Raw genomic sequence first — 115,665 nt, 5'->3', positions numbered from 1 at the left:
TATTTTGAGTAAATTACATTTTTATTTTTTTGCATAGTTTTGGGAAAAATCCAAATATTCCATTGTTGTTTCTAAAAATAAATATATGCTCGAGAGATAAATTTAATTAATAGTCATTTTGAATGTAAATCTCATTATTTTGAACTATTTTCGATTGGCCATTGTAGTATTATTGTTTTTCCATAATGAAAAAGACAAAAAAAAAAAAAAAAAACTGCCTAGAAAAGAAAACTTTTTCGAGTTTGTGTAATATTAATTATTTTAATAATTATTAACTAGTTAACTACTTTTATATAGTGATTTAGGTCACATTTTGCAATAACATTTAAGGTAATATATTTTTATCATAGTTAAAATATAATATTTATTATTTATACTGAGAGAGTGGTTCTCCTAATTTTTTAGTGACTATTTTGACATGATTGTTAGAATGATGTATCATTTTAATATTTAATAATTAATTTAATAATTATTTTTATTAAATATTTAAATTATTATATAAATAATTAATTATTAACAGATAATATTTAATAGATAATATCTAATAATAAAAATTTTTTCAATATCTAAATATCATTATAAACATTATATCATTAAATAATATAAATAAGAGAATTGCACTATAAAAATATTATATGAATAAAAAATATATTATACTTCTCACAAATATAGATTTATTTTGTATTTTTATGTTTCTCAAATTATCAGTATTTTACTTTTTAAATTGATAATTTATTATATTTTTTTAATTATTAAAATAATATATATATATATATATATATATATATATTGAAAATAAATATATTTTTCTCCTATTCACTTCACCCAAAACAAATATAGCCTCAAATTCAGTCTCTCACCGTTCTCAATTCTTGCCTCTCAATGTCCTCGTCAACAGACCAAATCTTCAGTGACCAGAAACCTCCACAATCGAACCCTCAAAATATCCGGAAAACCTTCAATAAACTCAAAAAGTACACCTCCAAACTCGCCAATTTCGCTCTCCAATGGCAGGATCTCGAGGATCATTTCCTCTCGATCAAAACCCAACTCCAGGAGCTCGAGAAAACCTACAAAATCAATACCCAGCAAGCTTTTTCATCCCAAATCGAGAACCCAGAAAGGGTAAACGGAGATACCATCACAAGACCCGTTGTTGAATCTGAAAACAGAATCCTTGAAAGCGAAATCGAAGATTGCGAAACGAAACCATCTGTTCATTCCCAAAACGAAAACCTAGAAAGCGAACAAAATTGGAAAAGCAGGAGTGGCTCAAAGAGCCCTCATATACCCATAGATAGCGGCAGGTCTTTGTTATTGTACTTAAATGAGCATGTAAAAGAGCATGAGGTTTTGAAAAGTGGCGTATACAAAGTTCTTAAAGACGCGTCTCATCCTGGGAAAGTGGTACTCGAAGCTTTGAGATTCTTCTATCCATCAGATTCAAGTAAAGGTGATCTGCGTACTGATGTGAGCGTTACAAGGAAGAGTTGTGTGGTTTTACTTGAGGAATTGGGTAGGGTGGGGCCTTTGATAGGATCGCAAGATAGGGGGGAAGCGTTGAGAATGGCGTTGGAGTGGAAAGAGAAAATGAAGAAGTCTTTGGAGGTTTTCGGGTTTCTGATGCTTGTGGCTGTTTTTGGGTTAGTGGATGAATTTGATAAGGAGGAGACATTGAAGCATTTTGATAATGTTGCGCAGCGTGAGCAGGCACCTGAGTTATTTCGAGTTCTTGGATTTGCAGATAAAGCTCATGGTGAGTTTCACCAGAATCGTTGGTTTTGTGATTGCCTTTCGTCCTCTTCTTGTGATGTTTCTCGTCCTCTTCTTGTTAACCTTTTAATTTAGATGGTCTAGAGCGTTTAAATTTTCATTCTGTTTATCTATGCATAAATGGTGCTTATGCTTTTGCTAATCTATCTTATAGATTGCAAAGAATTGAAATTAAAAATTAGATATAAATTATAGAATGCATGGAAGTTTTATGTTCTGCTTGGATTGTCGAATAATTTTATGGCTTCAGTGTATGGAATTTGTGCTCAATTACAATTATTAATTGTAAGAAGATGTTAAAAATCTGAATTGCAATGCAAGAAGGCATTTTTCATTTCTTGCATCCATGATATATCCTCTATCTTCCATGAACTTTGATATGCAAAAGTTGATGGAACCTGCTATCTTGTTTTGATTTTGTAGACTTTATCCAGAAGCTTATTGGCAAAAATAAGATACTTGAGGCTGTTCCTTTCATATTTGCCTTTGGTCTAGTTGATAAATTCCCTCCAGTGCCCCTGCTTAGACTGCATGCAGAGCGTGCTGAGAAGAATTATAAAAAGATTTGCAGCAAGGGAAATAATTCTTCAAAGGCGCTGGTATATTTCCTTCCTTATTACATAATGGATCTTACCAAAATGATCAAACTTTTCTTCTAAACACGTCTAAAGTTAGATAAATCTTCACAGGATGATGCTACAGGTACAGAAATAGCTGCTCTGAGAGGTATACTAGGATTAATCAAGAAATATGAGCTTCAGTCAGAGTACTCACCTCAGGTTATTAGGGATCGCATCCTTAAGCTTAAAAAGCAGAAAAATGAGAAAAAAGCCGCTGGAAGATCCCCTAAACCTGTGGTTCAGCTGCAGCAGCAGATTGGAAATAAACGAACTGCTCCTGATAATTCACAACAGAAACAGCAGGATACATATAAGCGTCTCCGGACAGTGGCAACAACAGTGCCTACCTCAAATATTTCTGTCAATACGCCAATGAACTTGAAACTACCATCTTATCATCAAGAGGCAGGATTGTACAGGGGTGAAGATGCAAAATACTTCTCCCCATTATCTGGAAGAACAGCACTGGCAAACAGCATCACAAACGCTTCTGTTAGTGCTACTTTGACTAGTCGGTCAACACAATTGTCTCGCATGCATACAGCAAGCTTAATATCGGGGCAAGGTGCACAGCAATTAATCCAATCTTCCAGACTCTCCAGTTTGGCAGGCTCCTTTCCAGTTACTGCGCCTACAACATTGTCTGATGGCAGAGCGGGTAATGCTTTCCATACGCTATCAATGAGTTCAGTGCCTGGACAGTATAGGCCTATTGGATCTGTTCCTGCTGCTAACCATCATCACCATACTCCAACAATCGATCGATACCGTTTAATGGCCTCAACATCTTTCAGACCACATATGAGCGCATTAGTTTCACAATATCATACAAACATCAGAAATGAGAACACTGGTAGACTTGGATCAACTGATTTCCCCTACACAAATTGGCATCGCATCTGATTCAAATTCTTGTGAATAAGTCCCTTGTATCTTTGAGAAGCAGTTAGAACATATGCAAAAAAGTTCTAGGCATACATTGTTGTTTTTTGTTATGAAATTTATAGCTAACTTGTGAACGAGCGTTCCTTTCATGCAATAGCAACTCTCTAATCAATGGGTCCCGACTTTTGAGTGGCCTTGGCTTGACTTATGTAACTCCTTGTATTTGATAATGCAGCATAAACTTAGTAATAAAAAACCACTGAGGTTATTGAGAATATGTTAAGATGTTATTAAGAATTATTTTTATATTAAATTTAATGTTTTAATTATAAAAATTTTAAAACAGCAAAATAATTTTTGCAGACTGCGTAAAAGCAAGACAAACAAGCTCTGTATGGTACAAATACACAAGAAACTGGCAAATAAACTATATACAAACAGAACGCAAAGTGAACCTTCATATCTTACAGGGGAAGAAAATTACAAACATAAAATTGAATTATACAGGTAACCCAATGACAGATTAGGTCAAAACCACTGTATAATACAAAGCAAAACTCTCTCAACTAAAATCTTGGCAAAATATTCAGCAATAGTTTCAAAGATGTGTCATCCTTGATAGTCTTTCAAAATGCTAACAACTTTACATAATTTTACATTTGCTTCTCTTCTCATTGCCATTGATTGTGGGAACTACGCTCTGTTGGTGAGCCAGGAACGAAGGGAACAAAACCCCGGCCGCCAAACATGGGACGCATAAATGCATTGTCAAACTTACGCCAGTAGTAATGAACGGTATGAGTTGGGGTACTTAGGAGTGCCCTTATGCTGTTTGGACGGGGAACCTCATTGCCTCCAAGATCATCTAAGGAGTCCTGATTGTCTCCAAGAAGTGCCACGGTAACTGATTTTGGAGTATTTGGATCTGATGATACTGTTCTGCCTGTTTGTTGTTGTTTCGAATGTGGTAGCAAAAATCTTATAAGGGGTTTAGTCATCAAACCAAACACCTGAACAGGACAAAAAGATGAAAAAAGAATAAAAAAGAAAAACTTGTAACTTTAATTAACATCAACTAGCAAGCAACTGCAGAGTTTGTATGCACACACAAGTTTACAGAAATATAAATTTGTATCGCTGGTTGTCATTCTTTCTTAACCCAAAAAGTGTCATGTGTACATTTTTGGTTCGAAAAAGAGGACATCATAGAGAATAGGCAGTGATTAATGTGAAGGCCAGTTGAAGTTTAAAATCATTGAACACCCAAGACCATGATAATCCATAAAACTAAAAGCCAGAATGCATATGGAAAATTTTTTATTTTTCCTTTATTGCACTGTAGGTTGTCATGCAACCAACCCTGAGCAAATGTAAACCTCAGGCAAATAAAGTTGGACAAAATGGGTTCCTTCTTCCTTGAGGCAATCATAGAAGATACCAAGGTAGTGAAAGAATTATACACATTCACACACTGACAACCTAGGAAGAAGATATCTTACCACAGTACTGAAAAGAACAACAGTTATGGTGCTGGTAATCATTATTGCATTCCCTCGTAAATGGGTATGGCCCAAGCTTGTAAACTGCATTTATTTAACATGAAATTATAAAATGATATAATTCATCAATATCAATTAACAGAATAGAAAGCCAACTTTTTTTTCTGTATATCTAAATCTCAATAACCTCTCTTTTACATGTGAACGCATATTAGCCCCACTTGAGGAGATTTGTCTATAGTCTACCTTATTATATGCAAGAGCTATTGACACTGCACCTCTCATCAGACCAGCCCACCAGATAATAATCTGAAGAGAATCAATTAATGAGCTTTGATAGATCAATGGACTCAGAACTAAAAAAAGTAAAATAAGCTGATAGGATCAAATAAACAGAATCATGTACTTGCTGCTTGAAGCCAATCTTCTCAGTAGGTGATTTCTTGGATAAGTTGGATAAAAAGGACAAGGGGAAAACAAAAGCTGCTCTTCCAACCATAACAAGAGCTATTAATATTGAACTAACTGAAACTGATGTTCCAGGGCTGCAACAAAGTCAAATCAAACAGTATGCATTAAATTCAATATACGGTGTTCTAGCAGAGTATTACATTAGGCACTGTGAAATTCTGGTACAATATAATCCCAAATGGACTTTTCATAATTGTGAAATGTACCTGTCACTGACAAATCTCCACTTCTCAATGTCCAAGGCATCCATACCAACATAAAGGAAGATAAAAATCTCAGCAACAAATGACAAGGTTGCGAAAGCATGCCTGCGATGTTTGGGTAAGATTTAAAGCATTTAGAAAATATACGATTCCTAATAGGGAAAAACATGACAACAATTGCCAACTGAAAAATACACATTTTAAGGTAAGACATACTTGGTAGTGACTCTAGAACTCTCTGTCACATTGTGCCATGTGTAATGGGACATCACAATCCCGCAGAAAAATACAGTGAGAATCCCACTCAAATAGAACAGCTGCAGGACAAATTGAAGTTACAACATCAAAATTATAAAACCAAGAAATTAACCATCAAATGTAAAGAAGGCATTTGAAGAAGGGTCCTTGGGAAAGTTTAGAAATCTTACTTCAGCCAACATATATGAAAGGTATGCCATGAGCATCATAAGAGCAAACTCACGATCTGTTGAGTGCCTGAATCATACAAGACATTGAGGTACTGCAGAATCATTTTAACACTTCTATTCTAAAGTACAAGGTCTGAAATATCTGTGTCCAGTGCCCACAGGACCACATCTGTCTAGAAAGTAGAACTAACTGTATCTACTCGATTAAAATCATTGATCATTCAAGCAAAATGAAAAAGTATACAGGTAAACTCAGTTGCCCAAGATTATAAACTTCTGCTAGATTACATACGGCTTCACCAACTCAATCACCCATTTATCTAAATACACCTTTCCTTTCAAGGATTCATTTGGTTTTCACAAATAAATTTGACTATAGCACAACAAATGCCAGATTACAATAACAAAGATTCCAGCCACTATATACCTGCCAAAATATAGCTTTTTGATGATGTAAGCACTAAGTAAACCAGTCTGCAAAAAAAAAAAAAAATACATGCATTACTCATCATATTGCTTGCAAGTAAACAAATGCGGGCAAGTCCTTTTAAGTGTGCACATGAGAGAGCATGTTTGTGTGCATGAGAGAGAGAGAGAGAGAGAGAGAGAGAGAGAGAGAGAGAGACTTACTATAACTCCCAGCATAGTGCTTGTGAGAAATAGATATAAAAAGTTGCAAATAAACTGCCATGCAATTCTGGGATTGATATTAGTCAGATCAAAACTCTGGATTGCATTGAAAAGCACGACTGATGTGGCATCATTTACAACACCCTCCCCAAATACTAGACTATAGAGTAAAGGTGTCTCATCCTGATTAAGAATCTGAACCAGCAGATGAAACAAATTTATGTATTGTATCTCATATGTTTGAAGTTCAAAACACAACTACTCCTTTAATATGCATCATACCTGCAATGTGCAAACAGAATCTGTTGCAGCAAATATGGCTCCAATTGCTGAAAATAGTATAAGAACAAGTAAGCTTCCACCAAAAAAAAAAATGGTTAAAACAAAAAGAACAAAAATAATGAAACAGAGGAGTAATAAATATAGTACCTATGTAATCCCCTATATCCAGTGGACCAATATCCAATTTCTGAAAGAATTTTATGGCACCTGCCAGATGGATTGTAATATTCAGTACTAAGTATTTTCTTGCCACTGTAAAGCCAAGTCAAGCACAGTGATTATTGATGTTGACAAAGATTGAACATTGAAGAAGTTTGCTTTAAGGAATTCTAGTTCTGTTTTCTTTCGTGGGCAAAAAATTTTGATATGTAAGGCCTAGAAAGTGATCCAAATTCTGATTTAGGAGGTGATCCTAAGCCAAATCCTCCAAGCCACAAATTTAACAAAATAAGCCAAACATAGATAAAATGACAGCTGAAATGATTAAACATTTTGTCTTCGTATGTACAATGCTTACTGAATACCATCTTTCGATATGTACAATGCTTCAGCAGTTTGACTTTTTAACTTGGTAAGTGGTAAGGAAGGACTCAAATATTGCAAAGGAATGATTGAGAATAAATATAGCATTTGAATATCAAAACAAAGAACAGAAAAAATAAATGGTTTAGTATCATAATTCAAACAAAATTAATACAGAGAAGCAGCCTCTGTGCCTTATGCATGCCTATTCCACAGTAAATGTGCAGCTTTGACAAACTTGGAGAAGTAGAGTTCATACCAATATCTAAACAATGTGTTAGTCTCAATGAAACTTCAGAAGCAAAGCAAACAATTAAATTAACTGCATGTGTGAAGTTCACATATACCTGCAGATATGATACAACAGGATATCAGTGTGCCAATAGCACCAAATAGCATGATAGTGATGAAGTTACGAAAGAATTGCTTCTTTTTCACCTGAAAACTGGCATAGGAAGCAGGGTTCAAAAATCAATGATTAAATCAGGCTTTAAGAAGTCGATCATTAAAAATTCAAATAAGTCTTTAATATCACCATTATACCATAATAAAACAAAGAATAAAATGTCAATGTTGGACAAAAGATCAGTGAACCATTGCTCATTACCAGCAGAAGATTATATAAAAATCACATTTGACAGATTTGAATTTGAGAATGATCAAGGACAGAAATTGGATTTCATCACCCACAGTGCAAGAAAATAACTAGTTTCGAAGCGGGCTAAAAGGAACAAGAAACATACCCAGCATTAAATATAATAGGTGGTAGAAGATATATAAAGAAAAGATCCTCGCTGAAGACTAAAAGATGCGAGCTTTTTCCGCCACTAACCAGCAGAATAACAACCCCGGTACATACACCCTGCCACCAACCCACACAGCATCAAGCCATCAACCATTTTAGTGTGATGCATAATTCATATCCTAAATAATATTTTTTTTTTTTTAAAAAAAAAGGAAAACTAAACATGTAAGTAAAGTAAAATCCACCAACGCGCTTTACTTCATTTCTAGAACTTCCAAGCAATCAAAAAGACGAAAGGGAAAAAAAGAATTTAAATAGTGAGAATCTCACAATCAAAAGGGCCGTAATGGACTCGTTCATCCATCGATTCTCCTCTAGAAGATGACCAATCACAATACAAGCGCAAAGAAGCGCCACAAATAAGTTCATAGAGACAACAGAGGCGTGATCAGATGTGTTTAGCATTTGCAATTTTGACACAACTGAAGTTACAGGGGTATCCATTGTATCCATCTCTCTCCTTAATCACGCAATTAACAACCAAATAATAATAATAATAATAATTATTATTATTATTATGTTATAAACAGAAATGCGAAAGCTTAGATTGCTATCCAACACCCAGAATATCCACAGAATCTGTTTATGTCTCTGAACTATCCATTTCAAGCGGCAGAGTTACTTCAACTGTGGGATATCTGCATTAAAACAAATCAACACCAAAATCAAATCCTAATGAACAAATAAAGCATCAATTAAGCTAATTTCCTTACAAATTCGAACTTTCTGTTTCAAAATGTCAAAATGCATATTTTAGAAAACTTTTTTTTTTCTATTTTCGAAACCCAAAGTAAAAGAACAATAATGCATGGCTGCTAGCTGCTGAAAATCCAAAAAAGCAACTACCTTTAAGAGGGAAACGACGAAATTAATATAGAAAGCTAATTCTATTTTGATCAATGTTCTGAGCAAGAACCCAAGAAATGATGCATGAAAAGAAAGCTTAATACTGAATGAAAAACAAAATAGAAGCCAAATCTCTCTCCGTAGCTGGATTTGTGCAACCACGAGAAAGAGAATTCAAAAAGATAGAGATAGATAGAAAGAGCAGAGAAATCAATCTCTGCTTCGAATTTCTTTTGGACACGAAAAGATCTGTGGGACGAAATAGAAACGATGTGGAAGCGAAATTTGACACGATTTTGAATGAGAGAAAGAAGAGTGAAAGTTGAGGAAAGAGAAAGAAAATGGTACGACGAGAGAGCAATGGAGAGAGCGAAAGCCGCGTGGTGCGGGATAACAGAGACGAAGGAGAGAGAAAAGAGAAATTAACGGGAACGGAGGTTGGCTGATCTTTACCGTCGATTGTGTTGACTAGTGTCGTCAGACGAAGGTTTGGCATGAGGTTGGATGCGTGATAATACTTTCCCCTGCGGAGGGAAAGTGATGTTGATGCCATATTTGCTCGAGTTAATCATATTAAAAAATATATTAATTATTTAATATTTAAATAATTAAAGTGACACGATTAATTGTAAATAAAAAATAATTATTTTTTTTATGAAAATTCTATATAAACATAAATATTTACATTAATTTAAAAATGGTTTTCAAAGCTAAAATAATTAATAATTTATTAAAAAATTAAATTTAACACCTCACAATTATATCCTTAAAAAGGTTTAATTTATTGAATTATTTAATTTTTATTTTTAAATTACAAGAGATTTAACTGCAATACTAATTTCTTTGCTATAAATGCAGATCTTATTTTTTAAGTATTACAGATTAATTTTTGTGATTGAATTCATTGACACAAGTTAAATTAAATCATCATTATTTTTATTATATATTTTTTTTTATAAAAAGAAAAATAAAAGTTGGAGTCTCTCACATCTATTATTTAATTTTTATGATTAACAAAAAAATTTCCTGCTTTGAAGCGCCGACCACCGTGACCCCAATAAATGCAAAAATATGAAGTGTTTGATCTCGTGATGGTATTTGGCTGAGAATCGAATCTCCCCTTAAGAATCTTCTTCATCGTCTGAGAAATAAAAAGTTGGCAACTTCTGTAAGGCCCTTCTCATTCCACGTTTCTGCTAGTGAGTTGGAATCTTACGCCCTCCTTTTAACGCCATGTTTGGATAAGTGAAAAAGGAGAGAAAGAAAATAATTAAGGAAAAATAATTTTAAAAATATATTTTTTTATTTAGATAGGAGAGAAAAATAAATATTATTTTTTTTATTATTTTTTCTTAAAATTAGAGAGAAAATAATAAATTAAAGAAAAAAATTAAAATTATATTTAAGAAATTATATATTTACCTTTTATTTTTATTGCTAACTTTTACATTCTCTTCCTTATTTTCTATCATTCAAACAAAAAGAAGAAAAATAAAGAATAAAAAATAAAAAATATTTTTCTTCCTCTCCCAAAATTTATCAAAATATAGTGTAAGGTGTGGCAAATATTAAGATATTTGTGAAAATTAATTTATTTAAATACAAATTTGATTAATATTTTTTATTTTAAATTAAATTTTATTTTAAATTATTAAATATATCTTAAATTTATTATTATTATTACTTAAATAATATTTAAATTCATTTTATTATATAAGCTTTAATCAATAATATATATATATATATTTATTTATTTATTTATAATTTATATTTTAAAAATTTAACAAGTCTATAAAATATTTAAATTATACTATTATAAAATATATTTATATTTAATTAATTACTTTTATAAATAAATTTAATTAATAAATATCTAATATATAAAATTTGAATTTAAATTCGTAAACTTGAACTCATCTTATTTTTAATTATATATTATTTAAATTATTCATTGAAATCCTACATTCAATAATAATTGAATTCTAATACTAGAGAATATGTACAGCACAATTTTTGTATATCAAAATTAATTTTTTAAAAATAATATTTTACATTGATTTAAAAAAAATAGTAATTTTAAAATTAAACTATAATTAATAAAAAATAATCTTTATTTATATCACCATTAATATATGAATGATATATAAAATAAAATTATAAGAATTCTCTTTTATTTTTTTCTTCAATTAATATTTTATTATTGAATTAATACATGTAGTGGGGTGCCACACTTTAGTGTTTTCAATTCATTAAACACTAGTATATTATTTTATTATTGAGAGTTTAAATCTTTTAAATGTGTATTAATATAAACAGAAAAATATTTTTTGAAAGGGATATGAAATAAATAATTATTTTTTGAAATTAATTAATAGTTTGTGGAAACATCAATCATATTCACATTTCTGAAAAATGAATTAATTTACAAACATGATATGAACAAACCAAAAAAAAACAAAATAATTTCTAAATAAATAATATTTCTTAATAATATAATTTCAGGAGTCAGACTTCCATTATTAGACGTGCCTCAATCAAACTTCTTGCAAATCGTTTGCCGTTTCAACTTTGAACTATCTTAAAATAATATTATTTGTAACATATTTATTAAAAAAATTTTAAATTTAATTTAATATAAGAATAATTTAATATATTTTAATAATAAAAATTTAAAATAATTAAACTGCTTTTCTCAAATTACTTTTTTATTAACATTTAAAATTATAGCTTTTTAAAAATATGAAGTTTAGTATACCAAACTTAACTTTTAACGAAATCTAAAAAATTTTTAATTTATCTTTTAATGGTATTTAAAATAATATTTTAAAAACATAATTTCAATTTTATTCTGAAACAAATTCTGAATATTGTATTTTTTAGCAACAATGTCTTTTGTTATTATTAATATTATTATTCTTAGTATTATTTAATGATATCAGTTTAATTAGTAAAATTTTAAATTTTTTTATTAATTATATTTAATTTTATTTGAGTACTTTAAAATTACTTTAAAAATTCTAAATATATATATTAATAAATGAAAAATATCTTATTAAGATTACTAAGAATAAAAAAATAGAATTACAATGTATACCTTATATTATACTTTAATCTTTAAATTTTAAAAAATTAATTATTTAATCCTAAATTTTATAATATATTATATTTTAATATTTGAATATTAAAAAATAAATTATTTAGTCTTTATAATTTTAATATATAGAATAATTTAATCTCTTTAATTTTAATATTTATAATTTTTTATTCACTAATAAAATGACTAAATTATTCTATGTATTAAAATTATAGTGATTAAAATATAAAATAATATAAAATTGAAAAACTAAATATTATTTCTCAAAATATAAAGACTAAAATAAAATAAAGTATAAAATTTAGAGACTGAATAATTAATTTTTAAAAATTTAGAAATTAAAATATAATATAGGATAAATTCAGGGATTAGATTGTAAATTTCCTAAAAACATAAATACAAATGATATAAATCTTTATGATGTGCGAGCGACAGCTGTGAGAAAGGAAAGAAGACAAAAGAAATAGTGTCTGTATTTGAGAAATTTAGGACCACAAGGAACATGTTGGAGAGAGAGAGAGAGAGAGAGAGAGAGAGAGAGAGATGATAATTGAGGGCGGCTATACTATACCATGATAATTGATAAGTTCTGCATACGCTGAAGATAATATGCTATGTCCGTATCCCAATCTTGTATTCATATCCATCATGAATTTTGGCTTGTTTCTCATTAATAATGCACTGCTCACTGCCTTGTTCCTATCTTCAACTTGGAGGGCTTGGGCTGATGTTTCCCATCTTTACAAGCAGATCAAAAGAGTAAAAACTCGAATATATATCTATCAAATAAATGATATGCGTTCAGCACACTGAATCTGACAATTTTGAATTCTTCCATGTCCAGTTATTGGGATTTGGTGGTTCAATTTTGTAACTTATACCATGCTGGGGTCTCACATGCTGTCGTTCTTGGGATGATGATTACCAAAACGACAAGCTTTTACTCCATTTCACACTGAGTGGTAGCCCCTCCCTCTTCCTTTGTCTTTCTATCGGTTGTGGAACCCTCCATGATGACCCTGTAGAATTTATCTCATGGGGTTGTATAGGTTGTAATTCACCCAAATATAGTTTGGTATTTTTAGTTTTTTTTTTTAAATGAAAATGGTTGCATTACTTTTATCGTTGATTAAAGTATAATTTGTCATTATTAATTATAAGAATATAATTATTATAATTTTCCTTTAAAAAAGTATAAGAATGTTGCTGTTAGAGACTTGCTATTGAAAATATATTTTCCTAAATATATTACTTAAAAAATATTAAAAAATAATAAAAATAAATTTAACATTTTTTATTTATAAGAATATTAAAATAATAAAACAAAATTTTAAACTAATTTTTAATAACATTTACAATGACACTGGTTAAAAAAAGTCTTTTTTTTTAAATAATCGTGAAAATGTCAAGTGAAGCCTAAATAAAAAAGGATATAATATAATAAAATAATTAAAGTGTTGGATTCAAAATATTTGTCTTCTGCCATCTTTTGTCTATATTAGTTGTCATATATTATCACAGTGCACAACAAGAATATAAAAATTACAGCTGAAGTGAATTTTTTGTGAAGGAAAAACCTAGCAAGCCAGAGAGATAATGTGAATCGGATCCCAAAATCTGTGCATGAAACAGCATGCTGGCTGCAAGCCTGCAATTAGAGGGCGTCCAATGGCAATGGCATGCATCATTTTGGTTCAGAAAGCTGAGCATTCTGCAGTTACAAAGAACAAAATGTGTTGGAAGTGAAACTAGTATCTTTATTCATATAAGAAATATAAGAGTTGAAAACGGAGTATAATTTACTTTTATATGATTTTTTTTAGTGTCTTTAAAACAACTAGTTACAGCTATTTGAACTAACTCATCACCATCAATTGATAAAACTCAATGCAAGTAAGTCGAGAGATGCATGAAGCAGCCAAATTGCAGCTCACCTCTGCTTCTTGAAGCGCCAATGTACGGCATCATTATTGTTCAGAAAGCTGAGCATTCTGCAATTACATAGCACAAAATGTACTGAGAATGGTGTCCCGCATGAGAAAAATCTAAGCAAAACCATTTATACTCAATTTCTAAGGGGAAAATATTACCATTTGCAACTCAGCAATTAATAGAAAGCCTACTAGATAATATAATCTCTGCTTTTTATTCGAAAGAGTTGGAGTGAAGAACTGAAGATATAGGAGTGTATAGGTTACATTGTATTGGGCTACTTGCCAAACAAATAAAAATGTAAAGGATGCGTACCCTTTCTTTATGCAAGTGATTTATTGTGTCGTTAATGTCCTTCTTCCAAATCATTTTACCTCGTTCTCCCATTGGAATTGCTTTCGGTAGCCTTGGTACGCTTACAACTCCATGAGCAAAAACACTCATCCTGGGGTAATGTGTCGCGGCTAGTGCTACCAAAGATGGGAATTTGATGGTACAACTTGTCATTGAGCAGAAGCTGGTGAGGCTCTCTGAACAATGAAGCGTTATACTTTTCAATTTGCTGAAAACAATCTCACTTTGTTGTTGATCTTCATCTCCACCATTCACTACAATTTCTGTTACCTTATTGCATTCTCTTACACTCATTTTGGTGAGATTCACCATCCCTTTAGCTGTGGAGGATGTTATTATGTTTACTAATATTTCACACTGCCACACGTCTAGAGTAGTAAGATTTTGGAAAGATACAGAATGTGGTGCCAAGGTAACCAAACTGTCGCAATTCCATATTTCCAGGGATTCAAGATTTTGAAGAACTTGGACATGTCGAGATTCAGGATTCCATATATGCTTCATTTTGGGAAAGAAATCCAGCCTTAAGTATCGTATCTGTGCAAAAGCCCTTGCATACTCGTCAACAACAAAACCATATGGGAATATCTCATTAAAATCAGAGCATACCACATGAAGTTTTTCCGTATTTGGGAATTTTTGAAGGAGATTGAATGGGAAATCTGTTGAAGCATCATGAAAGCAATATACGCCAAGAACTTTTAGCTTGTCAAAGCGGTCTTCAAACTGGCCTTGCCATATCATTGTGATCTCGTTGCTGCTTAATGTTAATTCCTCCAAGTTCGAAATAACCTGAAAATAAATCAAACAAAATTAACCAACTTGACGTTGATATTCAATCAATAAGTCTAAATGTTAATATAAATCTATCAAATTTTTTCATATGCTTCAAACTTAGAAGGGAACTAAGTAATATCAGATTATTTTATGGGCATATATGCAAATCAACATCCTTAAACAAGTTTAATAATATTGATTAAAATTTATTGAATTATTTAATTTTTATTTTTAAAGTACAGGAAGTTAAACACAATTTATAATATCAATTCCTTTGCTACAAACACAAATCCTGTCTTCTAAATATGATATATCAATTTCTGTGATTGAATTTATTAACACGGACTAAATTAAGTCATCATTATTTTTATTGTTTCTTTTTTTAATGAATAAGTAAAAATACATAAAACAGGAATTTAATGGAATCATCATAGATAGTACATTGATTTTCCTTAACAAATCAGAAGAATTGAAGTTGGAGTCTCTCATATCTATTATTTAATTTTATGATTAAAAAAAAATATTTCCTGCTTTGAAGCACCGGCCACCGTGCCTCCAATAAATGCAAAAATATGATGTGTTTATTTGAAAAAAGAAAATGCCTGATAAAAAAAAAATCTTACAAAAGTTGTATAAATGACATAAAATGTTCACTTTTATTCTCAAGTCATTTAAGTTTTAAATTAATTTAATTTCTTCTTAAAATTATTTTTTTCCAAAATCTAACTAATCATAATCCTCCTCTTCTATGATCAATCAATTATCATCAAGGGTTTGTTGCTTCAATCAACTATCATCAAGGGTTTGTTGCTTTAGATCTTTTAACTGACATGCATTAATCCGAAATCTTAGTGTCTGCTCTCTAATCTCAGTGGTTAACGATGCATACAAGTATGATGATATTGGGCCTCTTAACCAATCACATTTCACTAAACTTTTAATGAGTTAATAGCTCCCACTAATATCTCAAACAATAATAGTCCACTAAAAATTCAACCAATCACAATTTATTATACGGTGCATTAGAATCAAACCGAATTAGATTAGTTGAACCGATTTAATTGAGAACTAGGCCAATGGCTATTTTAGTTCAAGCTTTAATCCCTTTATTTAGCAAATTGGAGTTGACCCATTAGAACTAAGCGAGTATGTGACACCCCTTACCCGTCTATAGTGTAGTCGAGCGAGGCATGCCACACCCGGTGCCGGAGCGTCTTAACTTATCTTATAACATTTCCTAATAATCATATTTAATTTATTTAAATTAGGCCTAATTAATTTATCGGAGAAACCGACGGAGTTTCTCCTAATTTAGTAATGATTTTAACGATTTCCCACCTGTTAAAATCTCAATAATATAATCTCAAATACATAAATTTTTCATAATCCTAACATTTCATATCATTTATTTCAAATTCACAATTTTCATTCACACATAACAAATAAAATTGGTACTCATTCATAAATGAAATACTGAATTTCATTAATTTACATAATTATAATTAATTACATAAGTCCTTAGTTTACATAACAAAATAAATATCTAACACAAAATATAAAATATAAAATATAAAATACAAAATACATGATAAAGCCTAGCGGTCCTACCCAAAATGCACTGTAGTAGAGGTGACGCCAAACTCAATGCAAATCTGGACTCTCACTCAGTCTGAGGTCTGCTGGGCTCTCTATCTGTGTCTCCAATACCTACGTATGGTAAAAAGCGACGCACTAAGCAATGCAGCTTAGTGGTGTCAATATAAAATAAAAATAAACTAAAATAATTAAATATGTAAAAATTACGGTATTATTTTATGCAGTCTAAATTTTTTGTAATTATTCATAATATTATTCATTTAGTACTTTTTATATTCATTATTTGGTAATAAATTATTAAGATTTATTTTGGTTGGCCAATTAACAAATACCAGTTGACTGAACTTGATAAACAGGTAAACTGACATTGGGCACCAAGTATCTAGGGCCGTCACACCATCGGTCACAAAGTGTCTGCCATGTGTGCAATAGAATGGCTAACAAGCCATAATAATCATCAGGCACAAGGCCAAGTATATCAAGAGTATCAAAATAGCCAAAAGCCATAATATCAGGCACTATATGCCATAAATTACGAAATGGCACGAAGTCATATGCAGTACTGTTATCGGAAACCTATTGGCATGTCAACCTATCCAAACCAATCATACTAGACATACTAGGGCATGTTAACAAAGTTAATTATTTAGTTCTTTGCATTTGATATTTGATGGTTACTATTCACCTTACTATTCATGCAAAAATATTGACTTTTTCATAATTAATAGGTATGCTAGTTCTAATTACACCAAAATACAATATTTTGGATTTTTCATTTGTTGGCATTAGTTGCCAATTTCAATTCAAAGTTTATTGGAAGTAATTTCAAAAATTCAGATTTGGTCACTTAGGCCATCAAATTGACAAAACTCTAATTTTGTTCAAATCCTAATTCCCAATTTCTCCATTTTATACCATACATGAAAAATCAAGATTCAAATGCATATAGTCTCATCATAGGCCATCACTACACACTTTAATTCCATTAAAATTCATTAAACCCATCTTTCATTCATGGCTGCCGAAAATGTATAGGTATCCTAACATACACATTTTGGTTTAATTCCTTCAATTTCTAACTCAATTCTTAGTCCTAACCAAGAATATAAAGAGAGAGAGAGAGAGAATTTAGCACTAACCTTGAAGTGAGCCAATTATAACTTTGTTAAATCTTCACTTTCTTTGCTTTTTTTGGCTGCCAACACCTTAGCAAGGTTCTAGGGCAACTTTTAGTATTGGAACTTAGGAAAAATAAGAAGAAAATTATAGGAAATTAAAGCTTTCAAGGAGCAACAATGGTGGAGGGCAAGAGAAGAGGTTCGGCCACCCTTTGGAAGGAAGAAGAAGATAGCATTTTTTTTTATTTTAATTATTCTCTCTTTTTGCTTTTATACTTAAGGTTGTCCAAATGTGATTAGTTGGAAAAATTTTTAATTGCATCATCATGACTCATGCTTATGTCATAATTGAATTTTAATTTCATTATGTTTTCTTTTTTTCTCTACTCATTTTTAATTAAATTTTTATCAATATTTATTCACATTTTATGACATAAACCTCACTTACTCAATTGGACAAGTTGGTCAAAAATCATCTCTGAAGATGAAATAACCAAAATGCCCTTCGTTTCGTTTACCGAGCTAAAATTGTCCGTACCGATTTATAAAATTTTCTTAGCATTTTCTTGGCATTCTATTATTATCTAAGCCTCAATAATTCTTCACTGGAGTCCCAAAAATTATTTCACAGCGTTTCCCTATGGGTTTAGGGTTGCTAACTGTTTTCACAGCCGCTTCCCGTTAGGGTTACCCATCGCCGGAGCTACGGCTTATTTAACCTTAGTGCATTTCATTGCTTAAATTTTTTCTTAATTTTTCTTATCATTATTTAAATTATTTATGACTTCTCACTCTAATTTACATATAGTTCCAGACATTCTAGCTGTTCGGGCTGGTATTAGTCACCGGAACAGTAGAATGTACGAACTATCTAAAGTGAGGGCATTACAGCTCTTCTCCTCTAACAAAAATTTCGTCCTCGTAATTTATCTGATGTAAATAGTTGAGGGAACTGTTGCCTTATCGTCTCTTCGCTTTCCTAGGTTGCCTCTTCGGTGTTGTGGTGCCTCCAAAGTACTTTCACCAGTGAAATCTGCTTATTTCTCAATTCCTTCACTTCCCGGGCCAGAATCCGTATCGGTTCCTCTTCATATGTCAAATCTAGTTGGATTTCGATCTCTTCCATGGAGATGACATGTGGAGGGTCTGATCTGTACCTTCTCAGCATAGACACATGAAATACATTATGGATTTTGTCCAGCTCTGGTGGTAAAGCTAGCCTGTAAGCCACTAGACCCACACCTTCAATGACTTCATATGGGCCAATGAACCTAGGGCTTAACTTACCCTTCCAAATCTCAATACCTTTTTCCATGGTGATACTTTGAGAAACACCTTGTCGCCAACTTCATATTCTATATCTTTTCTCCTCAAGTCAGCATAAGACTTTTGTCTGTTTGAGGCGACCTTCAAATTAGCTTTTATTAATTTAACCTTCTCCTCAGTCTGTTTTACCAGGTCCAGTCCCACAAGCTTATCTTCACCCAGTTCTATCCAACATAGCGGTGTTCTACACTTTCTCCCATACAAAGCTTCATACAGAGCCATTTGAATGCTAACTTGGTAGCTATTGTTGTAGGCAAATTCTGCAAGTGGGAGGTATCTGTCCCAACTTTCCTCAAACTCAATAACACAACTCCTTAGCATATCCTCAATGACCTGAATTATTCGTTTCGAATGTCCATCCGTTTGAGGATGAAAAGCCGTGCTAAAATAGAGTTGTGTGCCCAAGGCTTCTTGCAACTTCTTCTAAAATCTGGCTGTAAACCTCGGGTCTCTATCAGATATGATGGAAAGTAGGATTCCATGCAGTCTAACTATCTCACTGATATATAATTCTGCTAGCTTCTCCAGTGAGTAGTCAGTTTTGACTGACAGAAAATGAGCTGACTTGGTTACTCTATCTATTATCACCCATACTGTATCATGTTTCTTTTGGGTGAGAGGTAGGCCACTAACAAAATCCATGATGACCCGATCCCATTTCCATTTAGGTATGCTTATAGGCTATAACAAACATGATGGAACTTGATATTCTGCCTTGACTTGCTGACATGTCAGGCATCTAGTTACATAGTTAGCGATGTCCCTCTTCATACCATGCCACCAATAGTGAGGCTTCAGATCATGGTACATTTTAGTGCTTTCCGGGTGCATAGCATACACACTGTGGTGTGCCTCTTTCAGAATATTTGTCTTTAATTCCCCATCATCTGGTACACACACTCTTCCTTTATAATACAAACACCCATCTTCTTTCAGCTCAAATTCAGTCTCCTTCCTTTCTGTAATTCTGCCCATAACAGCTATTAACTTTTCATTCGCCTTCTGCCCATCTTGTATCTGTTGTAGCAGGTTTGGCTTTACTTGCAACTCAGCCAAAATAGCTCCATCATGAGCTAAGGACAAACGGGCATTCAATGATCTCAATGCTGCAATGGACTTTCTGCTTAAGGTATCAGCAACTACATTTGCCTTCCCAGGATGATAATCAATTACATAGTCATAGTCTTTCTGAAACTCAATCCATCGCCTTTGTTTAAGGTTGAGCTTCTTCTGGGTTGGCAAGTATTTCAGACTTTTGTGGTCTATGTATATGTGGCACTTTTCACCATACAAGTAGTGTCTCCATATCTTTAGTGCAAATATGAACTCTTCTAGTTCAATATCATGGGTAGGGTAGTTCTTTTTATGTGGCCTTAACTGCCTAGAAGCATAAGCGACCACTTTCTCTTCTTGCATCAAAACACACCCTAGCCCATTATGTGAGGCATCACTGTAGATCACAAAGTCTTTCCTGGATACCGGCTATGTTAACACTGGTGCCTCTGTCAACATAGCCTTCAATCTCTCAAAACTAGTTTGACACTTGTCATTCCAGTCAAATTTGACATTTTTATGTAGCAACTTGGTCAATGGAGCAGCTATTAGAGAAAACTCCTTCACAAATCTTCTGTAATACCCAGCTAGTCCCAAGAAACTTTTGACTTCAGTTACATTTCTGGGAGGCCTCGGGGAAATCACTTATAGTAGGTATGTCACACAGGTCAAGCTTAGCGCCTAGTATTAACCACGTATTCCAAATAGGCTTCACAGCCTTTTCTCATCAACTTCCTTCTCTTTCAATGACATTCTAAAATCATTTCACAACTATTATCTCATCATTTTCTTAGAATTTTGTAATATTATCAATAAAGACCACTACAAATCGATCTAAATATAGATGGAAGATCCATGAAAGCTGCTGGTGTATTTGTCAAACAAAACTGCATCACCAGAAATTCATAGTGCCCATACCGGGTCCTGAATGCAGTTTTAGGCACATCTGCATCATTTACCCTCAGCTGATGATACCCTGATCTAAGATCAATTTTAGAAAATATGCCTGCTCTCTTCAATTGATTAAACAGATCATCAATTCTCGGCAATGGATACTTGTTCTTCATAGTTACTTTATTTAGCTGCCGATAGTCAATGCATAATCTCAAAGTCCCATCATTCTTTTTCACAAATAGCACTGGTGCTCCCCAGGGTGACACACTGGGGCGTATGAACCCCTTATCCAGTAACTCTTGCAACTAGATTTTTAACTCCTTCAATTCAGTGGGTGCCATCCTATAAGGAGCAATAGAGATTAGTGTTGTACCCAGCATTATCTCAATAGCAAATTTTACTTCTCTTTCTGGTGGCAAACCAGACAATTTCTCAGAGAAGACATCGGGGAAATCACTTACAGTAGGTATGTCACACAGGTCAAGCTTAGCTTGCCTAGTATCCGTGTGCCAAATAGGCTTCACAGCCTTTTCTCATCAACTTCCTTGCAGCAGTGGTTGAAATGACATTAGACAGAAAATCTGTCATTTCCCCCACAACTATTATCTCATCATTTTCAGGAGTTTTCAGTGTAATCCTCTTCAATCTATAATCCACTATTGCCTAATGACATGATAACCAATCGATTCCTAAGATCACGTCAAACTCGTGGAAAGGCAATTCAATCAGGTTTGCCGAGAACTCATATCCTTGAATCATCAATGGGAAACCTTTACACACTCTATTTACCATCACATTGTGGCCTAGTAGGTTAGTGACTAGAATATCTTGGTCACTTTCCTCTACTTGAATTCCCCTTTCCACAGGTAGCTTAATGCAAATATATGAGTGCGTTGATCCTGGATCTACTAATGCATGCGAAGGTATATCATAGAGAGAGAACATACCCCTAATGACATCCGGGGCATCCTGCTCCTCCTGAGCCCTTATGGCATATGCCCTGGCCTTTGGCAGTTCAATTGCCTCTGATATCGGCCTCTGTGATGTACCAGCTGCCTCCGATTTACCCAGCCTTCTACCCCTTTGAGCTATAGGGGTAGGTCTGTCTGTTTGTATTGGAGTAGCTGTAGCAGTCCTCCTTGGGCAATCTCTGATCTGGTGCTCAGTAGACCCACACTGGAAGCAACCCCCAGTCACTCGCCAACATTTACCCTTGTGCCACTTATGGCAATGTGGACAGGCCGAAGAGACTGCTGTGGCTGGTCCCCTATACACTGTCCCTGGAGAGCTACCCACTAATGGTGTGGACTGGCCTTTCCTCGGTGTTACCTGAGATTTGAGCCTCTAGGACTGGCCCTGACCTTGTGGCTGACTAGAACTCTGAGCAGGAGGACCTCTAAACTTCTTACTGGGTGCAGAGGATGCACTGGTCTGACTCAGACCTCTCTTCTATTGTCTATCCCTTCTGCTCTGCTCATTAATTCTGACCCTTTTCACTTTCAGTGCAGCTTCAACCAATTTTGCGAAGTTTGTAATCCTCAAAGCTGTTATCATGAGCTTGATATTATCGTTTAGCCCCTCTTCAAACCTCCTACATTGGTCTGCTTTAGTAAGGACTATCTCTCTCCCATATCTGCTCAGTCTGATAAACTCTGTCTCATATTCTGTCACTGACAGCTGTCTTTGCCTCAGACTGATAAATTCCCTTCTTCTCTCTTTCAGATACACATTACTAACATACTTCTTTCTAAACTCTGTGGGGAATAACTCCCATGTGATCTGATCTGGCTGCACCTCCCTGGATACTGTGTCCCACAACTGATAAGCATCATTCATAAATGAAATACTGAATTTTATTAATTTTTATAATTACAAATAATTACATAAGTCTTTAGTTTACATAACAAAATAAATATCTAACACAAAATACAAAATACAAAATATATGATGAAGCCTAGTGGTCCTACCCAAAATGCACTGTAGTGGAGGTGATGCCAGACTCAATGCAAATCTGGACTCTCACCTTGTATGAGGTCTGCTGAGCTCTCATCTGTGTCTCTAATACCTGCGCGTGGCAAAAAGCGACGCGCTAAACAATACAGCTTAGTGGTGCCAATATAAAATAAAAATAAACTAAAATAATTAAATATGTAGAAATTATGGTATTATTTTTTGCAATTTGAATTTTTGGTAATTATTCGTAATATTATTCATTTAGTACTTTTTATATTCATTATTTGGTAATAAATTATTAAGACTTATTTTGGTTACCCAAGTAACATATACTAGTTGACTGGATTGGATAAGCTGGTAAATTGATACTGGGTACCAAGTACCTCTAGCCGTCACACCATCAGTTACAAAGTGTCTGCTAGGTGTGCAACAGAATGGCTAACAAGCCATAATAATCATTGGACACAAGGCCAAGTATATCAAGAATATCAAAATGGCCAAAAGCCATAATATCACCAAATGACACTATATGCCATAAATCACGGAATGACATGAAGTCATATGCAGTACTGCTATCGGAACCTTATTGGCATGCCAACCTATCCAAACTAATCATATTAGGCATACTAGGGCATGTTAACAAAGTTAATTGTTTAGTTCTTTGCATTTGATGTTTGATGGTTACTATTCACCTTGCTATTCATGCAAAAATATTGACTTTTTCATAATTAATAGGTATGCTAGTTCTAATTACATCAAAATACCACATTTTGGATTTTACATTTGTTGGCATTAGTTGCCAATTTCAATTCAAAGTTCATTGGAAGTAATTCTAAAAATTCAGATTTGGTCACTTAGGTTTACTGTTCCATTGGACCAATCTACAGTGGGAATTTGGCTAAACTTTCTTCATCAAAGTTGTTCCTTAATGTGTCTTCTTTAATTCTCTTTTTGAATCACTCAATTTGGATTTTTGTAGCTCAAGTTATGGCATTTTTACCATAAGTGGCCGGATTGATCTATTTCCAGATTTTCTAGGCAGATTTGGTTCTGGCAGTTTTTGTGCTCTAATTTTGGCTAGCAATTCGAATAGGTTATGGTCAGAATTTAAGTTTTTATTCTTCATGAAAGTTGTTCTGCATTGTCTAAACTTTCCATGGGTTCAAAAATCAGGCCATTTGGACCTCTCTACACAAAGTTATGGTCATATGAACAAATACTATTCATTTGGTTATTTTCCAGGTCTAGAATTGAGATACCCAGATTTAGACAAATTTTAGGTCACTTTAAGTGGGTTTTCTGAGCAGGGTCTCTTCATAAAAAATGTGGCACTATGTCCCTAATTTCACCTCCAATTGGCCTTACACCAATTGAAGCTACACAAGCCAAGTTATGGCTGCCCAAACCCACTAGACTCAAGTCCAGAATTTCTGACAAAAAAAGGGCAGCACCCCAATTCATAATCCAATGCCACAACAAACTTCATTTTATGGTCATACCATAGCAAATGGTCACTAATTGACCATTAGAATATCAATTCACCATCAAATTGATAAAATCCTAATTTTGTTCAAACCCTAATTCCCAATTTCTCCATTTTACACCATACATGAAAAATCAAGATTCAAATGCATATAGTCTCATCATAGGCCATCACTACACACTTTAATTCCATTAAAATTCATCAAACCCATTTTTCATTCATAGCTGCCGAAAATATATAGGTACCCTAACATGCACATTTTGGTTCAATTCCTTCAATTTCTAACTCAATTCTTGGTCCTAACCAACAATATAAAAAGAGAGAGAGAGAATTTGGCACTAATCTTGAAGTGATCTAATTATAACTTTGTTAAATCTTCACTTTCTTTGCTTTTCTTGGCTGTCAAACACCTTAACAAAGTTCTAGGGCAACTTTTAATAGTGGGACTTAGGAAAAATAAGAAGAAAATTGTAGAAAATTAAAGCTTTCAAGGAGCAACAATGGTGGAGGGCAAGAAAAGTGGTTCGGCCACCCTTTGGAAGGAAGAAGAAGATAGCATTTTTTTTTATTTTAATTATTCTCTCTTTTTGCTTTTATACTTAAGGTTGTCCTAATATGATTGGTTGGAAAAAATTTTAATTACATCATCATGACTCATGCTTATGTCATAATTGAATTTTAATTTCATTTTGTTTTCTTATTTTCTCTACTTATTTTTAACTAAATTTTTATCAATATTTATTCATATTTTATAACATAAACCTCACTTACTCAATTGGACAAGTTAGTAAAAAATCATCTTTAAAGGTGAAATGATCAAAATGCCCTTCGTTTCACTTACCGAGCTAAAATTGTCCGTACCGATTTATAAAATTTTTTTAACATTTTCTTGGCATTCTATTATTATCTAAGCCTCAATAATTCTTCACTGGAGTCCCAAAAATTATTTCACAGGATTTCCCCATGGGTTTAGGGTTGCTAACTGTCCGCTTCCCGTTAGGGTTACCTATCGTCGAAACTACGGCTTATTTAACCTTAGTGCATTTCATTGCTTAAATTTTTCCTTAATTTTTTTTTTCATTATTTAAACTATTTATGACTCATCACTCTAATTTACATATAGTTACAGACATTCTGACTGTCCGAACAGACATTAGTCACTGGAACAGTAGAATGTACGGACTATCTAAAGTGAAGGCATTACAGAATAACTAGTGAACTAATTAAATCATAAATTAAGTAATTATAATCAATTAGATTAATCAATCAGATAACTAATAACAGTTAGATTAATTAATTAATTAGATGTTAAACAAGAAACTATAATCAATTAAATCATAATCAATTAGTATTTTATTAATTAATCAAGTAAATGATAAATTAAGTGCTATAATCAAGTATAATAGGATATGTTATTAATTAATATAGTAGATTATAAATTAATTAATTATAATCAATTACATCATAATAAATTATTATATATTATTTTATCAATTAATCAAGTATATTATAATATATTAAATTATAAATCAAGTAATTATCATCAATTACATCATAATTAAGTACTATTAAGTATTTATCAATTAATAAAGTATATCATAATTAATTACCTCATAAATAAAATAATAATAATTAATTACATCATAATCAAATAATTAATTAAATAAAAATGAGCATTATCTAATTTAATCAATTAAATTTTTGTATACTTTTATATATATTTATACATAGATTTTTATACTCTCATCATTATTTTTATTGTATTTTTTTAATAAAAAAATTAAAAATACATAAAAACAACTTGCGGAAGTTAATGGAATCATCATAGGTAGTACATTGATTTTCCTTAAGAAATGAGAAGATTTGAAGTTGAAGTCTCTTATATCTATTATTTAATTTTATGATTAAAAAAAAAAATTACCTGCTTTGAAGCACCGACCACCGTGCCTCCAATAAATGCAAAAGTATGATGTGTTTGATCTCGTGATGATATTTAAAAAAAAAGGCAACACAGATGGCTAAGAATCAAATCTCCCCTTAAGAATCTTTCATCGCCTAATAAAAAGTCAGCAACTTCTGTAAGGCCCTTCTCATTCCACGTTTCTGCTAGTGAATTGGAATCTCACGCCCTCCTTTTAACACCATGTTTGGATAGGTGAAAAAGGGAGAAAGAAAAATAACTAATAAAAAATTTTGAAAAGATATTTTTTCTTATTTAAATAAAAAGAAAAAAAATAAGTCTTATTTTTTTAATTATTTTTTTTAAATTAGATAAAAAAAATAAAAAAAAAGACTTATATTTAAGAAATTATATATTTACCCTTTATTTTTATTACTGACTTTTACGTTTCCTCCTTTATTTTTTCCTCCTTTATTTTTATTCCTCTCCAAAAATTTATCTAAACATAGTGTAATGTGTGACAAATATCAGAATATTTGTGAAAATTAATTTATTTAAATATAAATTTAATTAATATTTTTTGTTTTAAATTAAAATTTATTTTAAATTATTAAATATATCTTAAATTTATTATTATTATTATTTAAATAATATTTAAATATATCTTAAATTCATTTAATTATATGAGCTTTAATCAATAATATATATATATATATATAATATTTTTATTTATAATTTATATTTTAAAAATTTAACAAGTCTATAAAATACTTAAATTATATTATTATAATATATAGTTATATTTAATTAATTATTTTTAAAAATAAATTTAATTAATAGATATTTAACATATAAAATTTGAATCCAACACTATTAATTTTTCATAAATTTGAACTCATCTTATTTTTAATTATATATTATTTAAATTATTCATTAATTGAATTTTAATACTAGAGAATATGTACAGCACAATTTTTGTATATTAAAATTAATTTTTTGAAAAATATTTTAAAGAAAATATTTTACACTGATTTAAAAAATTAGTAAGTTTTAAAATTAAACTATAATTAATAAAAAATAATATTTATTTATATCATTATTAATATATGAATGATATATAAAATAAAATTATATGAATTCTCTCTTTTTTTTCTTCAAATAATATTTTTTTTAATTGAATTAATACATGAAGTGGGGTGCCACGCTTAAGTGTTTTCAATTCATTAAAAACTATTATATTATTTTATTATTGAGAGTTTGAATTTTTAAAATATGTATTAATATAAACAGCATAATTTTTTTGGAAAGGGATATGAAATAAATAATTATTATTTTTTGTATGTATAAATAATAATCAGCAGGTAGCCTTGAAGACTTGAACCAAATCACATGAGAAAATAAAAATATTATAATATTATTATTATTATAGTTTGTGGAAACATCAATCACATTCACATTTGTGAAAAATGAATTAGTTTACAAACATGATATGAACAAACAAAAAAATAATAATTTAATTTTCAAATAAATAATATTTCTTAATAATATAATTTCAGGAGTCAGCCAATCCATTATTAGACGTGTCTGAATCAAACTTCTTGCAAATCGTCTGTCGTTTCAACTTTGAACTATCTTAAAATAGTATTATTTGTAACTTATTTATTAAAAAATTTTTAAATTTAATTTAATATTTTCATAATAAAAATTTAAAATAATTTAACTGCTTTTTTAAATTACTTTTTTTTATTAACATTTAAAATTATAGCTTTTTTAAAACATTAATTTTAGTATACCAAACTTAACTTTTAACGAAATCTAAAAATTTTTTAATTTATCTTTTAATGGTATTTAAAATAATATTTTAAAAACATAATTTCAATTTTATTCTGAAACAAATTCTGAATATTGTATTTTTGAGCAACAATGTCTTTTGTTATTATTAATATTATTATTCTTAGTATTATTTAATGATATCAGTTTAATTAGTAAAATTTTAAATTTTTTTATTAATTATATTTAATTTTATTTGAGTACTTTAAAATTACTTTAAAAATTCTAAATATATACATTAATAAATGAAAAATATCTTATTAAGATTACTAAGAATAAAAAAATGGAATTACAATGTGATCCCTGAATTTTATTTTATATTATACTTTAATCTTTAAATTTTAAAAAATTAATTATTTAATCCTGAATTTTATACTATATTATATTTTAATATTTGAATATTAGAAAATAAATTATTTAATCTCTATAATTTTAATATATAGAATAATTTAGTCTCTTTAATTTTAATATTTATAATTTTTTATTCACTAATAAAATGACTAAATTATTCTATATATTAAGATTATAGTGATTAAAATATGATATAGTATAAAATTGAAAAACTAAATATTACTTCTCAAAATATAAGGATTAAAATAAAATAAAGTATAAAATTTAGGGACTAAATAATAATTTTAAAAAATTTAAAAATTAAAATGTAATATAGGATAAATTCAGGGATTAGATTGTAAATTTCCTAAAAATAATTACAAATGATACAATCCTTATGATGTGCGAACGACAGCTGTGGGAAAAGGAAAGAAGACAAAAGAAATAGCGTCTGTATTTGAGAAATTTAGGACCACATAGAACATGTTGGAGACAGAGAGAGAGAGAAAGAGAGAGAGAGAGAGAGAGAGAGAGATGATAATTGACGGTGGCTATACTATGCCATGATAATTGATAAGTTCTCCATACGCTGAAGATAATATGCTATGGCCGTATCCCAATCTTGTATTCATATCCATCATGAATTTTGGCTTGTTTCTCATTAATAATGCACTGCTCACTGCCTTGTTCCTATCTTGAACTTGGAGGGCTTGGGCTGATGTTTCCCATCTTTACGAGCAGATCAAAAGAGTAAAAACTCGAATATATATTTATCAAATAAATGATATGCGTTCACTAAACTAAATCTGAACAATTTTGAATTCTTCCACGTCCACTTATTGGGATTTGGTGGTTCAATTTTGTAACTTATAACATGCTGGGGTCTCACATGCTGTCGTTCTTGGGATGATGATTACCAAAACGACAAGCTTTTACTCCATTTCACACTGAGTGGTAGCCAGGGGTGCGCATTCGGTTTAAATCGAATCGAACCGAATTAAATTATAAAAATTGAACCATAAATTTTAGAAACTAAATCAAATCGAAATGGGTGAAAAATCGAATCGAACCGAATCGTTCTATTTCGGTTCGATTCGATTTAAACTGATCGGTTTGATATTTTATTAATTTTTTAATTTAGACTTGATTTTCAAGTTATTTGGTCTAATTTTAACTTTGGTTTGAATCTAATAACCATTAATCAATGAAATTAAACAATTAATATATATAAAATTAAATATAATTCATAAAATTTTCATAAAAATAAATCAATTAAAAAATCGATTCGGTTCGATTTAGTTTGATTTGACTATATAAATTACTATTTGGCTCGGTTCGGTTTAATCGATTTTTTCTCTTAAAAACCGAACCGAACCGAGATAACCAAAATTTTTATAATATAAAACCGAATCAAACCGATTTAATTTTAAAATCAAATCGATTAAACCTAATTAACTCGGTTCGATTCAATTTTTCAGTTTGAACCGAATTCTGCTCAGCCCTAATGGTAGCCCCTCCCTCTTCCTTTGTCTTTCTATCGGTTGTGGAACCCTCCATGATGACCCTGTAGAATTTATCTCATGGGGTTGTATAGGTTGTAATTCACCCACATATAGTTTGGTATTTTTAGTTTTTTTTTTTAAAAATGAAAACGGTTGCATTATTAATTATAAGAATATAATTATTATAATTTTCCTTTAAAAAAGTATAAGAATGTTGCTGTTAGAGACTTGCTATTGAAAATATATTTTCCTAAATATATTACTTAAAAAATAATAAAAATAAATTTAACATTTTTTTATTTATAAGAATATTAAAATAATAAAACAAAATTTTAAACTAATTTTTAATAACATTTACAATGACACTGGTTAAAAAAAGTCTTTTTTTTAATTAATCGTGAAAATGTCTATAACACCCCTAATTTTTAAATTTATTATTTTTGGGTAAATATTGATATTTTATTTTATTTGAATTTTAGGAAATTACTCGAAATTTTTCGGATTTTAGAAATCGGGTTCGATTTTCCGAAAATAAAAACTTTGATGATTTTTAAAAATTAATTTAAAGACTACTTGGTAAAACTAAAAATATATTTGGAGTCTACGAATTTTTTTGAGTTTTCTAGAATTTTTTCAAAATTTTTGGGCCTCGTTTTCGGTCCCAAGGCAGAGTAAAAATTCAAAATTTTATATCCTAAAATCGAACCGGTCGAATCGAATCGGACCGGATCGACCGAATCGGGTCGGCTCCTTCTCCTTCTTCTTTTTCTTCCCGCGTCGCATCGCCTCTCTCTCTTTCTCTCCCGTTTTCTCTCTCCTCTCACCTCCTCACCACCGCCTCCACCTCCCCACCTCGGCACGCCACCCAGCCTCCCCATCGTCGGCATTGCACCGAACGCCGGGAAACCGCACGCGAAGCCTCGCGACGCGCAGCACGCTACTTCGTCTTCCCGGCTGAAATCCGGCCTATCCAACCACCGATTGGGCTAGGTCTTGTGTCAAACAACATTTACACCTCGAGAGCTTTCCATAGACACCAATAACACCAAAATCTATCGAGCGGTTTGTCCAATTTTTGTCCGGGAAGTTTTAGCCCATTTTGACTTTTGGGCTAGATTTCTTGCAAACCGTGAACCCCACGAGGAAACTGAGAGTACTAGAGCGCTCCACTCGTCGAGAGCTTCGCGGCAATATAAATTTCAAAATTTTTCGACACCATTTTTCTGTGGGTCCCATGAAACTTCGTAGTATTTTTTCGAGTATTAAATAAGCTTAGAAAATTCCGTAAAATTTATGTACTAACCCCCATGTTGTGGGCTTCGTGTAGGTATCTTCAATTCGTGGAAATTTGACAGTTGTCCAGGTCTGTGAATTTTCGGCCAGACAGACCGGCTACCGAAAAGGTCTCCGAATTGGATCGAGATTTTGGCTACCCACCATTATCAGACGTCCCGAGCGCGTCCCCAGAGTCGGAATCGGCATAGGTAAACCCGAACTTTACTTTTTCGTAATTTTCAAGTGCTTAAATGAGATTAAAAATCCATAAAATATTCGTGATAGCTCAGAAAATTATAATTCTTTTTGCATTAGCCTAGTAATATTGCTAAGGACCGCGGGGCAAAGTTTTAGAATTTTTAGAGTTTATTTGGATAGTTTTTTGCAAAAAGGGTCAATTATAAGGATTAAACTGTAATTTTACATGTTGTGATTGATGACTGTTTGGATGGGCCCAGGAGGGGCTGTGTGATATGATTGAGTTGTGGGTGTATGGTTGGTGGATATAGAAGTGTGTTTTAAACCCATTTGCAGGTTGGATAGGTCCTAGGTATAAGGGAGACTCTGCCTGATTTTCGGCACGACTTATGACGTATTTGGTCTTTTCTTAGTTGTATTGAGTCAATTGTATTAAATAATTGTAATATAATTATCAGGTGAGCCGGGACAGCCTTCTTCCTCGACCCAGCCGCCACAGTGACTGCTGTCAACTCTGTGAGTAAAATATTAATTTTAATTGTAATTTCGATATTATTATGTGTTCAAGCATGCCCATGCATCACTTATATGTATATATCTATGTAGTTAAACTCTAGGCACGTTTTATGTTGCATTCACAACTGTTAAAGTGCCATGGATGTTGTTGTGGTAATTTGGAGCAGTGTGCATGCGTTGGCGTGCGTGTAATGTGGTGTTGGCTATGGATAGGACGGGTAGACACGGCTTGAGATCTTCGCTGGGACCCAGTCCTTCGGGGTAGACACGGCTTGAGTTCTTCCCTGGGACCCTGATTTGGTTTATTAAGTGGAAGTCCGAGCTGAGTTCTTCGCTGGCACAGGTTGGAATAAGAGAGTTGTATAGGGGATCAGCTCCCATATATGTATTGTTTGACATTATCGGGTGTGTGAGTGCTCCAAATTACCTTTTTGCTGTTATGATGTGAAAATATTGCTGATGTTGCATTTTACTCTACAGGGTGCATTAGCTTTAGATAGTTATAGAGATTATGGTTAAAATTGATATTTTACTCTCTGAGTCGAACGCTCACTCCTGTTCATTATTTTTCAGGCTACAGGGTGCATTAGCTTTAGATAGTTATAGAGGATTTTTGTTGTGGTTAACCTACTTGTCTCCTTCGTAGGTTATTTATTAATGTTTGTGTAATTTTATTAACTCCTAGAATTTTCGCATGTATTAGAAGTATTTATTTGATTTGGGCCTGTAATATAATTATCATGTTGGACCTGTAAACGTATTATTATATGCATGTTTGATGGACTGGATGAGAGAGCTGAGCTCCCATTTATTTTTATAACATTGAGTATGTGGAGGGTGAGCTGAGCTCCCCAATTGATTATATATTGTGTTTACAGGTCGGGTGAGTCAAAAACTTCCGTTGAAAGGTTCATTTTATGGCCGGACTCTGTCTGGTTGAATTCTTGAAATTGGGCCCAATGGGCCTTAGAGTTGGGTTAAGGAATAGTTAGGCTTACTACTGGCCTCGGGAGCTTTAGGCTGGCCCAGGTCCTAGTGCCGGTCCGGCCCATAGGTTGGGGCGTGACAAATGTCAAGTGAAGCCTAAATAAAAAAGGATATAATATAATAAAATAATTAAAGTGTTGGATTCAAAATATTTGTCTTCTGCCATCTTTTGTCTATATTAGTTGTCATATATTATCACAGTGCACAACAAGAATATAAAAATTACAGCTGTAAGTGAATTTTTTGTGAAGGAAAAACCTAGCAAGCCAGAGAGATAATGTGAATCGGATGTGTCTCCCAAAATCTGTGCATGAAACAGCATGCTGGCTGCAAGCCTGCAATTAGAGGGCGTCCAATGGCAATGGCATGCATCATTTTGGTTCAGAAAGCTTAGCATTCTGCAGTTACAAAGAACAAAATGTGTTGGAAGTGAAACTAGTATCTTTATTCATATAAGAAATATAAGAGTTGAAAACGGAGTATAATTTACTTTTATATGATGTTTTTTTAGTGTCTTTAAAACAACTAGTTACAGCTATTTGAACTAACTCATCACCATTTATTGATAAAACTCAATGCATGTAAGTCGAGAGATGCATGAAGCAGCCAAATTGCAGCTCACCTCTGCTTCTTGAAGCGCCAATGTAGGGCATCATTCTTGTTCAGAAAGCTGAGCATTCTGCAATTACATAGCACAAAATGTACTGAGAATGGTGTCCCGCATGAGAAAAATCTAAGCAAAACCATTTATATTCAATTTCTAAGGGGAAAATATTATCGTTTACATATCAGTAATTAATATAAAGCCTACTGGATAATATAATCTCTACTTTTTATGCGAAAGAGTTGGAGTGAAGAACTGAAGATGTAGGAGTGTATCGGTTACATTGTATTTGGCTACTTGCCAAACAAATAAAAATGTAAAGGACACGTACCCTTTGTTTATGCAAGTGATTTATTGTGTCGTTAATGTCCTTCTTCCAAATCATTTTACCTCGTTCTCCCATTGGAATTGCTTTCGGTAGCCTTGGTACGCTTACAACTCCACGAGCAAAAACACTCATCCTGGGGCAATGTGTCACAGCTAGTGCTACCAAAGATGGGAATTTGATGGTGCAACTTGTCATTGAGCAGAAGCTGGTGAGGCTTTCTAAACAATGAAGCGTTATACTTTTCAGTTTGCTGAAAACAATCTCACTTTGTTGTTGATCTTCATCTCCACCATTCACTACAATTTCTGTTACCTTATTGCATTCTCTTACACTCATTTTGGTGAGATTCACCATCTCTTTAGCTGTGGAGGATGTTATTATGCTCACTAATATTTCACACTGCCACACATCTAGAGTAGTAAGATTTTGGAAAGATGCAGAATGTGGTGCCAAGGTAACCAAACTGTCGCAATTCCATATTTCCAGGGATTCAAGATTTTGAAGAACTTGGACATGTCGAGATTCAGGATTCCATATGTGCTTCATTTTGGGAAAGAAATCCAGCCTTAAGTGTCGTATCTGTGCAAAAGCCCTTGCATACTCTTCAACAACAAAACCATATGGGAATATCTCATTAAAATCAGAGCATACCACATGAAGTTTTTCCGTATTTGGGAATTTTCGAAGGAGATTGAATGGGAAATCTGTTGAAGCATCATGAAAGCAATATAGGCCAAGAACTTTTAGCTTGTCAAAGCGGTCTTCAAACTGGCCTTGCCATATCATTGTGATCTCGTTGCTGCTTAATGTTAATTCCTCCAAGTTGGAAATAACCTGAAAATAAATCAAACAAAATTAACCAACTTGACGTTGATATTCAATCAATAAGTCTATATGTTAATATGAATCTATCAAATGCTTCAAACTTAAAAAAAAAATAAGTAATATCAGATTATTTTATGGGCATCTATGCAAATCAACATCCTTAAAGTACTAGTCCATACCTTTCTTAAAGGTTGAATCTCCACTTGTGTTTCTTGCAACTCCTGAAATTGAGAAGCAAAAATTTTAAAATTGTCACAGTGACCCACTCTCAAGCACTTCAGCATGGGACACTCAAAAGCATGTACTCCAGGGTAGAAGCTCCTTAATTTTTGCAATCTCCAAAGTTTCAAGGACTTCAGTTGACGAAACACAAACTTGGGAGTTGCTTCTAATCCTTCCTCCTTTGAAACAATTTCCACCAACCCACAATCATTAATAATTGTCTCTGCAAGTCGTGGAAGATTTTTTGCAATTGAAGGTGGGAAGAGACTATTCAGACTAGGACATCTGGAAACATCCACTGAACTTAGGTTAGCAAACGAGAGAATTTTTTGAGGATCCTCATTCCATACATGCTTCATAACTGGGAGGTTCATTAATTTCAAAATCCTCAATTTAGTGGCTGCCGCTTCAACATGCATCTCTTTTACGTTTGTCGACATTTGAAGATCAAACACCTCTTTTAGTGAACGACAATTCGCTACACATAGACATTCTAATTTCTGGAATCCTCTCAGAATGTTGGAGGGAAAGATTTGCAATAACTCTTCGCAAGCTACTACCTCCAGTAATTCTAACTTGCAGAATGAATTTGCTTGGATATGATCACGCCATATCATTTTCAACTTAGGAAAGAACCTAATATGCAACTTCTCCAAGTCGGGGAAAGCAACCTGGGATAAAGTCTCCACATTGTGTTAATAGATAGCATTAACGAAAATTGAGAAGATAAAAAAAACCAGGGTACCATAATCTAGATCATAGAAGTATAAAGTAAAATAGAGAAAAATATCTTCAATTGCAAAAAAAAAAAAAAAAAGTGTTAATAGATAGCATCACTAAAATTGAGAAGAAAAAATAAACACGACTGGGTACCATAATCTTCAACATGGGTTATGGCTCATGTTTATTCGAGAAGAATTTAAGGTTTACCCCAGTACATGATGAGGTACAGTCCGGTATTGATGGTATTGGCCATCTTTTATTATTACTGGGATGATTATATAAATCCTATTTATACAAGGATTAACCGTAGGGTCTATTTAAGTAGGCTATAATGATCTCCTTTCAATTCTGAAAAAGCAGGACACCATCCCTGAATGTAGGCACACTTGCCAAACCACTTAAATTCTTGTGTTCCAAGTTTTTTTCTCTCTATTTTCCTAATGTGTGTGTGTGTGTGTTTTTATTGGACTCGGGAGTATATATGGTAACGCCTAAAAGGAAAGACGACAAATTACCTTTTCGTCAAAAAGAATTGAGTCTTCTTGTCCAAATTCACTACTAGATGCCACGTCGGTACTTTCAGAACTGGAAATAAATGTCCTCAATTCGGCACAATGGCCTATCATCAGGACTTTCAAAGATGGGAATTCAATCGAGTTACCACTGAAAAAACTTGTCAGTTTTGGAAGACCACTGAGCTTTAGCAGGCCTAGTTTTGGAAATAGAATCTTGATCACTGTTTCTTCTCCTAATCTTTGTGGAGCTATTATTTCTTCCACTGACTTGCAATTGCATATCTCTAGGCTTTTGAGTTGTGCCAGACTTTCAACTACAGAAGACGGAAATACATAGTTTAAATTCTCACATCCATCAACCTCCAAGATTGTTAAACGCGGAGATAGTTGTGTAAGTTGGTTGCTCCATATCTTCTCCAAACTTACTGAAGAGAGTTTCAGCTCTGCCAAATTGGGGAATGTAATCTGCATCCACAATTTTGTCCATGAACAAATTATTTTTAGTCTCTGATTTGAAAAGGTAGAAAAAAAGAGTAATTATTTATATAACGCGCGCGCACACACACACATATATATATATTGAAAACTTTGAAAAAGAAAGATCTGTTATATTGATTATAGCCATTCTTTAAAATATAAGTCATGATGGCTAAGAAAGAAATAAAAGATGGATAAGAAGAATTATCAACGATACCTTTCTATTGAAAATTGGAACGAGAATTTCGGGTTCATGATCTGCAGATACAATTTCTTCAGATCCTGCATTAGTAAAAGGAACCTGGACTTGGGAGATAAAACTTGTGAATTTAGGTAGGTATTCTAGTGTCATTGCGTGTAATTGAGTAAACTCAATGACTACATCATTGCCAGAATCATCTCCGATTTCCCTCGCAACAATCCCTTCCATGAGTTTGCAATTGCTAACATTGAGTTCTTCTAGTCGTGCAAGGCCTCTAGCCATAGAGAATGAAAAGAGATGTTTCAAATTATCACAGTGCTTCACATTTAACTTTCTTAAGCTGCTAAAAGAGTTGGCCTCAAGAGCACCACAACATATCTTCTCCAAGTTAATTAGATGGTCAAGGAACAATGATTCCAATATAGGGAAAAAAACCAGTGGTCCTAGCCTAACTGAGTCAATGATATATTGAATTTCATGACTATTTTGGACGCGCAGATGTTTCAACTCAGGAAAACCTAGCCCATTTAATTCACAGAGGACATTTTTCACACCTCTCAAGTCATCCAAATATAAATATTCAGTTCTCTTCAGGAGAAGTTTCATGCTTTCCAACTGAAAGCCTGTGTTGAGCTTGAGTTTCAACATTCTTGAAGTTTCATCTTTACATGACCAATCCCATATGTCTCCGATGACTATTTTAAATCTTTCCAGCTTTTCAAAGAACAAATCTCTGGGAAGGATCTTTTCATCAATGATATGTATGTCCAAAGTGAGTAGGTTTGTTAAAAGCTTCAATTCCGCCAGGTTAGCATTTTCTCTTTGAGCATCATGTTCTTCACCCTCCCACTGCACAAAACTGCGTCCCATATGTAAGTCCTCTAATCGAGTCAAGCTTGACAGGACATCTGGCGGAATCACTTCAAGGCTTGAGCAATCGCCTAAATCTAAAAGCCTTAGACGAGTCAATTTCCCTATTTCTCTTGGCAGCTGAACAATATTAGAGCCCAAAAGGCTGAGAACTTGTAAGTTGTTAAGCTCTCCGATTGCAGCTATGTCTTCCAGAACACAATAATCCAGACATAATGTTTGAAGGTTCTGAAGAAATTTAAGTGAAGAAGGCAGAGATGATAAATGCAATCCTGTCAGATCCAAGACTTTTAGTTCTTTCATTGTACTAAAAAAGTCATCTGGGATTTTCAAAAAGGCATTCTGACCATCCAATAGATAATTATCCAGTAGAAATGACTCCAGTTTTGGGCATTCAAATGCTGCAGGAAGCTCAGGAATCTCACATTGGCGCAAATATATTGCAGAGCACCGTTCAAGCTCATCCTTTGACGGCCATTCCAATACAGTGTCATATGCTAAAATGAAGACATGATGATCTGTGGATGCAACAGAGATTGCAAAATTGCGAACAACATCATGCATCATGACGTCTCCTTCATGGATGCCTTCTAGCAGCAAACAAGAAGCTTTGAGGTCACTAACATATTTATGAAGTCTATTTCTTGCTTCCTCCAATGTTCTGCTTCGTTTGAATAAACCCAAGCCCACAGCATATTTCAGCAAGTTGTCAACTTCATAGCTACGAAATACATGCCGTCCACAAAGTAAGAACAATGACTTGATTTCCTCACCTTTCAAAAAGTTGTAACTCAACTTTAAAGCAGAGGTAACTTGCTCATCCATTTCGCTATCATCAAACCTTTTTAGTTGTTCCAAGGCATTCTTCCATTCAAACAACTGCTTATTTTTCAATGCTGTTGCAACAGTCACAATTAAAATAGGTAAACCAGCACACCTCTTTGCTACTTCCATAGCCAAATTGGGATGATTCACATTGCCCACTTTCTTCTGAAACAAATGCCATGCTTCTTTTTCTTGTAAAACTTCAAGCCGGAAAATTCTCACCACATCCATCTCCAAAAATACATTTTGATTTCTGGAGGTCATCAATATCTTGCAACCTTTATTATGATCATTTCCAAATGGAATTCCTATTTCCTCCAGTCTGATTCTCACCCAAATATCATCCAGAATTATGAGAATTTTCTCCTCTTGTTTGAGCTGCTCACTCAACCGAGTTGCTCGTACCCTAACGGTCTCCTCAACCAGTCTGCAACCTAACCACTCTGCAATTTCTTGTTGGATTCTTTTTATATCAGCCATGTGGGTTACTGTTGCTGTAACCACCTTTCTGAATATGCCCTCTTCCATGACTTGAGAGGCAACCTCTTTCACAAAGGTGGTCTTACCAACGCCTCCCATCCCATACACCCCAATCATATTAACTTCATCATCCTTTAATGCCTCCACGATTTCCTTTAAAACTAAAGTTCTTGATTCAAAGACCTCGTAACCTTTGGCAGGCCCAGTCCAAGGTGGAGAGGTATGGTAGGAAACTCTATCAAATTTCCCTTCTGCTTGTATTTGGACAACCACCTTCTTCTTCTTCTTAGCTTTCTTACTGAGCTGGTGACGCATCTTCAAATTGGGACACAATCCCATGAAGCACTTCATGTTTGCCGTGTCATTATCGTGTAGAATTTTGTCTACCTCTAAAGTAGCATCATCCACACTTTTCAGCCACTTGTCTACCATGTCTTCAATTTCTTCCCCATGTCTTTTAGCCTCATCCACGCGGTGCTGCACACTCTGTCTTTCACCTTGCAGCTTATCAGATTGAACTTTCAGCTCCTGTATGTTGCTTTTGTGGTTGAACACATAACCGATCTGACGCCCGATGGGCGAAAAAAGATACTCGGCAAGTTTGGATGCGAGGGAAATCACTGGATTCCAAATCATTTCCTGCATTTTTTTGTTAAACAAAGGAAGGACGTCAAAGAAAATAAATTGACAACAAGAAGCAAGCAACTGCTGAATGGAAAAATTTTCAATTAGTGAAAATTTATTCCAAACAATTCAATTCTATGATAAAATCATTTAAATTGAAATTCACTGAACATTGCCTTTGAATTCATAAATTTAAATCTATAAATTTAAAGCTAATTCAATGAGATATCTCATTATTATGCTCTGAAGAGGACTCAAACTTCTATGCTCTTTAACACGAGACTTGTAGCGAGTGATTTGAATTAAATATCTTATTTGAGATATTTAAAAAAATATATAAGAACTTAAATTTTATGAGAGTGATTTTGATGAGTTTACATTATGGATTAAATATTTACATCAAATAATTAATTTTACATAAATCTTTTTATGAACGTTTAATTGTTCTAACGTATTATCTTATTATCGAGTTTATATTAAATACACTATTTATTTGCATAAAAGTCAAAATAACATGAAATCTAAATTTTAAATCCAAATATATCTATCCAAACACAACCTAAATAAGTTTAACAGTATTCTGATATAAAATTCATTCCAAGCGGTAAGAATAAGACTATAATTTAGGAATCAGAAGGGAAATGGAGAAGGAAAAGGATACCTCTTTGGAAGTCTGTAAGCATCATAGTTGCATACGAATGAAAAGAGAACCAAATGAAATAAAAACAAACAGCAAGCACGCAAATGATATATGCAAGAGCAAATGTTTTAGCTTTGATTTACCTCAACGGAGAGCAAGGAGAGACGGATGGCTGCTTAGTAAGGCTGGGGAGCGCAAGCAGAGAGAGAGAGAGAGCATAAAATAAGGAGGTCAACCACTTGTGAACAGAGGAGTAGGATATTGGAAGACGAATGCTATCAAGTATCAACGAAACTTCTTTTATGCGCTTCTTCAAAACAAATACAATATTTATTAAATTTATTTATAATTTTTAATTTGTTTATTTATCATATTAATTTATTTTTAAATAAATTTAAATTTTTATTAAATGAAATTTATGCTCGTTAATTATTTTTATTTTTTTTTTATTTTTATTTTTTACATAATTAAATTAAAAAATAAAAAAAATAAATGGAAAAAAATTTAAATTAATAATAATAATAATAAGCTTAAAAAGAGTATAAGAAAAATGTTGGTAGCATTTTTTCTACGTTGATTATGTTAAAGGAAATTAAGGCTGTGTCAAAAATGGTGGCCAACTTACAACCACATACGGTATTCTCTAAAGTCAATTTACCTACTCTAAGACTAACTCGCGTTCTAGTAATTTTGGAGTAATACCAGGGGTAATTAAGGTTATTTACATTACGTTCGGAGGAAGATAACGATAAAATTATTTGAGAATACGATTTTTTAACGAACGCATGATTTTAGGGATTTTAAAAATTTTAAAATTATTATTTTCCCTATTTATTTTTATCCATTAAATTTAAATTTTATATAATAATTAAAAAAATATTGAATAACTACATTTAAAAAAAATACGTTAATAATTGATTAAATTATATAAATATTTATTTTAATATTTAATAGAGATAAATGATAAAATTGAAAAAAATAATACTTTTTAATTTTTTAAATATGGTAAATAATATTAAAAAAATATAAATATAATAAATAAAAATGAATGAAGAGAGTATTATTTTATTCAATCTATAAAATTCACAGCTAATTCAAAACCACATTAATCTAATCTTTTTTTTTATTTACTTAATGTAATAGTATATTTAATTTAGCATTTTTCAACAACATTAACAATAGTTATTTTTATTATTTGTTAAATAAGTGAAAATCTTGAAAATAATAATTAGTAGGTTTTTGCCTGCGCGTGGATTGTGCAAGTATAATTACTATTAATAGATTATTTGACTAAATATAAATAAGATTACATGACTTTTTTATATATTTATATTTAATTTATTTAAAATGATTTAAGAAAAGCTTGTAAAAAAATTATGAAAAATATAAAGAAAATAAAAAAGATAACTAATTTAACTTTTAAGGTGTGATATTAGTTTATATAATTTATAACATTACTGATTAATGCCAATTCTTCCAAGTTGGAATAACCTGTCAATCAAACAAAGTTAACCATTAACAAAATTTAGAGAATGGTTTATTGCGTTAATTTAATTAAATATTTCATTAGTTGATGTACTTTAATTAGTAGATATTAATAAATGTATAAATTGAGGTTAATTTTTAAATTTATAAAATAAAAAAATATAATTTGAAAGATAAATTAGTTTCATTGTAATATAATATAACGTATTCATTATAGCATTGACATATATTATATAAAAGAAAAATGAGGTTAATTTATTTCCTAAAAAAAGGTTAATTTAAGAGAGTACATGAAAAAAAAATGAATAAAATTAAAGAAAGCAAAACTAAATAAGTGTTAATTTTATAATTTAATTATAATTGTAAATTAATTAAGGTGTAAAGATAACATATTTTGTCCGGACAATAAAAAAATAAATAAAGATTAAAAAAATAAAAAATACAATTTTACTATTAATTGAGTTATTATTTTTAATATTTTATAATGTAATTTTCAATTTCATGATTTTAATTTTAATTTTAATTTTCAACTTTACTTTTAATTTTCAATTTTTTTAACATCAACCTTTAATCAAAATCGATTTCAACTTTAAAGTTAATTTAATTTGAGTTTAAAAAAGAAAACAAAACACTTTAATCTTAGCCATTTTATTTTGAGAAAACAAAATTAAGTAATTTTTTATCTTAATCATTAATTTTTGTAAGAATAAATTTAAATCTTTAGATAAGAAGTAATAGAACAACATAATTTCTAATTAATCTAGTCATTAAATATTTTGGGATTTAATTTAGATTATTGGAGGAAGAATTTTTCAAAAAAAGACAAAAATTAATGCATTCTAATCTTGATTATTAATTTTTTTATAAAAATAATTTTGATTAAAAAGTTAATAAACAAATTAGTCCCCTCTAAACCGCGTCTCTTCAACTAAGAGGAAAGCATTTCTACCTTCTCACTTCCCACCTCTGTTTGGCAACTCGGCTCCTCTCGCTCGCGACAACAGAAAGGCCACTGCCTCTGCCTTCTTTCTTGGCCAAAGACCCGACTTGAGCGTCGGTGTCTCGAATAGGTATCAATTTGCTATTGAGATTCACGGAGCTGCTTGTGTTGCCTTCCTCGAATAGGCAGCTGTTCACACTCTCTCTTCCAGAAGTTGTAGGGGCTCTCAAGTATTTTTGAAGCTAAAATCTCATATTGAGTTAAGATATCAATTTGGATGTCATTGTGTAGTTTTGATTATTGCTTGTCATTGAATCCGGTTACTGCGATTGGGCATTTAGTGATTCACAGATAGAATACCCATAGAAATAATTATATTTAAATTTAAATTTAATTAATATTTTTAAAATTTAAATTTAATTAAAATTTATTTTATCAAATTCATTTCAACTTGATTATTATTATTTAAAAAATATTTAAATTTATTTAATTTTATATTTTTAATTAATAATTTATATAAAAGATTATATTTTTTAATAATTTATATTTTAAAAATTTAATAATTTTATAAAATATTTAAATTTTATTTTATTTAAAATAAAATATATAAAATTTATAAATATTATTATAAAAATATATATTTTATATTTAATTAAATATTTATATAAATAAATTTAAAATAAATATTTAATATATAAAATTTAAAATTATTATAAATATTATTTTTTAAATTTAAATTTATTTTAAATTTAATTATATATTATTTAAATTTATTTTATTAATATTCGATCAAATTGTACATGCGTGATCCGTTGCCATCTCTATTTTAACTTCTCTTATTTCATCTTTCTCTGATTACGTAATATTAGAAGCCTTTTGATTGTGCTTCGTTGTGTGCATGCAGAAAATGAGAGTCGATAGCATTTTCTGCTCCTTGGCATAGGATACAATGCTAAGATTCAATGGTACCATAGGATTGACATATATCAATTAAACAAATGGAAGAAAGTGAAATTAAATAAATATTAATTAATAATTTTATTATAATTATAAATAAATTGAGGTGTTTATTTATTAAGAAATACAATAGGTAATAAAAGAAATTTTTACTGCCAGCTCAGAGTGCTGCACGTTTCATGAAACGGACGCAAACGTGGCTCGTTTCTATTGGATAATTGGAAAAACAAAAAAAAACATGGCCGTAGACAATCTAGAGCCTGATTACAGACAAATTCCTCTAATCCTCCCTCACTCCACACATGGACAGGGTTTTTGATCAGGAAGGAGCAGAAGTAGGGTTTTTCCGATTCTCCAAGTCACTCCTTGAATCAAAATTAGTAATCAGTAGTTAGAAGAAGAAGAAGAAGAAGAAGAAGAAGAGATGGGTGTGCAGAGGAAGGGCGGAACTAGGGTCACTGAGGAACCAGAGGAATTAGCTCGACACCCATTGCAAGCCATCTTATTGGCTGATAGCTTCACCACCAAGTTCCGTCCCATCACCCTCGAACGCCCCAAAGTACGTATTTACCCATGTGTTAAGCATTAGAATTTGATCACTGAACAATTAATTACTCGAAAAATTTTAATGTATTATCTGGGTTTCTTCTTTGATTCTAATTATTGAGCTGACATGATTGTTTTGCAATGGGAAGGTGCTATTGCCTTTGGTGAATGTGCCCATGATTAACTATACTCTGGCATGGCTCGAATCCGCTGGAGTTGAAGAGGTTTTCGTGTTCTGCTGTGCGCATTCTCGACAAGTGATCGATTATTTGGAGAAGTCGGAATGGTTTTCGCAGCCCAATTTCACTGTCACAACAATTGAGTCGCATAATTCTATTAGTGCTGGAGATGCTTTGCGTTTGATTTATGAACGCAACGTGGTGTGTTTTTTTCTCTGCGTAAACTTTGATATCAAGATTCTGATGCTGTTTCTTTTGATTATGCTTGAATTTCTGATGTGTTAAGTGCTAGTCAGGGCAAGTAGTCTAATAAATATTTAGGTTCTTTTCAATTAGATTTTGTTTATATTTGTATCTAGGTTCTGATCATTCTTGTTTTGCCTTTGAAGATACACGGGGATTTTGTCCTTGTTAGTGGGGATACTGTAAGCAACATGTCGCTCACACAGGCAATTCAAGAACACAAGGAGAGAAGGAAAAAAGACAGTAACGCAGTAATGACTATGGTTATTAAACAATCAAAGCCATCTCCAATCACCCACCAGTCACGGCTTGGTACCGATGAATTATTTATGGCAATAGATCCTCAAACAAAACAGCTTCTGTATTATGAGGAAAAGGCTGACCACATAAAAGGGTTCATATCTCTTGATAATATGTTGCTTGCTGATAATCCTTCTATTTGTCTGCATAATGACAAGCAGGTTTGTTCCTTGAATTATTTCCCAACTTGCATATCTGTCTATGACTGCTCCTTTAAATTTTTAGTGGATGGATTATGCTTTTATTTTAAAGTTATTCTGCATTTATTTCCCTTCAGCCGGGATTATCTCTATTTTTGTTCTAACAAGTTTCACTGAAATATATATTTTTTTTCCTTGTAGGATTGCTATATTGACATCTGCTCTTCAGAAGTTCTGAGCCTTTTCACAGACAATTTTGATTATCAACACCTTCGCCGTCATTTTGTGAAGGGATTACTGGTTGATGATGTATGCTTTATTTTTAACATCCTTTAGTAGGCTTTTCTATAACATACTTCGCAAGTGGCATGCTCAATTCATGTTGTCATTCAAAGGCTTGCTTATGGACAGTATAATTGTTGTGATATTGATATACACATGAACATGCATAGGCACTTGCATTCAAATGAAAACTGCCGACTACCTGTTGATTTATGGATTTGCATTAAATGCATAAAAGAGAGTGTTTGTACATCCAACACTTTGCCACTTAAATTAATTTTACATTAATTTACGTATAAGTATGTTGATGTCCCTGAAGAGCAGACAAGCGTTGCATCTGTCAGTTAGCTGCAGAAGAAATTTAATACTATACTTATAATCATTACTGCTGTCTGTCATTCTCCTACATATATTTTGATGTTTTCAGTTTTCAATCCATTTGTACTAACATTAAAGTAAATATTTATCACTTTTTCAAAATTATTGTATTTTGTTATACTAACGTTAAAGTAAATATAAATTTTGCAAAAGATTTATTTTGTTATTCATTTCTAGATTTTGACCTGTGACTTATCTTTCTTCTAGTCATCATCCACTACATGTTCATCCTTACTGTTAAAATTAGCAATTGTTTAAAAGTTTTTTCATTCTCTAATCTCTAGGCTCCATATCAATGCTTTGCAGATTATGGGTTACAAAATATTCACTTATGAGATTCACTCAAGTTATGCGGCTAGGATTGATAACTATCGAAGCTATGACACTATCAGTAAGGACATTATTCAGAGATGGACATATCCATTTGTGCCAGATGTGACCTTTTTTGCAAATTCTGCAACTAAGGTTGAGAGAGAAGGGATGTACAGAGCACCCGGTAAAGATTATTACTCTACAACTCAACTCAATAAATTGCATTTTGTAGTAACTAGATTTTTCTTTATTTTTTTAAGTTATTTTATTTTCATAACAATAACTCTCCATGTTTTGCATTAAATGTGTTATGCCATTAGAGGGAAGCACTGGGGGTTTCTAGTGCACTTAATATACGCAGCTTGAACTACATTTTACTGTCTTTAGAGCTTTTTCTGTCTCTTTATTTGTTATTTTATTGTGCTGAGAGGAAGTAGTGCAATTGAAGATATTTAGCATATTTTTGTGGGGCCACTAGATATTTCAAACGGCTGTTTTTACTTATTCTGTTCGTTGATATGCTGCTATTGGCTCATTTGTTGGTTTAGAAAATGCCATTGTTGGCATGGTTAACTGTTATGATAAAATGGCATTTCTTCACTTATTAATTCTTTGGTTGTTATGCAGTAGTAACTTTCACTATTGATGTCCCCTTATATCCTTTGATAAGTAGCAAGGTATCCTTATTGTGAGGAGCTGCTTATGATATCCTTTTTATTTACTTTTAGTTAAGTTTGTGCTGACTGGTACTTCACTGTTTTCATTTTCTTCAGAAATAGAGCAATCACGTTCTGCACAAATGGGTCCTTTTACTGTTGTTGGAAAAGGGACCAGAATTGGGAACAACTCAAAGATTTCAAATTCTGTTATTGGAAAAAACTGTGCAATTGGATCAAATGTTTCAATAGTAGGTTCCTATGTATGGGATGATGTCACTATAGAAGATGGTTGTGAGCTAAGGCATGCAATTGTATGTGATGGGGTGATAATAAAATCAGGTGCAGTCTTGGAACCTGGTGTGGTGTTGTCTTTCAAGGTATTTAACTAAATATCTGATATTTTACCTTTCCCGCGTTCTGATATATTTTCTTGTCACACTTCTATTCATTGAACTTCACTTGTATGCTAGTAGCACCCCCTAAATTTTTGTTTTGATGACATTGAGTACTAATTTAATGGCGTTAAGCTTATTACAAATGCTGTTAAACACGTGAAATGTTAGACATGTTGAGATTGCGGTTCATATTGAGAGAAGGTACCGCACACTGAAAGCTCTAGGAAATGCAAAACCCCTCATAGTGCAGTACAGTTTAGATAGCCAATAGGAGTTCTAACTATTGGGTATATTTTTGTACCAGAAAGTTTCTCCTATTCTTACTTGTGAGAGGAAAACTCCAGTATCTCTATAAATAGGCGTTTGTAGTAATTTCTTCTTCATAATGAAAAATTGCAGGTGGCTCTTTGTGGACATAGGCACATTGTTGAACCATGTAAAATTTCTTGTGTCATATGTTCTCTCTCTTTCTATCCTCTAACTCAATGTGCTCTACTTATCCGTATGTTTACGCTTCACATGACCAAACCACCTCAATCTCCCTTCTCTCAACTTATCCTCAATTGGCACTAGATTCCCAATAAGTTGAAAGGAAAATTTTATCGTACAGCCATACGACCGACCATATTATATGGTAGTGAGTGTTGGGCAATGAAGGAGTCGTATGTGTCTAAAATAAGAGTGGCGAAGATGAGAATGTTAAGGTGGATGAGTGGCTATACTAGACTAGATAAAGTTCGTAATGAGAGTATTAGAGAAAATGTATGAGTGGTGCCAATTGAGGATAAGTTGAGAGAAGGGAGATTGAGGTGGTTTGGTCATGTGAAGCGTAGACATACGGAGGCTCCAGTTAGACAAGTAGAGCATGTTGGGTTAGAGGATAGAAAGAAAAGAAGAAGTAGACCTAAACTGACTTGGAGGAGAATAGTACAATATGACCTAAAAGCATTACACATCTCCGAGGATTTAACCCAAAATCGTTTAGAGTGGAGAAAGAGAATCCATATAGCCGACCCCAATAAATTTTTGGGATAAAGGCTTAGTTGAGTTGAGTTGAGTATATGTTCTCTCTCTTTCTATGTCTATTATTCTCGTTGTAGATGTTTGTTGTACGGGTTATTTTCCTTATTCCACCATTTCCTTTTTGGTTTGAATGTGGTTATCTAGAGATAGTATAATTAGCTACACTGTATTACTGACTCTAGAAAAAATAGTATAAGAATGTGGATATTAACTTTGAAGAAATAAACATTTTGCATATGACTCCTAATGGAGGCATCCCTTCTGGCTGAAACATATGCTTCTGGGGAGTAGATTTTGAAATTTCATTGGCTAGACTGCCCACTTCAAACCAAATAATACTAGTTTGTACAAAATGTGGCCATCATATTCTATTAGGCTCATTAACTTTCAATGTCAAGCTCATTCTTTTCTCTAATTTGAAACAAATGTAGTCGCATCTTTAAAGATTGATGTATGTAATGAGCTCATCAAAATGTTGCTATATGCTAATGATATGTTAGTGTAAAAAGTTGTCTTAACATTTTCCTTACTCCAGGTTGTAATTGGACAACAATTTGTTGTCCCTGCCTACTCAAAAGTGTCTCTACTTCAACAGCCAACTATGCAAGATAGTGATGAAGAATTGGAATATGCTGATAGTAACAGTGGAATATTAGATTCGTGTAAGTTATTGATCTTATAGCTGTTCAACCCCTGCTAATTAACCGTGGTGTTTGGATGCAACAATTCAACCTTCTCTTCATTAATAAATCAATATGATTAGAAAAATATGGCTTGATTCTGTTGCCTTATTAGAATTTATTTGGTATGCAGCAATTTCAGGTACTATGGATAAGTTGAATGGGGAGATGACATCTGAACCAGCATCAGAGGTTAGCCATTTACTTTAGTTTTTAATTCCCTTCACTGTGACTGCTATCTCCTAGTTGTATTATTTACGTTTGGCTGTATGAATTTTTTTTATTTATTGTGCTATTTTCTTTAAGGGATTTTATGCGAAAGTGTAAAAGCTAGAGGGAATATTATAGTGAGAAGGGAAAATTATTTTGTATAAATTATAATGAGAGGGAAGATTATCCCTGGGGGTATGGAACAGATATAAAGAAAAATGGAGAAAGAACTTGAGCCTTGCATGACAATGTCTCTTTAAAACATTGAAGACACAGAGATTTGTGACCACAACCAATGGTGCAGAAAGGTTAGTTTGTTAACTGGCTTTTGTCAATGTAATACTTAATTATTACAGTCAATGTAAAACTTATTTTACATTTGTTAATCCTTTTTTTCCTTTTATGTTTGAAGGGAGGCCTGTAGTAATCCTCCTTAAAACTGGAGTTGCACTTATTATTTGGCTTAATTTAATATTTGGTTCAAAGGGCTAGCATAAGGTTGTAAAAAATATTCCAACATGAATAGCAGTCTCAGTTGCATTCTTTAATTGAGAACCATTATTGATAATTTTATTTAGTTAGTGCTTAAAGGAGAAGTGAGAGCATATTGTCTCAAATGTTGGGTAATTAGGGCACATGATAGTCCATTGTTGCAAACTTGTGAGGAAATATTCAACATGCATCTAACGTATTGATGCAAAAAAATCTGTTGCTCTAGTTTTTTTCTATCCAAGAAATGGTATCAGGTATATCTTTTATTGGTTTCTTCATTGCAACATAAAAAATCCTATTTGTCATTTGTCATACAGCTGACTACATATGTTTATTTTCCTAATACTTTTTATCCCTTGTCAGCTTGGGCCTGGTGGTGCTGGTTATGTTTGGTCAATCTCTGAAGGAGGTCATGAAGATGAATGGAGGCATTCAGTGGCACCTATTCCTGCTGAGAAACTTGCGGAGGCTATGCAAGCTATAGAAGATGATTTGGAATTGTTGAATCTAGATGGAAGTGCTCTATCACCTTCTGGAGAGTTGAAACCTGACTATAACAGTAATGATTCTGAAGGTGATGATGACTCTAGAGATGACACCTTTGAGAAGGAGGTAAAAGAATGTTCACCGGAATGTTGATGAGTTTCACATCTTGTTTGCTCAGAACCTTGAACATTCCATTATGTTTTGCAGGTTGAAGCAACCTTTTTGAGGGCTGTTCATGAAAATATCAAAGTTGATGATATAATCCTTGAAATGAACTCACTCCGGTATGTTTTATTTATTTATTTATTGATGACATCCATAAGTCCATATGCTTCTTAATTTTGGTGCTTGACTCCAATAGTTTTCAAAATCTGAAACCCTTCTTGTTAGCTTGCCTGTTCAAGGTTTAAATTTATGTGTCCTATTCCTTGCTTTTGTGAGCTTTTTTGTGCCAACTTATCACTACTGCTTTTATATTATCAGAGGAGATAAATTGCTCGCATGTATTTTGCCTTAATGATAGCTTTTCTGTCACACTTTTCAGGTTGTCATACAACATGACGTCTGCAGACTGTGCTGGAGCAATATTTTATGCAATGATGAAGTTGGCATTAGAAACTCCACATCCTGCTGCTGGTGGTTAATGTCTTCAGCAATATGTTATATTTATACATTCATGTCATCTTAGAGCATTCTCTTTTCTAATGATTTCCTATGCACTTATTTTGCTAGGAGAATGAAAATGTGATTTTTTTATAATTTAAGATAGGATGCACAAAACCATGAAGTTTTGAACTGGGCATGATTTCATAACTAGTTCCATCTTACTAGAAGCATATCCCATTTTTAATCTTTTTTTCACTTTATTTATTAAAAATGTATAGGATGGTGCTCTAGTTTTATTGCTATTGTTACAATTAGAGGCTGGGGAACTAAAATAATGCTTTTTGTTGTTTAAGTTGATGCTTCTTTTTACGTCTCAGGTGAATTATACAAAAATGTTGCAAGTATTGTAAGTACATGGCAAAAGCTGCTAAAGTTCTATGCAAGAGAAATAGATGATCAGGTTTGCATTGTTGGTGTTTTTGACTCTTTATGTATCTTTGACTGTTGCATTTTACCCATTATCCTGTCAATTTAGAAAGACTTACCAAATTTGAGCTCTCTGTAGAATCATACTTTGTTTGGGAAATTTTGTACATCTCCGGCTGTTAACTCAACTTTTGCTAGTTTTACCTTTATTTAAAATTCAATTGTCTTTATTTCTTATTTAAATTGCTATAACATTGCTTGAAGCAAATTTTATACTATCAAATTAAATATTTATGCATACACTGGATTTTCCATTATTAAATGCATTTTCTTTATATTCTTTTCCTTTCTGTGTTGGTCATCAACCAATGGTGCCATTTTACCTAGTCTTATTTATACCTTTGAACTTTTGATTATACATCACTTGAATCAGTTATGTCCTACTCTTATCTGAATTTTTTCTTTTCCCTCTATTGCACTTTCAACACTAATCTTCACATCATAGAGAATCATATTTTTCTTACTCTTTTCCTCTCTTACTTTGGACATGATTGCATCACTATCAAATAGTCGTCTGAGTGAACATTTTAAACTAATAACATTCCTTGCTCTTTTTATATAATTATATGTTAGTTTCTTCAGTTATAATTGGGTATTTACTAAATATTATTAATGAACAGATTGAAGTGATATTGAAATTTGAAGAAATGTGTCTAGAGTCTGCTAAGGAGTTCTCGCCAACTTTTTCCCAGGTATCTTCATTGTCTTGGATTGTGGGTATGTATACGTAGCATCAGTCTGCAACCTACTAACCAAAAGTTCCATCTCTCCAGTCAGCTTCATAGTGTGTTGTTTGGTTAGCATGTAATTCGTTCCTGGTTTAATAGTAAGGATAATTCATATTGTAATCAATGAACTGATCCCCAAAATATAGTTCAACATCAAAGGAATTAAGGACATAATTTCTGTATCCACATACAAAGCCAAAGTCACAATGTGCATTTGGATACAATATACTTGGTTGTATGGCATGTCATCAAAAAAACACATTTTTTTGGCATATGATGCAAGCCCTATAGAACAGGGTGAGCTTGCCAAGTTTATCATCCAGATCATAGATTGTATTGTGAAGTAAATCTGAATGAACTGCAATAACAGAAAGATGGTTAACTGGATGGTCCATCGTCACTGCTGCCCTTGAGACTGGTTCAGGAAATGGAAATATGGAATTGAGTTAATTGAGGTGTCACTTGGACTTCAAACACTAGTAAGATTTGAAAATATTTTTCATTTATATAAATATATTTTTTAATACAATTATGGTAGAAAAATAATGTGTTTACCCTATGAGATGTCATTGGGGCAAATAAATGGGGAGAATTTTGAGATGATTAATGATTTTGTTTCACAGTGGTTCCATTTTGTTTGTTGCTTATGCTTGAATTTGGTTCATCTCTGAACCAAAACTCTTCTGTTGCCATGTCTATTAAAAACTAGACTTTTGATGCATTAAAGGGTTGCATAGGCTATTTTTATTAAACTTCCACTATGCATCCTTTCTCTTTTTTATATGCTAGATCAATGAATGAGGAGGCTTTCTGAATTTTAATCTCTTTTTGTTGCATAGTTTTCCTTCATTGTGGGTCAGCAGCTCACTGTATGATGTTTTCTCCTTCGTAATGCTGATTCTTTTAGCTTTATTTTCCCTTAGATTTTGCATCTTTTATATGACAAAGACATTTTAGAAGAGGATGCCATATTAAGATGGGCCGATGAGAAAAAGGATGCTGAGGAATCAGATAAAGTTTTTGTCAACCAATCAGAAAAGTTCATTCAGGTAAAGATGTAATACTAATTCTTAGCAGTTTTTATAGTTATTTATTGATTCTTTTTGCAAGCTTGCATCTTTGATTGGATGCCAATTGCCAAAGCTAGTTATGTTTAGTTTTATATCAATTGTATGGCCTGTGGGAGTCTACCAGGGTGTTAATACCAGACAGGTGATGTATGAAAATGGAGCACAAGAATTTGAATCTGACCAAACAAATCTACTTTTAGTGCATGGCTCATTTAAACTTGATGTATGATGCTACTACTGTTATTGCATCATGGCACATATATGTTACAATATATTCCTTTGGTGTAGTGGTTGAAGGAGGCTTCTGAAGAAGAATCTGAAGAACACAACTAAGATTGGAGAAAGAAACCTATTTCGGTAATTGAGATTGTAAAGAAGCTGATTTCGGTGACTTCTCTGGCAGATGAAAGTTTTGAATTGGGACTTTTATGTATCATCTTTCATGTGGGTTACTGGTTTTCTGTTAATAATGATTAGGGAATTAATTACAGTGATTAAGTTCCCTCCATTAATCTGCTTTTTTTTTTTTCCCACCTTTTTTTTTGGTGAAATCCACACGATTCCATTTGTGTAGAAGTTACAGTCATGGTTCGCGCCTTCGCGGCAACTCAATCTTGGCAATTTTAAAGTAACCATTTCAACTCAAAGAGCTTTGATATTGATCAGGACGTTAAACCCTCACATAAAGTTAATTTGTCATCGTTTTTTTATAATTATTTTTATTTTTCTTTATGGTTAGGGACTCATTGGATTAACTTTGTTAGATTGTAAACGTTTTCTTTAGTGAATGATAAGCTCAGTCATGGGTGCCACTGTGAAAGTTATATATGATATCTTCATTATTACAAAAATTAATACTTTGTTTCATTGTATATGAACAATATTTGTTTAATTGTTTCTGCTGTTATAATTTGCACCCTTTTCCAAATTTTCAATTTTTTATTCATTTCTAACCATTTTATTTTAACCTTGAAAGTGTGTGATAAGCATTGTTATTAAATTCGGATCTAACAATTTGGTTGAATCGGTGAATTGGCCATTGGAGTTTGTAATTGAATCAAATGAAAAAGTGATTCAGTGTGACTCAATTGTTTCAGCGATTGAACTGATATGAACAAAATATAGACATAGTTTTGATATAGAGAATTGAACTCAAAATCTTATAAAAACTCTTTAAAAATCAAAACCAATTGAGGTAATTTAATAGTTATGTGTTTTTTTTTTTAATATATTTATTTTTTTAATATATATTTAATATTTTATAAATATTAAAAAAAATCAAACATTTATAAAAATTTTTATATTTTATATTACTTTAATATTTTTATATAAAATGTAAAAATATTATGAAAATTTATTAAATATAACTTAATGAATATTAAAGTTTTATTTAAATAATTAAATTTAATGAATTAATTTTATTAATTTATTTATATAAATTAATAGGTGTTATATTTAATTAATTTTTAATGATGCACTAATTAAATTATTATTGAACCTCGTGATAACAACCAGGTAAAATTTGCTGGGTTGCCAAGTTAAAGAGATTGCTAACGCTTTCAACTCAGTTAAACTTTCTGGAACAACTTGAAAAACTGCTTATTTTTAATTAGTACAAGTGTCGGATTCTTTTGGATAGTTTTTAGCAGTTTTGTGTTTTCAATTGCATTTACTCATCCATCCCCAACGTAATTATACTTAATTCTTATTAATTTAATATTGATTTGCAAGGAAATGTGCTGAACATTTTCCTCTTTTCCCACGACCACTAAGAGGAAATGTGAAACAAGGAAAACAAGATGGGCCATAAAAACACCCAACAAGTGGTATATATGGTTATGGAGTAGCAAGAAAAGGGAGGAAGCAGATAGATTAATGGCGAAGGAATCTTGAAATCCCGATGACAGCCTTGGACTGGTCGGTAGAAAAGCCTCGCAACTTTGTTTGTTGGGGTTATATCCACTATTCTCTCAAACCTAATATTCAACTCATCAAATCCCACCAAGTTTCTACCCACAGTAATGTTGTGTAGAGTGGCACAATGTGATTTTTGTGTACATTGACCTATATGTTGGAGTTCGTTGGGAACAATGGCAGCCCTACCACATTCCAAATGTAAGGTTGTGATTTAGCTTCATGGTTAGTAAGTGTGGATTTTCTTGGTGTTGATTATGGGACTGTTCAAGGTTACTAAAAGGTGAGTCTCTCTCTAGTTCTTAGTGAGAGAAAACTCTCTTGTTCATTTTTCTTATTCTTAGAGCTTTTAATTATTGTTATTAATGTATTATCACTATTATCATTATTAGTTACTACCACCTTTATCATCACTTGACCACTATCATCACTACAACTATTTCACCTTATTACCATTATCATCTAACCATTATTATCAATACCACCATCACTACTATCACTTGGATACTAATCATTGTAATCATTACCACTTATTATTATCATTGTAAATAAATTAAATTTTAAAATTAAAATTATCATTATATTACGTTATTTATATTTTTATTTTACAACAAAGCATATTAATGCAGTAACAATTATATTATATTATAACTTTGATTACATTAATTATATAACTAATTTTATTACATTATATTATACTTTACTAAACATAACCTTCTATTTTTTCGGGAAAAAACAATTATGGAATTGTTCTTGTTGTTCATGGTAGAAGCTGTTTATTCTAGCCGGCTAGAGAGGATTTTGAGTTCCAAGAAGATGCATTTGTTCTCTCCTTTAATCTTTCGGAAATCGTTAAAGAAGATGCTTAATTAGTTTTCTCTGAAATAGCATTGTATAGCTTCTGCTTTATTTAAACCAACTAAATTATAAGTTTACTTTAATCCTGAATTAGTTGCATGGAATGTGTTTGTGTTCCTCATTTTGTTCTATAAATCACCGATATTTAGATAATTATAAATAAATAAAACGCAAAATATAAGATTTATAGCTCATTTATTTAAATATGAAATTAAATTTAAATAACATTTTACGTTTCTTGATTGAAATCGCATGGAAATTTAATTTGAATGCCCATGTATATAACATTAAGCAAAGAGATGAAAACAAACAAAGAACTTAACGTGCCTAATAGAATAATCATAAAGATAATTAACACTCTACTATGGCTATGCCACCATTAAAAGCTATAATTATTACAAATGGTAGATAAATATGTCGAGCATGGAAGCTCCTCCTTCATATCACGCAGATCATGGAGGTGGTGGACCGAATGGGCCGGGTGGGCCTGGAGGCCCCATTGGACCACCGAAGCAGTCTTGCAGTAACCAGCAACAACACAAGAAGCTCAAGCTGCAGCAAAAACCCAGAATCAAGAATCAAGTTAATATCAAATAAGAAACCCAACGGAAATGATAAAGAAAAAAAACAACATACCAAGAACCAATGATGTTGCAAAAGCAATCGAAGGGACCTGGTGGTGGCGGACCCCATCCTGGTGGCCCAGGTCCTCCGGGTCCCATTGCTTCCCTTTTGATAGGAGATAGCTATCAAAAACGAAGAAAACTGATTAAAGAGTTGCGAAGAAGAGACTCCGAGATATTGGCAAGAGAAGTAAAGGGATTGGAGGAGCTTTATAGACACATTTTGCTTAGGCTAGAAGGCTAAAAGCATGCCTTGTTCAGTATTCACTAGCTTTTACCTTCCAATCCAATCTTAACACTTTTTACCTACTCTTCTTTTATATTCGCTACCATTCAAAGCTATAGAAAAGCTGTTTTTTGATCACAGTTTTACTCTGTAAAATGATAGTTCATATTCAGAATGGATGCTTTTTTTTTTTTTTAATTTTTTATTAAAATAAGTTATTATAACAAAATGGTATCACGAATTAATTTTAAATTTTAATTTTAATTTATTTTATGATTTGATTTTATAATTCAAACATTAATTAATCAATAAGATGGATAGTTTTAATTATATATTTTGGTTTTGTTGGACCTTGCCTGTAGATAGTTTTCTCTTCCTGCAACTCAGATTATCCTCCATGGACAGAACAACATAATGCAGTAAAATTGGAGAAAGGAGATTCGTTTAAGTGATCCAGAAAATGGAAAGAGGGCGAAGAGAAAAGAGCACTTTGTGAATTTTCTTGTAACTTAATAGAATAATTTGATATTTGCTCAAGAATGCAAATACAAGTGAGCAAGTGTGGTTTTTAAGCTACCAGGGACGGGTGAAAATATTACCAAAAAGATACAATTATGTGAGACAACTTCCCATGGCAAGAAAAGCATAGAATAATGGAATATGCCATGGTACGTTGGATATTCTACAAACTTCTATTGAGAAAGGGGAGAGAAATCAGTTGCACCGATCTCCATAGAACAAAGAGCAAATAAAACCTGCTTTCTAGTTTACTACCTGTGTATTTGTTAAATCGGATCTCTTCTTTTTCTTTCCACTTGTATCTGTACATCAACTCTGCAATGATAGTACAAGTTTCTCACAATACGGCAGCCAACCCCACCAAATCCCCTTCATCAGTTCTGGTTTCTGGAGCAGTAACTGAGCTTCGAGGTCGAGCTGCAAGGAGGGCAACAAGCTAGTAAGTACACGCTCTTTGAATGAGTTACGACTACGTAGATGGATCTATAGAATTGGCACTGGTAAGTCTCTTATAATGGCAAATTACTCATTATTGGTTGAATATCCTTCTGCTAGCTATAATTAATATTAAGAATAAATACAATTTATTTTTTCACAGCATGAGCACATTAGGATGAAAATATGTGGGAGCCTTTTAAGCCCAAGATCTTCTCACTAAGAAATGGAATCCAAGAAATCATAATGATGCTGGAGGGCTTACCTGTAACGTTCGTGATAATATTTACACTTTTCTGGGCAGCAAGTGCCTTCAACTTGTTTCCAGCAGCTAATAAAAGCAAGCTCTTCATGTGCTGTTTTTGTTCCTTGGGACTGGATGTTTTTGTTAAAGCTTCTTCAAAAGCATACAAGTCTTGGGGTGTAATACATGGCAGAGAGAGTAGAACCTGGGGAAGCAAGGGAAAGACATCATCAATTGAAAAGTGTTTAGGAACTCCCTGATTTCACCAATAAAATTTTATCACACATTAAAATAGCACAAACAGTAATAATTTACCTGTCTTGGGGCTGGGTCTCTCTCACGGAGGTACATGAATATTTCTCGACAGAGACCGACCAGATCAGCACTAATGACTGCATTTGACTCAAGCTCCAAGCCTTTGATAATTGCATAGAACAGATCTTTTGAAACAAATTCTTGGAGTTCAATATTATTTGTTGTTATAGCTAGAAGAATAACATGAGCACAGAAGGAAGTAACTTTTGTGACTGCTTCACTATCTGTCCATTTGAAAGCTTCTAAACAAATCTGCAATGCTGGAAGAGCCAGGCCTCTGTGCTTCAGAAGGAAACTGTCAATGAAGTTAATTTTAGACAAGTGTGACTTGAAGAAAAAAATAAATAAATAAATAAGAACCACTTCCATTAATAAAAAGAACTGGCTAGTCTTATACATGACATACCCAACCATAGAGTTTGATGCAAATGCATCCAGATCTTTCAGAGAAGATGTATCAACCCGGCTGACTTGCCCAGATTGATCTAAAGAAGGAAGCCCAAAATTTAGTCCTGGTGAAGCTATTGCAGAGAGAAGTAAGCATGTCTCACGGGTTAGATCTCGAAGCAGTTTCTCCTCCATTACTTCCACTTTCAAGTCTGACCCAGCAAGCATGCCATGGACATCTGGAACCCTTGCTTTACCTTCATGCAAAAGACTAGACCAAGAAAAGCTAAGAACTTGCTGCACATGGAGAAATAATGGATATAGGAGCTTTTCCAGCCAGACCTCCCACATTTCTGAAGGACAAGACTTGACCAAATATATCAAAACCGAATGAACAAGCTGCCTTATATGTCTGAACTCCATAGACTGTATATTCTCCATTAGTGCTACACTAAGAGAATGAACATCCAAACATTTAAAAAGTGAATCTCCAATGGTCATAGATAGGCCCAATACATTGTACCTGGAATTGTGGAAGATGCATCAGCACTTAATCTGGAGAAAGCCTACATGAACTAGTATAACAAAATAGTTTTTATGCCTCTCCTTCCTTCCCTCCCTTGCCCTGATGTTTTTAGCTTAGGGATTAATTGCATATACATATTACATAATACTCGCACGATCATCTGTTACTCTCAGGAAGCAATCATTTACTTCTTGTTGAGCCTTCTAAGGTGGTTAGAAGAATAGGAGCTTGGTAGATATCATGCTCATCAGTCTGACAGTCTTCTCTCACCAAACACTGGAGCAGACATGTCATACCTTTCTTCACTGAAGTCTATAATTTGTAGCTATGCTAGTCATCGGATGCAGATGCATGAGTACACACACACATGCAGACAACAGAGAAGGGAGAGACGGAGAATTCAAGCAGTTACAAGAATCTTCACTTAATAAAACATTCATTGTTCAGAACTCTATAGTCTATATCACATCACAAGGTAAGACTAAACAAATGATGCTTTTTTTTTTGGCAAAGGATTAACGAAAAATAAAAATGAAAGATTTTTAAGTAAAACAAAAAGGGACAATTTATAAAATCTTAAAAGACAAAAAAAGGATACCCATTCCCACCCTATCCCTGCCTGATTTCCGGTTGACACAGGAATGGGAATAGAAAAACAATTTCCGCCTCACACCATTATCACTCCTACAACACTATCCTCACATAAATTCAAGTAATGTTACTCTAGCTGCCAGACACACACACAGAAGAAAATATGGCAGAAAATGAAATATATAAATTCACAGCAAAAATTGTAGTGGCAATTTAAAAAACCACCTCCCAGAGCACTCATACTTACCCACTGTCTCTGATACCTTTTAACCAATTTCTTATATCAGATTCATTTGCTTCTGCATATCCTTCCTTATACGTGTCAGTCTGAGATCCATCTGTGAAAGTTAAAGAACCCTTTGGCAATTTGGGGTTCCCTTCCCCAAGAAGAGCAAATCGCTCAGCATCACTCATGGTCATGGCAGCTTTCAGTTCTCCAGGTAATGCTTGAGATATGGATGGAGACCAAAGGGAATGTATGGCATGAAGCAACTGCCAATCAACAAGATAATATTTTTAGTAGTAATGGCCTTGAAGTACAGAATATGAACGAAAAATATATGTATATACAGTTAGTTCTTAAGAGCAACAAAAATACTTTTAAGAGAGGAGGCAGCATCCAGGATAGATGTGAAGCCATTGGATGCAAATAAGTGCTTCCTGTCGAGTTGTTTTGTAAATTCACATTGCCTTTTCTGGTTCCACTTCTTTTAAGTGCCTTCTCAAAGAATGTTACAGTGTGGAAAATTGACCACATAAATTGTGTCTCAGAGCACAAACGAATCATACCCAGAGGTTCAGACAAAAAATTATTTTGCCACTCTAGCTGTATCCACTGTTGGCTCAAAGGTTCAAGTAACCAAGCCAAAACTTCTTGCTGTTGTTGAATCCTGCATCCAGTTAAGAAACTTGCAGCAGTAAGCAAGGTATTTGACACTTCGTAGTTAAAATACAGCGTCGACTCACTGTAAGACATTACCCAGCAGCAGAAGCCATAACAAGAAATGCTTCGCCTAGAAGATTATGTTCACTGCGAAGTAGACAACCTTCCCTTTGCATATAGGCCATTGTATCAGCTATACCCTACAGTATAACAGAACAAAAAGTAAAATATAGGATCTTCTCTGAAATTATTAGGCTCTTCAGTCTAGTCTTGAATAGGGTCTACGCAATTCAGTTTATTTCTAAAGCCCTTAAAACTTTTCCTTCTAGAAAGTGTATGAGGCACTTTAGTCATATATGAAGAGACTCCGCAAAAGCTAGAGGAAGTCAACACGCATTAAGTGATCCTGTTATAGATATAAAACTATTATTGTGGCACTCACTACAAGCTTGAGTTTTTAGGTAGTGGTTTATTAACATGGTATTAGAGTTTCTCAGGTCAAAAGGTCCAAAGTTCAAATCTCTGCAACCCTCATTTATTAATTAAACATTTAAACACAAGATAAAGTGGGTCTCTACTTGTTCATGCTTCAAACCCAGTGGACATTCATGTGCCAAGTGTGTTTGAGACATAAAACTATTCTTGTGTCCCTCACCTACAAGCTTGAGCTTTTAACGTTGAGTGGTTTCTTGACAAATCCCAGTGATAATATCTAACTAGCTAGATTTTCTTTCATTAACAAAGTTGACTAAATTTGCCACAATAGTGGAAGAGAGTATTAGTTAAAAAAGGATAAGGCAAAAATAAAAGCCACCTTCATGTGAGGCAGAATGCTTTTCTCAGCAGCTTTGGCTATTCGAATGAATGACGTACAAATCTGCAGCCTTGCATGCCGTGAACTATTTGTTGAAGGATCCTAGCAACCAAATAATAGCAGTAGTTGTATTATCCCTTTAAAAGTAATGAACTTTGAAATGTAAGATAAATATTATAAGAAACCTTAACCACAAATGGAAGTGATGTCAGAAGCTCAAATAGTTTATTAATAACACTGCCCACAGCATCTGGGAAATATTTCAAAAAAGGACCCAATGCATCTAAGTAGTGTCCAAGGACTTCCACAAGAGCTGGCTCCGTCCATTTCAATGAGAGAAGTTGCTGAAGTAAACCTTCAATTAACAGGAACCAGAGTTTTTCAGTGTGCCTTAATTTTTATTTTTTTTTGTAAAAAAATATCCAGTAAAACAAATAGAAGTTGCTAAAACCTTCAAATATTCTACACAATGCAAGGTGAACTTCAGAACTGCCCCCTGAAAATTCATGTGATCCATCAAAAATTGCGCTTACAACATTTTCAAGAGCCACTTGCGTGCTCTCCATCACAGCTAATTCCTGAATTTTAGAAATGATGGATACACATGAAAGAGAAATATCAACGGTCAGCAAAAGATGAAACTGGAATAGCAAAAACTCAATAGATTGAAAATTTAATGAGCAGGCATCTATAAATAAGTACATATAAAAGAGTTCACTAATAAACCTGAACAGGCATTGCAGAGACTGAGAGGCTATTGATGATTGAAAAAATTCTTTCAGAAATTTTAGCGCTGGCTATAAGGGGTTTGAAAGAAGCAACAAACTTCATCAGCTCAGACTGCATTAAGAAAGCATGCATCAGGAACAAACCCAAATACAACAAATCAAATAACAAAAGCCAGAAAAGAAAAAGAAAATGGGGAAGAAAAAAAAAGGACAATAAACTTATGAATAAAATGACAACTGCAAGTATAATAAATCAAATAATGACATAAAACCCTAAAAATGTATAATTTGACCATCCACAACAAGAAGATGAACGAAGATCTCAGTAAAATTTACCAGCTTGGAACGATACTGGCTAAAATCCCCCTTGCCTTCAAAATCATCACTCCATAACTCCAAATCTCCAAGAGAAAGGGATGTCCCTACTTTTTCTCTTTTAAGCATGCGCCGGAAAGTGATATCCAGAATTGCACTACAAATATCATCACCCATAAGACTTAAAATCTTTGTTTTTTCATTATCAATCTGTCCAGAACCACAGCCCACATTATTAATAGCAGAACCATCTCCAGATGAAAGCACAATAACTTTTGGCTTGGACATCAAATCTCTCATTAGCATCTACAAAGAAAAAAAAAATTAAGTACATTAACAATAGCTAAATGTGCTGGGTAGACTTAGTGAATTTGTTATAACAATAACATCCAAAGAAATTCACCTACCAGCCAAAAGAGCAGGGATTGATAATGAAGAGCTAGCTTATAATGTTGAAAAAAGCCCAACATCTGAAATGATATCAAAGAGTTACATTGTGAATAATTCTTCAAAAGCACAGAGAATTCACAGCCCTTGCATGAAAATTCTCTATTGCCATGCCAATCATCCTAATATATGTTATAAAAAAGTGTAACTACCTGTTGCAAATAAAGAGAGAGTATACTGCTATCACCAGAAATGCATTGCAAGTTGGAAGAACCCAAAGACACCAAACTCTCACATATATATTCTGCAAACTCATATTCACTCTCATCTATAACCCCAGCACTTGACCCAGATTTGTATAAAAATTCTCTGGAAATGTTCATCAATATCTGAAAGATATTACTCATTGCAGAATCAAATTCAGAAGCAGATGCATCAACAGGTCTCTTCCTGCAAATATCAAATTCACAATACACATTAGTCATAAGAAAGTAAATTGTGGGGGAAAGGTTGAATGTAACTGCTTAAGACAACAAACAAACCAAAGGCATACCTTGGGGAGACAAGTCTAAAAAATTCACAAGCATGAAGTCGGAAGTCAGCAGAAGAAAGTAAAAAACCACACCTGAAAAGAGGGGGAGGGGGAGAGAGAGAGATATCAATCCATACTGATGACGGAGAAAGTGAAAAAATAATGCATACTAACAACTTAAATTTTCAGCTATGAGTCATTATACCCATGAATTATGCCATATTTAGATAGATCAGGCAAAGGAGCCCACTCAGCATATGCATTAACAGCATTCAGAGTAGCTGTTACTGTGGCAGCATGCTGTTTTGCAGAGTCCAATTGTTGCCTACCAACTTCATGCAATGCAGCTCCAAAGTGTCTTTCCAGTAACTGTATCAAGAATGAAGACATTATAATTAAGTAGAGAGAGAGAGAGAGAGAGAGAGAGAGAGAGAGTTGTAGTGAAGATAAAGATAGAATCATACAGTGTAAAATAAAGGCAAAATTTCAGGCAAGGATTGAGTAAGCCCGCGCAACAAAAGCCTACGCCGGTCACCTGACAATGCAAAATCACTCTTACAACTTTAAGACCAATGCAAAATTCAGTAGTTGGGGAAAGAAGGGATAGAAAAAGGGAAATTAAAAATAAAGAAAGAAAAGTAGAACAAAAGTAAGATATATGAACTTTAAACTTGTGAATTCAAAATTTCAATCAACTCAATATAATCCACTTTTGAGGCTCTCAAATGGTAGTATTCTAAAATCTACTGAATTTCTAAAGTTCAAAATATTCAATTTCCTCAACAAACGTTTAAGTACACACACAAACTACAAGGTCATTGTACCTTCTAAATCTTCGTTGTGAACTGTAATATCTTCAGGAAGCCATCTCAGCATCATTGCAACCAACTCAGCCTAATACAAGTAAAACAAAATCAGCAGAACCATCCAATACATGCTTCAGAATAGAGCATAATCAAGTAACACAACAACTACAAGCAAAAAACGTGAATTCTGGACTACAAATGCATACTTGAACAGGACCCTGGCCAGATAAGGCAACCAATGATGGAAGCAGCTCTTGCCACAGTTCAATGCCTTCTCTTCTAACAATCTGTATAAGAGCAAAAACATGAGCATTGAACTGCAAAGAAGACACAGCTTACACAACATTCAAGAGTAATGTGCTTAGAACCTCAGCAACGAGGGCAGCTGTCTGACTTTTTAGAGCCCATTCTTCAGAACTATTTGCAATCTCAGACATCAATTCAACAGCAACATTTGCAAAATTCCTGCGTTCCATTGGGTTTAATTCCTCCCATCGCAACCGGACCAAATGCTGCAGAAAATGCATATGCTTACGCTATCTAATGTGTTCAAAATCTAAGCAAACTATGACCTATCAATTAATGAATTTATAAATATTCCATCGTCTTTCATTGAAAACATTCCAAGCCTGTGGCAAAACACACATATTAGGTAATTGACTAATTGCTAATATTAATTGGTTTTTGATCTCCAGGTACCATTCAAAAAGTTCAAGACTCCATGGAATATCCATATCCCCATGAAATCCACTGCCAAGTCATCCTCACATCATCGATCAAATTTGATCTATATTCAATTCAGTCAAGGTAGTCTATACATCAATTCCAATACAAAATTATACTTGGGGGACAACTTTGAGATGTGCCTGAAAGGAAGTTGGTTTTATTTTATTTTTTTTTCCATTTTACGAGGAATAAGAAATGGACAATTATTGCCTCAAAGAACATCATTGTAAAACAAATAATAACCACTTGAAACACACCAACAGAAAACAAATACAGAAGGGTCAGCTCTCTATAATTTTGTCCCACTGGAAGTATGCCCCAGCCCCCATGCTTGAGTTGTGCATTTGGAACAAGGAAATTACAAACATTGAAAGGAGCGTCCTTTGTTGATATTGGAGATGGTTCTTTCTAAAGAGTTTCTCCTCACATTCAAACAGAGGATGTTTTAGAAAAGGAGAGGTGTATGAGTGTAAACCTGTAGCATTTTGAAAGCATGCAACCGGATTTCCGAAGACCAATCCTTTTTGACAAGAAGGAATGATGCATTTGCCAAAATTCGCACATCTCCTGTTTTGATCTGCAGAAATTGAAATAGATAAATTATCCAGCGCAAGTGCGACAATTATGCAAAGGAACTTAAAATTCAATGTAGTTCTTGCTAATACCAGTAATGCCAACATGTGCCTGAAGCTAATTGAGGTTTTCTCCAACAAATTAGAAAATAAAATTAATATCTATGGTGCTATCTTAAAAAAAAAAAAAGCAATAATTTAGATTATTCAATGAATTGATCATAAAGTCCCACTCTAAAAGTAAATGAATCAGTAACCTCTCTCAATTTTACATCTGGTTAACCAAAAGCCATTTCTCATAATCAAACCAAATGCTAAGAGCATGAAACTCAATCAACTTGCAATCACTTTTAAAATTAATCTTTAGTTAAACCAGACTCCAAAAAAGCGTATGACTTGAGAATGGCATTAACACTTGTGTAATGCAAAAGTAATTTATCAACAGCACATATGCATAAGATCATCTCTAGAAACCCAATCACTATATCCTTCTGCTAACATCTAGTATCTACTGTCTGAGACAATAACTTATCAGAGTTATAAATATCTTACCCAGAGCACCAGGAAAACATAAAACCCCACAAAATTTACCATTTTTCTGGCATCTCAAGATAATTAAAATAGCATGAACTAAGCTACCAATAAGTTCAGTTTACTCTCCCACGCATTGGCTCTTGAAATTATAAATATCCAACCTAAAACAATATAAAAAGCCATTCGGTGATACCCCTTTCACAAACAGGCGAAAACTTAATCAAGTTCACATTGTTCCAGGCAATCAAAACCTAAAATTGATTTGACAGAATAGCCCAAAAAAAAAAAATCAAATCACAAGTATTAATTCCCCTTCGAAGCAAAATAACAGTTGCAACAATCTAATCATTAGTTACTAAACTTTTACTAAATCCAAGACTCCAATGAGATTACTAATGATTGCCATAAAAAATTGTCAAATTCACTACTTTTAATCAATTCGATCACTGTAAACAATCAAACTTCAAACTTTTTTTGGTCGAAATACTGATAAAGTGGAAAGAGCAACAATAATTAAATAAATATAAACGCATTAGCAAGTTCGCCTCTATCTGTCTGAGCAGAGGAGAGAGAAAGAGAGTACGGAATCGAGGAAAGAGACGGCCGCTTTGCGAGCATCGGGAGTGGAGTTCCAGTCAAGAGCTGCAACAATAGCTCGAGCCACATTGTTTGTTATGTTATTGCTAATAGTCTCTTCCATTGCCAACAATAAAGAGACTTCACCAGCTTTCGTTGGATTCCAGAAAGGGACAGGGATAGAAACAAGTTGAAAGATTGAAAGGGTCGGGGTTGCTTTCTGCAAGACAGAGGCGATAGATTCTGGGAAAGATACAGAGAAAAGAAGAGGTGGAGAAGGAGGAGACCGGTAGTGGTTTTCTTTGAGCGTTAACTGAGCTTTTAGGGGGGGTTTATATTAAAGCTACAGTGTCCTTGCCCCTGCATCGCATGTGCCGTGTGTGTCCGATGCTCGCTTCTTTTTTTTTTTTTTATTTACTTTTTAATATTTTTTAAAATAATTAATTATAAAAAAAATTATTAACTTAAAAGTTAAATTATAATAAAATAATTTATAATTTTTAACACCACCATTGAATCCAACGAAAAAAAAAAACTTTCTTCTTGTAAAAAATAAAATTTTCTCATGTAAAAATCTACATATAATAATTTTAATAATTTTTAAAATAAAATAATTCTTACATACACCTAGAAATATATATTTAATTTGTCACGACTCAACCTATGGACTGGATTTGACCAGACTAAAGTTCTGAAAGCTTTAACTATTTATTTATTCAACTCTAAGGCCCATTTAGGCCCAATTTTAAGAAATCAACCAGACAGAGTCCGGCAATAAAGTGGACCTTTCAATGGGGAGTTTTTGACTCATCCGACCTATAAACAAAATATATCATCAATTGGGGAGCTCAGCTCACCCTCCATATACTCAAATCAACATAAAGATAAATGGGAGCTCAGCTCCCTCATCCAGTCCATCAAACATGCATATAATAATTTTACAGGTCCACATAATAATTTATATTACAGACCCGAACACATGCGAAAATTCTATGAGTAAATAAAATTACACAAATATTGATAAACAACCTACGAAGGAGAAAAGCAGGTTAACCACAATAAAATCCTCCTGTAGCCTGAAAAAAATATTGAACAGTAGAGAGAGATCTACACAGAGAGTAAAATATCAATTTTAACCATAATCTCTATAACTATCTAAAACTAATGCACCCTGTAGAGTGAAATGCAACGCCAGCAATAATTTCACATCATAACATAAAAAGGTAATTTGGAGTACGCACACACCCAATAATATCAATCATAATTTATGGGAGCTGATCCCCTATACAGCTCTCTTAATTCCAACTGTGCCAGCGAAGAACTCAGCTCGAACTTCCACTTAATAATCAAATAGGGGTCCCAGCGAAGAACTCAAGCCGTGTCTACCCCGAAGGACTAGGTCCCAGCGAAGATCTCAAGCCGTGTCTACCCGTCCTATCCATAGTCCACACCACATCACACACACGCCAACGCACGCACACTGCTCCAAATTACCACAACAATATACATGGCACTTTCACAGTTATGAATGCAACATAAATCATGCCTAAAGTTTATCTACATAGATATATGCATATAAGTGATGCATGGGCATGCTTGAACATATAATAATAGTGAAATTATAATTAAAATTAATATTTTACTCACAGACTTGACAACGGTCACTATGGCGGCTAGGCGGAGGAAGAAGGGTGTCCCGGCTCACCTGACAATTACATTACAATTATTTAATACAAATGACTCAATACAAATCAAGAAAAGACCAAAAAATCCGCAGAGTCTCCCTATACCTAGGACCTACCCAACTGCAAAGGGCTCAAAACACACTTCTATATTCGCAACTCATATATCCACAATTCAATCACATCACACAGCCCCTCCTGGGCCCATCAAATCAGTCATCCATCACAATATGTAAAATTTCAATTTAGTCCTTATTATTGATCATTTTTGCAAAAACTACCGATGAGTGGAGCGCTCTGGTACTCTCGGTTTTCTCGTGTGGTTTACGGTTTGTGAGAAATCTAGCCCGAAAGTCAAAATGGGCTAAAACTTCCCGGGCAAAAATTGGACAAACCGCTCAATGGATTTCGGTGTTCTTGGTGTCTATGGAAAGCTCTCGACGAGTAGATGAGTTTAGACATAAGACCCGGATCGGATTTTGGACGGTCGACGCTGTGTCGCCGCTCCGGGCACCATTTTCCGGCGTTCCAGGTGGCGGCCAGCCGTGGGGGAGGGGTGAGGCGGCGCGCCGGTTAGCTGGGGTGGCAGGGGAGGTGGCGGCGCGGCAAGGGGAAGAGGGAGGAGAGAGAAAAAGAGAGAGGAGAGAGAAAAAGAGAGAGAAAGGGAGAGGGGTCGGGACGCGCGGGGAGGAAGAAGGAAGAAAAAGAAAAGGCCGGTCCGATCCAGCGTTCGATTCAGGATACAAAATTTTGAATTTTTACTCTGCCTCGGGATCGAAAACGAGGTCCAAAATTTTCGAAAAAATCTAGAAAACTCAGAAAAATTTGTAGACTCCAAATATATTTTTAGTTTTTCCACGTAGTCTTTAAATTAATTTTTAAAAATCATCAAAGTTTATATTTTCGGAAAATCGAACCCGATTTTTAAAATCCGAAAAAATCTCAAATAATTTCTTAAAATTTAAATAAAATTAAAATACCAATATTACTCATAAAATAATAAATTTAAAATTTTAGGGGTGTTACATAATTAATTAATAAGTATTATTTTAAATGAAAGTATGGTGATTTCCACTTAAAAAACATATGTTTATTGGTTGGGTACTTATATACTTTGGTGTAAGTAAGAGTATTCCTTAATAATATTAATTACAAATATAGTATAATCATCTAGCAATCACATTTTAAAATGTTTAATTTTTTAATTAAAATTTAAAATATTGCAAAAAATATGATAATTTAACATAATTTTACAATCTTTCATTCATTAGGGTCGCTTTTCAAAAGTTATTTTACTTCAAATTATCTTTTTTTTTAGAAATCTCTTTTTTTTAAGATTGAGAAATATTAATTATTTTTTTTTAATTTTATTATTATTTCTATTAAATATAATAATTATTTTTACAATTTTTAAAACTCATCTTATCATCCCTCTCTCTCTTTTAATTAAGTGATATAAAATATAATTTAGTTAAATTAATGAATATTTTATTATAATTTAAGTAATTTAATTATTTTATTAATTACCGCAGATAAAAGTGAACAGAAGAAGTATTTTTTCTATAAAGTAATTAATGATGAAAAATTTATTAATTTAATAGAAAAAAAAATTTTTCATTAAAAAAAACACATTAAACATTTTTTATTTAATATTATAAAAAAAATTTTAGTTAAAGATTAAATTGAATAAGGTATTAATAATCTAACATATCACATTTAAAATCTATACCCTTAATTAAAATTATCACTTTATAAAAAAAATTAAAATATTACGAAAAAAATAATGATTTACAACTCATCTTATATTATTTTTTTAAAAATAATATTTTTTCTGTAGAGTTAATGAGTATATGTAATATTAGCACTATTTAATTATTTTAGTATTTTCTACAATGGAGTAAACTGCTCCTATATATTTTTTTTGGAGTAAACTGTTCCTATATTTTTTTTAATAAAATGTGCTATATATAATTTATCTATTGATTTTTTTAAAAAATATTATATGTATTTTTTTACATATAGAATTTTTACTTTTTCCTATTAAGTTGATAAATTTTTTGTAATTAATTATTTTATAGAAAAATTATCATTTTACAATAATTTCATTAGATAAATTGTAAAATTTTATTAAATCATCTTATTCTTTGCAACAAAGTAATTTTATTTTGCAATAAAATTAAATAATCATAAAATACACTATTTTTAATTAATATGAAGTTATTTTGAGTCTTGAAATTAATTTACAGTTAAATAAGTTTCATAATTTTTAATTTCATTAAATAAATTTAAAATTAATGATATTAATTAACAATGTCAAAAAATAGTAAAATATATTTTTAATGACTAAAAAGGATAAAAGATTCAAATTGGCTTTTTTTAAACTTTATTCAATAGTTAAATAAATTTTGTTATTTAATTATAATTAATTAAAATTTAATTTGAATCAATTAAACTTATTGAACTATGTCTATGATGATAATGATGATTATGATGGGTCCAAATGGGCCTTAGAGTTGGGCTAAGGAATAGTTAGGCTTACTACGGGCCTTGGGGGCTTTAAGCTGGCCCAGGTCCTAGTGCCGGTCCGGCCCATAGGTTGGGTCGTGACAATGATGTATGCTTAGAACGTAGAATTAAATATGTTGTTTCAAGTTTTCTTAAGAAGAAAATAGTTGATGGATGAACATTGTTTTAATGGTCAAGTGAAGAGCAAGTGAATGCTGCTGGAAAGAGTTTATTTTACCGGTGGAAAAACTAAAAAATAATAACAAAAAGAAAGGAAAAACAGAAGGATGTGCCTTCAGGAAAAATTGATGGTTTCTTTTCACTAGTTTAGAAAGTAAGTTTTCAACACAAGGAACTTTAAGAAGAAAAGAAATAATCAAAATATACACATCAATAGAATTTTCTCAGAATCCCAATAGAAAGAACTGAAAAATTTTCTATGATGAAAATGGGAACAAACTTATAGAAAATTTGAGTTCAACCCAAGTACATTTTTAACCAAAACAATTATACATCTTTCATGTGTGTGAAGAAGTCAAGCACTTGCATAAAATAGCAGTGTGTCTTCTGCTGTATAGGCAATCGCCAGTTTCACAAACCTAGTTTGTCAAAGTATGTATGCCCTGAAAGTTCAAGCCATGCTTCTCTTTCCCTTAAACCGAGCGTAGCTGGTTTTATCTCTTTGGGTCCCTGATGAAGTTTTTGATGATTCTCTTGTATCACCTGTAGCATTCTTCTTTCGTCTAGGAGCACCTGGGTCAACCAATGGACCTGACCAAGTTTGCACTGGCTCTTTTGAGTAGGTGAATGAAGTAGAGCTATAGCGTACATCGGTAGGAACAAATGCAGGATCAATATGCTGTGATGATCCTAAAGGATAGCCAAGTGCCCCATCCTGGTGAGGTGGAGGAAACTTTTCACTCTTGCACTTTGCATTTGCATGGTTAATCAGCCGTCTTTTCTGTTTTATAAAGAAAGCAACATTGTAAAGAATCAAGCAAAACTTAAATCGAATCGCTGAACCAATGAAATCTGTCAGAGTTGACATGTTAATTACAATAATGCAGATACTCAACTTCTACACATTACACAATAATTATCTTAAACTGAAGGGATTATATGCTGCCTAAGCATATATATGAAATAGCAAACCAATAAAATAAGGCTCATTCAAAATCGAAACAAAAACTTCCCTTCTACAATGAAAAGAAATGAGAATTGCCAGCCGGCACTGGTAAAAGGATTGTTTTGTCAAATTTAGTGGCAAAATGAGAAGAGGCCAAGGTGGAAACAACAGTTTACCACTGCTATCTACTTGATGCTAACTTGATTTATTTGGTTATTTCATGTACAAGAAAACTAATATTACAGGTTGCGATCATCCAAGAAATTGTGAACTTAAATAAAACAATGGTTGATAGACATACATCAATATTAGGTTGCAGCTCTGCATTGGCTTCCGGGGCAGGCATTGCCCTAGCAACACGTTCACGTGTCCGCTGTTTCTTTGCGTTATCACCCTGGGCTTTTGCAGCGGCTCTTAATCTACACAATCATATGAATAAAATTTAATAACCTACAGTCCTATAGAGATGCTAAGTATGCAAATGTCATACATATAAAGGAGATGTGAATTCTAGTCTTTCCAGATCATATATATAGAAAATTTTCCAGTATAAAATTATTCAATTTTTCCCGTTAATCAGAAAAAGACAAGTATAAGATAGTTATAACATTTCTATCAGCAGGTGTCAATCATAAGCAGGTGTGCATAACTGTTTCACACTGCCGCACATGTACATATGGAAATTTAGTGCAATGTTGCGGAAGGAAACAAAATAATAACAAGTAAAAGTCTAGAGAGGCACCTTCGAGCTTCATCATCTCGTCGTTTAGCATCCATCTCCTTACTTGGGGGATATTTTGGGAGACTAGAAGGTTCACAGGCATAAGGCTCTGTTATGAAGAACTGCATAATACAAGTTTAAAAAAACAACAAAGACTGCATAAGGCTCTGTTGTGTGTACTGGTTTCCTATAAATGCAAGTTCTCAAAATTCATTCTTCTGCAACTAGAAGACCACTTTAAGATTGCATTAAAGTCCAGTAGCCAGCAGAACATATTTGATTTCATCCAGACTATGGAACTATTCAAACACCCATCATACTTGAGCAGGCCCGCACTGAGGGCAATACATTCAGGGTGACAAGACTTGATGACAGAAAGGAACACTGGAAATAATATGAAGTACCAAAATGGTTGGAAGACAAAAGTCATAAAAAAATGAAAATGAGAACTTACTTCACTTCTAAGAGCAGCTGTGGCTGTCTGACGTTCAGCTGGATCAATTGCAAGAAGAGTTTCTATGAGGGGAAGTGACGATGGTGGAAAATCTTTAAATGTTTCTCTTATGCATCTTTTGTAAGGCTCCCGAGGTCTAAATAAAGTTGCATTAGGCAATTTTGACTTCTTCCAGTACTCATCTGAAGGTGAACCACATAACTTGTATATCTTATGTAGTTGCTCTACCTAACTCATTGAAGAAACAATTGTCATTAGAATTGGGCACACCATATGCAAGTGTTATTTGTCAAGCAAATTTGCACCAACAACAAAACAATGATGAGAATATATATAAGAAGTTCACCAAAATGTGTGTGTGCACATGCATAAATGTGCATCTCAGGAAAACTTGCAAAGGTTAGTTTCCCCATAGATTCCAAATTCCATTATTGCCTCATTGTTAACACGAGTCAATCCCATTTTAAACGAAAGCCTATCTGTATCTAATCAATTCCCAACTCTTTTCTGCCCAAACCAAAACGTCCAAAGCTTTAGTAAAATTCATGAATAAATATTGCTAAAGCTTTTTGCAAAACCCTAGCTCTGGCCCTTTGGCCAACTGTATAAATGTAATTTACATTCAAGTTTTGCGAATCATATTGACTAGGCAAGACAAAAGCCCATGCAGTACAAAAGGCTAATGAAATTGAATTACCGATATGCATGTGCCCTTGCAAATTACAAGCCAACAAGAAGAAATAGTTATTTACCTCAGTACGACCTGGCATTATTGGCTTTCTGGCTAATAACTCAGCTAGTATACAACCTGCACTCCAGAGATCCACACCCACGCCATAATCAGTAGCCCCAAGAAGAAGCTCAGGAGCTCTATACCAAAGTGTAACCACCCGACTAGTCATTGGATGCTTGTTATTGGGATCAAAGAAAGATGCCAATCCAAAATCAGCAATTCGAAGTATCCCTTCATTGTCAATAAGAAGATTTGATCCTTTGATGTCACGATGAAGAACACCACGGTTGTGGCAGTGCTCAAGTCCAGACAATAGTTGACGCATGAAACATTTAACCTGAAATGTGGACGCATTTAGATATAAATGAAAATTAATTATATTATGGCACCAAGGAAGTGTATGCATCTTCTCAATTATTAAATTTCAAGACTGATTTGGACTGACCTGTGGCTCTGTGAACTTTACTCCTGGGTTAGCAGCAAGTCCAGCTAGATCATGCTCCATGTACTCAAATACCAGGTACAAACTGCATGACATCCTGGATGTAACTAAACCCTCCAACTTTACAACATTAAGATGATCCAATCTCCGGAGAATGAGGATCTCTCTAGCCATGAACTTCACGCTTTCAGATTCCAAATTATCAAATCGGACCTTCTTTAGGGCAACAATTTTACCCGTTAATAGATCTCTAGCTTTGTACACATTGCTATATGTTCCAGATCCAATCTACCAGCACGGATGAAAGAAACAATGTGAATAAGAATATTAATCCCAAAAACAACAATAAAAATAGAGAATACTGAGTCAACAACAATAGTAAAATTTAAATTAACTCCTACGCCCCTGACCATCCCATTTTCCTTTCATTTGAAGTAGACTCCAAATCATTATGACTTAGATTTCAAAACCTTAGTGTTACATCATCTGTAACAGGCATTCCAGATAGAGTTTCACAATGCCAATTGTCACCATACAAACAACAGATTCATTACAAGTTTCAGAACCGCCAAAGCCACATCGTAAAAAAAAAAAAAGCATAACGCACCTTATCTATCTTCTCAAATGTGTCTGCCTGCCGGGGAATCCATCCATTGAGTGCCTCCCCACAGACTGCTGATAGCCACAGTGGCCATCCAGCTGCCACCTGCTCACCCTGCAAATGCTTGGGTGGATTACTCAACCTAGGGTTTGGCCTAGACCTTCTTCTCTCCCCTCTAGGTTTTTGATCCCTCTCCACTTTCTCCTCCTTCTGAGTCTCATTTTGAATCTCAACAATACTACTAGTGTCACTCTTTGTCACTGAAACAATGTCTAATTTTCTTCTGGATTCAATTCTCAGGTTCTTTACCTCTTTAGACTCTGAAACTATGCCAGAGGCTACCTCTCTACCAAGTACACACCCCATTTCTTAAATCTAAGCCTCATTTCTCAACATGGTCTATGTGGGTTTCTTCGGAATGAGCAAGTAATCACTGCAAATCAAGAAATTGATCGCTAAGCATAAAGAAACCTCAAAAACTAACAAGTTCATACACGATACTGTTTTTGTCTAATGTAAAAGTTTGGAATTCACAATTAGAACAGCCTCAAATAACCAAAGTGGCATTCATATATAAGAAAATGAACACAAGCTAATCAGAACCCTTATTTTCCAGATTCAGAACTCTCAAGAATCACAAGAACAAAATCAGAAAAAGTCGAAATGATAAGAAAAAACATATAAAGTTACAGCTCAACTAATCATCACTGGAACCTACAAGTAATGAATACATGCAAATCATAAACCCAAAGTTTTAAGATTTAGAGCTTTTACGATTCATTAACTATAAGCAAAAGTTCTTTTTTTTTTTAAATGATCTGACACAAGAGAAAGAGACTAATAAGATTAAAGAAAAGAGACTAATAAGATTAAAGAAAATAAGAGATAGACGTTTTAAACAGAATTGCAACGAAAAATGATCTAACAAGAACAGAAAGATAGCTATAGAAAGAGAGAGATGATTAAAGAAAGTGATGTTTAGAGAGAAAGATACTTACTTTGATTGAATCCGAGTAAAAGGAGAGATGGAGAGAGAAAGAGTGAAGTAACGTTTATACCATATATTAACAATCTCTTCTATGGGAAGTATTAGTTTTCGGTCTCTTTTGTGTCTTTGCCTTTCTTTTCTCGTTCTGTTGATTCCTTTCTCAGACAAGAGAGAGAGAGAGTTAAAGAAACAGTAGCAGATCATTCTGCCTTCCGTTCCTGTTTTCTTCCAAGTCAAACCCCAAGCCGCCCTCTCTCCCATCATTTTCATTCCTCAATTAATGGGCATTTTTTATTCTAAAAAAATAATAATAATAGGGTTTTTTTTACTAGGATTTATCAAAAATTTTATTTTATATAATAAAGAATTTAATAATTTTTTAACTTAAATATTTATATATATTTTTTCCAAGAACTTAAATATTTATATTAAATTTATTCAAGTTTTAATATAAATATTTAATTTATATATATTAAATTTGTTTTATATAAAATCAATCTCATATTAAATGTATAAAAAATATAATGTTTAAATGAAAAAAAAATGAAATTCAAAATATTTTTGTCCTGTATTTTTAAAGATGAAAAAAAAGATTAAACATGCTAATTTTTATTTGAAAATAATTAATTAATAGTTGATATTAATAAAGGAGTAATTTAACTGTGTTTTTCATTCACAAGAGATTTAATTTAGTTTCTCAATAAAAGTTTAAAGAAGGTGATTATTTAGAAATTAGATAACATATTCTCAAATTCAGAGTGAGAATATAATATTTAAAAAAAATAAAAAATATATATATTTAGCAAAAACCATCTCCCTATCATTAAGTTAGACTACTAATTTATCACAACATAATTTAGTCATAACATGCACAGCTTAACCTAACTCAATAAATTTCTATTTAATGGCTTAAATTATCTGTACAAATATTATTCTTAATAAACCTATTCTGTAAGGCCTATATTTTTGTCATGTAATAGATATCACCAATCAATTATGAAGCCAACTTGCCCTTTTTTTAAAGCAAGAGAATAGAGATTGTATACAATAAGGAAGAATTATTTTCATAGATTTTTGCATATGTAACATGAAAAAATGGCTCACCCATGTCAAAAATATTCAGATTTCAAATTAAATTGTTTGATTGCTTTTCCCTCTTAAAGTAGCAGCTTGTCGAAAAGTACTTTGACCAATGGCAAAATTACTATTATATTCTGCACTGAAGTTAGACTGCACAACAAAGCTTATTCTTTTCCTCTTTAATCTTCAAATCATTAATCTTTTTTCCTCTATAAGCTTGATAAAGTAAACATTAAAGCAAATTTAAAAAATGGACATAGGAATAGCAAAGGTTTTAACAGGTGAAAACATATGTTACAAGCTTTTCTTTTTAACATGAACATTTCTGTAAATTTACATTATCCTAATACATACGAATAATCCAGATGGTTAACTAAAAAAAATTATACCTGTTTTAGCTTAATTCGTATAATTATCTATAAATTAACTTCATAATCAAATTACGAAATGTCAAAAATATATCAGATTTTATTTATGTACCTACTTAATCTTTTGAATAAATAACTGCAGACTAACACATAAGTGAATTCCAAATATAATTTTCAAAATATGTCCAACAGAACATCTCATTGTCACCTGTATAGGAAATCATAAAATACACTGGAAAGAAATATGCTAGCAAACCAAAACCTAAAGAAAATTATGCGGTTGCTAGCTGGTTGTCTAATTTCTTCTCCAAAATTGCTAGGTGGCCTGTATCCTCCACTTTCCAGATTTTCTTAATCATCGCTTTTTCTCTTTTTTTTCTCTTTCTTCTTGCTTGGCATTTCAGGTTCTTCATCTTGCTCAGCATGCTTTCGCTTCTTTTTCTTCTTTTCTCCTGCATCAGCATTTTCGGACTCATTTTGCACTTCATTGCTTTGTGCTTTATGCTTTTTTTTCTTCTTATCTTTCTTTGCTTTCCCTCCGCCTTCCTGCTCAGTAGTGTCATTTCCATCATTTGGCACAGCAGTTTCCTCTTCATCAGTTTTTTTCTTTTTCTTCTTCTTCTCTTTCTTCTGCTCACCAGTAACTGGAGCCTCTTCTGCTACTTCCCCAGTAAGAGAAGGTTCTACCTCTTTTTTTCTCTTCTTTGGGACTTCTTCTTCCCCATTGCCAGCAGTGGAGTTTGGTGTTTGCCTGAGAACAGCATCTGCAGAAGGATTATAAGTCTGCATAAAACAAAAAAGAGTTAATAATTAGCCGAAAAAATGTGAGGGGAAACTAGGAATAATATATGAGACCAAATATGGACCTTGGCAGGAGTAATCAATCCTCCAGCTCCCTTCTTTCGATCCTTGTCATAAACTTCTATCTTTGGTTTGCCTTTAGCAGATCCAGCAGAACGACTCAATTCTCTACCTTCAAGATTCCTTAACCGTGCTTCAAGCTACAAACACTCACATCTAAGAAATGCTTCCCCTAAAATAAATCACACACACAGAAAGAGAGAGAGAGAGAGAGAGAGAGAGAGAGAGAGGGAGGGAGGGAGAAGCTTTTCATAGGTAAAAATTTTTCAAGTACCTTGGCTCGGTTTTCCAGTCCCAGAGAGTTATCTTGCCCATCTCCAAGAGCATCATATCGAATTGCCAGTGCTGCTTTAGCAGCTAGCGATCTGGAAATTTTCCCCTTTGTCTTAGGTGCTGCCTGACCAACCAAGGATGCATGGAAAATTAACCCGTATTTGGGAGTTGAATGCTTCGTCTTTAGAGCTCTGAAAAGAGCCTTTTCTGCCCCAAGAATCTGAACTGTGCTCCCAGGCTGCTTTGCCAGATTCAATAAGCTACCCCCATGAGCGATGAGGCGAGCTCCAACAAGCTCTCCAACAAGGGCAGTCAAATTGGGTGCAATGGTGTTCATCCTGCTTTTTAAATAATCGTACAGCTGTGCTCTATATTCAGCTAGAGATAAAACCTGATCACAGAGTTCTCTAATATTCATCAAATCAACTTCACTAACTTCAGTTCCCATGGATATCAAAGATGCTTCTTTCAATTCTGTCTCAACTTCTTCTGGTAGTGTCTGTGAAAGAATAAACAAGCAAAACATTTATGAGCATGATTTAAATCCTCTGAAATGTGAAACTGCTGTCTATCCATATTATTAATAATATCACACTCGAAGACAACACTCAGACAAGAATACTGTCCAGGTGGACCACCGACCAGTATAAGGACATAAGCCTAAAATCAATATAAAACAAAAAAGAGGACTATTCAAATGAGCAGGATTCATGATCTCATAAGAACATAAGCAAGACATGCAGACGACACCATGTAATTGCAATAAACAAAATTATATTTTTTACCTCAGAGAAATCAAGCTTCGCAGCATTATCACGGCTACCCATTAATTTCACCACTTTGGCATAAAGGATGTTGTCTTGTACAATCTTTGCAAGTTCAGGAAAATGCCAACCATACCATTCTCTAACTCTCATTGCATATGTGTTGAGCTCTTTATCCAGATCATCAAGTAAACCAATAGCTTGAATGATCATTGTATCAACCTTAAAAAAAAAAAAAGAAGTTTAGCAAAGAGACCACAACAGCCCAAAGAAATACAAGTATTCTTAATGGACTTGGCAATATACAACTTCTAAATATCTTATCCAGAAAAATTTATTTAGATAATTAAATTGAGAATTTTTTCAGAAAAATTCCCTTTGGCCTAACAGTCTTTTTCCCTTGGAATAAAACCTCCAATAGGAAGAACCACCTGAACAAATCCATTGGAGGTCAAAACAAAATTGGATCTTCAGATGTATTATCAATGAACATCCTGACTTTGTGCATTTCAACAAGGATTTCTTCAATAAGAGACAAAAAGTAATTGTAATCAATACAGTCAACAGCCAGCATTTTTACATCAATATCACTAGACAAAAAAAAAAGAAAAAAAAAAGACCATCACAACACTTGCATGTGCTCCCAAAAGAAAAAAAGGCAGATAATACACTTCAACCATAGAAATTACAAAGCATAAGGTTAAGAATAAATACCTTGTCGGGACTAAACTTCAGTTTGTACCTAGACAGACTGTGAGATAAACCCAAGCTCATTGGTGCCAAATCTTGTGCACCTAAACCAGCTATGAGTTCAGTCAACTGACTCCTAACACCCCTCATCAATTCCATGACAGCGTTGTTGTGAACACATTCTATTTTCTGCAACACAATAATGGCTCCAACTTACACAAACTAAAACCTAATTACAATATAATGTCTTAGTAAAAAAACTCTTCTAGAGAAATAAGCACACCAGTTTTTCCTTGATTGCATTTCCAAGCTTTGAATCAGCCACAGCTAAGGTTTCATCCTCACAATGAGCACGCAGAAACTTGCGGAGACCTTTACTAGCTGTGCCTTCAATTATTTTTGTTGCTGCTTCCAAAGCCTCTGATGTATTCTCAAACTTGGAAAATGCTTTCAACTTGACCACCTGATGTTTATACCAAAACATAGTTAAGCTTGGAACTAAAAAAAAAGTATTATGCTAAGAAAGACTACCACAGGCCAATTTAGAAAGACAAGTTATACCCATATGATTAACATCTAAAGGGGGGAATAGTAAATTGACTGTAACAGTCATTCGACATTGAAAGAAGCTTCCAAAACATGTTTCTTATCCACCAAATAAGGCATGATAGGTTTCAGACAATTGTCAAAAGACAACAAAAAACAGTAAATTTCATGATCTCGCAAAATATGCAAATTAATTTGTCAACAAAGTACAACTACATACTGTCTCACCATTTCAAAACTCCAGCTTCACACACACACACACACACACACACACAGAGAGAGAGAGAGAGAACCTTTCTTGCTGAGTCTGCGGAGGAAAACTCTTTCCATAAGTCCTGCAACCAAATCACAAATTAGAAATAAAATTCAATCCAAAATTTTCAGAACAAGGAACCTCAATTCTCCAATTTTTTTTTCAAGTATATAACTTTGGTAATTCATGTAAACTAAAACTTGAATTCTCTAATATTCAGAATTTGATAATCAAGAAAACAGAATGGAGAATTCACACGTAGATATTCAAGAAAACAGAAGTGAGAATGAACATGTACAATAGGCAAGCAATTAAACGTTCCAAAACCATAAGAACAGAAAATATGACACATAATCTTATGTTTCTTCACTTTTTTCCCCAGAGCCAAACGGGGTAAAATAAAAAGTTGAGCACCAGTTTACCTCAACTTTAGCTAGCTTCCCTTCATCCAAAACTTTGAAGAGGGCAAAGCCCGCTGGCGTCTCAAACAACACAAGCATCCTTCAATGGCTCAAAACCGACCTGCAAAATCAAAATTTCCAATTTACTCCAACAACCATGCAAGTTTTAAACCAAACCCATCTCTCATTCCATCATTAACAAGCTCATAAAAGTACTACAGCAGAAAATAACACTTTCAATATTAGTTAATCCTGTGAACCCACTGAGGCAGAGATCACAGAGAAGATAACCGATGATAGTCAGAATCATATCTTTCATCTAGAGTTTACTGGAAAGCAGTCACGAGAGATTGCTCACCACCTCTTCAAAAATGCGTTCTGGACAGAGGGAGAAAAATTAAGAAGCCCACTAGGGTTTCAAGAAAGGGGTTCAGAGTTTAGGGCAAGAAATAATACTCGCCGTTTTGATTGATTACAAGTTTTTATGCTTCCTTCTCGTTGCTTTGCGGACGCCTGCCCCCTTTGGGGTTGTTTGGGAATTATGGATAAGAAATTGGACATTTTGGGCAAGGGCTTTACTCTGTGTCTTGTGTGTCAAAGCAAGGAAGAGGGTGTGAATTTTCTACTATAGTATTGGGTATAGTTTAGTTTGCACCAGCTAGGGTTTTATTTATTTATTTATTTTTTCTGTTCATAGTGCTGTGAAGCGGGGACAAGTCAGAATCGCCTGTGCATCGACAGCTATATTTAAAAGTCGGCCCAATCGATGAGACCTCTCTCTCTCTCTCTCTCTCTCTCCAATGGCAATCAACACTGTATGAATCTTTTGAACCTATGATTTCTCTTATTAAGCAGAGGCTTCTTCTGTTTGGTTTCCTCATGGATATCAATCCATGGGCTACTGACAGAGCAAGATTTTTCTCTAAATATACATCGATTAATATCAAAACTCCAATTAATATCAAAACTCCATCTTCGTACCTGTAGATTATTTCTCTTAATCTGCTGCAAATAATCATATATTAGTTTCATTAAATACTTATTTCAAGAACTTTGTGACGCATTTTGTCAAATACATTCTTTGCATTAGTATACAAGCTCCCAATATTTGAAAAAATCACTATTTTTGAAATTTTGATTTCCTTCTCAAGGTTTTGATCCAAATCAATTTAGCCATTTGAACGAAGATCTCAAAAACTTCCGCAATTGTAATAGATGACCTTCAAGAGATGATGAAAGTTTGAAAGAATCTTTTGACAAAAATTTTTATAACAATTTCATAATATATGTATTTTTTAAATATTCTCATATGAGAGGATGAATTTTGAATTGAAGGAACGGAGAGCAAAGTGAGGTTGAATAATTTGTGATACAGAGTGTTCAATTTGTGTTTGTGTTTATGAATGGTAATTGCACCACATAAAGTAAATCACGACACATCTCACCATATAAACTTTTCCATTATCATTTGACATACTTCTCCTTCCGTTATTCTTACAACTATGCAAATAAAGTGTTGAACATAGAATCTATTTGTGAGTTCTAAAGGAAGCTAAATAAGAAACAAAATATTGCCAAGCAAAGATGACAAGGATGTGTGATTTTGGGGCGCCAATTTAGATTTGGGATTTAGGTTAAAATTCAATAATTTCAATTCCTTTAACAACCTATTTGGAAACTAGAAATATGCAAGAATTTTTAAATGATCTCTTTTTTTGTTTTATATATTTAGAAACATAATCAGCTTAATTGAAAACTAAATTTTTTGTAAGAATACAATTCAATTGATTTCTTTTCTGCCAATTCTTACATTTAGAAACCTAATAATTGAAAGAATTGAATTCTTTTTAACTTAAAAATGGAATTCATTTTAAAAGAAATAGAAATTAAATCAAAAAGTTATATAATTATGTAGGAATTTAATTCAATTATTTTCTTATATATAATTTAATCGAAAAGAGGAAAAGAAAAAAAAAAGCCTAACAGATTCAAAAGCCACTACTTAAGTTTGGAAATTAGGTTGAATTATGCTAAAGGAGCAATGAGAGAGAGAGATGGGTTGGGGGCAGGAGGGCGCGCGCGGAGAGATGAGAGAGAGAGAGTGAAATGAAAAACAGTAGAGAAAGGGAATGTAATACCAAAAATTGCATCTTTGTTGATTTCATGTTTTAGAATAATTGATATTCGATCCTTTCCTGGAATAACCTGATCAAATATCTTTAAATATAAACATACTATAATCAACTGAGGAGAATCAATCCTGATTAAGTTTAAAGAATATGACTTTCAAGTATATATTTATATATAAATATCTATAGCTGCTCCCCATTTATACTGATTACATGCCACTGGGTGCCCAAACACCACCATAAATTCAATTGCAAAACTAACCACTAAAAGAAAAATAAGATGAATTGTAGTGTCTGTAATCCGCTCATGTTCCAAGCTTGCCTAGTTCTGAACTTGTTGTCGAGACATCTTCAGGTACCGTATCTTTCTTCTCTTTGCTAGTTGATGCTCCCTCTTGCCCAGTGGTTGGCATTTTCCTTGCTGGTGGAGCTGAACAGACAGGTACAACTGATCTTATTCGAACTGCTGGTGCCATGGAACGGGGATGCACTCTGCCAAAGTCCATTCTTTGAGGCTGTGGTCTGGCTGAATACGAAGGACCTCCGGTTCTCATTCTTGGTTGAGCTGGAACTTGTGCTGCCAAATCTTGTGGTTTGGGAACTGAACAAACCGGTCCCATATTTCTGATTCTTACAGGAGGTGCTGCAGATGGTCTAGGCTCCATATTTCTGATTGTTACAGGAGGTGCTACAGATGGAGGTGGTCTACAACTTAGTCTTAGAGGATACTGTGAAGTTGAATTGGTGGAGTCAAAACCACATAGGTTCTGCACTCTGAAGTCTACATGTGTGTATCCTGAATCCATGCTTCTGTGGGAAGCCTGTTCAAATTGCTCAGAATGGTTCTCTCCTAGTTGAGCATTTTCAACTTTGCTTTCCATTGCACCATTTTTCAGTTTGTCATGCTCATGATTTGTTTCCTTAAATCTTGCTTCAGTCTTGAATTTGCTGAGAACAGGGGGATCTGGAGCCAGTGATGGAGAGCACTCAGATAATTCTTCAGTCTTCTCGTCATGCATCTCCTGAATGGTAACTGTAGATTTTCCCCTGATTGGATCAGAGGCCACACTATCTGAGCAGCATAATAATGGTCCTGATGTGGCAATTGTAATTCTCGGCCCTACAGGTACCCGTTCTTGCTCTCTCACAGGAACAAATAGAGGAGAATCTGGGGGGAGTATAGACTGCATATATGGAAGAATTTGAGGACCAGGAGGAGGAGCTGGTGGAACTTGAAGCGTCAATAAACGGTTTTGCAATTGCAACAATTGTTCTTGCTGCCACATTTGGTATATGGCCATTTCATGGGAAAAGCCAGGATATACCCAGTTTTGGCACTGCATAGGATATAAGCTTGGTGTTGGAGGGGTCAAGTGCTTGCATACAGGGATAAATCTCTCCTGTCCTGGATGGCAATCACTTTGCTTCGAGTTCTTTAATTCTGATGGTTGTAGAGATGCAAGAAAACGAGCAATTACAACTTGTTCTTGCTCTTCACCTCCTTTTTTATTCTCCACTAAAGAAGATGATGAACTGGAAGATGAACCAGGTTGAACCACTACAAAAACATATTAATATTCAGATAACTTCACATTAAGCAACTGATAAAATTTTAAGAAGCGTGCAAGACTGCAAGTGCATACAACACATTTTTCCATGAAAATTTAGGTGAGTGATAACATATGGAAAATTCCACAAAAATAATTATAAGGTACAAGTTACATAACTCTGAAGAAGAAAAAGAGCATTTTCATTTTTCATCACTTAAATCACCTATATATGTGCCCTTTAATTTTTATTTTTTTTTCACTTTACAAACAAATGTAGAACAATGGTACCCACTTATACACAATAACTTGCCTACTCAAAGGCTCATTTTACATCAACATCCGACCTTGAAGAGAGAAATCAATTTTCAATCAGTAACAACTTATGCATTGTCAGAGAAAACAAAGAAATTGATAAGGGCAAAAATACATATATTTCCAAGAAGCTATTCTAAGTAATGGCAAGAAAACATAACATCCAGAGGAATTTATCAGACGGTTGGTGGAATGAGGGAACTGGGAGTATGTGTCCACCCACCTCAGAAAATCTTCCTACTTTTAAGTCAGCTTGCCTGAAATATTGCTGAACATCTGCTTTATGGCATCTCTCTCTACAACGAGCCCACACACACAACAAATGCACACACATTTTTGTTGCACAATTCTATAGGTTGCTTCCCCACTTTCTGCTAACTATAACTGCCATTTTAATCATCTACCAAAGATTTTGACTATTCAGGAAAGAAGCAATAGAAGTAGGGCTGACAGCCATGGCTTCAACAGTTATCAGCTTAAGGAAAAATTCATGCTCATTGAATCAAGGAGATGGGTGACTGTAATGATTTGTTAACCAGTTTAAAGCAGATGCAGCAGTGTTAACCTCATTCTAACCACACTAGAGCACTCTGAACAAAAATTATTACAAAAAGATGAGATCCATACATCTTTTTAGGGCAGACCATGCAGCCATTGCTGCATTCTTCTGAGCTTGTTTCTTGGTCCTAGCTGGCTCCCCAGTAAAGTTCATTCCTGCAAGTTCAACTGTGCATGAGAAAACAGGAACATGGCCTGGTCCTGAACGTACAGTGGTATACACTGGAAGCTTTAAGCCAGCTCTGTGAGCAGTCTCTTGAAGCAAATTCTTGTAGACTCCAGTTTCATCCTGCGCAGCAGATCAGCACCAAAAAAATATTAAATGGAATGGAAATTTCTGAGGCAGACTGTAAAATTCAAGTGAAACGTAACATATCAAAGAATGATGTATAGTGAAATTGAAAATAGTAAGCAGGGTATCAAGTCTCCCACAATGAATCAGACCAAAAAAATATCAATAGCTTGTTTTGCATTTTGTTTATTTATTTATTTTTCCTTGCCACTGAACTTAAAATTTTGAAACCTCATAATGTTTCAAAAAGGGCAATGTAGTTGCCTCCCCTTCCAATGTTGAAACCCAACTTTCTTTGCAATGTTGACATCTTTTTTCACAAACCTTTTTCATGATTGAGCCAAGCATGTTTCTACTGTCATAAACTTATGGAATTCATGAAATTTAGAGCCTTAACCAAAGATAATTACAATCCACATGAAACCGCAGAAGTAACCAAAAAAGTATTCTGATTTTGAACTATACAAGAATTTTTTTTTTTTTTTCTAATCTTGAAAGAAGAAAATGGATACATTTGACCAAATGCTTACCAGAACTCTAGCAGCTAATGCTCTGGAAGGGCCTCTGCTTGCAAGTGTGGTGAGTGCTACCTCAGCAGCCGCATGTTCTGCCTGCCTCAGAGTAGAGCAAAAGGCAGGACTTTCAAAAGTCTCTCCATTGAAATTGACAGTAGCTTTGAATCGAGGGGCATGATCAGGTCCTTCCCTTATACAAGAATAAGATGGCAAATTGAAGCAGCTTCTTTGAGCCAACTCTTGCAATTGGTTCTTATACATTCCTATATGCATGAGATTGAACAAATATTAAGGAACCAAAAACAAAAGTTACCAAGTTTTAGATCGAAGGGGAAAAAAAAAAAAAGCTTGCATCTATTATGCTTATTGATAAGACAAGGAAAATCATATGAGCAATTTTGCCACTGACATTGAGACGAAAAGCAATAATTATATTCTATTGCTACCTCAAATCTTCACATAAGCTCCACATAACAAGGGCAAGTGATAAGTGCAACATCTTGTACAAATAGTAAGCCAAAACTCAGTTTCAAATAAATTAATTCTATTGAGAAAAAATGGATGTTTGTGCTTGTGGTGTAAAGAAGAAACTGTGATCACACCTTCTACCTTGCAGTAATATAAAAGAAAACAAAATGCACATAATGGTCCACTGATTTTCAAGCATTACAACTGGTAACTTGCTAAAACTGCACCCACTTATGTCTTTTGCTGCATGAGGTCCATAAAATAGGTGACCTACTACTGGTTTAGCAGGTTAAACATTACTATTAATCAGTACTCTGTTGTGACGGTAACTCAAGAAGAGGGAGAAGTTCAAGTTAACAAGTCAAGAGGATCTTTGCTGAGTTGTATTTTAGGAGGGAACAGTTAAAGAGTTAGCAGATTAGTTACAATTTGTTATTGAAGTTAGCACTTGTTACTGTAACTAAATATAGAGAATAAACTCAATGTATTAGGGAGTATAAATACTGTACAAATCTTGGATTAGAGATAATCTGATCAATAATACAACAATTCACTCTCTTTCTCTATTTCTCTTCTCTCTCTCTCTCTCTCTCTCTCTCTCTCTCTCTCTCAGATCTTCTTCTCTTCCTCTATTCTTCCTTTCTTCTCTCCTTCTGTTACTCATGTTGGTTCTCTGTGATTGAAGGAGCTGTTGATCTGAGCTCCATTGTCAGGTCTTGAGAGGTCTATGAGACCTGTCCCTGACAATTTCATTGAGAAGGAAGCTACCATTATGGGGAGTAATGCTAGCAGTTATGATATCATTGTCATCAGTAAAGACATAATTTCTCTAACTAATATGATGCTATTGGTTGTCTACAGTGATAAATCTCAAATATGAGCAGACCAACATTCACAGTCAAACCGCATAAACTAGTACAAGTACAGATATCCCATACCTAGTCTGTTGATAGATTATGGTGGCTCAATGCTAATTCTTTGGTAGCTAAAAATTGGGGCCAACATATAATCCAAGAAAACAAAAAGGTAATTCAAGATTTCCAGAACAGAAATGGGAAAATAATAATTAACATAAGCAAAGGGAAGAAAGTATCTAAACATCATCAAGTGCAAAGAATGCCTTTTCTCTTAGTCTTAACATAGTAATTATCAATTCCTCAAAAGAAATCAATCTAAGAAACTAATATCAAGTTCTTTTAAAGCCTCATGCCAAGAAAACAGAGGAAAAGGAAACTCATTCACTGACACAATTCAAACCCAGTATAGCCAAAATACACCGAAACCCATATGGAAAATCCAAAACCCACCTTGATTAAATCATTTAAAGACCCAATAAACTATGATTTACATAAAATGGATATCTATGCCATATGCAAGTCTATTTTGTCGTCACAATAACATGAAAGAAAACCCAAAAACAAAAAGAACGCGAAGATCAAATCAACCAAGCAACAAACCACCGCGAAATGATCTCACTGAAAACCCAATAGGAAAGTGAGTCTCACCAACGCTGTTTCTAAGACCCTTTGATAGATTTTCCGGAGAAAATTAAGGAAAAGCAGTGGAAAAGCAAGATAAAAAAAATACTACGAACAGTGACCGGAGCATCAGCTGGAAACTGGGTATCACGTCATTTTCTTTTGTGGGGGAGAGACAGAGAGAGAGAGAGAAAGCTCAGTGAAAGTGCTGACAATGTGAGAATTACGAAATTTTACAACAAGCGAAGCTGGTGTTTACTGCAAGCCGAAATTTCTGCAGTTGGACTAATCAATTCCTTTCCCTTGCAGAAAGCGATGTCGTTTAATTTCAGAATGCGGCGCCAACTCATGTGCCGCGCTCCGCTGCCTTTAGTTTAGTCAAAATCACGCACTTGCTTCAAGAATAGCCAATAAAAATCTACCGCGTAGCAAAAAGAATACTAGATTAATTTTGAATCAAAGTTGACAAATATAATATCACCAAACATTTGATATATTAAAAAAATAAATTAATTTTGGAAAATCACTTATATTTTTAATTTTCCCATTTTATATCTTTTTTAAAGTTTGATATAAAAATTAAAATGCCAAAAATTAATTAAAAAATAATCATCAAAGAAACTCAATTATTTTTTTATTTTAATATATTTCACTTAAATTAAAATTAAAATTCAAAATCTTATAATCATAAAAACAAATTGAGAATAAAATTTTGATTCTTAATATTTCACTCTTTAAAAATCTATACATTGAAATAGTTTTCATATTTTAAAAAAAAAAATTATTGTGTAAAAGAAATAACTAATGAACTATCATGCACAGATTAATTTTTTTTACATCAATTTAGGTTATGAAAATATCATAGGTTATGAAAAAAAAAATCATTAAACTTTTATATCAGTTTATTAACAATTAAAAACTCATCTCACCTAACATTTTAATTTATAAAAACATTTGGAATGTTAAATCTCAATATTTATATCGTTTTTCAAACTAAAATAACTTTAAAAAATAATTAAAACCATTTCCCAATATATATATTGTCCATTGGAAGAAGCCAACCTTATTACTTTGTCTTTATTTTTTAAAAAATCCCAATAAAATGTTGATGAATTTTACAAATCAAATTATTTAGCCTTTCTGTTAAATATAAATATAAATATAAATATATATATATATATAAGAGTTAATAACGTATTTTAATCTTTGTCATATAGATTAAATAACATGAATAATTAAAATTACAGAGGCTAAATAGTATGAATAGTTAAAAAACAATATAATATTCAAGATTAAAACAAGTTGATTAATGTGTTATTTAACAGAAGAATTAAAAAGTTTGATTTTATAAAATATAAAAATATTTTAATTGAATTTCAAAAAATTTAAAGACTAATTAGTTAATTTTGACAAACTACAAAAACCTAATTGTAATTTACCTTCAAAAAATAGGCTGCTAAGAAATTTATCTTGAAGGTTGATTAATGGCTTGCATATCAATTTCACACCCCATGAAGGGTATTAATTGGGTTGCATTAATATTTCAGACCAAATATTCTACTCATAACAATACCACTGAAAAGTTAAAACTAAGAATATGGACGTGTGATTTGCATTACTTTTTGGCTTGATTATGTGATTTTGTGTCCCAATATATATAATCGTTTGTTTTAAAGTTTCTACAGCAGAATTTTACTGATATTCATTACCAATCTTCAATACTATAGACATTTAATCTTTGTCATTCTAATGAACTACACTGAAATGGTGCTTTTATATTTCATATTCAATTCCATTCATATCAGAAAAAGAAGAAATCCATTCATATCAGAAAAAGAAGAAATCCATGGAAACATAGTCAACCTCAGATATATAAATAAATCCGGAAATAAACAAAATCCAGCAATTCAACTACTGAAACCCTGAAATGTAGAAATACCAACTGAAATTAGAAATCCAAGCAATCAATTACTAGTAATCTCAAATATTGAAATCCAGGTCCTGCCATGCCAGCTGCCTCCCTTCATGCAACCTTCTGATAAAACTTGCTCATTTTTTGCCTCTTGCTTCATTGTGAGTATCGCCACGGATACCCTTAATAATTGTATTCCCTTTCAGCTTATACAAATTCATGTTCTTCATCTTCTCACCTTTCACTAGCACCGTAGCACCCTTACTAATTTCCATGAATTTGCTTGCTGCAGACCAATGATAACCTAATGAATCTAAACGAATCAAAGAAACTATATTTGTTCGAAGTTTTGGTATGTATCTGACATCACCAAGCGTCAGTACATTACCATCATGCATCTTCACTTTCACATTGCCAATGCCCTTAACTTCTAATTTCGCACCATTGGGAAGTTCTGCATATCCTCCACTTGATACGTTGAATGTATCAAACCAATCTCTATTTGAACTAACATGAAAGGGGTAAGAGGAACCAAAAATCCAAGAATCATTCAACTGATCCCTACCTTCCGGGGCCATTTGCACATAACCAGTATGTGCAATTGAACTCATATGTTCTTTTCTTTCATCATCTGCATTCCCTAATTGCTCCCCTTTTAGTACCTTGCAGTCCCTTTTCATGTGACCCCGATTCCCACAATTATAACAAGTTACGCCATCTCTTGATTCTGATCCCTCCCTTGACTTGCCACAGTTGTTTGAATTTTGGGAACTTTTAGTTTTACTTCTTCCCCGTCTCTCTGCAACAACTGCTTCTGGTTGGGAAGAAGAACCCTGTTCCTTCACCCTAAACTCTTTAATAAACAACCTTTCTTTTATCTTACTCATGGATAATTCATCATCAGGAGCAGAATTGACCAAAAAATGCCAATTATCAGGCAAAGTAGCCAAAAACAAATACGCTTGCAACTCATCACGCAACACTAACTTCAAGTTACTCAATTGATTCACAATGTCTTGAAAATAATTAATGTGCGTAGCCATACTATCTCCATCGTTATACCTCAAATTGATGAGTTTTCCCACTAGCATAGTTTTGTGTTGTGGGTTTTCCCTGTCAAAAAAACGCTCCAACTTCATCCATAAGGACTCTGCATTTGTCTCGTGAGACACAAGATGGAAGAGACTATCATCAATCCATTGCCGGATCAAAGCAACAGTTTTTCTATTCATCAGCTCCCATTCTGTATCTGACATATCAGTGGATTTGGCTTTAACCCCTTCAATGGTATCATGCAAGTCTGCACAAAACAAAATATCTTCCATTTTTGTTCTCCAGATATAATAATTTGACAAGGTCAGTGGAATCATATTGCTACTAAACTTCTCCATTTAAAATACACGAGAATAATTAGGCAACAAAACAAGTGACCAGCAGAGCAATCACTATATATTTCTTTCCCTCTTAAAAGAGCAGCAGCAAAACAATATTCCAAACACGATATATTAAGCCACGAATCAACCGCAATAATCCAAACCGATCAACCAAGAACAAACCAACCACACCATAAAAGAAAATCTGCGGAAAACCCTTATAAAACCCTAAAGATCACAAATTTTCCACTATATCTTTAATAGGTAACGGATATTCCTCTATACTCCATCTATAAACTACACAATACAGTCTTGATTGTCACAGAGAAGCACCAATAAGATGGATTTCGAAAAAAGAGAAAAGTAAAGAGTGCACCAGAAACAGCAACAAAACAAGCCCTCTCCACGATCAATGATGGTCACCACACGATGACAAATAATCTCTTTCCCTCTCCTTGTCCTCTTGGCGTTCTTTCCTGGCTCTCCTCTTTTTTCTCCTGTGCTCTGTCCTCAGAACTCAATCCCCTCTGCAACTCTCATACCTTTTCAGTGTGTCCCGCCGACGGAAAGGCATTCGTTTTCGACATTTTAATTTTTAAAATTTTAATTCGCTGCGTCACCTTTATTGGACGCTGGATCCTAGACTTAGGCTCGAGCTGGTTCGGCTTGAAATCAAATCGAAATCAGTTCGATCAGCCTCTGAATTAAATCAATGATTTCAGGCCTTGAACCGATCCAGAATTTTTGTTAGGAGGGCGGTTACAATTCTCTCTCCATTAAATCTGAACCCGAAACGGCTCGGAACAGGCAGCTGTTAAATTTGATTTCATCCGTTTTTAAATTTTGAGTTGATTCAATTTATCAATTAAGTTGTCCAAATTATTCCAACTAATCAACAACTACTTGAATTAAATTGTAATTATACTTAATTTTAATGAAATCAAATATAAATTCAAATATCATAATATTTACCTACTTATGATCCACATCATCATAATTGGGTTTGATTAAATTAAGAATCAGATTAATAATAGGTCAAGTTTATGCTAAAAATCTTACTTTGCAAATAATCAATAACCCGATTTCAAAAGTATTAAACTGATTCATTATATATATATATATGGAATAAAGTTCAAATTGCCCCATGTACTTGTTGGGGAGGTTCAATTTAGTCAATTTTTAACTTTTGGTCCAATTTAACTCATAAGTTTTGATTTATGCTCAAATTAGTCCAACTCAACTCAACTCAACTAAGCCTTTATCCCAAAAATTTGGGGTCGGCTATATGGATTCGCTTTCTCCACTCTAAACAATTTTTTATTAAATCCTCAAAAATGTGTAATGCTTCTAGGTCATGTTGTGCTACTCTCCTCCAAGTCAATTTAGGTCTACCCCTTTTTTTCTTTCTATCCTCTAACTTAATGTGCTCTACTTGTCTAACTGGAGCCTCCGTTTGTTTACGCTTCATATGACCAAACCACCTCAATCTCCCTTCTCTCAACTTATCTTCAATTGGCACCACTCTTACCTTTTCTCTAATACTCTAATTACGGACTTTATCTAGTCTAGTATGGCCACTCATCCACCTTAACATTCTCATCTCTGCAACTCTTATCTTATATGCATATGACTCTCTCAGTGCCCAACACTCACTACCATATAACATAGCCGGTCGTATGGCTGCACAGTAAAATTTTCCTTTCAATTTATTGGGAATCTTACGATCACATAAAACTCTCGTGGCATGTCTCCACTTCAACCATCCGGCTTTAATCCTATGACTAACATCCTCCTCATATCCCCCATCTACATGAAGGACTGAGCCTAGATATTTAAAGTGATTAGTTTGGGGCAGTATCACTCCATTCAAACTAACTCCTTCCCTATCACCAGTTTGGCCTTCACTGAACTTGCAATGCATGTATTCTGTCTTCGTTCTACTTAAATTAAAACCCTTTGACTCTAGAGTACTTCTCAAAAGTTCTAGCTTTCTATTGACTCCTTCTCGTGTCTCATCTATCAGAACAATATCATCCACAAACATCATGCACCAAGGAATACTCTCTTGTATATGTTTCGTCAGTTCATCTAAAACTAGTTTAAAAAGGTAAGGGCTTATGGCTGATCCTTGGTGTAATCTAATTGAGATCGAAAAATCTCTTGTGCCCCCTCCCACTGTGCGCACAATAGTAGTTGATCCTTCATACATATCTTTCAATACTTGTATATACCTAATCGATACCCTCTTTTGTTCTAACACATTCCATAAGACCTCTCTTGGAACACTATCATAAGCCTTCTCCAAATTAATAAAAACCATGTGTAGATCTTTCTTCACATCTCTATATTTCTCCATCAAGCTTCTAATGAGAAATATCGCTTCCATAGTTGAACGACAGGGCATGAAACCAAATTGATTGAGAGAGATAGAAGTATCATGACGTAGTCGATGCTCCACAACTCTCTCCCACAACTTCATAGTATGGCTCATGAGTTTAATTCCCCTATAGTTTGAGCAACTCTGTATGTCTCCCTTATTTTTAAAAATAGGTACTAAAATACTCTTCCTCCATTCATCAGGTATTTTCTTTGAGTTTAGAATCTTATTAAACAATTTAGTTAACCATGCCACTCCCATATCTCCCAAATACTACCACACTTCAATTGGTATTTCATCGGGTCCACAGGCTTTACCCACTTTTATTCTCTTAAGTGCTTCATTTACTTCTAAAGATCTAATCCTTCTAGTATTATTCACATTCTTTTCTATTGTTCTATAATCTATATTCACGCTATTACCATTTTGATTATTATTAAAGAGATCATTAAAATAATTTCTCCATCTTTCTTTAATGTCCTCATATTTCACCAACACTTTTCCTTCATCCTTAATGCACCTAACTTGATTGAGATCTTGACATTTCCTTTCTCTCCTCCTTGCTAATCTATAAATATCTTTCTCTCCTTCTTTAGTTCCAAGTTTCTCATATAACTTTTCAAAGGCCTGTGCTCTTGCTTGACTAACTGCCTTTTTTGCCTCTTTCTTTGCTATCTTGTACTGTTCATATGCTTCATTATGATCACATTTAGGTAATTTCTTATACCATTCCCTTTTTCTCTTCACTGCCTTTTGTACTTCCTCATTCCACCACCATCTCTCTTTTGAGGGTGGTCCATGTCCTTTAGACTCTCTAAGTACTTTTCTAGCTACTTCTCTAATCTTTAATGCCATCTGTATCGACATATCATTGGCCTCCATATCTAGCTTCCATACTTCGGGCTCGAGAAGCTCATTTTTGAACTTCACTTGCTTTACTCCTTTGAACTCCCACCACTTTGTTCGAGCTACACTATTTCTTCTGACCTTACTTGAATTGTTCCTAAACTTGACATCTAAGACCACCAACCGATGTTGACTTGTTAAAGCTTCTCCTAGAATGACCTTGCAATCCTTGCATAGAGCTCTATTTGTCTTCCTAGTTAAGAGGAAGTCGATTTGGCTTCTATGTTACCCACTTTTGAAAGTCACTCAATGTGACTCTCTTTTTATAAAGTAGGTATTTGCTAGTATTAGGTCGTATGCCATAGCAAAATACAAGATGCTTTTTCCCTCCTCATTTTGACTGCCAAAACCAAAACCTCCATAAACATTCTCATAACCTTGTCTATCACTCCCTACATGCCCATTCAAATCTCCACCAATGAAAACATTCTCTTCATTCGGTATGCTTTGCATTAAATCATCCATATCTTCCCAAAACCTTTGTTTACTCTCACTGTCTAGTCCTATTTGTGGGGCATAAGCACTAACTATATATATTGTTTCTCCTTCTAGTACTAGCTTTACTAGTATAATTCTATCTCCTACTCTTTTCACAGCTATTACTGCGTCTTTCAATGTCCTGTCTATGATTATGCCCACTCTGTTCTTGTTTCTCTCCTTTCCTGTAAACCACAGTTTGTACCCTGAATTACCCACTTCCGTACTTTTCTCTCCTACCCATTTAGTCTATTGAATGCAAGCAATATTCACCTTTCTCCTTTCCAAGGTATCCACAAGCTTCATTAATTTTCCTGTAAGTGATTCAACATTCCAAGTACCAACTCTGATCCTCCTCCTATCCTGCTCCTTCCTAATTGGTCTCCTTCTATGATATCTTCTATTGTTTTCTATGTCTATCTTGTGTTATGTTCCACTATTTATTCTACGATCTGTCCTATGGACTAACTTCTTTACCCACACCCGTCCATGATGTGGGAACCCTTGCTCACTTAACACCACACCCGGGCGCCGGCATGGCACGTCGCTTTTGGTGAACGCCCTACACTTTTGCATATTTCTCACTACACCTGGGCTCTGATGTAGCACGTCGTTAGTAGAGGACGCTCCAACGTTTATATCATTTGAATCCATATCATAGGGTGTGATGAAATTTTTACGCTAGTTGTCACCTACTGCAACCCTCCTCCTTTATCCGGGCTTGGGACCGGCTAAGCGCAAACTACTTAGGCGGAGTTTTATGCTAAAATTAGTCCAATTAATAAAAAAAAAAGCAATTATTTATTTTTTTTAATATTAAATATTATTTTTATTATTCAATATTACTAATTAAATTGGAAATATAAAAAAATATTTTTATATTTTCATATAATTAATTAAAATTAAAAATTATAACTATTCCAATTAATAATATTGAATAATAAAAATAATATTTTTATTTAATTAATTATACAATAGAAAAATAATATTTTAATATTAAAAAATAATTAAATATTAAATAATTTATTTAAATAAATTATTTGATATATAAGAAAATTAATTAATTAATTATACAATATAAAAATAATATTTTAATATTAACAAAAGTCATTTTTTTAATATTATTTAAACAAAATAATTAAATATTTTAAAAATGATATTAAAATATTATTTTTATATTGTATAATTTGCATAATTAACATATTAAATAAATTATTTTATATTATATTTTAATATTAAAAAATAATATTTTTGTTAATTGGACTAATTTGAGCATAAATCAAAACTTATGGATTAAATTTGACCAAAAGTTAAAAATGGGCTAAATTGAACCTCCTACAAAGGCCAAATTGAACCTTATTCCATATATATATTGCTCCCATTTATTAAAATCCAAACTCTTGACTCAAGGCTTCATCTTACAAACCTTTTGTATCTACCACTTTAATTATTGAGTCAGATGATAAAAATTTTGCTAATGAGTTTAATTAACTTAACTAAAATTAAAATTGCATCTCACGACCCAGTCTATGGGCCGAAACAATACGAAAACCTAGGCTAGCCTAAAGCCCCCGAGACCCGTAGTGAGCCTAACTATTCCTTAACCCAATCCTAAGGCACATTTTAAGCCCAATTTCAAGAATTCAATTGAACAGAGTCTGGCCATAATATGGACCATACAATGGGAAGTTTTTGACTTGCTCGACCTATAAACACAATATGTAATCATTTGAGGAGCTCAGCTCACCCTCCACATACTCATAATATCATAAAATCTAATTGGAGCTCAGCTCGCTCATCCAATCCAGTCATACAAGCATTTAATGTTCTTACAAATTCAACATAATATTATATTACAGTCCCCAAATTGATTAAAAAAAAACTCCTAACACATGCAGAGTCCAAAATTTGACGAAATTGTACAAAATACATTAGATATTACTAATTGACCTGCGAAGAAGATGAGCATGTTAGTCATAACAAGTAATACTCCTGTAGCCTAGAAAAAATAAGATGAATAGGAGTGAGTGTTCGACTTAGAGAGTAAAATACAAATTTTGACTATAATTTTCATAGCTACCTAAAGCTAATGCATTCTAATGAGTGGAATGCAACATCATCAAAAATTTCATACACATCACATCATAACAGTAAATAGGCAATTTGGAGCACTCACACACCCATTAATGTTCAAACAATACATATATGGGAGTTGATCCTTTATGTAACACCCCTATGTTCGGTAGTGCGTTCTACTGTTCCAGTGACCAGTGTTGTCCGGACAGCTAGGATGCCTAGAACTACACTTCAATATGAGTGAGGAGACATAAAATAATGAAATACAAGAAAAGAAAATACAAGAAAAACAAAGAAAAAATAATAGTAAAGAAATGCAATCAAGTTAAGCGAGCCGAGAACCCTAGCGATGGGTGACCGCACCGAGAAGTCTCGGCGTGGACCGTTGACTAGCCTTGGACTGCGGGGAACCCTGGAAAATATTTTTAGGACTTAAATAGACACCTATTGAAATACAAATACCATTAGAAATATTAAATGAAAATTAAATAATTAGTATAAAGAAAAGTGAGAAATCAAAAAACGGACAAAACCCGGTGTTACTGAAAAATCGGGAATGCATCCCGAACAGGGGCATTGTGATCATTTGACACCCCGAGTTGTCTTTTGACCTAAATGTCCATTAAAAATAAATAATATTACACTTGAAAAATGTCATGAAAAATTTATTTAGTGGTACCTAATGTAAATAGCAAAAATGGAGGGTTAATGTAGTAATTATCAATTAAAACATATAATATACTTTAATTAAGGTGAGTGGACCACTATGGGAATTAAATTAACATCTTATGGGCAGGTGTACTTCCACTAAACATCATCTTCTTCATTTCTTTCATCCAAGCCGAAATGAAACCTTAGAAATCCACCATTGCCGCATTTGATTCAAGCTTCATCATCTCCTCCATTTCACCTCCAAACACCAAAGTTCCTTCACTAATCTTGATCCCCACCTCACAAGGAAGAAGTAGATACCAAAATCAAGGGAGTTTAGTAAAGATTTAACAAGCCTCATCAATAGGTAAGTTTGAGTTTTTGATTGTTGCTTTGTTAAAATTTGTAAGGATGTTATGGATATTTGATTTATGGAGAAATTTTTAAGGTTTGATGTTGAATGGGGATGTGTACTTTTGGCAGCCATGGAAACACTTTGAAGGCAGTTTATTTTTGCTTGTAAATGGTGAATTAAATGATTGATTAAATGTATATTGTGTAGGAAATTATTTGGGTGATGTATACTTAGTATATGTAAATGTGAATTGAAATTTGAAGCTTGGAAATTAATGGAATGTAAAGGTACCATTGCGGCAGGTTGTTAACTCTTGAAGAATGCTGGAATTCATGCTTGATTTATGGTATATTAATGTTGAATTGTGTTGGATGTTAGGGCAGTTTGAGTGTATATATGATAATGTGAAGTTGGACATGAAAAAAAAAATGTTATGGTTAGGTGATTGAATTGTTGTAAATTGAGTTGAAAAATTCTGCACTTTATGGTGTATGTTGAATATAATTGTAAGCTGCCAAAATGACATATAATATGTTGTGAATTATGTTTAGGTTATGGTACAACTAGAATTGGCTTGAATGTTGAGTTTGGTAAGTGTTAAAAGTGGTCTTTGATGTGTATGAAAGAAATGCAATAAGGCAGTTTGAGTTTTAGGCCTAGAACTTTAAGTGTGTGGCTCCAATTGGTATGAAACCAATTGGAGGTGAAACTAGGCACAAAATGTGCCAACTTTCATGAAGGAAGCATACCAAAATTCTGCTTGCAAGGTAGCTTGAAAAATGACCAAATCCGGATTAAGTGTAATTGAGGCCTGAAAATTGACCATTTGGGTAGCAGTTAGTGTTTAGGCCATAACTCACTCAAAACAAGTCCAATTGATCTGAAATTTTGACCATGAATAGTTAAGACCTATATCTACAAGTCTTATGAAGACACCAAAGCCCAGAAATGACCATAAGCAAGTTAAACAGCTTGCACAAGTTCGGGTCCAAAAACTGGCCGAACCAAAATTGACCTAAAGTGACCTAAAGTGACCAATTTTGATGCAATTTGACCAGCAATAGTAAAATGACCATAACTTGGTCTACATAACTCAGAATGACCTAAAATTTTACCCCACATTCCATAAGACATAGATCTACAAGTTTTTAGTTTTGACCGAAACTCGAAAACCAAGGAAATTAAGTCGTCCGGCTAGGTCAAACTAGTATCCCGGAATCCAGCAAATTGCAAGAAAATGCAGTATACACGGAAATAAACTTGGTAACATGTACCAACCCTAAAAGACTATCGAATGTGACATGTTAGTAACACTAAAACCTAATTTACCTAGAATGCATCGAGGGTCGATATATTAGGTTGATTAAGCAAATAATAGCATTCAGTGAATTACTTATCAAGCATTATCGTTAGAGACAGTTTAATTTAGTACTGAAATACTTTAAATTGTGTTTCTCAGTTAGCAAAGACTCAGGAAAAGGGAAGGAAACACTGAGTCAAGACCAGAGCGATTATCGAGGTTTGTGCACAACAGCTATTTCTTTTGAATTTTTCAATTGAAATGAATTATGACTATTTGTACATTATTGTTTTAAATTGTGAAAATGTGTTTGAATGGATATTTATTGCTTGAAAAGCATTGTAAATGGTTTGAAACTGTGAAAATTTGTTTGAATGATATTGATGGATACTTATTGATTGAAAAGCATTGGAAATGGTTTGAAACCACAGCTATCATGTATATTGATTGTATTCCTCACTAGCTTGTCTAGTGGGACGAATTGAATTCCCTCTCTGGCTGAAGTGTTGAGGTGTGTGCCTGTTGAGGACGAATCGAATGAGTACTCATATTTTTGCTAGCTAGCTATGTTATTCCTCATTAGTCATTGACTTCTGGGACGAATTGAATACCTCAGTAGCCATCGACTTTTGGGACGAATTGAACTTTGGAACATGATTAAGCTGTGTGTGATTTATTGATATGTACTATGAGATTGTGAAATGAATTTAAATTCTTATTGACATTCACTGTCTTTTGAATTTAATCATGATTTGATTTATTGAAATTATTGTGATATTGAGAAATGGAGTTTAAATTCTTGTTGATATTTATTGTCTTGAATTTAACTATGGTTTTAAGTATCCACTCTTTATATGACTTATCAATTATGATTTAAAATTTTATCGGTTAATGTTGTGCACTACTGAGACATTGTCTCAGCGATAGCTTTTTATTACTGTCGCAGGTAGACAGACAGACAGGGCAGCAGATTAGGCTGCTAGTACATCTAGCGAGAGATTATCGGGTATAACGAGTATACTATATGTTGCATTTTATACTGTAATGTATGACTACTGTATGTAAATATTGTTCTTGGTTTGAGCAGTTGTAAATTAAAATTGTACATTGAAGTTTTAAAGTAAATTATGAGTTATTTTGACTTGTAAAATTTGTATTATATTTCTTTTATCTCATCCTTTGAAAATACTGAAAAATTATTGTGGATTTGAGTTGAGAAAAATATTGTGTAATTTAACTGTTGGAGTTGAGATTGGGAAATATATTTGAAGTGCTTTTTACAGGTTTTCTGAAGAACTGTTTTATCCAAAATACAGATGGCACTCTGTCAAAATTTTTACAGAAATTACTAATAGTCCAAATGAGTTAGCTGTTTCACTTCAGTTTACAAGGGTTTTTAACACCTGTAAATAGTGCTCACCACTGTAAAAGAAGTAAGAAAAGTTTTTAAAATTCCTTGTGGTGTATTTAATGGGTTATCAGTAGACGAAGTTGGTAATTCATTAGGTATACTACAGGATCATGTTATGCCTTACAGAGGGGTAGGGTGTGACACCTTACACAGCTCTCTTAATCCAACATCTGCTAGCAAGTGTCTCTCAAGCGGGACTTTCGCTTGATAAACCAAATGCGGGGGCCAGCGAGATCATCTCGAGCCGTGCCTACCCCGACTTATCCATAAAGGACCGAGTCCCAGCGAATGTCTCTCAAGCCGCGTCTACCTGTCCTATCCATATCCAATACCACACCACACGCACACCAACACACGCACACTGCTTCAAATTACCACAAACAATATCCATGGCACTTTATCAAATAATAATGCAATATAAAATGTGCCTAGTATTTAACTACATAGATACATATTTATAAGTGATGCATGGACATGCTTGAACATATAATGATATTGAAATTATAATTAAAATTAATATTTTACTCACAGACTTGAACCGAGGTCACTGTGGCGGCTGGGTGGAGGAGGAAGGCTGTCTCGGCTCACCTAACAAATTTCATTGTAATTATTTAATATATTTGACTCAATACAAGTTTAGAAAAGATCAAAGACACTTTAAGTCGCGCTAAAAATTTGGCAGAGTCTTTCTCATACCTAAGACCTACCCAACCTGTAAAAGAGTTCAAAATGCACTTCTATATCCACAAGTTACACATCCACAACTTAATCACATCACATGGCCCCTCCTGGACCCATCCAAACAGTCAACAATCACAATTTAAAAAATTACAATTTAGTCTCTATAATTACCCATTTTGCAAAAACTAACCCAAATGAGCTTTAAAAATTCTAAAACTTTGCCCTGCCGTGTCACACCTTACCCCTCTGTAAGGCATAACATGATCCCGTAGAATACCTAATGAACTATCGAACTTCACCTACCGATAACTCATTAAGTACCCTACAAGGGATTTTAAAACAATTTTCTTACTTTTGATAAGTGGTGAGCATTTTCTAATAAGTACTTAAAACATTTAGTTAAAATTAAAACTAGTTAATATTTTTGGCCCATTTTATTTTTACGCAAATTTTATAAAAATTTTGACAGAGTTCCCTCTATATTTTGAGAAAATAGTTCTTCAAATACCTGTAAAAAAGCACTTCTAAAAATTTTTCTCAACAACTGCTTCAATTTCATACTTGATCTCAATCAATTTCTCAACACATTTATCAACTTTCAAATTTCAAATCCACTATCCAATGATCATCAAAATACTAGCAATCAATTTCATTCAAATTAAATAAAATAGTTCCATTCATATTTCATTAGAGACAAAACAATTTAGATACATCATTACAAAATTTACATTAAGAAAATTTCAAACTACAATATATATTACAACTTTATACAAATTTTATACAAACTGCTCAATACCCATTTTTACATGCCATACATTTATGTGCAATATACATCAAAAGAAATATTTACAGTTAGGGTATAAATTATACCCGAAGACTTTAAGCTGAATGACCCTCAATCTTTAGTAGCTCAGTCTGCTGCTCCTCCTCTAGTCTCTAAATCTGCGACAGCAATAAAAGCTATCGCTGAGTACTAGGACTCAGTGGTGCACAACATACTAAAATAATCTTTATGCAGAATATAAATCACATTTATTCAAAAATTTGACTAAACATGAGCATTAAACACAAAACATGAATTATGAAATTTTAATGCAAACCAAGTTCATTTCGAAGTATCAAAACACGTTTCATAAAACCCACAATTAGATCATGCCATTCGAAACAAATAGAATCTCAATAGTCAGAGGCTAAAGAGAAATCACATCACAAGGCTAGCTAGCTCAAATATATGGATATCCATTCACATCCTCTTCTACTAGCACACCTCAACACTTCTCCAGAGAAGGAATCAAAATTCGAAACTAATTACCTCCACTAGTCATGCTAGTGAGGTGTTCAAATATATGGTCATGACACTATGGTTTCAAAACTTATCTTAACAATTTGCTAAACATTGTCATTTCAAATATACATAATAACTTTCAACAATTTAGATCAAACATCATAAGAATGCCATAATCCAATATTTCACTTTATTCAAAACAGTATGCAAAAGATGATTATAAAAAGTATATGTTGTGCACAAACCTCAAGCGAGTCGCCTCTTGGCCTCGACTCAGTTCCTCGGGTTTCTTCCTGGTATTCTTTTCAACTGAAATATAAAATTTTATAATGTTTCAGTACTAGAACTTAACATAAATCCAAAATAAATTTAGCGTCATTTTTACCTAGCTCTAACGTGCTAAACTCGACGTTCTTGAAATTTTGCGTTGCGGGTTACTATTCACTACACTATTCAAGTCAAATTGTTGACTTTCTAAGGCTTAATAGGTATGGGAATTCCAAATTCACCCACATACCACATTTTGATCACCAAACTTGTTTGTTTTGGTCATTTTCTCAAAACTTTGGTCTTTTAGGCAAAATTGCCAAATTTTCAGTTTTGGTGTCCCTAGTTGTACTGTTTCATTGGTCAGTTTACTGTTGGAATTTGGCAAAACTTTCTTCATAGAAAATGTTCCTTATTGTCTTAAGTTTATTCTCCTTTTTGAATCACTCCAATTTGAGTTTTGTAGCTCAAGTTATAAGCAAATTACGTTTACTGTTCATGCTGCAGAATTTGGTTTTGCAGATTTGTTGATCCAACTTCATTCAGTAATTTGATCAAGTTAAGTTCATAATTTTGTCACGACCCAAAATTCTGAACCGTGACTGGCGCATAATTTAAGTATTCTTAAATCATGCAAGCCTTATCAGAGTATCTTGAATAAATATATTGTCACTTACTAATCAAAAAATAGACAAAATCCAAATAGACAAAATGCTGAATAAACATCATAAATATCCCATAAGTAAACTGCGGAGTCTCTACAGATTTCAATAAAAACTTAAACTGTTCAATAAACTAAACTAATTATTAGCCCGAGAAGACATGAATTCGGGCATACCATGAGAACAAATCAAAGTTGTCCCTCTCCGGAAAATGGACTGAATATTTGGATCAGCTGCAGAATTCTACTGATCTGAAACAGATAACAGACAGAGAAAACGTGGTTTGAGCTAGATGCTCAGTGAATGATAATTATAGCACATAACGGAATAGGAACAGGCAGACGCTTGATTAATTTCACAATAAATTTTCTATTCAATAAAATCATGCTCATGCTGTCAAAATCATTAATAAAATAACTTCATAAAACATATATATAAAATAAATTCATTCAATAAAAATTTTATGGTACAGTGCACCAGGGTGATGATACCCCACATCACCAAAGGCCAGATGGTAAGCGCGCTACCAGATATCAGATACTTTCCTCCTCCTTCACAGATATCAATGCATATGATACTAATGCAACCATAAACTACAATGATGTATGACTCAACAATGTAACCTAATACCGTGATAGTCCACACGGCGGGGCCAGATAACAGAAACAGATACTGGGCACAGGTACCAATTCAAAACAGAAAACCAATTTGTACAAATCAATCAAAATCAATAAAAAATTTCAGATATCAAATAATAACTGATAGTGCAATTCCAATAGTGTATTTCAATAATTTCAGAGAGTCGAATAAATCAAATCAATCTCAAATCAATTCAATAAAATCAAATCAATCTCAAATCAATTCAATAAAATTAAATCAATCTCAAATCAATTCAGCAACACATCGGTAAATTTTATAGTCAAATATCAATCAATATAAATACATTAAAGGCCTGTTCCCGGAATCCTAATGGGTCTAATACAGAGATAGTTGGCAAAATCAATTATTTAATCAAAATCGAGATAAAATTCAATAATAAAATAAAACTCTAGAAAATCACATATAAAATCATTGTTAAAATATTGATTTAAAATTTCATTTAATAACAACTTAATGCTAAGAAATTTTTAAAGGGACAAAAACGGTGCCATGTACTATAATTACCACTCACCTGGAACCTTCAAGACAATAATTATTTTCAATGGAAGAGAGACAATTTCAACTGACTGACTGAATATTCGAATCTCCTACACACCCAAAATATTAAAAGAAAAATATTAAATAATAATAAAATAAAATAACTTTAATATATATATATATATATATATATATATATATATATATATATATATATATATAATAATCAATTATTGTCCAACAGTAATTATGATCATTCCAATTCAATACTAATGATCAAAGAAAAAAATAAATAAATTCTAGGGTAGTTGTAACAAATCAATGAAAGAAAATAAAATCAAATCCATCCATTATTGAATAAAGAATGAGAATTTTTACCTTGAAAACAGAATCGAATGTGATGAATAGAGAAGTAAAAATCTAGGGATTCTCTGTTGAGAGTATTTGATAGAAAAGGAGGTGACAAATAGGTTTTGAGAGTAAAATTTAGCAGAAGAGATTATTAGGGTATATATATATTTCAAGAGTTCTATTAGGTGTAGAATGGGCTAAGAGTTATTATTGAACTGGGTTGTTCAAATTGCAGATATATATTTAATTTCAAAAATAATATATATATATCTAAAAATAAATAAGCAGACCATCAAATAAAAATATATATTTTTTTTATAAATATATTGAATTATTGTTAACTAATTAAAATAAAATAATAATAAATAATAATTGTATATGGGTTTTCACATACTTCCCCCCTTAAAAAAATTCGGTCCCCGAATTTGGATAGACAAAAATTCTAACCTGAAGAATCAAATAAATGAGGATATTTGGCTCGCATTTCAGATTCTGCCTCCCATGTGGCCTCACTACTTGAGTGATTATGCCACAAGACTTTGACCAAAGCCACTTCCTTAGATTGGAGTTTCCTAATTTGTCAATCTAAAATCTTTACTGGTTGCTCCTCATATGACATATCATCCCTAAATTGCATGGTTTGAGGTTGTAAAACATGAGATGGATCTGGTACATACTTCCTAAGCATAGAAATATGGAAAACTGGATGTACATGTGCAAAACCAGGTGGAAGGGCTAAACGGTAAGCAACTGCCCCAATTCTCTCCAAAATTTCAAATGGACCAACAAAACGAGGGCTAAGCTTCCCTTTCTTCCCAAATCTCATGATTCCTTTCATAGGGGAAACTCTCAGAAATACATGATCACCAATCATAAATTCTACATCTTTACGCTTAGGGTCAGCATAACTTCTCTGTCGACTTTGAGCAGTCAAAAGTCGATCACGAATTAGTCGAACCTTCTCTGAAGTTAATTGTATCAACTCTGGTCTAGTAAGCCTTCTTTCTCCAACTTCATCCCAACAAACGGGTGACCTACACTTTCGACCGTATAATGCCTCATATGGAGCCATCTCTATACTTGCCTGATAACTGTTATTATAAGCAAACTCCACTAAAGGCAAATGATGATCCCAATCGCCACCAAAATCCATAACGCATGCACGAAGCATGTCCTCTAATATCTGTATGGTCCTTTCTGACTGTCCATCCGTCTGAGGGTGAAAAGCAGTACTAAAGTCTACTCGTGTTCCTAAAGCTTCTTGGAATTTCTTCCAAAATCGAGAAGTAAACTGAGTACCACGATCAGAGATAATGGAAACTGGAACTCCATGAAGACTAACAATCTTGTTTATATACAACTGTGCAAGTTTAGCAAAGTCATATGTAGTCTTCACAGGAAGGAAATAAGCATATTTTGTCAATCTGTCCACTATCACGCAAATTGCATTGTAACCTCCTCGTGTACTAGGTAAACCCACAACAAAGTCCATGGCAATATGCTCCCACTTCCACTCAGGAATAGGCAATGGCTGAAGTAACCCATATGGTCTCTGATGTTCTGCCTTAACTTGCTGACAAGTCAAACATTTAGCAACAAAGTCTGTAACATCCCTCTTCATGCCACCCCATCAATAGTGCTCCCTTAAATCACGGTACATCTTAGTTGAACCTGGGTGTACTGTGTAAGCAGAATGGTGTGCCTCCTCCATGATTTCTCTTCTCAACTCATCAACATTGGGGACACAAAGTCTAGTGCCATAACGAAGAACTTCATCATCATTCAACATGAATCCTTGAGCTTGGCCTTTATGAATATTATCTATAATCTCACACAGCTGAGAATCCTTCTTTTGAGCAGCCTTAATTCGATCAATCAAGATAGGCCTAACTCGAAAATGTGCTAAGAATGATCCAACTATAATTTCAAACTCTACTCCCTGATCTAGCAACTCATGTAATTCACCAATCAAAGGCCTCATCTTGGTAGATATATGGGCTAAACTACCAGAAGACTTCCTGCTTAGAGCATCAGCCACTACATTAGCTTTTCCAGGGTGATACTGTATGGTGCAATCATAATCCTTCAGCAATTCTACCCATCTTCTTTGCCTAAGATTAAGATCACGTTGGTCAAAAATGTATTTGAGACTTTTGTGGTCAGTGAAGATTTCACAAGTCTCACCATACAGATAGTGCCTCCAGATTTTCAAAGCAAAAATTACTGCAGCCATTTCCAAATCATGAGTTGGATAATTCTGCTCGTGTCTTTTCAACTGACGAGAAGCATATGCAATAACCTGTCCATGCTGCATCAAAACACATCCTAAACCAATCCTAGAAGCATCACAATATACTACATAACCCCCTGATCCAGATGGAAGGGCTAACACTGGTGCTGTAGTTAAACGAGTCTTAAGCTCCTGAAAACTTTTTTCACAAGCCTCAGACCACTGAAATTTCACATTCTTCTGTGTCAACTTAGTTAAAGGTGCTGCAATACGAGAGAAGTCTTGAACAAACCGTCTATAATACCCTGCTAAACCCAAGAAACTACGAATCTCTGACACAGTTGTGGGTCAAGGCCAATGAAGCACTGCCTCAACTTTCTTCTTATCAACGGACACCCCATCCTTAGATACTGTATGGTCTAGAAAAGCCACGCTATCTAACCAAAACTCACATTTTGAGAACTTGGTATATAGCTTGTGTTCTCATAAGGTCTGAAGGACAATTCTCAAATGCTGCTCATGCTCCTCCTTACTCTTTGAGTATACTAGAATGTCATCGATGAACACTATAACAAATTGATCTAAGAAAGGCTTGAAAACTCTATTTATGAGATCCATAAAAGTGGCCGGAGCATTGGTAAGACCAAAAGACATTACAAGAAATTCATAGTGTCCATACCTAGTCCTAAAGGCTGTCTTAAGTATGTCTTCTTTCTTGACCCTCAATTGATGATACCCAGATCGAAGATCAATCTTGGAAAAATACTTTGCACCTTGAAGTTGGTCAAACAGGTCATCTATGCGTGGAAGAGGATACTTATTACGCACAGTTACCTTATTCAATTGCCTATAATCAATGCACATTCTTAAAGGCCCATCCTTCTTCCGTACAAATAACACAGGAGCACCCCATGGAGAAACACTAAGGCGAATAAACCCCTTATCTAGTAGGTCCTGTAGTTGCTCCTTCAACTCCTTAAGTTCTGCGGGTGCCATACGATAAGGTGGCATAGATATGGGCTCAGTTCCAGGAACTACATCTATACCGAACTCTACCTCTCGCTCCGGGGGTAAACCTGATAAATCTTCTGGAAACACATCAGGAAACTCCTTAACCACTGCAACATTCTCCAAACCTGCATCATTCTCCAAACCTGCATCTTCTACCTGAACATCTCTAACATAAGCTAGATACCCTTTACACCTCTTTTGCAATAATCGTCTGGCACTCACTACAGAGATAAGATTACTAGAGACCATACTGCGATCTCCCTGAAATTGAAATTCTGCCTCCCCAGGAATTTTAAAGAGTACAACTTTATTATGACAATCCAATGAAACGTGATAAGTGGCTAACCAATCCATGCCTAAAATCACATCAAACTCAAACATATTCAAAGAAACAAGATCTGCAGCTAATTCCCTATCTCCAATGTGAACTATACATCCCCTATACACCATATCAGTGTCTATTGCATCCCCCATAGGTGTTGATACAGATAAAGGATACTCTAACAAAGTAGGTGGTGTACTAAATCTCATGGAAAAGTATGGAGAAACAAATGAATGACTGGAACCAGGATCAAACAGTACTCTAGCATCAAATGAGCAAATAGGAAGTATACCTGTCACTACTGCATTAGATGCCTGAGCATCCTGCTGAGTCAAAGCAAAAACTCTAGCTTGACCTCTACCACCAGATGTCTGTCCCTGAGTTTGAGCAAATCCTCTACCACCAGAACCTCTACCACCAGAACCTCTAGCACCATGTCCACGACCACCAAAACCCTGATTTCTACCACTATACTGTGAAACTTGTTGAACCTGAGAGGGAGCAGAATGTGTTGCTTGACCAGCACCCTGAGTTGTCTCACTAGTAGGACAGTCCTGCTCACTGTCCCAGGCCCACAACCAAAGCATGCTCCAGTGACCCAATGACAAGTGCCCTTATGTGGCTTACCACAATGATGACAAAGAGTGGTAATAGGCTCAGTGCTAATCTGGTTCTACCGAGCATTCCCTGTATGTGTCCTCTGCTCACATCCCTGACCAACTCCAGATTGATGTGCCCTATTGCCAACTGTAGACTGAGAACCCTGCTTATTATCCTGATAAGAGCCCTAATGACTTTGTCCTTTGTTTAATTGATTACCTTGACTATCTTTCTTAAACCGCTTGCGCTGCTCAAGAGCCCAACGTTCATCATCATACATCTCCATCTGTCTAGCCCGATCAACCACCTCCTCATATTTAGGTAGTCGTAAAGGAGCCACACAATCAATTAGCCTGTCTCGTAAGCCCCTTTCAAACCTACGAGCCTTCTTCTCCTCATTTGGAATCAAGTGTTTACCAAAACGGGATAATTTTGTAAACTTCATCTCATACTCTGTAACTGTCATTTTACCTTGCTTCAAGGTTTCAAACTCCAAGGCCTTAGCCTCTTGAACACTAGGAGGGAGAAATCGCTCCAAGAAGAGAGAGTGAAATTCAGGCCAGAGGATAGAACCTTCAGGTCTCCCATTCTTCTTAGAGATATACCACTCACGAGCAACTCCCTTAAGCTGATTTCCTGCCAACATCACCATCCTAGCACTACTGCAACCCATAGTGTCATAACACCTCTCCATGTCATCTAGAAAATCTAAGGGATCAGCTAATGCATCCTCTCCAGTGAACTCCTTTGGTCTTAGCTTGAGAAAATCTATAGAGTCAAGGAATCGAGCCCTATCCTGAGCTGGTGCTAAAGTAGAGCCAACCACTGGTTGCTGTGGTTGAGTTGTAAGGTACTCAGCTATAGTATTAATAAAGACGATTCACCGCATGTAATCCCAGCCAGATCTCAAGCATAAGAATTTGACCAGCCCTAGGTGCTTGAGCTGCAGTAGCTAATTGGAATGGTTGTGCCCCAGTCTTAGCCATAGGCGTCTGTTCAGATGTCTGATTAATAGTTTGAGGTGGTACCTCCCCTGTTGGATCAAGGTTTGCACCATTAAGACCCTTGGCCTTATTAATTCATTTTAATAAACAAGCATTAAATTTGAAAATGTGAGCCAAATTAAGACAGGCAAAAAAGTACGAAGGACGCAGATATCTGAAGCAATGATAAACTGAAAAGACGTTAAGGATCCTATACTCCGCAAGTTTACTAGACCTCAACCGAGCTCTGATATCAACTTTGTCACGACCCAAAATTTTGAATCGTGACCGGCGCATAATTTAAGTATTCTTAAATCATGCAAGCCTTATCAGAGTATCTTGAATGAATAAATTGTCACTAACTAATCCAAAAATATACAAAATCAAAATAGACAAAATTCTGAATAAACATCATAAATATCCCATAAGTAAATCATGAGTCTCTACAGATTTCAATAAAAACTTAAACTGTTCAATAAACTAAACTAATTATTAGCCCGAGAAGACATGAATTCGGGCATACCATGAGAACAAATCAAAGTTGTCCCTCTCCGGAAAATGGACTGACTATTTGGATCACCAGAATTCTACCGATCCAAAAGGATAATGCATGAGAAAACGTGGTTTGAGCTAGATGCTCGATGAATGATAATTATAGCACACAACGGAATAGGAACAGTGACGCTGATTAATTTCACAATAAATTTTCTATTCAATAAAATCATGCTCATGCTGTCAAAATCATTAATAAAATAACTTCATAAAACATATATATAAAAGAAATTCATTCAATAAAAATTTTATGGTACAGTGCACCAGGGTGATGATACCCCACATCACCAAAGGCCGGATGGTAAGCGCTACGGATATCAAATACTTTCCTCCTCCTTCACAGATATCAATGCATATGATACTAATGCAACCATAAACTGCAATGATGCATGACTCAACAATGCAACCTAATACCGTGATAGTCCACACGGCGGGGCCAGATAACAGAAACAGATACTGGGCACAGGTACCAATTCAAAACAGAAAACCAATTTGTACAAATCAATCAAAATCAATAAAAAATTTCAGATATCAAATAATAACTGATAGTGCAATTCCAATAGTGTATTTCAATAATTTCAGAGAGTCGAATAAATCAAATCAATCTCAAATCAATTCAATAAAATCAAATCAATCTCAAATCAATTCAATAAAATCAAATCAATCTCAAATCAATTCAATAAAATCAAATCAATCTCAAATCAATTCAGTAACACATCGGTAAATTTTATAGTCAAATATCAATCAATATAAATACATTAAAGGCCTGTTCCCGGAATCCTAATGGGTCTAATGCAGAGATAGTTGGCAAAATCAATTATTTAATCAAAATCGAGATAAAATTCAATAATAAAATAAAACTCTAGAAAATCACATATAAAATCATTGTTAAAATATTGATTTAAAATTTCATTTAATAACAACTTAATGCTAAGAAATTTTTAAAGGGACAAAAACGGTGCCATGTATTATAATTACCACTCACCTGGAACCTTCAAGACAATAATTATTTTCAATGGAAGAGAGACAATTTCAACTGACTGACTGAATATTCGAATCTCCTACACACCCAAAATATTAAAAGAAAAATATTAAATAATAATAAAATAAAATAACTTTAATATATATATATATATATATATATATATATATATATATATATATATATATATATATATATATACACGACGGGATGGGACGGGACGGATTTGCAGTGGGCAGTTATACCTTTATATATATATATATATATATATAAAACATGATGAATGGGATAAACTGATGAATGCGAATAGATGGGACGGAACAGGAATGGGATAAACTGATGAACGGGACAGGAGGAATATATATATATATATATATATATAATAATTAATTATTGTCCAACAGTAATTATGATCATTCCAATTCAATACTAATGATCAAAGAAAAAAATAAATAAATTCTAGGGTAGTTGTAACAAATCAATGAAAGAAAATAAAATCAAATCCATCCATTATTGAATAAAGAATGAGAATTTTTACCTTGAAAATAGAATCGAATGTGATGAATAGAGAAGTAAAAATCTAGGGATTCTCTATTGAGAGTATTTGATAGAAAAGGAGGTGACAAATAGGTTTTGAGAGTAAAATTTAGCAGAATAGATTATTAGGGTATATATATATTTCAAGAGTTCTATTAGGTGTATAATGGGCTAAGAGTTATTATTGAACTGGGTTGTTCAAATTGCAGATATATATTTAATTTCAAAAATAATATATATATATATCTAAAAATAAATAAGCAGACCATCAAATAAAAATATATATTTTTTTTATAAATATATTGAATTATTGTTAACTAATTAAAATAAAATAATAATAAATAATAATTGTATATGGGTTTTCACAAATTTGGTCTAATTTTCTTCATATGAAATGTTATACCATATCTTAGGTTTCCATCGGTTCAAGAATCGCCTAAATTGGAGTTTTCTAGAGAGATTTATAGCCATTGAAACTTTACTGTTCAAATGGCAAAACTGCAGTCTGCAGATTTAGTGACCCAAATTGGCTCAGTAATTTGATTGGGTTAATGGCATAATTTGGGTTGGTGTTCTTCATGAAAGTTTTAGGTCTATATCTCATCTAACCACTGGTAAAATTTCAGGTCATTTTGACCTGCCTAGCTCGAGTTATGACCAAATGAACAAACATTGTTCATTTGGTCAGGTTATGCAGGGCAGCCTGCGATTTCTCAACTTCGGTCACTTTGTTCACTAGGTTTTAGTCACTTTTTGGGCAGGCTTCCTAAATGAAAATGATGTCATTTAGTGCCTATTTTCATCCCCAATTGATCCCATATCCATTGGACTTGTAAAATTTCATTTTTGGTCCCTCAAAGGAAATTTTGGTCATGCTGTCAGCACATGACTTTATCTAATCTGAATTGACTTTTAATTCCAACACTTCTAACACACCTCATTTGGTCACAAATGGCCATTTTTCACTTCACATTAGGTCAAATATATCATTTACCAATTTCTCCAAAATTTTTGCCTCAAAACCCTAGGTTTCAAACCCTAACCACACTAATTCATTGTAATTAACTAATTCAAAGCATATAAACACAATCTTTCAACTCATTCAAGCATCTTAACATGTTTAACTCAATCAAACTCATGCAAATCACTCTCCCCTCCCTGCTGGATGAATTTCAGTTTAGTCCCTCACACATTTTTTTTTTATTTTAAGTTTATTTACAAGTAATTCAAGCTAAAAACACAACAATTAATCTCAAACTTTCAATTTGATGTGCTTACCTCAACTTTGATATCCAATCTTCAATTTTTCTCCTCTTTTCTTCTTTCTTTCTTGTTAAATTTCTTTCTCAAGGGAAGGGAATAAGGTTTTATGGAGTGATTATGGAAGAAGTTGGGATTTGGTAAGGGTTTTAAAGCTTGAAGACAAGCTTTAATGGAGGTTTAACTATGGAGATATGAGGGAGAGGGAAAGTGACGTTTTGAAGAAGAAGACTTGTGTTTTATTTTTTTTTCTTTTCTTTCTCTATGTCTTTTGTCTTATGAAAGATCCAAAAATCCATTTAATCAAATTATTAATTATGGGATTTATGGCATCATGCATGATGTCATGCATGATGTCATTTCCTACACCTTTTTCATTTTCCTTCTTTTTTTTTTTTCTATTAGTTCTTTAATTTAATTTTCGATTCCGAAATTTTCTTTTCTCCAATTTTATTTGACAGTTAGGTCAGGAGTCAGCTCTCGGAGTCAATTGACCAAATTGCCCCTCGCCGGTTCATTCCGGTTTGCAATTAATTTCATATTTCTTCCGGCTCCCTGACCTAATTATTTGACTGGCTTAACAGTTATTTTTTGTGATTTTCTCTTTTTCACTGTGTTTATAAGGGTCCTAAGGACCGCAGCGTGTAACACCCCAAAATTTTAAATTTTATGAGCATTTTTGGTATTTTAATTTTATTTAAATTTTAGGAATTTTTTTGAGATTTTTCGGATTTTAAAAATCGGGTTCGATTTTTCGAAAATATAAACTTTGATGATTTTTAAAAATTAATTTAAAGACCACGTGGCAAAACTAAAAATATATTTGGAGTCTACGTATTTTTCTGAGTTTTCTAGAATTTTTTCGGAATTTTTGGACCTCGTTTTCGGTCCCGAGGCAGAGTAAAAATTCAAAATTTTATATCTTGAATCGGACCGGCCAAATCAAATCGGATCGGATCGGACCGGTCAAATCAGACCGGCCTTTTCCTTTTTCTTCTTTCCTTCCCCGCGCGCGTCGACCTCTCTTCCTTCTCTCTCTCTTTTCTCTCTCCTCCTGCCGCCACGGCCACCACCCTCCACCCCACAGGCCGGCGCGCCTCCCAGCCTCCCCAGCCAGCCGGCCGCCTCCCCAAACGACCGGAAAACACGCGCGAACTCCCTCCCTCGCGCGCGCAGCGTTTCGGCTTCCCCGGCCAAAATCCGGCTGATCCGGCCACCAATTGGATCGGATTTTGTGTCTAAAATCATCTACTCGGCGAGAGCTTTCCATAGACACCAAGAACGCCGAAATCCATCGAGCGGTTTGTCCAATTTTTGCTCGGGAAGTTTTTAGCCTATTTCGACTTTTGGGCTAGATTTCTCGAAAACCGTGAATCCCACGAGAAAACCGAGAGTACCAGAGCGCTCCACACGTCGAGAGCTTCGCGGGGATGTAAATTTCAAAATTTTCTGACACCGTTTTTCGATGGGTCCCACGGAACTTCGCAGTGTTTTTCCGAGCATTAAATGAGCTTAGAAAATTCTGAAAAATTTATGTACTAACCCCCGTGTTATGGGCTTCCTGTAGGTATCCTCAATTCCCGGAAATTCGACAGTTGTCCGGGTCTGTGAATTTTCGGCTAGACAGACCCGTTACCGGAAAAGTCTCCGAA

General features: G+C 33.5%; 8 protein-coding genes and 1 long non-coding RNA gene across 24 annotated transcripts; 3 read left to right on the top strand and 6 right to left on the bottom strand.

Annotated features, from left to right (window-relative positions):
- Positions 1 to 805: 805 nt before the first annotated feature.
- Positions 806 to 3,412, top strand: LOC110635536 (FRIGIDA-like protein 4a). The gene is made up of 3 exons (XM_021784920.2): positions 806 to 1,756; positions 2,197 to 2,372; positions 2,463 to 3,412. Exons 1-3 carry the CDS (start codon positions 883 to 885, stop codon positions 3,294 to 3,296), a joined length of 1,884 nt encoding a protein of 627 aa, XP_021640612.2. The 5' UTR covers positions 806 to 882; the 3' UTR covers positions 3,297 to 3,412.
- A 298-nt stretch (positions 3,413 to 3,710) lies between these two features.
- Positions 3,711 to 9,440, bottom strand: LOC110635509 (sodium/hydrogen exchanger 2). The gene is made up of 15 exons (XM_058144538.1): positions 8,965 to 9,440; positions 8,389 to 8,756; positions 8,057 to 8,175; positions 7,661 to 7,758; positions 6,939 to 6,998; positions 6,792 to 6,838; positions 6,510 to 6,704; positions 6,307 to 6,353; positions 5,880 to 5,946; positions 5,668 to 5,768; positions 5,455 to 5,556; positions 5,184 to 5,322; positions 5,024 to 5,086; positions 4,778 to 4,861; positions 3,711 to 4,288 (listed from the first exon to the last, which is right to left on the bottom strand). Exons 2-15 carry the CDS (start codon positions 8,569 to 8,571, stop codon positions 3,950 to 3,952), a joined length of 1,644 nt encoding a protein of 547 aa, XP_058000521.1. The 5' UTR covers positions 8,572 to 8,756; positions 8,965 to 9,440; the 3' UTR covers positions 3,711 to 3,949.
- Positions 9,441 to 13,468: 4,028 nt separating this feature from the next.
- On the bottom strand, positions 13,469 to 40,716 carry LOC110633477 (probable disease resistance protein At4g27220). 7 transcript variants are annotated; one of them, XR_009147766.1, is made up of 7 exons: positions 40,561 to 40,716; positions 36,994 to 39,792; positions 36,300 to 36,764; positions 35,019 to 35,732; positions 34,018 to 34,848; positions 33,639 to 33,761; positions 13,469 to 13,769 (listed from the first exon to the last, which is right to left on the bottom strand). XR_009147766.1 is itself a non-coding variant. In XM_058144535.1 (7 exons), the coding sequence occupies exons 2-6, from the start codon at positions 39,787 to 39,789 to the stop codon at positions 33,735 to 33,737; spliced, it is 4,833 nt and encodes a 1,610-aa protein (XP_058000518.1). In that variant the 5' UTR covers positions 39,790 to 39,792; positions 40,561 to 40,716; the 3' UTR covers positions 13,469 to 13,769; positions 33,705 to 33,734. The 7 variants fall into 7 exon arrangements, 4 of the variants coding, with proteins under 4 accessions (XP_058000518.1, XP_058000520.1, XP_021637784.2 ...); XR_009147767.1 differs by having other exon boundaries at positions 33,639 to 33,752; XM_058144535.1 differs by having other exon boundaries at positions 33,705 to 33,761.
- A 3,348-nt stretch (positions 40,717 to 44,064) lies between these two features.
- Positions 44,065 to 53,869, top strand: LOC110633490 (uncharacterized). Of its 4 annotated transcripts, XR_009147764.1 has the most exons (16): positions 44,067 to 44,358; positions 44,495 to 44,725; positions 44,914 to 45,228; positions 45,409 to 45,516; positions 46,174 to 46,363; positions 46,953 to 47,215; positions 48,792 to 48,918; positions 49,070 to 49,128; positions 50,002 to 50,250; positions 50,332 to 50,408; positions 50,669 to 50,763; positions 51,108 to 51,190; positions 51,837 to 51,908; positions 52,868 to 52,993; positions 53,303 to 53,458; positions 53,589 to 53,869. XR_009147764.1 is itself a non-coding variant. In XM_021782119.2 (15 exons), exons 1-15 carry the CDS (start codon positions 44,224 to 44,226, stop codon positions 53,165 to 53,167), a joined length of 2,145 nt encoding a protein of 714 aa, XP_021637811.1. In that variant the 5' UTR covers positions 44,065 to 44,223; the 3' UTR covers positions 53,168 to 53,296. The 4 variants fall into 4 exon arrangements, 3 of the variants coding, with proteins under 3 accessions (XP_021637811.1, XP_021637809.1, XP_021637810.1); XM_021782119.2 differs by lacking the exons at positions 53,303 to 53,458; positions 53,589 to 53,869 and adding an exon at positions 53,153 to 53,296 and having other exon boundaries at positions 44,065 to 44,358; XM_021782117.2 differs by having other exon boundaries at positions 53,303 to 53,869.
- A 2,217-nt stretch (positions 53,870 to 56,086) lies between these two features.
- LOC110633489 (protein HASTY 1) lies at positions 56,087 to 66,847 on the bottom strand. Its single transcript, XM_058144534.1, has 23 exons — positions 66,533 to 66,847; positions 65,319 to 65,420; positions 64,486 to 64,629; positions 64,324 to 64,404; positions 64,136 to 64,205; positions 63,776 to 63,846; positions 63,517 to 63,680; positions 63,333 to 63,404; positions 62,992 to 63,229; positions 62,800 to 62,862; positions 62,414 to 62,698; positions 62,076 to 62,189; positions 61,801 to 61,927; positions 61,535 to 61,704; positions 61,350 to 61,451; positions 60,632 to 60,735; positions 60,251 to 60,542; positions 59,900 to 60,144; positions 58,555 to 59,058; positions 58,149 to 58,443; positions 57,855 to 58,038; positions 56,423 to 57,571; positions 56,087 to 56,338 (listed from the first exon to the last, which is right to left on the bottom strand). The coding sequence occupies exons 1-22, from the start codon at positions 66,647 to 66,649 to the stop codon at positions 57,492 to 57,494; spliced, it is 3,624 nt and encodes a 1,207-aa protein (XP_058000517.1). The 5' UTR covers positions 66,650 to 66,847; the 3' UTR covers positions 56,087 to 56,338; positions 56,423 to 57,491.
- Positions 57,513 to 57,957, top strand: LOC131178760 (uncharacterized). The gene is made up of 2 exons (XR_009147763.1): positions 57,513 to 57,654; positions 57,753 to 57,957. It is a non-coding gene; the product is annotated as an uncharacterized LOC131178760 (long non-coding RNA).
- Positions 66,848 to 71,128: 4,281 nt separating the features above from the next.
- On the bottom strand, positions 71,129 to 76,021 carry LOC110633487 (probable serine/threonine-protein kinase At1g54610). The gene is made up of 8 exons (XM_058144533.1): positions 75,788 to 76,021; positions 74,796 to 75,222; positions 74,192 to 74,476; positions 73,766 to 74,083; positions 73,014 to 73,241; positions 72,581 to 72,681; positions 72,140 to 72,257; positions 71,129 to 71,673 (listed from the first exon to the last, which is right to left on the bottom strand). The coding sequence occupies exons 2-8, from the start codon at positions 75,153 to 75,155 to the stop codon at positions 71,344 to 71,346; spliced, it is 1,740 nt and encodes a 579-aa protein (XP_058000516.1). The 5' UTR covers positions 75,156 to 75,222; positions 75,788 to 76,021; the 3' UTR covers positions 71,129 to 71,343.
- Positions 76,022 to 77,369: 1,348 nt separating this feature from the next.
- On the bottom strand, positions 77,370 to 81,525 carry LOC110633488 (probable nucleolar protein 5-1). Of its 4 annotated transcripts, none has more exons than XM_021782112.2 (9): positions 81,375 to 81,525; positions 81,035 to 81,134; positions 80,653 to 80,694; positions 80,097 to 80,276; positions 79,838 to 80,002; positions 79,145 to 79,345; positions 78,361 to 78,858; positions 78,092 to 78,226; positions 77,370 to 78,008 (listed from the first exon to the last, which is right to left on the bottom strand). In XM_021782112.2, the coding sequence occupies exons 2-9, from the start codon at positions 81,110 to 81,112 to the stop codon at positions 77,577 to 77,579; spliced, it is 1,731 nt and encodes a 576-aa protein (XP_021637804.2). In that variant the 5' UTR covers positions 81,113 to 81,134; positions 81,375 to 81,525; the 3' UTR covers positions 77,370 to 77,576. The 4 variants fall into 4 exon arrangements, with proteins under 4 accessions (XP_021637804.2, XP_021637802.2, XP_021637805.2 ...); XM_021782110.2 differs by having other exon boundaries at positions 81,372 to 81,513; XM_021782113.2 differs by having other exon boundaries at positions 81,278 to 81,467.
- Positions 81,526 to 83,277: 1,752 nt separating this feature from the next.
- Positions 83,278 to 88,652, bottom strand: LOC110633492 (double-stranded RNA-binding protein 2). Of its 4 annotated transcripts, none has more exons than XM_058144531.1 (4): positions 88,425 to 88,597; positions 86,385 to 86,632; positions 85,632 to 85,851; positions 83,278 to 84,700 (listed from the first exon to the last, which is right to left on the bottom strand). In XM_058144531.1, the coding sequence occupies exons 2-4, from the start codon at positions 86,628 to 86,630 to the stop codon at positions 83,448 to 83,450; spliced, it is 1,719 nt and encodes a 572-aa protein (XP_058000514.1). In that variant the 5' UTR covers positions 86,631 to 86,632; positions 88,425 to 88,597; the 3' UTR covers positions 83,278 to 83,447. The 4 variants fall into 4 exon arrangements, 3 of the variants coding, with proteins under 3 accessions (XP_058000514.1, XP_058000513.1, XP_058000515.1); XM_058144530.1 differs by having other exon boundaries at positions 88,343 to 88,595; XM_058144532.1 differs by lacking the exon at positions 88,425 to 88,597 and adding an exon at positions 88,145 to 88,336.
- Positions 88,653 to 115,665: the final 27,013 nt, after the last annotated feature.

This window comes from Hevea brasiliensis, chromosome 3 (genome assembly GCF_030052815.1).
Source record: "Hevea brasiliensis isolate MT/VB/25A 57/8 chromosome 3, ASM3005281v1, whole genome shotgun sequence".
NCBI classification, from domain to species: domain Eukaryota; kingdom Viridiplantae; phylum Streptophyta; class Magnoliopsida; order Malpighiales; family Euphorbiaceae; genus Hevea; species Hevea brasiliensis.
This window is presented reverse-complemented; position numbering and strand designations above follow the sequence as displayed.

Coding starts and splice junctions, on each gene's coding strand:
- LOC110635536 (XM_021784920.2), top strand. CDS start 883: ATGTCCTCGTCAACAGACCAAATCTTCAGTGACCAGAAACCTCCACAA. Junction 1,757..2,196: donor ATTTGCAGATAAAGCTCATG/GTGAGTTTCACC, acceptor TTGATTTTGTAG/ACTTTATCCAGAAGCTTATT. Junction 2,373..2,462: donor ATAATTCTTCAAAGGCGCTG/GTATATTTCCTT, acceptor AAATCTTCACAG/GATGATGCTACAGGTACAGA.
- LOC110635509 (XM_058144538.1), bottom strand. CDS start 8,571: ATGGATACAATGGATACCCCTGTAACTTCAGTTGTGTCAAAATTGCAA. Junction 6,354..6,509: donor GCACTATGCTGGGAGTTATA/GTAAGTCTCTCT, acceptor TTTTTTTTGCAG/ACTGGTTTACTTAGTGCTTA. Junction 4,862..5,023: donor TAGCTCTTGCATATAATAAG/GTAGACTATAGA, acceptor AAATAAATGCAG/TTTACAAGCTTGGGCCATAC.
- LOC110633477 (XM_058144535.1), bottom strand. CDS start 39,789: ATGATTTGGAATCCAGTGATTTCCCTCGCATCCAAACTTGCCGAGTAT. Junction 34,849..35,018: donor AGATTCAACCTTTAAGAAAG/GTATGGACTAGT, acceptor ATTTATTTTCAG/GTTATTTCCAACTTGGAGGA. Junction 33,762..34,017: donor ATCACTTGCATAAACAAAGG/GTACGTGTCCTT, acceptor ATGTAATTGCAG/AATGCTCAGCTTTCTGAACA.
- LOC110633490 (XM_021782117.2), top strand. CDS start 44,224: ATGGGTGTGCAGAGGAAGGGCGGAACTAGGGTCACTGAGGAACCAGAG. Junction 50,251..50,331: donor ATGACACCTTTGAGAAGGAG/GTAAAAGAATGT, acceptor TATGTTTTGCAG/GTTGAAGCAACCTTTTTGAG. Junction 50,409..50,668: donor CTTGAAATGAACTCACTCCG/GTATGTTTTATT, acceptor CACACTTTTCAG/GTTGTCATACAACATGACGT.
- LOC110633489 (XM_058144534.1), bottom strand. CDS start 66,649: ATGGAAGAGACTATTAGCAATAACATAACAAACAATGTGGCTCGAGCT. Junction 62,190..62,413: donor GCCAGTATCGTTCCAAGCTG/GTAAATTTTACT, acceptor TTCTTAATGCAG/TCTGAGCTGATGAAGTTTGT. Junction 57,572..57,854: donor TATTATCACGAACGTTACAG/GTAAGCCCTCCA, acceptor CCCTCCTTGCAG/CTCGACCTCGAAGCTCAGTT.
- LOC110633487 (XM_058144533.1), bottom strand. CDS start 75,155: ATGGGGTGTGTACTTGGTAGAGAGGTAGCCTCTGGCATAGTTTCAGAG. Junction 74,084..74,191: donor TAAAGTTCACAGAGCCACAG/GTCAGTCCAAAT, acceptor TCCACATTTCAG/GTTAAATGTTTCATGCGTCA. Junction 73,242..73,765: donor TAATGCCAGGTCGTACTGAG/GTAAATAACTAT, acceptor TCAATGAGTTAG/GTAGAGCAACTACATAAGAT.
- LOC110633488 (XM_021782112.2), bottom strand. CDS start 81,112: ATGCTTGTGTTGTTTGAGACGCCAGCGGGCTTTGCCCTCTTCAAAGTT. Junction 80,695..81,034: donor GGAAGCTAGCTAAAGTTGAG/GTAAACTGGTGC, acceptor ATTTGGTTGCAG/GACTTATGGAAAGAGTTTTC. Junction 80,003..80,096: donor ATGCAATCAAGGAAAAACTG/GTGTGCTTATTT, acceptor ATTGTGTTGCAG/AAAATAGAATGTGTTCACAA.
- LOC110633492 (XM_058144531.1), bottom strand. CDS start 86,630: ATGTATAAGAACCAATTGCAAGAGTTGGCTCAAAGAAGCTGCTTCAAT. Junction 85,852..86,384: donor CATTAGCTGCTAGAGTTCTG/GTAAGCATTTGG, acceptor TCTGCTGCGCAG/GATGAAACTGGAGTCTACAA. Junction 84,701..85,631: donor ATGGTCTGCCCTAAAAAGAT/GTATGGATCTCA, acceptor ATGTTTTTGTAG/TGGTTCAACCTGGTTCATCT.